We start from the raw sequence: 121,896 nt of genomic DNA, 5'->3' as shown, positions 1-121,896 counted from the left end.
CAGGTTCAATCCCTGGGTCGGGAAAATCCCCTGGAGTAGGAAATGGCACCCCACTGCAGTATTCTTGCCTGGAAAATTCGATGGGCAGAGGAACATGGTGGGCTGTAGTCCACGGGGGCCACAGAGTCAGACATGACTGAGCACATATACACGTTTAAGTTCCACTACAAAACTTTTTTGGCTATTCTAGGTCCTTTGCATTTCCATACACATTTTATCAATTTGTCATTGTCTACCAAAAAGCATGCTAGGGAATATTCTTTCCAATGCTTAGAAGTTTTCATTCATTTTCCCAGTGAGATAAACTCACCACGACAGCCTGTGCAGCAGGCCAGCACCTCGTAAGCCCCACCTCACCACTGGCCCTTTCCTCAGTGACCATTAACCACACTCTTCCAGATTCTGCACTCCTTAGAAAAGTCTCCTCTATCACCTCTGTCTAAACCAGGCACTGGTTCCAGTCGTCTCACGTCATTCGCCTTTCCTTCACGGCACTGAGTAGTTTCTAATGTATTTGGTTCATGTGCTTATTTGTTTACTTGAAAGTAGGAACCCTAACTTCTTTCGTTTGTGATGCTCAGTGCAGTGCCCGGCATGGAAACAGCACTCGGTATTTATTGGTTGAATGCTGTGATGACCCAGACAAAGTACAAGGTGGGAAGAGGGGGTGAGTTATGTTGTTAAAATCTTAGCTTGTTCTGTTACTGTTCCAGCTACTGTGAACCCAAAAGTCTCCCCCACCCCCGCTTAATGACTCCCTGTATGAATTCCTCTCGGGCTTCCCAAGTGGCTCAGTGGTAAAGAATCTGCCTGCCAGTACAGGAGCTATGGGTTCGATCCCTGGGTCAGGAAGATCCCCCAGAGAAGGGAATGGCACCCCACTCCAGTGTTCTCGCCTGGTAAATCCCAAGGACAGAGGAGCTTGGCAGGCCGCTGTCTATGGGGCTGCAAAGAGCCGGACATGACTGAGTGACACACCGCGCAGGGCCTGGCGTGGACAGCACTCGGTATTTATTGGCGGAATGAATAAAGGCAGATACAGCTTCTCGAGTATTTTATTGGAGCAAAACAATGTATTTGCATGGGATGATTCTTAAGTCATCTCAAGTAGTTCCCCTTCAGCTCTTAACATACACTCTCACAATGGATACACCTCCCCCAAGCCATTATTTATAGCTCAACCATCATCCAACAAATCAAAAACAAAACAAAAAAATCATTCAGCAAAGAAGGGAGACAGGGTGACATTTTAACACAATACTAAATCTTAAAAAAATTAATTTATATATTTCCCTTCTTTCTCAGATTATATGAGCATTACAGGGCTGGAGAAGGGTTATCACAGCACCTCTTGCAAATTCCAGTTTTTCAGGAATGAAAAATATACAGGCCAACAAAATAAAGAGCTAAGCTCCCCATAAGCTATGTCTCTATTCTTCGTTTATCTTTCCCCCTTCTCTTAATGTTAGCTGCCTTTATCCAGAGAGGGATCATCAAGACTGTGTCTGCATGCTGGCTGTCTTGGTGACCTCACTAGTCTCCTCTGAAGAACCACTGAGGACGCTTTTTACTGTTCCAACCCTTAACAACTGAGGGAACAAGACCTAATGCCAAGGGTAAAGATATTCCACCCTAGCCAGGAATATGTCCCACACTTCTTAGAAGACCTGGGCCAAGCGACAAAGCTGTGCACAGGAACTCTGGAACCGTGGTGGAAAAAGCAGACACTAAGTGGGCTCCAGGCTCCTCGTCTATGGGAGGATCCACTATCCACGCAGACAGCAACAAGGCAGGATGCCTGGCACAATATCAGGGCGCCGAACTAACTTTTACCTTTCATTCAACCTCCCCACAACTGCTCCAGAAGAACAGAGCTTTGGGTATGCTTCATTAAAAACACAGTAACGGCAGTTTAAGATAACCACTGAATTCTTTACGGTCAGTTGAATAAACTCATCATACCACAAAGAATTTCAGTTTATAAGGCCATTTATCATGTGTACTCCATAGTAAACAAGACCTTGACCACAGCTCCCCCAAGTCCTTCCCAAGAATGACTGGGAATGTGATAACTCCAGACTCAGCAGAGACTAGATCATTTCCAATGAGGGCTTGAGCTAGCCCCTTCAGTCTCCTCCCTAGAAAAGGCTCAATCTATAGGAAAGGTGCTCAGAAGTACTGGAAGTGACTAAAGGGGCAATGGCATTTTTACACATTAAGAGCAAAGGGATTACTGGCAAGTCCTGACATTTCTTCTGTACGATAAGGCAGGAAGCCAGCTGTCTAACTTAGCTATCTGGGCACATGGCAACTGGCTAGGAGTCTGAACACCGTGTTTCATGGAGGTAACGCTGAGGAGAGAATGGAAGATATTTTGATTAACTGGCTTCACGGATTAAGATGCCTACTGGGCACTGAGCTTCCATGTTAGGCAGGTAGCAGCATATCAATCTACAGGCTGAGGGTGCATTGAAGCAGATAGCTGCTCAATGGCCAAGACGAATCCTGTGATTTTCCTAACTCCCCCTTCATTACCCCTTGGGGCTACACTGATTTTACCTGTGTGAAGTGCTCAACAATTCTTGACGTTCCTGACAGTGGACAGAGGACAAGAACTCTTTCGTCTCTTCTAACCACATAGGTTATAGCAAGTAGAGATTAAAACCTATTCTGGCTTACCTAGAACATCAAGAGAGACACCCTGGGAACGCGGTCACGGCAACTCTTTGTATTATTACAAAAGAACCAGGAGGAACTTTCCTGGCAGTCCAGTGGTTAAGACTCCACGCTTCCACTGTAGGAGGCGCGGGTTTGATCCCTGACTGCAGAACTAGACTTCTGCATGCCATGCGGAGTGGCCAAAAAAAGAGAAAACTGGGTGACAGTCAATTATATCCAACCTTCTGAAGGTGGTTTTGCCACAAATTCATACCAAAGAAGAACCCGAATTCTCTTTCTTCACGTGACTAGCAGTTCTGTGCTGCTGCCTAACCCAGTATGACAAGTTGCCAGAGAGCCTCATCAATTTGGAAAGGGAGGAGAGAGGGAATAAACACGGCTTTGGCTTCTGAAAAGGCACCAGGCAAACACACAGCCCTCAGAAGCTGTGTCCCTTACTTCTGCTCACCTTCCATCCCCACATAAGGAAGAAGCCTGTTTGATCAACTGAAATACCCTGTCCACAAAAGTTTAAGATAGTGATGAAAAGACTAAAGGTGCCGAGTTCTTCAAACAAGCGAGCAGTACTCTGGGCTCCGGAGACCAGAATGTTTTTTAAAGGGAAAAAATGTTCCAAAGCAAAGTGAAAAGTTTGGTGTTCAAAGACCTTAACCCTGAACCTTCCCTTTCAATATTTACTTGTTCCAAAACACACGCCATATTCTAGGGCAAAGCTTTTAATAAAGATGGGAGGAGAATCTGACACTGCCACTTGATCAATTCTTTGGATGTGATTTTGATGTCCCCTAGGTATATACTTCCTGGTTTCTGATGCGATCTGCACAAAACGGTCATATAAACCTGAAATGGATGAAGACAATGCTACATGAAAAGAGGGATGAGAAAAAGTAGTAAGGATTAGCCACACCTCTATCAACTAAGTCTGATGGATCAGCTTTGGTAGGAATGGTTAGCAGATACCTGTTTGAATCCCATCAGATTCCTGAAGCAGGCTGTGTTAAACCATGTACTAAACAACACTTACTTGTTTTGGGTTTGTTTCTACTCATTCCCAATGACTGCATTTATATACACTTGTATTTTCCCAAGTCCATGGTTAAATAATGGTGTTTGTGATATGACTGGACCCTAGATTTACATTACAGTTTCAGGAAGAGACAATCAGTGTGCATAATGTTTTTTCCTCTAGAAAGTAGAGTGCTTGGTGAGATCACAGTTTTTTCCACTTCAAAATAAACCTATAACTTAACTGCATTTATCCTGAAATAACTGCATAGCAAAGTGATATATATATATATATTTAAATGCCCATATAACTGACATTTTAAGTTGCAGTGACTTCATGCAAGTCAAAATAAAAGACTGGCCATTAAGTTCATTGCTTAAAGTTTGTGACTTTTGCAAACTCTATACCAGCAAAAGCTCTCTGGTATTCTAATGGGGTTCTATGGTGAGGACCTAGATGTGCAGGGATTGTTAGTAATGTATTTTATTTTACATGACTAATTACTTAGTTTACCACAGTCTTTTTTTACTCCAACTTGTACCTGCTAAATGCAGTCCCTGCATCTCTACCTGACTCATTTTTTTTTTTTTAATTCTTTAAAAAAGTATAATAAAACCTCAAACTATTTCAAGGGCTTAAGGTTCTCAGATGCTGAGAGTGACCTAAGATAACTTAAGCCATGAAAACAAAACTTTACCAGCAACAGTATCATTTATGTCCTCCACTAAACGTATCAGCACAAAATACCACATCTGGTGACAAGATGTCTAGAGAGCACTTGGACTGAGAATTTTTTTTGCCGATAAAAGGAGTGATTTCAAAAATGTACAAAACTGCTTTCACACACAGTTCTTCATTCTGTTTCTACTCCTTCCCCTGTAGTACTGGATGGCTACTAAAAGCTGATCCTGGGTACAAAAAAGTCCAAAGTTCTCTTCACTTAAGCTTTGGTCAACGGGAAAAAAAAAAAGTAAGAACTTTAACAGGGTGATTTTCGGATTTGTTCTTTGGTCAAGCAGTATAAAGCTCACTGAAAGATGTTCCCTTGCCTGGTATGAAAACGGAGTCAAAATAGGATCTCAGGTTAGTGAAAGTGTGTTCAGAACTTCTCAGGGAGAAACAAGGAGGTTACGGAAGGAGATGGAGCCCCTGAGGCCCAAATGCCAGCTGAGAACTGCACCAGGACACTGAGGGCGAAAGAGCAACATCACTCAGAGAGTGCTACTTACAGAGGCCATCCTCTCGAGAGGGTGAGCTAGCGAACTCAGGAACGTGACAAACACCTTCTGAGCCCTCCAGGGGGTTCACCCACATTTTCCTTTATCAGTTTCAATCCTAATCTGGACCCAGACCCAGGCAGAGGCTGTCATAATTTTGAAAAGTAGAAAGCAGTTAATAACCAACCCACACGTTCTGTGGATACGAGGAGCCACCACCTCTTTCCACATGGCCCCTGCCCTCTCATGCTGGCAGGAGGAGGGATCACCGAGGGGCTGCTCTGCACAGAGCAGAGAGCTTGGGCATCAGCTTCAGCACCAAGGTCTGACCAGGGTGGTAAGTGGGTGCAATCTCCGTGTCTTAAAGAGGGGGCAGGAGTGTCAGATCGTAGCTTGGGAAACACCCAGAAACTGGACATAACCTTCAGAGGGTGACCATTATGGAGAAACATTTGATGGTGAAGGAGGATTATCCTCTGGTGGCCAGAACAAAACGGACGAAGACCAAGCCTCAGAGGCTCCTGGCCAGAGAGAGTTCCAAGCGGAGGGGGGCAGTTTCGGCAACGTTAGTCTTGACTGCCTTTCTCACACGGCTAGACTTCAGTCACCTTTAAAACACCTTTAAAACACTGTGTCGTGACTGGCTCAGTAGGGATTCCAAGGCTGGCAGCCTCTGAGACCTTGACTGGAGGTGAGTGAGAGGCACCTGCTCCCCAGGAAGGAGGAGCTCTGGCCGGGCGCAGGAGTGGGAGGGGGCTGCGAGAGCGAAACAGCCTGTGTGGTCAGCCAGAGACGGGCTAGGGTCAGCGTGATTTCACAAGTAGAATAGTTATAAAATAAAACATTTTTTTTTAATAGACAAAAAAAAGCAAAGTGAGTCACCCCCCCTTTTTTTTTAAAGGTGAAATGTAGCAAAGGAAGGATGTGCAGCAGTTTCTCACTATTTACAAAACGCCGCTGAGAGTGGAGGTGGCCGCCGTCAGTAGCTGAGGAAATGTCTTTCACGTGAGATGGCCACGGAAGTGTGGTTCCTGCCACTGGCTCAGAGAGGCCACACGCAGTTCCTGGGTGAGTGAGACAGGTCCTGTAGCGGAGCACCAAAAAGGCTCAGTCTTCTGTTTCTTCGTATGTCGTCTCATCAAAGGGCCTGTCCAGGAGGGGTACTGACCGATGACGGGAATACTTCAGGTGCAGCAGGTCCCCGACTTCGTCTATCTCCTTTAAAGCCTAGTACACAAGACACAGCAGGAGTGAGTCAGAGCCAGGAGGAGGAAGGCACACTTGCTGCTTCACCTTTCTAAAAATCATCATGGCACGGCTATCCTGAGGTGGGACCATGCCCAGTGCATTTGCTCTGAGCAGACTAGAGTCTGGCAGTGGAAAAAGCAGGTTTTTGAGCAAGGACATCAGGCTGACCATGAAGAACAGGCTGTGCAGAGCAGGGATTCAGGATGAAGGGTATAATTAATCAACGTATGACATGCTTCTAGAAGAAGGAGTGTGTACCCTGAATTGACCAGGATGGCTACAACTTGTCACCTCTCCTTTTATCCTCCAGTATGTGTTCTTTCTGGTATCACACTACCAGAAAAGCGCTAAGAAGTTGGCATTGGGATGCTTCCTAGATGAGAGATGAAGAAAGTCCCCAAATGCACTGCTGTGCAGACTCAGTAAGAAAAAAGAAAGAACAGTCAGCATTTAAACTCAGGTTTGATTTTAAACCCCCAAATCCTAACATGGACAGACTATCTTGTCTTTCCATCAAAACTCTCAGTATAACTTTCTTGTCTGTAAAGTTTGCTCTTTTATTTTTCAAAGATAATATGTTTCTTATAAAAATTAAAACACTAAGACAACTGATGAAGTGAAAAATCTCTTCCTAATTGCTACACTAGTCTTACCTCATAATCTGTGTATTGTTTCCTATATATACTTAAAAACAAACAAAACCCAACTCCTGGTTGAAGTATACATACATACAGCAAAGTATACAAATCATAGTTCACACAGTTAACTTTCCAAAAAGCAGCACACAGAGAATGAGAATAGAGAATCACAATGCAAGAAAGGGATGTGTGATATATGTGATCAGAATTTCTCAGAGCAATCCATTGAAGATGGCCAAAATTCTGAAATCCTAGATTCTAAGGCTTTCTAATAAAAGCACCTGGCACAGGTCACAGACTGCATTTTCAGTTCAAGGCAGCTCTCCAGCACTGTCGTTCACTCCACAGGCATCTGTGGACGTGAGTCTAATAGGCTCGGCTTTGGTGAGAATGGCTCTATCTGGGACACTACCTCATTAGACTAAGAAAAGGTAGAAGCCCAGCTGCCTGACTGTGGCTCTCCAAATCTCCATCACATCATATACATCATCTGTCCACTCAGGGTGATAATTACACAGGAAAATGTACACCATCTAGCTCAGAAAAGAAAATCAGCTGATTATTAGTTAATAGACACATTCAACTGTTCTGAAGTTTAGCCTTTAAGAAATCAGTGTTTATGGGGAGGGGGACACTAATAAAAAGTATTGCATATTTATTCTAACATAAGAAAAAAATACTCTTCACTCCAAATGTGAAAAATATAAAAAGCAAGTAAGAGTTGGACTTCAATATGCTATCAGAACAGTGCTACCTTTGAGGAGATGTTTAATTAAAAGTTCCATATGGAAACAATTTAAGATTGAATTTCAGCTGAGAGAATCTCTTAAGCCATTTATTCTCCCAACCTCTGATATAGGACTTACTAATTTAAAACAACACATGACTTACTAAATCACAAAGTAAAGGATATTCAGAAGAACATGATATTGTTCATCAATTTAAAAAGAAAATGAGCAAGAAAGCCACCGCAGCCCAAAGGAATGTAGACTGATACTATAACAAATATCTCAGATGAACACGTTTCACTGACATAAAAGAGAAAACCGTAACTACAAACTGCTGGCCATGTTGTGAGGTTACCTGCTTAGATTAGGAATAAGGAACCATTACAAGTATCAAAGTTTGTTAACAAATAGTCTACACTGAACTTCTGGATGACAGGGTAAGACGAGTTCTTAGGGAAAAAACATGTTAATTATAGGGTTGCATATGGTCTTTGAATAACAGAATATTCTAGAATAGCTGCACATCCCCAAGCTGACAATTCTGCTCTTCTCCTTTTTAAAAATAACAGCTTTACTGAGATATAATTCACAAAATTCACCTCTTAGAAGTTCATAATTCAGTGCTTCTGGGTATATTCAGAGTTGTACAACTTTCATGACTATCTAATTTTAAAACATTATCACTTCAAAAAATACTCAAATCCTCGTTCCTCCTTCCCCTAGGCCCTGACAACCACCGATCTGTTTCCGGCCCGGTGGATGTGCCTGTTTTAGACGCTGCATATGAACGGTCTTCTGTGTCTTCTTTCACTTTGCATCCTGTTTTCAAGGCTCATCCATGCTGTAAGGGTCTAACTTCATTCTTTGGCATGTGGTTATCCAGCTGTTCAGTACCATTAATTGAAGAGACTATGCCTTCTCCATTAACCAGTCTTAGGCTTCCGTGTTGAAAATCAACTAGCCATAGATATTTGGGTTTATTTCCTGACTCTTGACTCTCCTCTATGGGTCTACAAGTCTATCTTTTTTTTTTTTTTTTTTCCTGGGATTGAATATCTTTATTACAAGTCTATCTTTATGCTAGTGCTCCACCGCTCCAATTACTGTTGCATTGTAGTAAGTTTTGTAATCGGGAAGTTTGAGTTCTCCAACTTCTATTTTCCTTCTCAATATTGTTTTGCTGATCTGGGGCCTCCTACGAATTTACGAATTTGTTCCATACGAAATTGTTCCTCCTACGAAATTGTTCCATACGAATTTAAGGATCAGTTTTCCTATTTCTGCAAAAATAGCCATTGTAATTTTGATAGGGACGGCAGTGGGTCTACAGATCTTGCTGAACTGACATTTTAATAAACTTAAATCGTCCAGTCCATGGATATGGGCTATCTTTACATTTATTTAAGTCTTCCTTCATTTCTTCCAGCAATGTTTTACAGCTTCATATGCAAGTCTTCCACCTCCCTGATTAAATTTATTCCTAGGTATTTTATTCTTTTGAATGCTATCGTAAATGAAATATTAATCTCCTTTTCATGTGTTCACTGCCAGTGTATAGAATACACTAATTTTTGTGTTTTTTACTCTGCAACTTTGCTGAATATATTTATTAGCTATAGAAGGTTAGTTTTTTAGTGTGAATTGTAGTGCATTTCCTATATATAGAATCATGTCTCAGGGCCTATTAATAAATGAAACTTCATTTGTATCTCATAATGTTCATGTTTACTTCCATAAAAAATCATTAAGACAAAATGACTTTAACAAACCTGCAGTTTCAAAAAAAAAAAATACTTTATGCTTAAAAAACCTAAATGGAAGGCAAAGTCAAATAATCCTTCAATGGATATTATGAGAAAAAGATCAGAACTGTCAACTGGTAAACACACTATTGGCAATAGAAATCTACCAAGATACCTGATTACAGCTAAGTTATTTCATCAATCTGTTTAGTTATCAGGAGTAAAAATTTTTAGAAGACATAGTGAATAACTTTAGTCACTGCTTTTAATGACAGTTATTTTTTAAAAGGTGTGTTGAAACTCTTAAATACCCAAACAGGATGGAAGAGAAGCTGGTATCATTGGGTTAAAAAATAATGAAAGAAGAAATTCATCAGTAAGATTTTTGAGTAAAGGGAAAATCTATCGGAAAAATCTCAAAAAAATAAAGAAGAAGAAACACAAAGATATAATATCAATAAATTGAATCCAATTTCAGTGTCAGATGATTAAGAATATACCATATTTGTAGAAGATTTGCTATGAAGAAATAGGGACAAAAAAATCAAAATCTTTAGCAGTTAAGAAAATTAAAATGTCAATTAAGCTGTTTTTAAAAATTAAGCTTTTGAAAACATGCATTCATAATATTAAGATTAGTAGCTCTCCCATGAATTAATATTCTGATATTTCTATCACCTAATTTTTTTTCTATCAACCAATTTTATGCAAATATCATGTTCTAGAGCTCTATAAACTCTTAGAAAGTAGTATTTATTTAAAGTTTGAAATCCTTTTGTTTTTTTTAGAAGTCTGAAATCTTAAAGAGGCTGGAGACAAGACAGTGGAGTAGAAGGACTTGAGTTCATCCTCTCTCTAAATCACAACCCCCTGCTGAACAACCACTGACAAAAAAGACTGGAACCTATCATAAAAGATATTCTACATCCAAAGACAAAGGAGCCACAACAAGATGGCAGGAAGGGCACATTCGCAATACAATCAAATCTCACACCCAATGGGTGGGCAACTCACTGCCTGGAAAATAATTACATTGCAGAGTTTCTCCCATAGGAAGGAGAGTTCTGAGCCCCGTGTCAGGCATCCCAGCTTGGGGTGGGGGGGTCTGGCAATGGGAGGAGCAGCATCTGGCTTTGAAGGCCAGTGGGGCTTGATTACAGTCCTCCACAGGACTGGGGGAAACAGAAACTCCATTTTGGAAGATGCACACAACATCTTGTATGCACCAGGGCCCTGGGGAAAAGCCGTGACTCCATAGAAGCCTGGGCCAGACCTACATGCTGGTCTTGGAAGGGTCCCCAAGAGAAGGCAGGGGTGGCTGTGGCTCACACTGGCGGTGGAGGTATGGGGGAATACTCAGCAGTCTGGAGACTGCTACTTTGACACCAAGACCTAGCCCCACCTAACAGCCTATAGGCACCCAGTGCTTGGATGCGGCAGCCCAAACAACCAACACAGCGGGAACACAGGCCAACTCATCACCAGATAGGCTGCCTAAAGACTTCCTGAGCCCACAGCTGCCTCTAAACACCCTCCCTGATATGGCCCTGCCCACTAGAGGGACAAGACCCAGCTCTACCCACCAGTGGGCAGGCACCAATCCCTCCCACCAGGAAGCCTGCACAAGCCTCTAGACCAGCCTCAGCCACCAGGGGCCAGATACCAGAAGGATGAGGAACTTCAACTCTGCAGCCTACATAATGGAGACTGCAAACACAGAAAGTTAAGACAAAGTGAGACAGCAGAGGAATATGTTCCAGACAAAGGATCAAGATAAAACCCTAGAAGACAAATCAGTGAATTGGAGACAGGAAATCTACCTGAAAAAGTATTCACAGTAATGATAATAAAGATGACCCAAGATATCAGGAAAAATAAAAAATGGAGGCACAGACCAAGAAGGTACAAGAAATGTATAACAAAGAACTAGAAAATATCAACAACAGAGTTCAACAGCACAATAACTGAAATGAAAAATAGAAGGAATATTTTTATTATTAGTGATTCTACTAGAAGGAATCAACAGAATAAATGAAGAAGAAGAACAGATAAGTGACTTGAAGATAAAATGGTGGAAATCACTGGAGTGGAAAAGAATAAGGAAAAAAGAGTTAAAAGAAATGAGGACAGTTTTAGAGACCTTTAGGACAACATTAAACACACCAACATTCACATGATAGGAGTCCCAGAATGAGAAGAGAGAGAGAAAGGGCCTAAGAAAATATAGGGAGATAATAGCAGAAAACTTCCCTAACATAGGAAAGGAAACAGCCACCCAAGTCCAGGAAGTGCAGAGTCCCATACAGCATAAACCCAAGGAAGATGTAACGCTTTGACTGTGTGGATCTCAACAAACTGTGGAAAATTCTTAAAGAGATGGGAATACCAGACCACCTGACCTGCCCCTTGAGAAATCTGTATGCAGGTCAGGAAGCAACAGTTAGTTCCAAGTCGGGAAAGGAGTACGTCAAGGCTGTATATTGTCACCCCGCTTATTTAACTTATATGCAGAGTACATCATGAGAAATGCTGGGCTGAATGAAGCACAAGCTGAGATCAAGATTGCCAGGAGAACTATCAGTACCCTCAGATACGCAGATGACACCACTTTAATGACCGAAAACAAAGAAGAACTAAAGAGCCTCTTGATGAAAGTGAAAGAGGAGAGTGAAAAAGTTGGCTTAAAGCTCAACATTCAGAAAACTAAGATCATGGCATCTGGTCCCATCACTTCATGGGAAATAGATGGGGAAACAATGGAAACAGTGACAGACTATTTGTTTGGGCTCCAAAATCACTGCAGATGGTGACTGCAGCCATGAAATTAAAAGACGCTTCCTCCTTGGAAGAAAAGTTATGACCAACCTAGATAGCGTATTTAAAAGCAGAGACATTGCCAACAAAGGTCCGTCTAGTCAAAGCTATGGTTTTTCCAATAGCCATGTATGGATGTGAGAGTTGGGCTATAAAGAAAGCTGAGTGCTGAAGAATTGATGCTTTTGAACTGTGGTGTTGGAGAAGACTCTTCAGAGTCCCTGGGACTGCAAAGAGATCCAACCAGTCCATCCTAAAGGAAATCAGTCCTGAATATTCATTGGAAGGACTGATGTTGAAGCTGAAACTCCAATATTTCAGCCACCTGATGCAAAGAAGTGACTCACTGGAAAAGACTGTAATGCTGGCCAAGACTGAAGGTGGGAGGAGAAGGGGATGACAGAGGATGAGATCAATGGATGGCATCATCGACTCAATGCACATGAGTTTGAGTAGACTCCTGGAGTTGGTGATGGACAGGGAGGCCTGGCATGCTGCAGTCCATGGGGTCGCAGAGAGTTGGACATAACTGAGCGACTGAACTAAACTGAAATGAACTAAATGCACCCAACATAGGAACACCTTAAAGCTTTAAAAAGTCTGAAGTCTTATGTGTGAGGTAATAGCATATTAAAGAAATACCAAGAGATGAGAACATATTAAGAGACCATAAATTTTTATAGTCAGTAATAATTATGAGTTCCTATTATATGCTTGGCACACAGAATGAAAAAAATAGACTTAGTTCCTGCTTAAGACTTACCTAATGGAAGAGACTGCCATTAAATAACTACAGATGTAAAGAATTTTCTAGGCAAGAGTCTTAGGATTTTCAGAAACATCTAGCAAGAGGGTTTGGGAAAACCCTTGAGCAAGTCTACGTGGAGATGTGATGAATGAGTAATAGTCAGCCAGACAAAGGGGAGAGAAGGATCAAGAGAGAAACTTCCACACACAGAAAAACAGGTGGGAAAGCTTACAAGAGAAAGCTAGAATAGAAAGAGAATAAAGAGTTGTAGAGACTATAATAAAGGAGAGAGTGGAACAAGATGAAGCCAGAAATTTCCCAAGAGCCCTGATCACACAGGATCTGGTGGGTGATGCTAACAGTTCTGCAATTTTTTGTTAACAGCCATGTATTAAACAGCACTGTGTGCTCCCTCGTCTACCAGTGACTATCCATCTCAGGTGCTCAATGACCATGAGGCCCAACAGATGATTGATTTCACCTGATACACAGGCCTTCTTAGTATAAGGTATATTTATATCAAAGTGACGGAGAAGGCACTGGCAAACCACTCCAGTACTCTTGCCTGGAAAATCCTATGGATGGAGGAGCCTGGTAGGCTGCAGTCCATGGGGTCCCTGAGAGTCGGACACAACTGAGCGACTTCACCCTCACTTTTCACTTTCATGCATTGGAGAAGGAAATAGCAACCCACTCCAGTGTTCTTGCCTGGAGAATCCCAGGGACGGGGGAGCCTGGTGGGCTGCCATGTATGGGGTCGCACAAGAGTCGGACACGAGTGATGCGACTTAGCAGCAGCAGCAGCAGTATATCAAAGTGCAAGTGTCTACTTACAGTATCAAGCGTTTCTCTGGTATGAGCTGCAGACAGGCAAAATCTGGCTCTGGACTCAATGATTGGGGTAGCAGGAAATCCTACCACAACTACACCAATGTTTCGCTTCAGCATCTCCCGTCCAAAGGCGCTGCAAAGGGAAAACAAGAAACCAGGAAGAATAATAAAGCACACAGTACAAAGGTCTTGCTGTCCTGAGTGATTTAAACTCTTAAAGGCACTAGAGATTTCTATTAGGAATTTCTTCTAACTTCTGTGAAAGTTAAAGCTGACAGTTTACAAAAAGACTCTATTCAATCCTAAAGTGGTCTTCTCCCAAAAGGTTTTACAGAAAGGTGAAAGGATAAGTGTTGGCAGAGACCAATTTTTAATAAGGCTTGTCAAAGTAATTTGCAGTGGTAGCTTTAAGGTGTCCCTGACATGTAACAGTGGCTCAGAGGTTTCAAAATGAACTTGAGTTTAAGCCTGGTCCTTGAAATGTTAGGCTTGGCAGTATAAAAAATTTTTTAAGACTAAGGATGTGGAGGATCTGCTATAATATGGACGTTTTTCTGCTGGTAGAAAGACCAAGTATTAGCCTTCCAGACCATGCATTTTCTGGATCGATTTAGGTGTTGAGCTGCCACTGGCATTCAGGGTTTCCTGGGTGTGTGTGAGGCCAGCCCATCCCGTCTTCAGATGACCACCTGGACCACCATACTCCCAGGTTCCCTGATTTAATTTCCCCTCCTATAATAATTCATTTTAATAAACATTTGCTGAGTGCCAGGAGCTATGGTGGGCACTGGATATTCAAAGGTGAAGAAAAAACTTGCTTCTCTGCTGAGTTCACTTAAACCTGAGAAATGATCCTTATTCGAATTTAAGACCCAAACTCACAACTCTGAAAAGATGTGCCTTTTTTACTGACTAAGCAGATAACTCCTTTATCCACTTCATATCTATCGGCTTTTCAAATATATTTTGGTTTTGTTATACATCTGGGCTTCTCAAATACACCGAAAGCTATTTCAGGGCAAAGATTTCCATTATATATGCCTTGCACAAGCCAAAGGGGCTGGTGCACTGCGCACACCTGGTAACTGTGCAATTACACGGCCGACCTCATGGCTCACCGCCCCCCCCTTGGGCACTGCACTTCAGCCCCTCACACCTCCTGCTACTCTTCCACTGGCTAGCAGTGGAAGGAATATGTTCCCATATTACGGCCTTTGGACAGAAGCTTCATTCTCCAAGTGGCTAACTTGCTCAGCTATGAGTTCCAGCTCGTATATCATCTTCCCTTCCCACTGAGGCCCACCCAGGGGTGACCATCCCATTTAATTCTGTAATCTGCCCACCCACAAGGCACTCTCTCTCACCCCCTATCCTACGCTGTTTTCTCCCATGGCACTTAAAACCTTCTAACATACATATTACAAATTTCCTTATTTATTGTTTGTCTGACTCGTGCCCCAGTAGAGCATAAACTCCACAAGGACAGGGATTTTTATTTCTGTGGTTTATTAACTGACCTATCTTAACCCCCTAGAAGAGTACATTTAGCTCAAATGTTTGTTTAATGAAAGACTAACAAGTTAATGCATTTTACAAACTGTAATCCATTGTTTACTCTATGGCACATCTAGCAAATGAAGGTTAACATAATGTGACCAAGACAATTTTACCTAACAGAACATACAACCCTGGTCTCACATCATGGGAGATCTTAAGTCTAATAAGAGGCTGATCTGTCATCTGCAAAAAGGTACCCAATTTTGGAGACTTAATGGTTAAGAATCCACCTGCCAATACAGGGGACATGGGTTCGATCCCTGGTCTAGGAAGATCCCACATGCAGCGGAGCCAAGTAAAGCCCGTGCAACCCAACTGTAGAGCCTGAGCTCTGGAGCCTGTGAGCCAAAACCACGGAGCCCATGTGCCACAATTGCTGAAGCCTGCATACTCTAGAGCCGTTGCTCTGCAACAAGAGGAGTCACTGTGGTGAAAAGCCTGTGGATCACAACCAGAAAGCCTACGCACACAGCCAAAATTTAAAAAAAAAAAAGGTACCCAATTTTGGCTGGCATGTAGAGCATCAGAGGCACCACTGGAGAATCTTCATTTCCATAGATGATGAAGCCCATGCTTTTCAGACGTCTCCTGAAATACCTGACGTTTTCGGCTAACTGCTGAATACACTCTTTGCCTGGAAAATCATGGGGAGGGAAACAAAATAATTTTTGCACAGTAAACTGTATGGAATATAAAAAGACACAAATATATCTTGCTTTGGTAAATTCTGTCATGGTAAGTGCTGAGTGTATGTAGATTTCATAGTAATGTACAAAATAGAGTGCAATGAGTAGTATTTCCACTACTACCAGCGGCACAAGCTTCCTCACACACGTTCACTGAGGCCACCTCATTCAGCACCCTGCCACCCTTCACAGGACGTAAGCTACTTACTATCAACCCACTTATATAAATATTTATACACTATAATATATAACTATATATATTTATATTAGGAGACTCACAAGGTTGTGCCTGGCTTACAGTCATATGATAATGAGTGGCACAGCTGACTAGAATTAAGGTCTCTCAACTTCAATATTCATTCCAAAAACCTTGCTGCAAATGATTTTACATATAAGATCAGAGAGAATCCCACATTTTCTTCTTGAGTTTTGAGTTTGTATTACCATTTTCCTAAAACTCCTATCAAACAGCAGCAGCATACCCATGTAATGTAAACATCATATTTTTAACCCTACTTCGTTCATCTTTCCTAAACATAAATGGATTAAGGCATATATTTTTCGAACTGCTAACTGACTAGATATTTGACTTTATGGGACGTCGATCTACAAACAGATGTCCCCAAACAATCGTTCTGTTATACAGAGCAAGACACAAACTCAAAAAATCAGCTTGTAAGGGCTAAGAACTGTTCAACAGTTTTCAAAATCTGCTCACAAATAAGGAAGGTTGTGGTCATTTTTTCACATATATGAGAAATCCAGCAGATTCATATTTTAAAAAATATAATCATACAGCTCAAAGATAAATCAATCAACTGGAAATACAGATGATTAACAAATGTTCTTAGACTCAAAACACTAACATATCCATCACTGATGTGGAGACTACTCTAGGTAAGTTTGCTACAAATAACCCCAAATTAATACTCTTTATGTAAATAATTTTAAGTTGACCAGAGAAGCTAACACAAGCGTAGATTAGATTAGTGTGAACACTGAAGAACATCACTTAAGTTATGACATACATCTTACAAATATTAAAGCAGACATTAAAGTATGTTACATTTATGTTGATAACTGATGAGCAACATACTCTAATTTTCCCCTAGAAATACCAACACACGCTTACTCTACATTTAGAATAAGAGACTTCCAGTTCCAGCTGTGATAAGAGTACCAGGAACTGGATTTACTGTACTTTTTGTAACTGGATTTACTGAACTGCTTGTAAACAACAGAAAGCTGGACAGGGTATATTAAAGAATGGTTTTCAGACACTGGGCCACAGGCAGTACACAACTGTCCTCCTGGAGAGAAAGGAAACCAGAAGTGAGTCTTGCAACTGCCTCCATACCACCTAGAGACAGCTCCCAGGCTGCTCCGGAAGCGGGGACCTAGTCTTGTCCGCTGAAGACAACAGATTTTGAACTTGGGGAAGCTAAGGTGGCTAGAATTTACTGGGCAGCACAAAAGGAGAGGAGGAAAGTGCACCAAGAGAGCTCTGGGGCCTGCAGAAGAGCCTCTGGCAAAGGGCTGAGCTGCACACACAGGAGAAGAAATCAGAGAGCCTGGGGAGATCCACCAGAAAGCAGCAGATTAAGCAATTCCCAGCACTCCTACGGATCTGGGAACAGTTTCTACTTTCCCCAACTGAAATGGAAAGACCTTAGAATCACACCGGTAGTGGAGCTAAACTAGCCCTAGACTAAAAGCTGCTCTGGCCCACCCAAACACTCCTCAACAGCAAGTCCTCAGAGGATCCAATTGATTCCAAGAACAAAGTCCAACATTATTACATAAATGAATATAACAAAATGCAGCCCCTAATAATGTGAAATTCACAATGTCATAATGTGTAGTAAAAGAATTTAGGCATTCAAAGAAACAGGACAATATGACTCAGCAACTAGGAGAAAGGTCAATCAAGAGAAACAGAGCAGAAATGACAGAGTATTAGCAGACAAGGATGAAAAATGCTATTATAAAAATGCTCCATCCATTCAGAAAAACAGAGGAAAAGTGATGAAGAAAGATAAAAATAACTGACACATACAAAAATGATTATGAGTTGCAGAGAATTATGTTAAATGAAATAAGCTAGACACAAAAGATTACACTCCTATGAATCCAATTATAGGAAATTCTTAAAAAGTGATAGAACAGATTAGTGGTTGCCAGGGAATGGAGAGATGATTGACGGAAGAGGGGTATGAGGGGTCTTTTCAGGGGTGATGAAAATATTCTGTACTTTATGGTATGGTTATATGACCGCATACATTTGTTAAAACTCATGGAATTACACTTTAGTGAATTTTACTGTATATAAATGATATCTTATTAAAGATTTTTAAAGAAACTGACAAATTTGCTAAGTTCCATATTCATTAATTTTTCCTGTATTATTTTACAACTTGCTACCTTTTTCTTACCACAAACTACCTTCTGTTAGAAAAATTATCAAGGAAAAGAAGAAATGCCAAGAGATTTAGACCTCATCACTTCCACTTATTGCTATATCATTCTAAGCATGTTTTCTGTAATGAAAGGAAGTAGACAGTTCAGTCTCGCCATTCACTGTCATCTGTTCCCTGACAAGAAGAGTCTCAGAAGAAAATACATCTAAATTAACACTCACATGCATAACTGGAAGATACTGGGAACAGGCAGTTAAAATTCCCAACTTATATATCCTTATTATTGCAGAATAGTATTCCTTACCAAAGATACACCACAATTTGTTTACCTATTTACACGTTAATGAACATCAGAGTTGAGATTACCAACCTTCATATTGGCAGTTATAAAGTTCAGATTTAAAAGAATTCTCTCCTAAATAGAGGATGTGGATAAAAGGGAACCCCTGTACACTGCTGGTGGGAACGTAAAGTGACTCAGCCACTAGGCAAAGCATGGAGGTTCCTTAAAAAAGTAAAAATATAACTACCAGATCATCCGACTATTCCACTCCTGGGAATCTGGAAAAAAAGGAGAGACTAATTCGAAACAATATATGCACCCAATATTCGTATCAGCACTAGTTACAACAGCCAAGACACGGAAGTAACCCAAGTGTCCATCCACAGATGACTGAATTAAGAAGATGTGGAATATATATATATGAACCCACACAATGGAATATCACTCAGTCACAAAAAGAATGAAATAATGCCATTTGTGGCAATAGGGATGGACCTAGAGAATATTATGCTTAGTGAAACAAGTCAGAGAGACACAAATATTATGTGATATCACTTATATGGGCATATATCTGGAAATGATGAAAAGTCTAATTTGAAAAGATATGCACTCTGATATTCATAGTAGCACTAATTTACAATAGCTAAGACATGGAAGTAACATAGTAGTCCATTGAGAAATGAATGGATGAAGATGTGAGACACACACACACACTCACACCCAATGGAAAATGACTCAGCTATAAAAAAAAATGAAATGATGATATCTGCAGCGACATGGATAGACCTAGAGATTATCATACTAAGTGAAGTAAATCAGAGAAAGACAAACATTATATGATATCACTTACATGTAGAATCTAAAAAAGTGATACAAATGAACTTATTTACAAAATGGTAACAGACTCACAGACTTAGAAAGCAAACTTACAGTTACCAAAAGGGAGAGGAACAAATTAAAACTATGGGATTAACAGATATAAACTACTAGATATAAAATAGATAAGCAAGAGAATTTATTGTATTAAAAGACACTTGCTCTTGGGAAGAAAAGCCAGGACAAATCTTGACAGTGTATTAAAAAGCAGACATCACTTTGAGGACAGAGCTCCGTATAGTCAAAGCTCTGGTTTTTCCAGTAGTCATGTATGGATGTGAGAGTTGGACCACAGAGAAGGCTGAGTGCCAAAGAACTGATGCTTTCGAACTGTGGTGCTAGAGAAGACTATTTAGAGTCCCATGGACAGCAAGGAGATCAAGCCAGTCAATCCTAAAGGAAATCAACCCAGAAAGAATATTTATCGGAAGGACTGATGTTGAAGCTGAAGTTCCAATACTTTGGCTACCTGATGCTAAGAGCTGACTCATTGGAAAAGACCCTGATGCTGGGAAAGACTGAAGGCAGGAGGAAAGGGGGATGACAAAGGATGAGATGGCATCATCGACTCAATGGACATGAGTTTGGCAAACTTCAGTGAAGGACAGGGAAGTCTGGTGTGCTGCAGTCTATGGGGTTGCAAAGAGTTAGACATGACTGAGGGACTGAACAACAACAGAGAATTATACTCATTATCTTGTAATAACTTACAACAGAATATAACTGCAAAAATAATGAATCACCATGCTATAATCTGAAACTAAATGTTAATCAACTATACTTCAATAAAAAATTACCTCCTAAATATATATTTAAGCATCTTAGTCATGCCCAAATAAGGAAAGAATTACTATAATTAGCAACTAACAGCTCAATTTCACTTGATTCTGACTGACTTTAGGAGGATATGGTAAAAATATGTACTAGAGTTGACCCTTAGTAAGACAGGGATTAATCCACATATAATTTATAGTCAAGACTCAATAGCTGGAGGTGTCTCTGAATTCACAGATTCAACCAACTAGGGACCATGTAGTACTGTAGTATTTATTATTGAAAAATATCCACATATAAGTGGATCCGGGCAGCTCATATCTGCACTGCACACAGGTCAACTAGAATTATACTTTACACACAGCAAAATAGGCCCATAGATGTTAAACTATTTTCTCCAAGGCCTTTCATTCAGTAGGAGGAAGATCAAGGTTTTCTGATTCCAGTTCAGTGCTTTTGCTTTCACACCACAGCCAGAAACTATGTCTGTTTCAAACTCTGAAGTGTTTATCCCTTTACTGGGTAACAATATCTGTAATTTGGGCTTCCCTGGTGGCTCAGCAGTAAGGAATCTTACTGGAGGAGGAAATGCAGGTTTGATCCCTTGGTCAGGAAGACCCCCTGGAGAAGGGCTTGCCAACCCACTCCAGTATTCTTGCCTGAAGAATCCCGTGGATAGAGCAGCCTGGTGGGCTACAGTCCACAGGGTTGCAGAGCGTTGGACACGACTGAAGTGAATGAGCACGCATGCACACATGCCTCTGTACGTTACTCTTTAAATGGCACTTACTAGCAAATGAATGGGACAGGGATGAACAGGCGAGGGAGCCTAAGCAGACGCCGGCAAGGCTGAGACAAGCAGAGAGCAGGACTTCCAATAAACTCAGCTGCAACAGCAAACTACAATCATCAGTGGTGAGCAGAGAATAGAGACTGAGGGGAAGAATCAAGACCAGCGCTGGAGAAAGAAGTGAACTAAATTAGAAATGGCAGTCACAGAGAAACCCAGAAATTAAGTGGTCTGTTTATCCAACAGAAACTACTGGGCAGAATCAAGAAGATACCAATATTTGACTATTTTTGACTTTAAAAAGGCAGTTTCTTCTGATTCAACCTAATAATTTCAAAGATAAGAATAGGAAAAGCAGCCAAGTTACTTACAAATCAGTAAACTTTTGCAGTTATACATATTAGGAAAGTGGTTATCTCTTATGAGGTAATACTGAATTTTAAAGACAACACAGCTAACCATTTTGAATTAAACATCATATAAAATACCCATTAACATTAATACAAGAAGCATGGTATTTAAGTTCAACCTCCAAGCTCACTTCTAAAGAGTTTTTTCACTGCAAAGCTATAGCAAGTATAGGGTCAAATGTGAATTTAAAAACAAAAAAGGTTAGCATTGTTAAAAAAAAAAAATACTAACTCTTAAAAGGTCTTGATCTTTGCTTCAGAGAGAACACAGATGGTAATATAAGAAATCAGCATTCTTCTCTATTTTTCAAACATAAATCTTTACTTTTAAGGGTGACAAAAAGCATAAAGCCAATTTAGAGAGAACCCCTGTTCTGATTCTCTTGAACTTTACAAATGAACCTTACTGTGTTGGCTGTCCTTTTGGGCAATTTGTTAGAATAAAACCATTTTTAGGATCTTTTCAGTAAAAATCTACAGCCTGGCATGAAAGAGAGAGAGAGAGAGAAAATAAATATGTATGTGTAGTTAATATTGCAGCTCCTCAACTTCTTATAATACATTTTATGCTAAGGAGCGAAGTAAAATGAATATGATGAATCAGTGGGTTGTGAAAGCATCATTAGATTTAATTCTTTAAAGGAAACTGAAACACAAGCTGGAATCAAGATTGCCGAGAGAAATATCAATAGCCTCAGATATGCAGATGACACCACCCTTATGGCAGAAAGTAAAGAGGAACTAAAAAGCCTCTTGATGAAAGTGAAAGAGGAGAGTGAAAAAGTTGGCTTAAAGCTCAACATTCAGAAAACGAAGATTATGGCATCCGGTCCCATCACTTCACGGGAAATAGATGGGGAAACAGTGGAAACAGTGTCAGACTTTATTTTTTTGGGCTCCAAAATCACTGCAGATGGTGACGGCAGCCATGAAATTAAAAGACGCTTACTCCTTGGAAGGAAAGTTATGACCAACTAGATAGCATATTCAAAAGCAGAGACATTACTTTGCCAACAAAGGTTCGTCTAGTCAAGGCTATGGTTTTTCCTGTGGTCATGTATGGATGTGAGAGTTGGACTGTGAAGAAAGCTGAGCGCCGAAGAATTGATGCTTTTGAACTTCGGTGTTGGAGAAGACTCTTGCGAGTCCCTTGGACTGCAAGGAGATCCAACCAGTCCATTCTGAAAGAGATCAGCCCTGGGATTTCTTTGGAAGGAATGATTCTGAAGCTGAAACTCCAGTACTTTGGCCACCTCATGTGAAGAGTTGACTCATTGGCAAAGACTCTGATGCTGGGAGGGATTGGGGGCAGGAGGAGAAGGGGACGACAGAGGATGAGATGGCTGGATGGCATCACTGACTCGATGGACTTGAGTCTGAGTGAAGTCTGGGAGTTGGTGATGGACAGGGAGGCCTGGCGTGCTGCAATTCATGGGGTCACAAAGAGTCAGACACGACTGAGTGACTGAGCTGAACTGAACTGAAAGCCTAAAAAGGGAGGAAGATGGACTAGAAGGAACATCACAACTATCTATGTATTGACAACCACTATACATTGATAGTGGAGAAGGCAATGGCACCCCACTCCAGTACTCTTGCCTGGAAAATCCCATGGGCAGAGGAACCTGGTGGGCTACAGTCCATGGGGTCGCTAAGAGTCAGACACGACTGAGCAACTTCACTTTCACTTTTCACTTTCATGCATTGGAGAAGGAAATGGCAACCCACTCCGGTGTTCTTGCCTGGAGAATCCCAGGGATGGGGGAGCCTGGTGGGCTGCCGTCTATGGGGTTGCACAGAGTTCGACACGACTGAAGTGACTTAGCAGTAGCAGCAGCATACGTTGATAGGGCTTCCCAGGTGGCTCAGAGGTTAAAGCATCTGCCTGAAATGTGGGAGACCTGGGTTCGATCCCTGGGTCAGGAAGATCCCCTGGAGAAGGAAATGGCAACCCACTTCAGTATTCTTGCCTGAAGAATCCCATGGACGGAGGAGCCTGGTGGGCTACAGTCCATGGGGTCGCAAAGAGTAGGACACGACTGAGCAACTTCACTTTCATACATTGATAACCTGAAATCACTTTTACAAAACAGAGTTAGATTTAGAGCTACATTTATTAACTATTGCTAAACTGATTTTGCAGTTGTACAACTGCATTCCAGACATCCCTTCCAGACAGTTTATCAATCAGAACAGTGTTCTATGAGCTACAAATTTTCTGAAGTCTCAGGACTGGTTAAAAAGCAAACAAACAAAAACAAACAAAAAAGATAACCTCAATGTACAAAGTAAGGAATAAAAAAGGGAGCAGACATTTTGTCTTCAATGGCCATTAGTGCTAACTACTCAGAACTTAGGCTTCAAAAAATATAGCCAAGTATCTAAAACCTGCTTACAAGGCCTCCTGGTGGCTCAGATGGAAAAGAACCTGCCTACAATGTGGGAGACCCAGGTTCGATCTCTGGAAGATCCTCTAGAAAAGGGAATGGCTACCCATTCCAGTATTCCTGCCTGGAGAAATCCCATGGACAGAGGAACCTAGCAGGCTATATACAGTCTATGGCGTCTCAAAGAGTTGGACATGACTGAGTGACTAACACTTCACGCTTTTTTTCACTTCACACCTGCTTACACAGCAATACAACTTTCAATTTAGCTGATGAGCTTTTTACTATAACTTATAATCAACCAAAGAAGTTTGAGTCTGCAACTTCAAAAATAACATTTTCAGTATTAACTGAAATCTTCCAAAATAAAAGACATCAATGAGTGGTGGTCAGAGTTGATCCCCTAAGTCACATTATACCCCATTACACAGCTCCTAATCATCTTAGATTTCCTGGTTATGCTGACATAATCTACCTTCCTGGGAAAAATAAAAGTACTGTTATTCCTCAGACTCATACTTTCCAGTTAATTATAATGGGTTGGAAGAATTTGAAATTGAAGAACTTCTTCCCCCTTCCCCACTTCTTCTTAAAGGTCATAATGTCAAAGCAGATGAGGGTTTTCCCAGTTTAGGGTCCCCCAAACAAGGAGATGGCAACCCACTCCAGTATTCTTGCCTGGAGAATCCCAGGGATGGGGGAGCCTGGTGGGCTGCCGTCTATGGGGTCGCAGAGTCGGACACGACTGAAGCGATTTAGCAGCAGCAGCAGCAAACAGAACATATCGGAGAAGGCAATGGCACCCCACTCCAGTACTCTCGCCTGGAAAATCCCATGGACGGAGGAGCCTGGTAGGCTGCAGTCCATGGGGTCGCTGAGGGTCAGACATGACTGAGCGACTTCACTTTCACTTTCCACTTTCATGCATTTGAGAAGGAAATGGCAACCCACTCCAGTGTTCTTGCCTGGAGAATCCCAGGGACGGGGGAGCCTGGTGGGCTGCCGTCTATGGGGTCGCACAGAGTAGGACACGACTGAAGTGACTTAGCAGCAAACAGAACATATAGCCCCAAGAATGGTTTCAGTTAGTTTTCAGCATTAGGAGTTATGGGACATAAGTCAGGATAAAATATGAAAAAATACTACCTATCGCCTTCTAATCTATACTACCAAAACATTACATTGTGGGTATTTCACATAATATCTCTTTAATATTTTTTGTCTAAGAATTGAACTTTACTATCTTTCAGTTTACCATCTGTCCAAAGTCTTATTTTTGCTATTTGGAAGGTTATTTTTAAAAATATTTCACTTTGGTTGGACTATGTAATCCAGAGTGAAAAGGAACATGTTTCACTCCTGCGGTTTTTCTCTTGAAAACCATTTTCTTTAAAAAAAAAAAAAAAAAAAAAAAAAGGACAAACTCAGTCATCCTGAGTAAATTGCCTACGTCAAACATGTGATTCCACTGATACCTAAAACTGGAGCTTATATCTTATAGACTTCTTAAACAAGTCTTTACAATACCAGGTAACTCAAATGCAGACTCTGTTTTCAAAGGTTATTTCCAAATCTTGAAGCTTCTAGTACTAACTCCCTTTAAAGGAAAGAAACTGCATAACATAGCAAGCATAGTGCCAGGCTGAATAAATGCTTCCTCCGTTTCCCTTTGCCAGTTAAGTAATTTCTAATCAAGGAAAAATTATATTTAGCTTTAGTTATTATATGTCTAAATATTACAAAGTCAACTACTAACCAGCCTTACTTCCTGATAAGATACTATTTTGTAGTCTTCCATAAGTGAATTGATGAACATATTGATTTGTATTGATTTAAATGAACTTGGGGGCTTTCCTGGTAGTTCAGTGGTAAAGAACCCGCCTGTCAATGCAAGAGATATGGGTTCTATTCCTGGTCCACTAAGATCCCACATGCTGTGGAGCAACCAAGCCGGTGGGCCACAACTACTGAACCTGTGATCCAGAGCATGGGAACTCCAACTACCGAAGCCCGCATGCTCTAGAGCCTGTGCTAAGCCACTGTAATGAGAAGCCCGCACACTGCAACTAGAGAGTAGCCCCTGCTGTTGCAACTAGAGAAAAGTCCACACAGCAACAAAGACCCAGCACAGCCATAAATGTGTGTGCTTAGCTGCTCAGTCATGTCTGACTCTTTGCGACCCCATGGACTCCTCTGTCTGTGGGATTCTCTGGGCAATACTGGAGTGGGTTGCCACGTCCTCCTCCAGGGAATCTTCCCAACCCAAGGATCGAACCCAGGTCTCCTACATTGAAGGCAGATTCTTTACCATCTGAGCCACAAGGGAAGCCCTACAGCCATAAATAAATAAAATTATGAAAAAAAAAATCAACTTAGCACTCTCTTTCACTAGTGGTGCAATATCTAAACCCGGTATCAGGACAACAGCTCCACCTCCCTCTCAGCGGAGAGTACTCTGGGGTTATGCAAAGGAGGAGTTAGGTGCGTGGTAACTATTGCTGTCGTATTAATTCCGAGAACTGTAAATAGCTGGCTTGGCAGAAAAATCTCAGATGCAAGCACAATGATAACTTTCAAAAGAGACAAAGTAAGCCAAGGCCAAAAAAATGAATTCAAGTTCCTTTTACCCTCAACACTTAAGCCATAGCATCTTTCATACACCACATCAATAACCTCTGAGAGAAAAAAGGTTTTCTCACCTCTTCCTTTTAGAAACAACTTTAAAAATTATTTTGCAGCTGAAAAAACTAAAGTAACATCCAGAGAGGTTATGTAAATCAAGTGGAAGAACCAGTATCTGAACTGATTCTTCTGGTTTTAGACTGTATTTTTAACCACTCACTGATCTACTCTAGTTTCTGTATTAATAGGACTGACCGAAAGGAAATATTAGGAACAAAACACCTAGGAATAAACCTACCTAAGGAGACAGACAATGGCACCCCACTCCAGTACTCTTGCCTGGAAAATCCCATGGATGGAGGAGCCTGGTGGGCTACAGTCCATGGGGTCGCTAAGAGTCGGACACGACTACGTGACTTCACTTTCACTTTTCACTTTTATGCCTTGGAGAAGGAAATGGCAACCCACTCCAGTGTTCTTGCCTGGAGAATCCCAGGGATGGGGGAGCCTGGTGGGCTGCCATCTATGGGGTCACACAGAGTCGGACATGACTGAAGTGACTTAGCAGCAGCAAGGAGACAGAAGACCTGTACTCCAAGATGCTGATGAAAGAAATCGATGACAGATGGAAAGATATACCATGTTCTTGGCTTGGAAAAGTCAATATTGTCAAAACGACTATACTATGTAGGAAGTCTACAGATTCAACCTATCAAACTACCAAAGGGCATTTTTTACAGATATAGAACAAAATATCTTAAAATTTGTATAGAGACATAAAAGACCCCTGAACAGCTAAAGCAATCCTGAAAAAGAAAAATGGACCTGGACTCAGGCTCCTTGACTTCAAACTATACTATAAAGCTACAGTAAACAAAACAGTATGGTACTGGCACAAAGACAAACATCGATCAATGGAACAAGATGGAAAGACCAGAAATAGAGCCACACACCTATGGTCAATTGATCTGTAAAAAGGAGGCAAGAATATAGAATGGAGAAAAGACAATCTCTTCAATAAGTGGTGCTGGGAAAACTGAACAGCTACATGTAAAAGCAATAAGAGCATTTTCTAACACTATACACAAAAATAAACTCAAAATGGGTTAAAGATCTAAATGTAAGCCTGGATGCTATAAAACTCTTAGAGGAAAACATAAATGGAACACTCTTTGACATAAATCACAGCAGCATCTTTTTGGATCCATCTCCTAGAGTAATGAAAATAAAAACAAAAATTAACAAATGAGACCTAATTAAACTTAAAAGCTTGTACACTTGAAACACTATGTACAACTAAATCACTTTGCTGTGTACTTGAAACTAACACAACATTGTAAATCAACTATACTCCAAGGTAAATTTTTTTTTTTAATTTTAAATAAATATTAGGTAAAAGGAATGTAAAAGGAGAACAGAGTAACCATGTTTAATTACAAGTTACTGCTGGTCCCTGACAGCCCACCCACTGGAAACTCACCTGCCTCTCAGCAATCTGTCACTGACTCACACTGCCTCCAACACCTCAGCCCAGGGGGTCCATACCACATCACCTTGATTGTCTGGCTCTGCTCTCAGGAAAAGACATGGTGCCCAGAGACTTCCTCTCATCCTGCATTCTTTCCAATTTCCATTATAAGATTTCTGTCATCCACCATCTTCCAAAGGGGGGCATCGTGCAAAATTTTGGTCAACTATTGCCAGTGTTTCTCAATAAGACTGCCATTAGCATTGGGGGCATGACAATTCTTGGTTGTCAAGGCTGTCTAGTGCCTTGCAGAACATTCAGAACCACTGGCCTCTTGGCAATAAATGCCAATAGCACCTCTACACAGGCCAGTCTATGACAATCAAAAATGCCCCTCAGTTCAGTTCAGTTCAGTTCAGTCGCTCACTCTTGTCGACTCTGCGACCTCATGGGCTGCAGCACGCCAGGCCGCCCTGTCCATCACCAATTCCTAGAGTTTACTCAAACTCACGTCCATCCAACCATTTCATCCTCTGTTGTCCCCTTCTCCTCTCGCCCTCAATCTTTCCCAGCATCAGGGTCTTTTCTAGTGAGTCAGTTCTTCGCATCAGGTGTAAAAAGTATTGGAGTTTCAGCTTCAACATCAGTCCTTCCAATGAACACTCAGGACTGATTTCCTTGAGGACAGACTTCCTTATGTGTTGTTATTCATAAGCACCCATCTGTATCCTAGCAGAACTCATTTGATTTTTGTTCTTGCCAAAATTATGGAGTAAATTCTAATAACCTTAGAATGAAACTGTCCACCCAAACTGCTAAAAAGGCAATCAATATCCTCATTTTCTTCCCTCCCTTAAATGACTTTCTCTGTTCACTGATTTTTAGGTGGTCAAACTAGTCAAACTCCTCTAATCTTTTGGTGCTATGTATATGCTATGCTAAAAATAACACTAATAAAATTATTATTTTTATATGTGTATGCTGCTGCTGCTAAGTCACTTCAGTCGTGGCCGACTCTGTGCAACCCCGTAGACGGCAGCCCACCAGGCTCCGCCATCCCTGGGATTCTCCAGACAAGAACACTGGAGTGGGTTGCCATGTCCTTCTCCAATGCATGAAAATGAAAAGTGAAAGGGAAGTCGCTCAGTAGTGTTTGACTCTTAGCGACCCCATGGACTGCAGCCTACCAGGCTCCTCTGTCCATGGGATTTTCCAGGCAAGAGTACTGGAGTGGGGTGCCATTGCCTTCTGCAGTATATATGTATACTATTTGTATATATGTATATATGTGGTATTAAGTTGCTCAGTCGTATCCGACTCTTTTGACCTCAAGGACTGTAGCCTGCCAGGCTCCTCTCTCTATGGGATTTCCCAGGTAAGAATACTGGACTGGGTTGCCATTTCCTCCTCCAGGGGATCTTCCTGATCCAGAACCCAGGGCTCCCGTACTGTAGGCAGACTCTTTACCATCTGAGCCACTAAGGAAGCATTATATGTATATATATGTCCATGTAAAAGAATGCAGACTATATGCCAAATAACTGACACTGGTTATTCCTGTTTATTTTATGTGATATATGTTTGAGTTTTTGAAAATAAGCAGGTATTGCTTCTATAAACAAAATAAGAATGAATGAGTAGGCAGGTATATTTAAATGTAGTATTAAAGGGATTTCCCTGGCAGTCCAGTGGTTAGGATTCAGCATTTTCACTGCTGTGGGCCTGGGTTCAATCCGTTGTTCGGGAGCTATTAATAAGCTCCTGTAAGCCATGCAATGCAGCCAAAAAAAAAAAGGTGGTATTAAAAATTCCACATTTGTGATCCTTAACAGACCGATCCCAAAATTCCATATACTTATGCAGCAAGAGGACTCAAACAAAATATATAAAAAAGAATTTCAAAATCAGAACTTAAATCAGAACATGAAAACACATCTTCTTATTTGTACAAATAAATGTCACATCCAGAGTTTTCCTTGTTAGTCTCCTACTTTCACTAATTAGAATTACATAACAAAGTTCCAAAATCAGTTTGTTCTTGGCTGTTACTGATGATCTACTTTCTAGCAAACTGATGAGGATATAAACATCATGCATGGGACCAACTAAAAATCAATTAATGAGCAGAAACTAAAATATAAAGGTAACTGAATCTTATGTTGTAAAACTGTCAACATTCCAAGGAAATCAGAGTTTAGAGTCCAAAGTTGGGTCTTCACTGCCAAGCCCAAAATGGAGGGGGGAAAAACTGACAAGCTCAGACAAGAGTTTATTCACTTATTTACTTCTACTGAAGCTGAGAAACATTAAAGGCAAATTTTAGTATTAAGGAGAGGGGGAGGGGAGTGGGTGGGAGGGAGAAAAAAATTTTTTAGTATTCAAAAAGAGTGGACTAATTAACTGAGAATACTGTGCTGGCTAATCTTATGTGTCACTCTGACTGGGCTCCATGGGCCTCAGATGTTTAATCAAACATTCTGTTTGCGTCTGTGAGGGTGTTTTGAATGAGTAACATTTAAGTTGGCTGACTGCCCTGTGTGAGTGAGCCACAATCAATCAGCTGAAAGCCTAAATTGGACAAAATAAGACCTGCCAGGCTGCCTGCCTGCTAAAGTGGGACGTTATTATTTTTCCTGCCTTCATACTTGAACTGAAGCGCCAGCTCTTCCCGGATCTTGAGACTGACGGCATTTGAACTAAATCATCTGGGTCTCCAGCTTGCTTGCTGTAGACCTGGAGTCTTTCAGTCCCTGTAACTGCGTGAGCCAATTCTTTCTCTTCCTCTTTCCCTCTGTCCTCCCTATAAAAATACTGCACAGGAAAAGTTCAGCAGATGTTTTATGATGATGACTATGGCATGGATGTCTTAGAAAGCTTGGAATCTCTCCAAGAGCCAGCAATCTATTCATTTGACCAAGTTATTCCAGGTGCTGTGGGACCTAGATGATACTTAATAGAACATTTCTTGAATAACGGCCATACTTTTACTTAGAAGTTAAAAATAACTTCTAACTGCTCTTAGAGCCACTTATCTTCTACTCTCTTTTCTACTTACTATGATCCACAAACGGCTGCAATCCCCAGTTCTACCATTTGAAGTACAAGCATAGAATTGGAAAGAATATTAATCCATATAATTACTGTACTTCACTTAAAAGGTTTTGGTTAGAAGGAAGAGATAAGAACCACTTCTCATATCAAATACCAAACTGACCAAGCACTTCTTTTACCCTTTGTGTGTGCTCAGTCATTTCCGACTCTTTGCAACCCCATGGACTGTAGCCCGCCAGGCGCCTCTGTCCATGGGATTTCCCAGGCAAGAATACTGGAGTGGGTTTCCATTTCCTCCTCCAGGGAATCTTCCCAACCCAGTGATCAAACCTGAGTCTCTTGTGTCTCCTGCACTGGCAGGAGGATTCTTTAGCACTTTTAACCTTTGTCAACTGCAAAGACAAACAGCTCTCTAGGTCTCTGGGAATAGAGCACCTGTCACTGAAGAGGTGTGGCTCAGACAAAAACTGAGTGGTAGACATTACTCAAAATTACATATAGCAGCAAATTATTTTAGGATAAAAAAATCTTGTAACCATGCTCTCCATACATCCCCACAAGAGCAGAGCTTGCTAAATAATTCAACATTGAACAAGCAGAAGGTGTAGTGAAGTCCCTCCAGTCTTGGTGCTGTGCTGTGGAGCAGAGACATGCATCTGTAAACCCTGAAGTGAAGTGCTGCTGCATGGAGACCCCTGGGGAAGCTTCTGTGACCAGGTCTGACCAGGAGGCAAAACCTTCAACTGAGGATTTGACGGGTAAGAAGGAAGGAGAATATATTAAACTCAAGGTCACTGGACAAGAGAGCAGTGAGATTCACTTCCAAGTGAAAATGATGACACATTTCAAGAAACTCAAAGAATCACACTGTCAAAGACAGGAGCGCCTGTGAATTCACCCAGGTTTCTCTTTGAAGGTCAGGAAACTGCTGATAATCACACTCCAAAAGAACTGGGAATGGAGGAAGAAGATGTGATTAAAGATTTTCAGGAACAAAGAGGGTCATTCAACAGTTTACATTCTTTTTTTTTTTCTTTTCCTTAATCCTTTAAAAAATTAAAAAAAAAAAAGCTCTTTTGTAACGTGGTGTTCAAAACAGAATTGAAAACTGATACCCCATCTCTTTAAAAAAGGTTGTAATTTGGATTCTTGTGCCCATGATTCACTATTGTCTGTTTTCTTGAGCTGAATTTTGGTGATCCAACCTCAGCCCTTGTCATATCGCCCTCTGTTTTAAAAATAACATGGGTGTACAAAGAGGCCACCTTTTCCAGGACTGCATATTTGCAGGCTTGTGATAAATAAGATCCATTAATGTCAGTGGTTCTAATGACTTTCCAGTTCTTAGGCATATGATCGCTTCACTCCTGGACTAGGATTTTCAGTGGGAGATGGAAGTTTTTCAGAGAACTGAACTATGAAGAATGATCTTTCCTTAGCTTGAAGCTAATTTTAAAATCTGAGGGTCAGGACCAAAAGAAGAGGAGTATCAGGTTGGAGTCACGGTGACAGAGGTGGTGAGAACAATGGTTAACTCCAAATATGGCTTCACGGACGAGACAGCGTTTTAAGACCAAAGAAAAACCTTGTTAGAAGATCCCAGAAAAGTTCTAGTTTTCATTAGTAGTTAAAGTAATTCATGTAGACGTGATTACAACAGAACACTGCTCTTTTTGCTACTTTCTGGCCTGGGAGAGTGGTTTTAAACGGACACTGTCTGTATCAGCTTCATTAAAATAAACAAAATATTTGCTTAAAAAAAAACTTGAATAAGTAAAGGTAAAAATGGGGGAGGAACCTTTTCTACAAGTTGTAGCAAGTATTTTGCACTTGTTAAAATTTTTATATATAGACTTCCCCAGTGGCTCAGACAGTAAAACGTCTGCCTACAATTGTGATGATTTTTGCTTAATTTATGAATCTTACAAATGCATAGATACTTAAGTTGATTTTCATGTCAACAGAAATATATTGATAATTTTTAAGGTTAAACCATGAAGGAACTTCTATTTTATGATTATATATATATATATTCACATTTAGATGATACCATAGTATGTGAATTGGGCAGAATAGGGATTCATTCTTAACCAGCTCATCAAGCTTTTTTTGTTGAAGAAGCATCTCTTCTTGACTCATCTTTCTTAATCACTAATGATCACTCTTTGATCAGCTCTAAAGTGGGCGGGGGCACAGAGGCAGCAGACAACACTTTGAACTCTCATCACAGCACTTTCTAGATCAATAAATGATGTACTTGTCACAAGTATCCAGACAAGATGCCTCGTGAAAATCAGCATCTCATGACCTCCTAGAAAGGAGAACAAGAGGGACAAAAGAATGCCAGCAGACAGGAGTCAACTGACCTTTAAGGTCATCAGTTCTTTAACTTCTACATGAGCACCTGCAGAGATGTAGGTGAAAAATTAGCATCACTATATCTAAAAATATCTTAAAATACCAAAAGGGACTAGAGAAGGCAGTAGTGGTGAAAGAGAGAATAGCACAGGACCTAAAGAAAAACATCAATGAAGCTATTTTTAAAACCACACTATGTTGGAACTTGAATTAATCTGTTCATGTTTTTCACATGATCTGAGAGAAAGAAGGAAGATGTATACTATTAAAAAATGTTACCTAAAACAAAAGAAATATTAGCCAAAAGGCAGGGCAGACTGATTTTAATAACACTTCAGTTCAGTTCAGTCTCTCAGTCGTGTCCAACTCTTTGCGACCCCATAAATCGCAGCACACCAGGCCTCCCTGTCCATCACCAACTCCTGGAGTTCACCCAAACTCACGTCCATCGAGTCGGTGATGCCATCCAGCCATCTCATCCTCTGTCGTCCCCTTCTCCTCCTGCCCCCAATCCCTCCCAGCATCAGAGTTTGGCCCCAGTTAAAGGGCACCAGGAAATCTTCCCATTGGGCTTAAGAGCCCAAGGGAATAGAAAAATAACTATAGTGAACAGTCTTGTAAAATGGATACTTATAAGGGATTTTCAGGAAGCAAGAATTCAGTAACTTTGGAACACTGAAGCAAAATGAGTTTACCATGCTCTAGACGCAGCCCCTGTTTTGCTAGACTGTTGACAAATATCAAAGTGCACAACCTGGGCGACTGTCAAATTAATGAACGTCAGAGCAGACGGCTTGCCTCTCCCTAGCCTAGGGATGCTGTTCTCAAGCAAGCCTTCAGGTCTTCAACTCCCTACAAGAGCGCATGTGTGTGTGTGAGTGCGCTCAGTCGTGTCCGACTCTTGGCAACCGCACGCATCTAAGTATTTGAATCTACTCCCTGTTAACGACACTATTTCTATTTCTTTTCTAGGCAATCAGAGGAGCTCTGTGAACACCAAGCACCGTAGGTAAATTCCTTTCATGAGCATGGTTTATCACCCTCTCCCTGCTGCTGCTACTGCTGCCGCCGCTAAGTCGCTTCAGTCGTGTCTGACTCTGTGCAACCCCATAGATGGCAGCCCACCAGGCTCCCCCGTCCCTGGGATTCTCCAGGCAAGAACACTGGAGTGGGTTGCCATGTCCTTCTCCAATGCATGTAAGTGAAAAGTGAAAGTGAAGTCGCTCAGTCGTGTCCGAGTCTTTGCGACCCCATGGACTGCAGCCTACCAGGCTCCTCTGTCTATGGGATTTTCCAGGCAACAGTACTGGAGCGGGTTGCCATTGCCTTCTCTGCACCCTCTGCCTGCTGCTGCTGCTAAGTCACTTCAGTCGTGTCTGACTCTGTGTGACCCCATACACAGCAGCCCACCAGGCTCCCCCGTCCCTAGGATTCTCCAGGCAAGAACACTGGAGTGGGTTGCCATTTCCTTCTCCAATGCATGAAAGTGAAAAGTGAAAGTGACCTTGCTCAGTCGTGTCTGACTCCTAGCGACCCCATGGACTGCAGCCTACCAGGCTCCTCCGTCCATGGGATTTTCCAGGCAAGAGTACTGGACTGGGGTGCCACTGCTTTCTCCGGCACCCTCTCCCTAGCAGCAGCTTAATCCCTTAATCAGTTTCAATGCCCAAAACTGGGATTTCCTGAGGACTGCCGCAGGATGTGCAACAGGCAGAGGGGCCAAGGCTTTAAGTTGTTGATTCAACATAATCAAGAATTTAAAAGAACGGTTAGAAACAGAGGGCCATAAACAAAAGGAAGAAAAGAGGCCAAGTGCCTCAGAAATTGAGGAACTAAGGTTTAAAGGGTGCCAGCCCATAAGTAGGACAGAAAGGCTTAATTTGGCCAAAGACTGTCCCACTGTCCTCCTTTGGTACCGGAATGTTACATGGCTACTTTCAGACAGAAATGAAGCAACGGGGAAATACGACTACTGTGGTCAAGCACCCACGGGCAGGTGAAGGGCGTCAGCAAATAAAGCGAGGCTTGGAATTAAACTAGAGTTTCAGAGGCAGAAGGCAAGGCAATGAGCAAGTACTGAACATTTAGGAGAAAAAAAAAAAGAGTATATAATGGGCAAGGCTTTTGTAGGTTAGGTACAAAAGAATTTGAGATTCTGAATTAATAGGCTATAAAAACATAAGTAGCATTAAAACAAAAAAATTCCAGCCAGCCTGTAGAGGCCTGACCATATGCCCCTGATCTCTTTGTTGTTTCTTTTCCCTCCCCTAAATGGTTCTAATTTCACTCCTGCTGCTATTCATTCAGCAAGGACCATCAGTTCTTTGGAAGGAAGCATCAATGCATTCAGTTCCAAACCCAGTGAAGACAGACAATTTAGCATCAACATCAAACTCCTGTTCCACATGCCAATACTTGTCTTATTTTTCTTTTTAAAAGACAACAGATCAAATATCTTGTCCTTTCCTTTCCTTTCCTTTCCCCAGTCACCACCAATCAGTTGAGTTGCTTTTGGTTCTCACTGATGTAAGCCAGCTCAAGAAAAAGGAAGAGAGAAAAAGACAACTCTCAAATCTCTTAAAAGTTAGTTTGCATTATTAACTCAGGTTTTCTTTAAAATGCATGGTCTTGTCCACCAAGACTCATGGTCTGGTGGAGTGGACTCGAATCCTTGTTTTTTTCAATGTTCTCTCATTGTTTTAATTAATTCATTAACTAATTTTTTGGCTGTGCTGGGTCTTTGTTGCTGTGCAGGCTTTTCTCCAGTTGCAGTGAGTGTGGGCTTCTCATTGCTGTGGCTTTTCTTATTGCAGAATAAGGGCCTTAGACACTCAGGTTTCAGTAGTTGCGGCTCACAGGCTCTAGAGCAAGGGCCCAGTAGCTGTGGTGCATGGGCTTAGCTGCTCCACGGCACATGGAATCTTCCCAGGCTAGAGATCAGACCAGCGTCCCCTATGTTAGCAGGCAGACTCATCCACTGTACCACCAGGGATGTCCTCGAATCCTCATTTTCAACAAACTTGGTGCCACACATTAGAATCCTTTGGCATGCTTTTAAATAAAAACTTATAAGAGCCTCATCTCCAGATATTCACTAGGTCTGCAAAGGGGCCGTTGTAATTAGGTATTAGGCATTATTACTAATTACTACTACTGTGTGTGAGCAAGGTTAGAAACCGCCATACTAAAAGAGACTTTGATGCAGGTGGTCCATGGACAAAGTCTGAAACAGTTGAAAAGAATATACCTTAATGAGGTCCTTCTGAAACTCATTCCACTGTCAAAGTAGATGGTAGGCAGATACAAGTATTTAGATCATTTATTTTTTCCTAAACCACAGGTGACAATTAAAAAAAAAAATCAATTCCTCTTCAAAAAGCTCTCAAATCTTTAAGGAAAGCCTTAAGGAGAATATCTCGTTCTTGATCAAGAAGAGTCCATCTGTCTTGTCACTTATTTATACATATTAAGTATAATAGACTACAATAAAGTTGATGAAAATCTAGGATAAAGTCCCCTGGACAAAGCCCTCAAAAACAATTCTGGGGGGTAAAAAAAGCAGTTCCAACCATATTAAGGTTGAAAAAGTTATTCTTCTTCAACAAAGAAAACAGAGACTAGGCTATAAAGTTGCCAAATTATAAGTGATGAGAAGAAATGGTCATTCGTCTCAGCTAACTGAACAAATCAAATCATGGAAAAATCTTTTAAATCAATTTTATTATGAAATAAATCTAAAGTAGTTAATCTACTTCAATCTTAAAATAATAATAATATGATTCACAGTATTTTTTAATTAAGAGTTTAGTTCCCAGGCTTCCCTGGTGTCTCAGAGGTAAAGAATCTGCCTGCCAACGCAGAGGACATGGGTTTGAGCCCCGATCCGGGAAGATCCCGCCTGCCAAGGAGCAACTAAGCCCGTGCGCCACAACTATGGGGCCTGTGCTCCAGAGCCTGGGAACCGCAACTGCTGAGCCCGCGCGCCCCAGAGCCCAAGCTCCACGACGAGAGAAGCCTCCGCAAGAAACTGCCCATGCACCTCCAAGAAGAGTCGCCCCTGCTCACTGCAACTAGATAAAGCCCACGCAGCAATGAAGATCCAGTGAAGCCAAAAATAAAAAATAAATCAAGAAATAAAATTACTTAAAAAAAAAAATTTAGTTCCCTTATATCATCTTACCACATCTTCTCCAAAATAGTTCAAGGCTCTTTTCCTGTCCAAGGGGAACATCCTCAAACTCCTTATTTATGCTGTGCATTAATAACAATATTCTACTAAATGAACAAGTCTACATTTGTTCAGAGATTAGCTTCCAGCCTGTTGTTGCCTGTGGACATCTTAATAGCTAGCTTCAAACAAACTCTGAAACAAGGAGACCGCTTGTGTGGCAAGAAATTTTTATTAGTACTTGGATTTGGGAAAAAAGAAATGGGAGTGACCCACCTCCCAGAATATTGGAAATAAAAGCAAAAATAAACAAATGGGACCTAATTAAAATTAAAAGCTTCTGCACATCAAAGGAAACTATAAGCAAGGTGAAAAGACAGCCTTCAGAATGGGAGAAAATAATAGCAAATGAAGCAACTGACAAACAACTAATCCCAAAAATACACAAGCAACTCCTGTAGCTCAATTCCAGAAAAATAAACGACCCAATCAAAAAATGGGCCAAAGAACTAAACATACATTTCTCCAAAGAAGACATACAGATGACTAACAAACACATGAAAAGATGCTCAACATCACTCATTATCAGAGAAATGCAAATCAAAACCACAATGAGGTACCATTTCACGCCAGTCAGAATGGCTGTGATCCAAAAGTCTACAAGCAATAAATGCTGGAGAGGGTGTGGAGAAAAGGGAACCCTCTTACACTGTTGGTGGGAATGCAGACTGGTGCAGCCACTATGGAGAACAGTGTGGAGATTCCTTAAAAGACTGGAAATAGAACTGCCTTATGACCCAGAAATCCCACTGCTGGGCATACACACCGAGGAAACCAGAATTGAAAGAGACACGTGTACCCCAATGTTCATCGCAGCACTGTTTATAATAGCCAGGACATGGAAGCAACCTAGATGTCCATCAGCAGATGAATGGATAAGAAAGCTGTGGTACAGATACACAATGGAGTATTACTCAGCCATTAAAAAGAATACATTTGAATCAGTTCTAATGAGGTGGATGAAACTGGAGCCGATTATACAGAGTGAAGTAAGCCAGAAAGAAAAACACCAACACAGTATACTAACGCGTATATATGGAATTTAGAAAGATGAAACAATAACCCTGTATGCAAGACAGCAAAAAAGACACAGATGTATAGAACAGTCTTTTGGACTCTGTGGAGAGGGAGAGGGTGGGATGATTTGGGAGAATGGAACTGAAACATGTATAATATCATATAAGAAACGAATCACCAGTCCAGGTTCGATCAGGATACAGGATGCCTGGGGCTGGTGCACTGGGATGACCCAGAGTGATGGTACAGGGAGGGAGGTGGCGGGGCGGGGGGTGGGGGGTGGGGGGTGGTGGGGTCAGGATTGGGAACATGGCGGATTCATGTTGATGTATGGCAAAATCAATACAATATTGTAAAGTAAAAAAACCAAACAAACAAAAAAAAAACTTTATATCATCTACAAAAAAAAAAAAAAGAAAAAAGAAATGGGAGTGGAAGAAGAAATAGACAAACCATACTACAGAAGCTCCTGAGTATTCAGCATGGATTTCTGAAGCAGAGAGGGAGGTTAAAGGGGTTACTGATCCATGGGGAGGAAAGAGGTAGCAGGCTTTCATTTGTAGCAGTGATTATAACTAAACTTAGCAGTTTTTTGTTTTTTTTAATTTGCAGACCAGAAAAAAGAAAATTAAAAATATGTTATAAAATAGTAGTCTATTTTAATAAGATGTTAAATATCACTAAAGGAACTTCAGAACCAGAAGTGGATGGAGTTCAGGAAAGCCACATTCTATTCAGATATTAAGAAAACCTGTCCTATGTGTGAGCTCAAATTCCTCTACCTATAAAGTGGCTATGCTGCTTGCTAATTTCAGAATGCTTAAGCCATGAATTAAAAATGTTTTTTGCAAGATAATAGCCTACTTTACAGAAGCAAAATGTTTCTTTGATTGCTGGTTATTTTTCTAAAGTAACATATTCCATAGGAAAAATCCACGTGGCTAGCAAGATTAGTAAGAAATATAAAATCAGTAAGATCTGAATTTGCTTCGAATAGTTAGCTGGATCTAAGGAAGTATAAACTTCCTTTTCTTTGGTGGGGTGGTGAGGGAAGAGAAGGAAGGAGGAGAATGAAGAAAGGGGGAAGCTGAACCAAGAGGAATCTATCTGCGGCTCTGAAAGCAGTCCCCAGAACGCCAGCCCTGCTACTAGACTGCGAGCGCTCCCGACGGGAGGCCGCGCACTGCTCACCTGCGCCCTCAGCAGCACAGCCACCAAGGCGCAGGCTGCGTGCTGGGGAACGTTTGATGAATGAAGAATTCAATGGTTCTTAGCACTGTTCTAGGCAGTAAGTTACAAGTAAAGGATCTACTCTAACTCTCAGTATTAGATATACTGCTAAACTGTACTGTGGCTAAGAATAAAAATGTGTTCACTAGAAAACTTGACTTTTACTTAGATGAATCTAATAGTGAAATAAACAAATTACATAAAAGCAGATATGTAACAATAAAGAAAAAAACTGGAATTCAAGCACTCCTAGCCTCAGAAAGCATAGGAATCAGAAAGGACGGACCCAGGCTCAACCAAAGGAGAAGCCTGCCTGCCAAACATAACCAGTGGGTGTCGGAAGTTCTCTTTATGACCACTCCCTCCCCCTCAAAGACTGTGTTCTTTAACAGTCCTGCCCCCTCAGTGTGGGCCTGGCCTCCCCCCTCCCCCAAAGGGTTTTTGTAAAAAAACCTTCTCAGTTCTAAATTAGCTTTGGACAGTTCCTGGGATTCTCAACGTAATCGTTTAACACCTCATTAACAAGTCTATTACAGGAATTAATCCAAATGAGCCAAACCCAATTTTAATTAAACCTCAATCTGCCCAATGGGCTCTCAGTTCCCCTCAATACTAAGAAGTACAAAAAGTACAGTTTCTACAAAGAAAGTTATTTCTGTCATATTACAATCTATCAGTAAGATGCACCTAACTAGCTTATTTTGTTCCATAATTTTGCCATTCTGGCTTTAATATTCAGCTAATCCCTTGTGGCTAAGCTGGTAAAGAATCTGGCTGCAATGTGGGAGACCTGGGTTTGATCCCTGGGTTGGGAAGATTCCCTGGAGAAGGGAAAGGCTACCCACTCCAGTATTCTGGCCTGGAGAATTCCAGGGACTGTATAATCCATGGGGTAGCAAAGAGTTGGACACGACTGAGCGACTTCACTTTCATACTTTCATACAACTTACTTTAAGAACCTATCCATCCATTTTCTAATATTTCTGGATCATGTGTGCATTCATTTGTTCAGCAAGTTTATCAAAAAGCTATTAGATTTCAGACACTAAGCTAGGTGCTATGCTTGTTATGTACTATGTCTTTGGACATCAAAACACATGAAAGCCCAGCTCTGGAAAATGGAAAAACACAGTTTTAGTTGCTTTGGCCAGACATTTCGCCTTGATTCATGAATAGATCTTACAGCTACATTTCCATTACTGGATGTGGATTAGTGATGTGTGAAGTAAAATCTGGAATTTCAAATGCCTTGTGCAATTTGTCAGAATTTCCTCTATTTTTTTCCTACTCACCAGCCTGTTCTAACTTCACGTGTCCACTCAAGAGTACATGCACAATTCCCAACCACTGTTACCTTACTGTGGTTCCTAGGGAACACGGCTCTCAGGATCTACTCGTCATTCTAGTCCTACGGTTTGGAGAGGAAATGCGGAAAAAAATGGGAGAAAGAAGAAAGGCATGCTCACAGTGCAGGGTAGGGAAAGGATCTCAACTCGCCCTGCATGCTGCAGCTTTTCTGAAGGCTCTACACTCCTGTCACCAAAGAATAACATGTCTTTCCACAAGAAAGATGAAAACATTTATCAATAATCAACCACAGACTACTTGAGTGCATGTTTAAGCCTTACTTTCAACCTCAAGCAGGATTATTTCCATGGAAGTTATTAATGTACTCTGGAATCTAAAACAAAAAGGTTTTAATCATAAAAGTAACATATTCAATCTGGTAAAATAAAATTCATTCCTCCACCCAGTCACCTCCATTCCCACTCCCAGCAAGAAGCTGCAGGTTCTGCTTCAGGCTCTCCTCGTGGCTGGTACAGAAATGCCGAAGGGCATCCTTGCCCCTCTGCTGCTTTTTCTGTCAATCTTGGATGGTGTCTAGGCAAGGCATCTATCTGGACTCCTCCTTTCCATGTTTTGTCCACTAATCACCACTACTTGTTTGTAACATTACTAATTTAAAAATTCTCATAGTGGCTAGTTATCTTCATAAATTTAAAGACTATCTTTTTGGGGAGGGCATGCTACACAGCTTGTGAGATCTTAGTTCCCCCACCAGGGAGTGGGAGGCACAAACTGTTGAGTAAGGTAGGCTCAGAATGTGTTGCACAACGTGAGCAATAGAGCCAATATTTAGTAATAACCATAAATGGAAAATAAAATTAAAATTGTATAAAAGATGAAAAAAAATTTAAATAAAAACCTTATTTACCTTTAAAAATTGCAATGTAAAAGCTTAGAGATTTCATTATACGTTTAGTATTTTAGGACTGGGACACCAACAATGACATCTAGCAAGTAAGTCTATTGATTTATACACTTTGAAGAAAACACTGTGTTCAAACATTAAGCATTACCTCTGTGAGACAATAAATGTGTGAAACTATAAACTTGTGAAACACGGTTTTTGGGAGAAAAAACATGTATCAACACAGAGGCATCATAAAAAACAGCACTTCAGTTTGTTGTGAAAAATGAATAGCACTGGGTGACAGGAGGATCAGCATCGTCAGAGGCACCAAACTGGTTTAAATAAGAGTACAAACAGGAAAAGATAAGGTTAAAAATCAAACTACAGATTTGACTTCATTCTATGAGCACCTAGGAGTTACTGAGCACCGTTATCCTCTGCTTTGGCGTCTTCAGGCAGACAACGACAGAGGGTTGTAACAGGTGGTACAGGAGAGACTGGAGAGAAGAAGGTGATTACGGGCGGTGCAACTGTTTAAGAAACAGGGAGTCAGGGCCTGAAAATAGTCATGAGGCAGAGGGAATAAGCAGAAGTGGCAGACAGAAGCAACAGACTCTGACTCAGATATGGGGAAAGGCGGCTATGATTCCAGACCTAGAGAACTTGAAGACAGCCCTATACTATACTTAGTTGAGATGACGAAGAGGGGATACAATGAGAAAAAGCAGCATAACTTCTGCCTTTTTCCTGTTAAAAGGCAGGTAGGCTGAATCTTAATCACAAGGAAACACCAGATGAACCTGAATTGAGGGATATTCTGTATCGTAACTGGCCTGTAATTGTTAAAAGTGTCAACATCATGGAAGTCCAAGAAAGACTGAGGAACTGTGGCTGAAGAAGACAAGAGAGACGAGAAAGCTCAGTGCAACAGGTGACCCTGGGCCCCACTCCACACCCTCGGGACGTGGCCTGAGGAACAGACAGCAGCAGCGTGCCACTCTTACTGACTGACACTAAGTGACAGACAGCATGTTCACATTAGTTCATTAAATAATATTCATGTATTAGTGCAAGCTTCTTGCTTGACCGGCTGTATTATGGTCACAAAGGAAAATGCCTTTGTAGGAAGTACACACTAAAGCACGTGGGATGATGGAGCATAAGATCAGCCATGACTCAGGAAAAAAAAGTATTTTTGTGTGCTGTACTTCCAATTTTTATGTAAGTCTGTGACTGTTCTACAGATAAGAAAAAGATTTCAAAACATCGTGCTGACAGACATTAACGCTGCCATATGACTACAGGTCTACATCATGAAATCTAGGGACAAACATTTTAAACTACTGTGACTTTTTTTTCATAATTTTTAGTTCTCTTCCCCAGCTCCCGGTTCCTTAATACCAACTGGGAAAAGCAAGAACACCAAGGAAGATTAGAATGTTCCTATTTTTCCCTATAATTTCCATTTTTTCCCCAGAAGTTGTAGGAAGTTTCAAAAACAAAACAATATATACATTTAAAAATGAAAGACATAACGAAAGATGATCTTTGTATAGAAACAAGAGACCTGCAAATGAACAGGGTCCATACTGGGCCAAGAAAGAAAATAAATACTTTACTAGAGATCACGTATGAGCCCCTTAAGTTGCTAAATCAGTCCCAAAAATGAAATTCTGCCACAAATTTATGATCATATACAAAATGCTAACAATTCCAATAAGAGAGTAGCTCAGAGAAGAGATACATAAATTCATGATCTTAAAACACACACACACACACATCTTGTGAATAAAATGTCTTCAGAAAAGTGAATCTGGGTCTCAAAGTAAGGGTGTGGTAATGAAACCAAAACGTGTAGGTGGGAGTGCAAGTGGCCCAGGGTGGAAGCAAACCAACAAGTGCTGTGCTAACTGCAGCTTACTCAGAGCCTCTAGTCCTACACGCCTTTGAATTATTTGAAACCGAAACAGGAGGAAAAAATAAATGAAAAAGGAAATCAAGTTTCTGGTGACTCTTCTCTGTCTTCAGTCCCATCTACAATGGAACTCTGTTGGCTTAGCATCCTCTTTGGGGAGGGAAAACTTCTAGAGTGGCCCCACAAGAAGGACTGTTCACAGTGAAGTAAGTTTACACAACAGAGAAATTAAAGGTGTGCAAGTATATAAAACTATTATGTCTTACAAAAAGGAGAAAATATTATGTCAAAAATGAGCTATTTCAAATAATGCTTAATACTTGTATGTCTGATAACAAAGTCAGAAAATTATATTAAGCACACAAAAAGAAAGCCAGCTTCTTATTCCTAATATTCCCTTAAACCAACATTAAATCGAGGACTAAGCACTAAGCACTGACATTACATTATCTTTGCCCCTCTTATTCCGAAACAGAAATCATATGTGAGGTATTTGGGCTTCCCTGGCGGCTCACCTGGTAAAGAATCCACCTGCAATGTGGGAGACCTGGGTTTGATCCCTGGGTTGGAAAGATCTCCTGGAGAAAGGGAAAGGCTACCCACTCCAGTATTCTGGCCTGGAGAATTCCATGGACTGTATATTCCATGGGGTCACACAGAGTCGGACAGGACTAAGTGACTTTCACATTCACATGTGAGATATTTACCATTAAGTAAAGAAAGAGTTCTTTCATTTGCAACATCAATATTATTATGTAACAGTTTCTTCTGTTCATATATGGGTCACACTTTGCTTTCCTCATTTCCAGTTCACTGCACTACTGAAATTCACTCAAAGAAAAATACCAGTATAGCTCTTAAGCAAATCTGATCTCCAAACAAATTCCTTCAAAAGATAAGCATGGATATATTATAGTCTGTACTTTTCATGAAATCTGAAGGGGCTATAAAACTCCTAACCTCTGGGAAACAGGCCACAAGTCTGTCCATATTAAGCAGCCCGCAGAAACTGTTCAAGAATTTGAGTTTGGTACTATATAAGGCAAGAGAACCAGTGTGCCTGTGTTTTCATATCAACCTAACACTCCTATAGGACAAGACTCTACCTGTGACCCACCTTGCTCACCCCCACCTCATGCACTCCACCTGTACGACTATGCTTCTGCCACAGCGGCCTCCACGCTACTGCTGAACACAGAGTCATCTACATCTCAGGGCCTTCTTGCCCTGGATTTTCAGGGCTAAAGTTTCACCTCCTTCAAGGGCTTGATAAGATCTTACCTTCTCAATGGCCACCCTATTTAAAACTGCAAATTGCGTCTCCAGAACCCAACATATACTTTCCTCCTTCTTTCCAGAGTACTTACCACTTTTTGTCAACTGTGTAATTTATTTCCCTTATTAGAACCCCAGAAGGCAGGAATCAGGGGGTATTTTATTATTTGATGAATCAGGAGTGCCTAGAAACAGCACCTGCCACACACTGTGGGCACACAAGTATTTGGTGAATGATTAATAAAACTTCCATTTCTCTACGACATGGTAATCTCTGGGATTAATACAACAGCCCACTATCCTCTACATCCCCTGCTGCTGCTGCTAAGTCGCTTCAGTCGTGTCCGATTCTGTGCGACCCCATAGATGGCAGCCCACTAGGCTCCTCTGTCCCTGGGATTCTCCAGGCAAGAATACTGGAGTGGGTTGCCATTTCCTTCTCCAATGCATGAAAGTGAAAAGTGAAAGTGAAGTTGCTCAGTCGTGCCTGACTCTTAGCGACCCCATGGACTGGAGCCTACCAGACTCCTCCATCCATGGGATTTTCCAGGCAGGAGTACTGGAGTGGGGTGCCATTGCCTTCTCTCTACATCCCCAGTGACCCCCAAGTACACAGCTCATTCAAGCGATCTGCTTGGATGTCCACTGTCTACGGATTCTGATTTACAGAGTCTAATATTAATATGTAGTGAGATACTCAATGTTTGCAGAGTTAATAGGATTCAATGTTCTGAACACATGAGATTAAGTTTCTCTCAAGGCAGGTGACTTCTATTATAAAATCACATCAGGTAATTAATTGCAGATACCTCTTTTTTAAAGGTTACCTTAAAGCACAGTGAAAAGGCTACTGCCAGATTCCACCTTTTCTTCTTCAAGGACAATGAAAAGATGCGTTCAATAATGCCATAAAAGTGTTACCCTAACGCACTCAAATCTAAAAAAAAAATCAGGCCAAACTTAAATAGGATGAGGTAGCAGGCTGTATAAGAAATGGTATTTTTTACTGGGGCTTCCCTGGTGGCCCAGACAGTTAAGAATCTGCCTGTGATGCAGGAGATCTGAGTTTGATCCCTGGGTCGAGAAGATCCCCTGGAGAAGGGAATGGCTATCCACTCCAGTGGAGAATTCTCTTGCATGGAGAAATTCCATGGTCAGAGAAACCTGTTGGGCTACAGTCCATGGAGTGGCAAAAAAAAAAAAAATCTAACTACTTTTGGTTAGAATTTTATTATCCTATATTTTGAGAGAAACAATGTAGCCAACAGAAGTCTGTCATACTAATTAGAAGTTTTAGGGACTAATTTTTAAATATATTATCTAAAAGCTGGTGGTGGCAAGTTTTAAAAATGGCCACAAATTCTTCAACCTGCCTCCCACTTGAGGTGGAGTCTGGTCCCCTGCGCCCTGCAATCTGGACTGGCCTTGATGACGTGCTCTTAACTGCAGATCAGAGAACATTGTGGGGGGGGTCTCAGCACGTCCTTTGGGAATGCATGCTCTCTGCAGCATCCTATCTGGTCACCAGGCCATGAGGACTCACACCACATGGAGAGGATAGCTCAGCTGAGTCCAACCTTCAAGTCATGCCAGCCCAGGTGATGTGTGAGGGAAGAAGTCTCCAGGTGTTCCCAGCCCCCAGCCATCAGTCTTCCAAGTTCAACCCAGACACTGTAGAGCAAAGACAAGCCGTCCCTGACTGAACTCCTGACCCACAGAATCTGTGAGCATAGTTAAGATAGCTGCTGTGTCACACCACTAAGCTTGGAGGGTGGTTACAGAGGCAACAGATAAACTGGAAAACAAGTGCTAACCCGAAGCCTATATCTAATTATCACATTTCCTTTTCTCTCTACCAGTAGAGCCTGGACTTCATCATTTAGCACAGATGAGTCATTTATCCAGAGGTCACACATCACTCGGATCCATGCTCTAGGATCGGGCAAAGACATAATCCAAGGTAACTTTGATAACTGTTAACATTCATTTTTTAGTCATCTAAACCTATATCAAATAACTAGATAAATAATAGCTATGTATATACATATACCTGTCTGAGCATAGACACACATACACTTACATATATGAGCACATATGTATACTCAGGTCAAAGCACACTATTTCCAGCAATACCTTATAAGAAAGAAAGAAGGTAACACTGTAGTTCTATTAACAGGGAGCTTTTCACAAAGCTACACGCAGTGTTCACAACATTACTGAATTACTTTCTTCCCCAAGGAATCAGTTTATGAAGCTGAAAATGATCAACACTTTCAAGAGCTAACAATGTATGTACCACAGAGAAGAAAAAATATTACAGTGAAATTCTGATTTACAGAAATTCTGAAAACAGGCTCAAATCAATGGAAATGAGATGCACTACTTTCTTCCTGTTTCTCAATGCAAGCCAGATCAATTGTACCACAAAATATTACACAGCTGAAGACTGGAGATTATCAAGGCTGATAACGTTTTACAAGAGTAAAACTGATTTTAGAAGCATTAAAAAAGCAACAAGCAAATGTATATCTCATACTCACAATGGAGATTCTTCTCAAAGTGAAAAAACAAAAACCCCCATTGCGCCTCTTTTATTATAATGTTTCTATGGTCAACGCTGCCCTCTAGTGATACAAAATAAAAGTCAAGTATCAGGAGGTGAACACTGTTCACCTGAGGATGTTTTAAGTCAGGGCATCTAGTGTGGACTACAAATCCTACCAAGGACAGAATAAATAGATTCAGGATGACCTTTATTAATTATTGTATGTTAAAGTAGAAAATCATTTAAAAGGCATTAAATAAAGGACACTAATTCATGGAAACAGCAGCTTTTACATACTATGGAAATGAAACATCACTACCCAGTGAATTATTTACACCTTCACATGAAATTATACAATTCAAGACCCTGAAGACTTATCACCTAAGACTTACCGTGAATACGTAGGACAGTGAGATTAAAGCCTCACCATCTATAGACAAGACAGCCATAGCCTGGGAGTCAGCTGAGCCTGGCTACAGTGAGCCAGGCTAGTTGTCCGGGCACGTGCAGCCACACTGAAAAGTGGCCATAGACACCAAGACCTCACACACCCATCAGCTCTGCCCAGAAGTATGCCTGACTCCTCATTTTTGGAAAAAACCTCAAGAAAACAGAGCACGTCTGGCGGCTGAGTACTAACTGAGTCCAGGAAACTTTCCAGGGAAAGCAGGCCTTACCGAGGGTGGTGCCATCCTGCCCCATGATGCACTTCATGGCAGTGATGATCTGCTCCGCCACAGGCGGGGACAGTGACGCGGCGTACACCGCACTGTGGGAATGCGTCCTCAGGTAGTCGATCAGCGCCTGGGGATGGCACAGAGGCAAGTCATTAGAGGCCGTGGTGGGCACACTGGCAACCTCTCCGCCTTCCGCCCAGGTGAAGGAAGCCTCCTCCCTTCAACAGCCCCGACTGGGGACGTCAGTCTGAGACACAAGGCCCACCAACATGGGCAGAGCACACTGTCAGCCAACAAATGGGTTAGAAAAAAAGCAAGAGAGTTCTAAAAGAACATCTACCTCTGCTTCACTGACTACGCTAAACCCTCTGACTGTGTGGATCACAACAAAAGGATCCGCATTTGTTGGAATGTGGAAAATTCTTAAAGAGGTGGGACTACCACCTTACCTGCCTCCTGAGAAACCCGTGTGCAGGTCAAGAAGCAACAGCTAGAACTGGACATGAAACAACGGACTGGTTCTAAATTGGGAAAGGAGTACGTCAAGGCTGTATGTTGTCACCCGGCTTATTTAACTTATATGCAGGGTACAGCATGTGAAATGCAGGGCTGGGGGAAGCATAAGCCGGAATCAAGATTGCTGGGAGAAATATCAATACCCTCAGACATGCAGATGACACACTTATGGCAGAAAGTGAAGAACTAAAGAGCCTCTTGATGAAAGTGAAAGAGTAGAGTGAAAAAGTTGGCTTAAAGCTCAACATTCAGAAAACAAGATCATGGCATCTGGTCCCATCATTTCATGGCAAATAGATGGGGGAAAAAATGGAAACAGTGGCAGATTTTATTTTCTTGGGCTCCAAAATCATTGCGGACAGTGACTGCAGCCATGAAATTAACAAGCGCTTGCTCCTTGGAAGAAAAGCTACGAAAAACATAGAAAGCATATTAAAAAGCAGAGACATCACTTTGCCAACAAAGGTCAGTATAGTCAAAGCTATGGTTTTTCCAATAGTCATGTATGGATGTGAGTTAGACTACAAAGAGGGCTGATTGCCAAAGAATTGATGCTTTCAAACTGTAGTGCTGGAGAAGACTCTTGAGAGTCCCTTGGATACCGAGGAGATCAAACGAGTCCATCCTAAAGGAAGTCAGTCCTGAATATTCATTGGAAGGACTGATGCTGAAGTTGAAGCTTCAATATTTTGGCCACCTGATGCGTACAGACAACTCACTGGAAGAGACCCTGATGCTGGGAAAGATTGAGGGCAGGAGGAAAAGGGGGCAACAGAGGATGAGATGGTTGGATGGCATTACCAACTCAATGAACATGAGTTTGAGCATAAATTCTGGGAGATAGTGAAGGGCAGGGAAGCCTGGCGCGCTGCAGACCACAGGGTTGCCAAGAGTTGGACGTGACTGAGTGACTACACAGCAACATGCAACGCCCTTAGGCTTTGTTCTGTTTGTTATTTTGGCCATCCTGCACAGCTTGTGGGATCTTAGCTCCCCAACCAGGGACCGAACCCACACCCTCAGCAGTGAAAGCGTGGAGTCCTAACCACTGAACCATTGGGGAATTTCCTGTTTTGTTTTTTAAACATACCACAACATGGAAGGATGAAAAACTAGTTTTAAAAAAAACCTCAATTTAGAGAACATATCATTTAATATTATAAACAGATCTACAATCCTAAATTAAACAAGAAAGTGTTTGGATTGCTTTTAGATATGACTTACTTCTAAGTATTACAGAAAATATCATCTGCATCTTACCCCATGCCTGCAAAGCCCATCCTTACATTCCTGAGTAAGAGAAAGACAGTTCTCTAATATCAATTTTAAAGACATTAAACATCCTCCAGATACACAGAGATTTATAAAATGATATAAATGTGCCAGAAATTAAACAGAAATTTACTGGTTTTTTTGTAAGAACATTAAAGCTATCTCACTGAATGAAAAAAAAACTTGTCTGCTAGTAAGAAAAATTTCCAAACAATCAATTATATATCCCTATTCTCTGATGCCTTTTAACTTCACTAAGTCTTTAAATAAAATGTGCATACAAAGAAGCTTATGTTTCAGATCCAAACCAGGAAACACAAAATGCAACCAGGAAACAGTGTAGTGTGTTACTTCGAAAATACAAAATACTGTACAAAACCCAATATAAAAAGGTAAATATATTGTATCTTGATGCTCTCCCAGAGTATTATTTTTCTATCTTTTGGTGTAGCAACAAAGCTTACCAAAAAGCAATCAATTCTCCAAAGTAAGCCTGAGATAGTCTTTTCCTAATAACAAAAATTTAGGGCAAAAATCTATCGAACCTGACCAAAACCAGTGAAAATGGGGTTTCTCTAAAAGGAATCAATGATGAAGAGAAAGTCCCTGTTTTAAGATTCTCAGGGTCAGATTTTAAAGAGGAATTTAAGTACATTTAGAGTACCGTGTACAAATTCTTGACATACAGTGGTTTTTTCCTAACACTGTGTATAGATTTTTTAAAATAACTTTTATTGATATACAACTCATATACTGTAGCATTCCGTTTTTCACAGTGTGTAATACAGTGTCTTTCAGTATATTCACAGAGCTGTCCCACTTTCATCACGATCTAATTTTAGAACATTTTCTTTACCTCAAAAAGAAACCTCGTATCCGTTAGTAGTCACTTTCCACTTCCCCTATCTCCTTTGCCCCGGCAACCACTAACCTATTTCTGCTTCTATGATTTGCCTATTCTGGATATATCATATAAAAGAAATACTGTAACTGGTGAGCTTTTTTGACTTCTTTAACATAATGCTTTCAAGGTTATTTCCACATTATAGCACGGGCATGTATTATTTGTTAAGCCCTTACTACAAATGTGAGCCAGGCACACTTATCTCTGTTTTACTGATAAGGAAACTTAAACATTAAGTACTTTGCCCAAGGTCTCACAAAGTTAGGAAAATACTCAAACCCGAACCTAGGATTCTGTCTCCATGGCTCAACCATTCCCACCATGCTATACTGATTTTCAAATACCCCGGAGTTCATTATGTAGTTTTTGGATTGGCAAAGACAATGCCCTGCAGTACACCAGAGCCAGTAAAGTAATTCTTTCCTTCCTGTCTTGATGCTCACCCAAGACGCATTTGAGTCCAAGGGTAGGGGAAGAAACTGGTCTTCTGTCCCCACTGGCTCCCATGATATCCCTGCTATGTCTGAAATAGTGAGCACAACTCAGACCCAACAGAAGACTGTGCGAACGGGCAGCACCCTGTGTGCTCTTTCATACAAGAGGGTATTCTGTCCTCAGACCAGGATGTAGTTTAGAACGAAGCTCCAAAAGGAAAACAACAATGAACAGAACCCACCTTTGGTTTATCAGAGGCACTTAGAGGGGAGCTGAAGTCTGAAGCCTGCTGGCACCAGGTGCCTGATCCACAAACAAATTTAGGATGTCCACATCCAAGTTCGGGACTCTACCTCCTCAAAACTTAAATCTAGTAGCCAGTGCCTTAGTGTACCTTAACTGCTCGATTGTCAGGGCCCGTTTACCTTCTTGCCTCCGATGTATCCTCCAGAAGCACCAAAGCTTTTTGTGAATGTTCCCATCATGATATCCACATCCTCAGGATCCAGGCCAAAGTAGTCCACCACGCCTCGTCCTGTAGGGCCCAGGGCCCCGATGCTGTGAGCTTCATCTAGGTACAAGTACGCCTTGTATTTCTTCTTCAGGGCAATCACTTCAGGAAGGCGAACAATAGACCCCTCCATGCTGGCAAAACAGGGGAAGATACACACACACACTGAGACTTTTTAACTCTCAAAACCAGGAGGTGGCCACTTTATTATTATAAGTTCATTGCTTTTAAAAATGATCTGACAATGCTGCTTGTGGTTTTAAACTGGCAATGACAGACAATGCCATGGCTAGGCAGATATCCAGAGGAAAGGAGATTGGATCTTTTAAAACAAACACCAGAATACAAGTGACCTTAATTCACCACAGAGGGACAGAGGTCACAGCAGATCCTTCTAAAGTTTGTAATTACAGGCAACATTTGACTTTGCATATACTGCATGTGTAATTAAAGTTACACAAAAGAATAAAAAACATTAGGAGGTGGGAGAATAAATACAAAGGCTGCAAACAGGTAAACAATATAAAATGTTTCTTAAAATTATATGGCATGTAATTTGTTCTGACACATTAGAAAACATATTCTAATTCTTTTCCTTATGTGTAAACTCCCTATACAAACAGTGGAAAAATAATGGACCCAAAAAGAAAGGAGACTTGGAGATGATATATATAGCATGATGAAAAGAATAAAGATGACCCAGGTATTTCAACAAGTCAGAAACTCTGTCTCCTTAGTTTTCAGAGGGGTCTAGATTAGTGTCCCCTTCAACTTAAAAATTCTATGACTTCATGTGGCAAATCAGACAGAATAAATATAGCAGGATTACCTATATATTCCCTCCACAAGGATTAGAATTTTCTTCCAGGGCCTTCGTGTCCGAGGCTGACCATAAACAATGGCATCTTTTAACAGCTTCTCTAGGCTTTGCATATCTGTAGCACACAAAAAAGAATTTCAGCACAAAGTATCTTCCTCTTTTCTAACTTTATTCCTAAAATGCAAATATACATTTCTTATTCAGGAAGCATGTCTCAGATAGCAAAGGACATTAACATAATTAGAATCGGACAGAACAAAAACGGGGCAAAATGGGTAGGTTACTGATAACTTGAATTAAAATCTCATTTAAAATGTAACAAGTGTTCAAAAACACCAGAAACTCAATTAAATGAGTGTGGTAAAGTTGACTTAGTTGGTTAGCATGTTTATGAAATGACCAATTTTTTTCATGAAATTTCAGTTAGCTTTTTTTGTATTTAAACAATCAAATGTATCTTTAATCCTAGTGAGCCATTCAGAAGTAAATGCATAAAGAAAGCTGAGTAAGAAAATGAGAATAAACTACTATAAACACATACACCTTCTAAATAGCAAATATGGGAGAAAAACTTCTAAGTGCATATCCCATTTCCTTTCACCTAGGATATATTCAATAAAAGCTTGTTACATAGTTTTATCTTGGTAGTGGTTAAAAATAACACCAGTCTGGACAGGCATGAATCTATATGTTAAACAAGCCTGGCAATCAGTAGAGACTGTTCCATGTTTGATTTGACCAGCTGTCTGTCTACAACCAAGTTCTTGCGGCTCTGCTGTTACGGCAATTACCAGGTCTAGGAAACACTTGGGGCGCACTGCCATTAAGGAGAAGAATAACTTTCCTGTTAAAGATAAACACTTGGAAGACCACTGTTACTACCACTACAGACTTCACACTTAACATATATGTCCTGAAACAAGGCCTTGAGAGTCCTCCGCCCAAAAATGTATGCAACATGAAGTTTAGGGTATATTTATCAGGGGTGGGAGACACCCTCGTCATAAATCTGGTTCTTTACTGTTCATCACTGAAGGGAGGGGTTACAAAGTCACACGGATTTGCTCTCTTTATAAAATAGCCGGTAGAAAAGAGAAGTAAGGTAATAAAAACACACACTGTAAACACAAATAAAATGGCCAAAAGTTGACTGTTTACACTTTCAGTTATTCATAGCAAAGCAATCTTATCTGCTATCTAACCCAGAAAAAGGAGATGCTCCCACAAAGTAAAAAATCTGATCTGAAGCTGCCCTCTGATCACACAGAGGGCAATGTGTGGCAATTAGAAGAAGACAAGTAAAAATGGACTCATTGTTTTAGTTTCCTCTGTTTATACAGAGAAAGGAAGAGAAAAATAAAATGTTGATTTAAAATTTTACATGAAAGAAAATAACTATGGAATTCTTGACCATATTATCTACTTGGGAAACAAAATTCAATACTTTTCTCATACTCTCCAAATCCCATGTAAATTAGAGATTTAGACAAAAAATATACCACAAAATGACCAGAAGAAAAAGTAAGAGAATAATCTGAGAATGAGAAAGGCCATCATACAAAATCCAAACAAAAGTCGTAAAACAGTAAATGTGACATCAACCTTTCAGCAAGTCCACATGGCAGGACACTAAAAACAAAGTTAAAAATAAAAAATACTGCAACACAAAGGGCTCTTATAACCAGCAAAAAGAGAAACAGTTTGAAAATCACCAATTTACAAAGAAATACAAAGACAATAACTCTGTGTAAAAAGTTGCTCAACACCTAATAAATAAAAATTAATGTTATTGGACTTATTAGATTAGGAAAGAATTTAAATGATACATGTTGGCCTGTAAGTAGAAACAGTCACTGTTTTTGATTTCAGGTGTTGTTGAGTAAAAATCTGTACAGTGCTTGGAGGCAATCTGGAAAAGTATAGCAAATGTCTATCATTTTAACCATGCATTCTAAAGACTGCTGGGAATTTACCCTAAGGCACTAATCAGACTAGTGAGGAAAATATGAATGTAGGTGGAACGGCTTCTAGCAGAGAAACTCAGAAACAGCCTGGATGTTCCAATGGAAGGATGGACTGAACGAGAGCACAGCCTGCCACCTCGCTCTGACAGGAGGCAGGCGCATGTACCGCCATAGTTCCCAGTGTGCTTCAAGAAAATAACAAGTCATACAACGGTGCTTCATAAATCCCATTTACATAAAACAAAATGCTGTATGTGTCTTTCTCATTGTAAAGCATTTCAGACAAAGACAGAGACGAAAGGAAGGTTATTACCATCCGTAAACCTTCCATCCAGAGGCACACATCTAGTATTTGAGTGTACCTTCTTTCAGACTTTTGTCTGACATTTGTCTAAAAGACTTCTTCTGTCTTTTAGACCTTTGTGTACATATTTTGGTAAAAGATGATGTTAAACAGTTTGGTCGTATCTCTTTGCTACACGAGAGCATTTTAACCTGGAAAGCTATGCGTTTTTATTACAATTATTTTAATAATGCACTAAGATATTTCCATTTAGGGAGAAAGTCTTGGCTTAATGCCACTTTTTTCTGCTTTTATGGCACTTGTTCATATCTGCATTTCAGTATTTGTCTGTTGTATTCTAACTACTGGTTTGTCTACAGTCTCTTTAGCAACCAGTAAGAGATCTGGAGATCAGGAAGCCTGCTTTATTTCACTTCAATACCCACAATATTATGGCAAAACAGGCATCTAGTATAAATGCATACTGAACAAGTGATTTATAAACAAGATGAAAAAGTTCAAAGTCAGAAAAAGAACAATGTTTTACTTTGTACCGAAAGGCTTCCTTTAGCCTTTATTTTTATTCTAATGAGAAAGATAGTAACTTTGATTTATTTTTTTAGATATTTGAAATACAACTTCATTCTGATTCTAAACGCAAAGGAATGCGAACGACAGCAACAAACAAGACTGCACCTCTCAATACTGTCATGTGACTAGAGAGTCTTATATTTGAAACTCAAGGAGGAAACAACTGTGTTCCAAACCACCTAAATACGCAGGTCCAAAGAATGAAGGTATTTTTTTTTAAACTGCCACATTCACTCCAAAGCCCATCCATCTCCTTCAGCATCCAAAGATTAAGCACATGTTCTGCTTAGCTATATAATAAAGTGGCAAATACGCTGCACCGCTGACATCACATGACAGTTGCCTATACAACTAGCCTTCCAACGCTGGGCCCCAGCCTCGCTTTCTCACAGGTCATCATCTTCATCCGGGACAGCAGTTGTCTGAGTAACCTCTAAATCACGCTCGTACTGTGTGCTGCCGAGGCTGGGTCCATGACCACCTCTGGCGGGGCAAGAGCAGGCATGGCGACAAACTCCAAGTTAGGGTCTCCAATCAGTTTTCTAGCAAGCCAGAGGAAGGGCCTTTCAAAGCTGTAGCTACTTTTGGCAGAAACGTCATCATTCTGAAGATTCTTCTTTCGGTGGAAGACAACTGACTTTGCCTTAACCTTTCTGTCCTTAATATCCACTTTGTTGCCACACAACACAACTGGGATGTTCTCACACACTCGTAGTACGAGATCTCTATGCCAGTTAGGCACATTCTTGTAAGTAACTCTTGATGTAACGTCAAACATTATAATGGCACACTGAGCTTGTATGTAATAGCCACCTCTCAGTCCACCAAATTTCTCCTGACCAGCTGTATCCCATACAGTGAACTTAATCTGTCCTCTGTTGGTATGGAACACAAGAGGATGGACCTCAACACCCAAGGTAGCTACACACTTCTCAAATTCACCAGTCGGATGACACTTCACGAATGTCGTTTTTCCAGTACCATCATCACCAACCAAAACAAGTCTGAACTGAACTTGGGGTTCTCCTTGGGCAGCCATTGTGATGTTACTTCCAGAAGTGTCTCCGCACCTGTCTGACTCAGATAGCAACTTTTAAAACACAGGACCAGAACTTATATTTTAGGTATTGGTACTTCAGTTTCATTTACAGTTTCAACTGTTAATGTAACTAATTGTTACCACTGCCACTAATTCAAACAATCCTAAACCCTAAAGCCAGAGTAGATTTCACAACAAACTCACTGTTGTGTTTGAAGACTCGAATGGTTGCTCCTGAGAGTCTGGCTCCCAGAACCAGTGAAGCATGGTTCAGTTCATCACTCAGAATCAGGCAACCCTGCAAAATCACAAGGAGAGGAAGATAAGAATCTGAGGGGAAAGGTTTAGTTAGACGAACTACAAAATGCTAAAACCACTAATAATTATATCTTAGTAGGGAAAGTATGCACAATGGCAAAGGTATCAGTTTGCTCTGAAGTCTTTGTTTATAATACTGATAGGATAAAATATTAGCTTATTATATACTAAATATTACATAAATCATATTGTTATTATTGTTTAGATGCTGTAACTTTTTCCATCCTTTTACTTTTAGCCTGTGTCTTTAATTAAAAAAAATTTTTTTAATCTAACTTGACAATCCGTCTTCTAATTAGAAATACAAACCGTTTATGTTTAATGTGACATCAATATAGTTGTGTTTAAATCTTCTCTCTTGCATATATATATATGTATGTATGTGTATGTAAGTGCCAAGTCACTTCAGTCACGTCTGACTCTTTGTGACCCTATAGACCATAGCCTGCCAGGCTCCTCTGTCCACGGAGATTCCCCAGGCAAGAATACAGGAGTGGGTTGCCATGCCCTCCAACAGGGAATCTTCCTGACCCAGGGATCAAACCTGAGTCTCTTATATCTCCTGCACTGGCAGGCAGGTTCTTTACCACTAGTGCCACCTGGGAAGCTCTATGTGCGTGCACGCACACACACACACACACACACACACTTTGCCCATATATCTCTGAACAATGTGCATTACAGTAACAACAAGTATTAGGGATCTATATACTTTCATATTTTTCTACTAGAAGAAACAACCTGATTAATAATTTCCAAACTAAACATCCGTTCTCCCATTATTTTAGTCTTTTATGAGATTTTATTTATAAGAATTCCTTTAAAACGAAAGAAAGAAACAGTCATCTAAAGGCAATACAGAAAAAAATCATGGGTTCCAGTAAAAAAGCTTCAACTGATGTTAAGTTTCCACGGGATACACTTATACAAAATTTTTCCGGCTTGCCCGAATGTTTTACAAAACAAAAGAAGATATACATGAGGGAGCTTTCCTAAGTGACAGACTAAATCTTACTTTGCTAACAAGAGCAGGAATGTTCATTGAATTTGTTGCAAATCCCATGCCATATGCCATAGCAGCTTCTACTCCCAAGAAACTTGCCACAAGCTTCTCTAGTTCTTCATGCTTGTCCAGGTTTCCTGTGTGAAGAAGTTAATGAAGTCAATGTCACCAAAGTTCAAATTTAAGAGTTACTCATTACTTTAGAAAAAGAAACCATAGCCTATGTTATAACCTTTTCAGACTGAAGCCTAATGAAGGAGTCAGCATCATGAAGAGTCAAGGCTCATAAAGATACACTAGTTGGATAAAGTCAGACGCAGCGCCTGTGGTGGCATTTCTGTAAGAGGGTTGCCAACAATGCCTCCCTTTCCTATTCACACACGCTCGTTCCAAGTCTGTGCCGCAAGAGGCCTGGCAGCACCTGCTTTTATACATTTGAAGTCAGCTGCCATGTAAAATGGTCTAGAAAGCCTTGATAAAGAGAGATCCTGTGGACAGGGAAGGGCTCTTAGAGACTAAGGAAGGAAGGGGCAGGGCTCACCATCAGCTGAGGTGCCAGACATGCAAGTGACGCTATCATGGATACACTATCCTCAGTCATAATACCCCAGCTGACCCCACATGGAGCTGCGATAAATGTCAAGTTCTTTCCAAATGACAGAATCACAAGCAAATAAATATATGTTTCTGTTTTGAGCCACTAAGTTTTGGAATGGTTTGTTACGTAGCAAAAGGTGAGTTAAAGAACACATTCCCTAACTTTGTATTATGATTTTAAATCAGTGCTCAAATCCATAAGGAACAACGTTCATCAATGATACTGGCTACATGCAGAAGAGAAACGATGCTGAGAGAGAAGACTGCTGAATTAGGATGCTATGTGTTCTTTAAAGCTTAAGCAAGTGATTCATCCTCTCTGGGCCTCTGTTTCTTATCTGTTTAACACCAATAATAACATCTGCTCTATCTACCTCATGACATTGTTATAAAGATCAAAAGAGATAAGATGTTCGAGCAATTCATAAAGGGCCATAAAGATGTAAGGTGTGGTCACTCTGTGTCATCACTGCATAAGGCTCCCTTAAGCACATCACTGGGGATCCCAAGGAAGAACGACCCAGCGGCACTTGCCATTCTCTAGACCCACGAGAAACCATAATGAACAACTGCTTTAACCTACTAAGTTTTGGGGTGATCCACAGGAATAAATAACCAGAAAGTTGTCTTATAACTTTTATGGTTATCAGTTCTCTTCAACAAGATGGAAAAATTAAGACTCTTCCTTTGAGCTTAAATAAACTAAATCTCTTTGTAGACACCTGTTCGCTTTTATGTTTTATAGACTTGTAATAATAATAAAAGAGTTAAAATTTATTGAGGGTTTACCATGGTATAAGCACTTTACATGAATTAGCCTATTTAATTATTGAAAGAGCCTTGTAAGGTAGGAATTACTATTAGCCCCAATTTACCAGTATGGAAGCAGATTAACCCTCATTTGCCCATGGGCTCAGTATACCAGTAAAAAGTTCTCTCAACCACTATCATTTAACCAATAAAGTCAACATTAAAGCTATAAATGAAACAAATACCTAATGGAACTTTTCTACAGATAGTCTGTAGTAAAACATAAAGGAAAAGATAAAAATAACTCAAAACACACTGAAGCATTAAAATCATCCATCACTTCAGAAAAATAAAGCATTCTTTACTTGATCTAAACTCCACAGCAAAGTATGTATTTGGATGTTCATATTCTAGCTCTGTATCAGTATTTTTCCCTCCTGAGAAAAAGAGTTAAGAACATGAGCTGACCAAACTAATAGCCTACGCTTACCAATTTCCTGCCGAGTGCTGCACACTCCAACTCCATACTCCTCTAGGACTTTGGCAGCTGCCTCCTGACATGGTCCAGTGTTCCTCGCAAATCCAAGATAGTTGTAGGAACCCATGTTTATAACATCTTTAATTACATTCCCTGTGTACCTGTATTTCAACAGCATAAAAGTTCATGAAATTCAGGAGCAAGTCAAATACTTACATGTGATAATAAACTTATTGATAATACAAAAGGAAGCACCATCTGTAGGAATTAAGAGAGAATATGGTCTCCATGAAAAGCAGCTCAGACTCACTACCAATTAGGAAGGTGGACATTAAAACAAAGTATCAATTTTCCCTTATCAATACGGAAGTTTAAAAACTAACTATATCGTGGGAACTCCCTGGTGGTCGGCCCAGTGATTAGGACTTGACGCCTTCACTGTAGCCTGGGTTCAATTCCTGGCCAGGAAACTCTAAGATCCCACAAGCCATGCAGCATGACTCCAAAAAATTTTTTAATTAAAAAAAAAAAAAAAGAAAAAACTGACCATATTCAGTGTTGGCCAGGACACTTTCGTAAGCTGTAGATAAGAGTATCTTTTCCTTTTGGAGGGCAGTTTGACAGTACTTACCTATCAAAAGATACATTGGGTTGGCCACAAAGTTCGTTTTTGAATGAACTTTGTGGCCAACTCAATACATATTTTTGACTGAGCAATTCCTACACACATATAAAAGGATATACGCTTAAGGATCCTTCAAGTTACTACACAATTCACCTACCATGTTCCTTTCTTGGGCACATGGATCAGAGACATTCCACACGGTGGAAGCACAGTCAGCCCTGGACCCCAGAATAAGGATCACAGTTCAGAGGCTTTACCGGTCTAAGATGGTCATGAAGTATAGACAAAGAATTAACTGCTGCTGTCTTAACTCAGAGATCTGGGGTTTTTAAGATAGGATGAGGCAGCCCAATGTGTTCTACATTATATGTATCTATATTGTAGAATACTAAGTAGCCACTACAAATAATGAGCTTGCTGTGAATAGGCATAAGAAAGATGTTACTGATATGTTAGCAAGCAAAAAAGCAAGATGTAAAATACTTTCTATATTAAGATCCCATAATCAAAACACTGTGTGCAACCCCAGTAATACACTACATACATACGCCACAGAAAATATCTGGAGGAATAATATACAATCAACTGATAATAATGGTCACCTCTAGGAAGTGAGCATTTGTGGGGAGGTGGATTTGCAAAAGGACAGTGGTTAGTTCTCATAGGACACCTTCATTTTATTTGTATTATCTTTAAAAAAAAAAAAAAAGTAATAATAATGACAATACAACCATGAAAAGCTTGCACAATATAAACAAAATTTTATCAATATATAAAATTTTCTAATCTGTGTTCTGTGACAACCCAGAGGGCTGGCATGGGTGGGAGATGGAGGGGGGTTCAAATGGGAGAGGACATATATATATATACCTATGGCTGATTTATGTTGATGTATGGCAGAAACTAATTACCCTCCAATTAAAAAAATTAGTTTTCTAAACAGTTCAATCCATTTAAGTAAAAACACTCCTTGAATCATCTGAGAAATCAAAATATCCATAAATAAATTCAGACACTTGACTCTACTAAAGGGCCCAACAAAAAGGATGATTTTTCTTTGTGTGTGTTTTTTTCAGTAAGTCAAATTTTTTTTCAGTTATAATCCAACAGTGGCAGATGTCATAGAGAGATGCATTTTAAAAAAATCTCCAAACAATGAACAACATGCAGAAAGTTAATCATGCTGTATTGCACTCTCAATACTTCTACTCCTGCTTTGACAGAATACTCTAACTGCAACAGAAAATCTTCTGAGGTGAAGAAATCCACTGAAATAATTTCCCAACCAAGACTCACTTGAAGGACCAGTTGTAGTCATGAGACTGTCTCTCCATAATGTCCACCCTGGCTCCAGGCACACTGCAGATGGGCCGGTTCCAGTTGTCTCTGATCCTCATGTAGAGATTCCTCGTGTAGAAGTTCTCGAAATCCTGGTACAATGACACAAAGTCCTGCCAACGAATGGTGAGATGCCATATGTTTAACTGAGTTTCTCTGCACAACTTCTCTTTTCATAGTACAAGAGCACTTTAGAAGGAGAGGTCAGTTATTCAGAATTAACTGATACGGAAAACATTTGGGAAGGCATCCATTCTTTCCGTTGTTTTAAAACAACTCAACCAGATAAAAATCACTTAGCTTTGACCCATGAGCTCTAAGAAAATGGTTGCAAGTAACTACATGATTGCACAAAAGTAGGGTCAAAGAATTTAACTTCGTAAAGCAGACCTCATAAAAATAAAACTTAGTTGTACAATTCTGTCAATAAATGGTTTTCCCTCCTAATAACCTTAAAAACATTGTACTCTGCTCCATCTCTGCCCCATAATGTACTAGGGGAAATGCCATAAAATCCTATAATTCCAATTTCAACCATGAAAAATAATTCCAAAATTAAGATTCCATTCTCTGCATATTTTTGAGAGTCAGTTCCTAGGCAGGTTGATAGGGAGTCTAGGGGTCCCCAAGAAGAGAGGGGTCTGGAATTTTCAAGGAGGAAGAAAGGACAAACTTTTTTTCTTTCTCCACATTCCTTAGGATTATATAACAATAATGTATCCTGCCTAAGGACAGTCTTTGGATTCAACCTTTTGTTATCTTAAAATGTTAATTACGGGAGTAGACCTGGTCTTTACAAGGATGTATCCTGCCTGAGGACAGTGTTATCTTAAAATGTAAATTATGGGAGTAGGTCTGATGAGGTCTTTACAACCTCCAGACATTCTTTGGATTATACAACTTCATTGTCAACACTAGCAAGCGGGTACTCTTTCTGCCCCCTTCTGATGCCTATGTCAGAAGCTTTCTCTATCTCCTTTATACTTTAATAAAACTTTATTACACAAAAGCTCTGAGCGATCAAGCCTCGTCTCTGGCCCCGGATTGAATTCTTCTCCTCCGGGGGCCAAGAATCCCGGTGTTTTCGTGTGATTCAACAACAACCTTTCATTTTCAAGGATCAAAAGGAAATTAATCCAAAGAAGAATTATAAATAAGAAAAACTAAAAGGTAGGTTATAGAAAGACACCTATCTTAGGTTTCCTTCCTTAGATGGGAGTTTTTAAAAAAATCTCAAAATGAATTTCCATGATCAAGACTTTAGACTTTCAAGATCTCCCTTATAAGTTATGCTAAATTCTAAGTCTGTAAAAAATACAGTCACAGTGGAGCTTTAATTAAGACATAATGTTCTGCTCAGAACAGAGTGACCAGACCACATGAGGTCTACTTGAGGGTAATTGGTAAACAAAACAGAAGAAAACTATACCAGAGTTTTACAACAGTCCGCAAACTACTGAGCTTCCAGCCCTCAGATCTGGGCTTGGTGCCAGCCCAAATTAATCTTTTAAATAGCTAATCAAAAATATTAAAAGTTTAAGCCTTATTCTGTAAAAGATTTTCGCTGCTAAAGAAGGCTCTACATAAAACTTTTAAATTTTTTTTTATTTTTAAATTTTACATAATTGTATTAGTTTTGCCAAATATCAAAATGAATCCGCCACAGTACATAAAACTTTAAAATTAACAGCCTTCTAGGACACTGGACTCTCAAGTGCCTACTAAATAAATAAGCCTCACAGTAGATAAAAATCTCCTTAAATAAAGCTGAAGTAAAGTCACAAAGTTCTCAGGAATTTGTGGTACCTGATACCATCTCTCCTGCAATGGTAAAGCATCGGACACGACTGAGTGAGTGAACTGAACTGAACTGAAGAGAAAACATCCACAGATGCCCCGTCTGTCACAGCTGGAAGTTCACTACTCAGATATTCGGTGGGCCAAACAACTTCTTCAGCTTTTGTGTGCTGTGTGCTTAGTTCGTCAGTCGTGTCCACCTCTTTGCGACCCGGGGACTGTAGCCCACCAGGCTCCTCTGTCCTTGGGGATTCTCCAAGCAACAATACTGGAATGGGTTGCCACACCCTTTTCCAGGGGATCTCCCCAACCCAGGGATCAAACCCAGGTCTCCCGCATTGCAGGTGGATTCTTTACCGTCTGAGCCACCATGAAGCCCAAGAATACTGAAGTGGGTGCTGTGCTGTGCTTAGTCACTCAGTTGTGTCCGACTATTTGTGACACCATGGACTGTGGCCTGCAAGGCTTTCCTGCCTATGGGGATTCTCCAGGCAAGAATAATGGAGTGGGTAGCCTTTCCCTTCTCCAGGGGATCTTTCCAACCCAGGGATCAAACCCAGGTCTCCAGCACTACAGGCGGATTCTTTACCATCTGAGCCACCAAACTTACTGACCCAGAAATCAAACTGGGGTCTCCTGCATTGCAGGCAGATTCTTAAAAATAAAAAACATTTTCATTTTCACCAAGAACTTTACTGAACATATTCACCATTTTGTTCCACTACCTTCTGCTATTTTTTAGGCAACTTCATAATTCCACCTTCCCTAAACTTTCTATCATTTTGAGCAAAGAACTGTTCCAGATGCCTTTTACAGTCTTCCAGGAGTTGGAATTTTTCCTACTAAGAGAATTTTGTAAAGTTCGAAATAAATGGAAATCCAAAGGTGCAATGTCTGGTGAATATGGCAGATGAATCAGAACTTCCCAGCCAAGCTGTAACAGTTTTGGCCTGGTCATTAAAGAAACATGCAGTCTTGCAGTATCCTGACGGAAGATTATGCACTTTCTGTTGACTAATTCCAGATGCTTTTTGTCAAGTGCTTTCAGTTGCTCTAAGAGGAAGCAGTACTTGTTGGAATTAATTGGATGAAGACCAACAAAGCCTTTGGTGTTCATTTCGCTTGCCCCATGATCTCTTTCGTTCCAACATTATTGTACAGTATCCACTTTTCATTGCCCATCACAGCTTGTTATAAAAATGGAACTTTTCATTATATTTCAGTAGAGAATCACATGTGGAAATATGGTCAAGAAGGTTTTTATTCACTTATGTGGAATCCAAACACCAAAGTGATTAACATAACCAAGCAGATGTAAGTTATTTCCAACGCTTTATCTGGATATTTTGAATATGTTAGCTATCTCCTGTGTGATATAATGTTCAGTTCAGTTGCTTGGTTGTGTCCGACTCTTTGTGACCCCATGAATTGCAGCATGCCAAGCCTCCCTGTCCATCACCAACTCCTGGAGTTCACTCAGACTCACGTCCATCAAGTCAGTGATGCCATCCAGCCTTCCTCTGTCATTCCCTTCTCCTCCTGCCCCTAATCCCTCCCAGCATCAGGGTCTTTTCCAATGAGTCAACTCTTCACATGAGGTGGCCAAAGTACTGGAGTTTCAGCTTCAGCATCAGTCCTTCCAAAGAACACCCAAGACCGATCTCCTTTAGGATGGACTGGTTGGATCTCCTTGCAGTCCAAGGGACTCTCAAGAGTCTTCTCCAACACCACAGTTCAAAAGCATCAATTTTTCGGCACTCAGCTTCCTTCACAGTCCAACTCTCACATCCATACATGATCACTGGAAAAACCATAGCCCTGACTAGACGGACCTTTGCTGGCAAAGTAATGTCTCTGCTTTTTAATATGCTATAATGTTGGTTGTTCTCAATTAATGTCTCGATTTGACACATTAATCAACTTCAACTGGTCTCCCCGATGGTAAAGCATTATCTGGTGAAAAATCTCCAGCATGAAACTTCACAAACCACTTTTGATAGGTAAGTACCTTCTCCATACACCATACAAATATTTTTGTGTGTGTTTCAGCTGCATTTTACCTTTCTTAAATTATTAAACATAGAATCTGCCTGCAATGCAAGATACCCGGGTTTGATCCCTGGGTTGGGAAGATCCCTTGGAGAACGGAATGGCTACCCACTCCACTATTCTTGCCTGGAAAATTCCATGGACAGAGAGGAGCCTGGTGGGCTATACAGTTCAAGGGTTGCAAGTCAGACACAACTGAACAACTAACACTTCCACTTTCTTTTCTCAATATGGAGAAAATGTTTTTCTTTTTCTCTTCCATCTTCAATATTTTAAATAGCTACACAAAAATTCAGCAATTTTGATAATTTTATTAAAATGCACACTGATATAACATCTGTCACAATACAATCTAACAAAATTTTTGAATGAAGTTAAAGACAACTAAGTGCTACTAGAGCCAGGAAAAACCAAACAAACCTTTTCTCCATCCCAATAAATAAGAGCCACATTAGGGGCAGAGGAGTAAAAGCTGAGCTTGCAGTTCATCGGTCGTGTGAGAGACAGGCTATAATAAGCGATGGCTGCAAAGCTGCTGCTGCTAAGTCGCTCCAGTCGTGTCCGACTCTGTGCGACCCCATAGACTGCAGCCCACCAGGCTCCTCTGTCCCTGGGATTCTTCAAGCAAGAACACTGGAATGGGGTGCCATTTCCTTCCAATGCATGAAAGTGAAAAGTAAAAGTGAAGTCACTCAGTCGTGTCCGACTCCGTAGCGACCCCATGAACTGCAGCCTACCAGGCTCCCCTGTCCATGGGATTTTCCAGGCAAGAGTACTGGAGTCGGTTGCCATTGCTTTCTCCGGCTGCAAAGCTAGCATTTCCCAAATGTCTCAAGACAAAACCAGGGACTTCCCTGGTGGTCCAGGGGTTAAGACTCGGGGTTTCACTGCTGTTGGGCCTGGGCTCAGTCTTTGGTTGGGGAACTAAGATTCCATAAGCTGCACAATGCAGCTAAAAAATAAATAAAACTCCAGCATATACTGTATAAAAGGATTTTGGCCCCCATGACAAAGAAGCTTTCTCTGAAAAGCCGAATAATGGGGCCATGTGGGGGTACATATATCCATATAGAAAAATGGCTGAACAAGCCTCTGCTTATTCTGCATTCAAACCAGTCTTTCAGCGACAGGTAGTAAGTGACACAGGTGACAAGAATCCCTGAGGGAATGTTTTACTTGAACTGCAGAGGTCAAAAGCCAGGGGCCCACTTTCTGACAGCTAGTTTATTTCTCTCATGTAAAAATAGGTAAAGTAGGTACTAATTATAGTGCAGGGAAGCAATTTTTTAAGAATTAATAATTTCTATCACAACCTAAGTTGAACTTACCTACCATATTATATACAGCCATATTATACACCTTTACACATCTATACTATGTCCAGATATATGCCCTTCCTTCTTTATCTTATTTTATTAGACTGAATCACATTGAAATTATCATTTTAGCAGTTCAAAAATGGTCAAATATTGGTATTTTCATGTGATTTGATGTATATTTATTATTTAAAATGCAACGAAAACAGGAAAACAAATTCACAGATTTAGGACAAAATACCTTAAACAAAGTACAAAGGCACTATTCATAAAGGAAGATGGATAAATCTGCTTACTTTAAAAGAACTTCTGTTCATTAAAAGACACACACAGAAAACCTAAGGCTGATTCACGCTGATGTTTGGTAGAAACCAACACAATATTGTACAGCAATTATTCTTCAATCAAAAACAAATAAGTTTTTTAGAAAGATATACACAAGAGTGGCAAGACAAGTCACAAAATGGGCTTAGACAGTTGTAAAATGTCTTCTAGAAGACATAAAAATTTCCTATAAACTGCTAAGAAAAAAACAAAACAAAAGAGAAAGCCAAGAGATAAACAGGCCAAAGATTTTAATTGGCACTTCACAAAATAGAAACATCAAATGATCATTAAACATAATGCAAAGGTGTTTAGCTTAATTGGGCAACTGAGAAATGCAAATTAAAACTACAATGAGATACCAGACATAAATACACCAGAACTGGCAAAAAAAAAAATTAAATTCTGACAATAGTAATTGTTGATTAGGATGTGAAACAATGAGAACTCTCAAACACAGCTGGTAAGTGTAAAAAATAGTACAATCACTTTGAAAAACAGTTTGTTACTATTTAGTAAAGTTGAAGACATGCATATTCTATAACCCATGTATTCTAAGACTTGAGAAATTCATAGATACATGTTCAGGAAACATATATTAGAAAGCTGACAGCAGCTTTATGAGTCACTGACAAAAACTGGAAAAAAAAAAAAGCCTCAATGTCCACTGATACTAGAGTAGATAAACTTTAGTAGTTATACTCTTACATTGGGATTCTATACAGCAATGAAAACAAATGAAGCAGAAGTACACCATAAAACAGCTGAATCCTATGCTGAATACATAAACTAAGGCACAAAAACATATATACAATGCAAATCCATTTATAGAATGTTCAAAACTGGGCTTAACTAAATTTTATTGCTTATAGATATACATGCAGATGATAAAACCTTAAAGAAAAGTCAAGACAATCGCTAGCCTAAGGGAGAGGGAAAAGGCAGGACTGAGAAGCGACGTGTGGGGTGTGGTTTCTGAGGTGACAGCAATGTGTTACCCCTAAGGTGGTAGTTTCATCACTGCTCACTTATATAAGCGCTCATTACAGCCACATCCACGATGTGTGTTGTACATATGTATATATTGGTTATATATAACCAATGAACAGGTTAGAAAGTAAAGGAAAGAGCATTTTCCAATAATTCTCACACAGAAGTTTTACATGACAAAGTCTGTTGAACTGCCTGGCTCAACAGCATGTAACCCAATTTTCTTTAACATCTGACCGCAAGAAAACCCACTGTGTCTGCTGACACTAAGGGACGTAGCTATTCGGGAAACATCAGGGTGCTTCCAAACCTTCGGCCACTGAAACTGAAGGCTACACACCGGAAACCTTTTCTTTAAAAATTCTCTAGAAAAACATCTATTTCTGCTTTATTGACTATGCCAAAGCCTTTGACTGTGTGGATCACAATAAACTGTGGAAAATTCTAAAAGAGATGGGAATACCAGACCACCTGACCTGCCTCTTGAGAAACCTATATGCAGGTCAGGAAGCAACAGTTAGAACTGGACATGGAACAACAGACTGGTTCCAAATAGGAAAAGGAGTACATCAAGGCTGTATACTGTCACCCTACTTATTTAACTTCTATGCAGAGTACATCATGAGAAACGCTGGGCTGGAAGAAGCACAAGCTGGAATCAAGATTGCCGGGAGAAATATCAATAACCTCAGATATGCAGATGACACCACCCTTATGGCAGAAAGTGAAGAGGAACTAAAAAGCCTCTTGATGAAAGTGAAAAAGGAGAGTGAAAAAGTTGGCTTAAAGGTCAACATTCAGAAAACTAAGATCATGGCATCTGGTACCATCACTTCATGGCAAATAGATGGAGAAACAGTGGAAACAGTGTCAGACTTTTATTTTTTTGGGCTCCAAAAATCACTGCAGATGGTGATTGCAGCCATGAAATTAAGACGCTTACTCCTTGGAAGGAAAGTTATGACCAACCTAGATAGTATATTCAAAAGCAGAGACATTACTTTGCCAACAAAGGTCCGTCTAGTCAAGGCTATGGTTTTTCCAGTGGTCATGTATGGATATGAGAGTTGGACTGTGAAGGAAGCTGAGTGCCGAAGAATTGATGCTTTTGAACTGTGGTGTTGGAGAAGACTCTTGAGAGTCCCTTGGACTGCAAGGAGATCCAACCAGTCCATTCTAAAGGAGATCGGTCCTGGGTGTTCTTTGGAAGGACTGATGCTGAAGCTGAAACTCCAATACTTTGGCCACCTCATGTGAAAAGTTGACTCATTGGAAAAGACCCTGATGCTGGGAGGGATTAGGGGCAGGAGGAGAAGGGGATGACAGAGGAAGGCTGGATGGCATCACTGACTCTATGGACGTGAGTCTGAGTGAACTCCAGGAGTTGGTGATGGACAGGGAGGCCTGGTGTGCTGCGATTCACGGGGTCACAAAGAGTCGGGACACAACTGAGCAGCTGAACTGAACTGAACGCTGTTTATGGGTTACTACAGTACTGTTGAGACATTTCATGGTGATAAACAGGATGACTGACTGACTGTGTGTGTGCTCAGTCATGTCTGACTCTGAGACCCCATGGACTACCCCCCCCACCTCCCCCCACTCCGTCCACGGATTATCCAGACAAGAACACTGGAATGAGTTTGCTATTTCCTCCTCCAGGGAATCTTCCCAGCCCAGGGGTTGAATCCCTGCAGGTCCTGCATTAGCAAGTGGGTTCTTTACCACTGAGCCACCTAGGAAGCATGACAAACAGGATACCGCATATCAAAGACAGGCTAATGATAAAAAGTCTTTAATGGTCTAAATTTTTATTTTGGCAACACCTTTTCTAGAGAAGGAAATAACCTCATAAGGTATGTCCAGAGATAGCTGAAGCATGACAAAATTGTTTCAATACTTAAATTAAAAGAATTTGAAAATCCTATATAATTCCCACCTGAAGAAGTAACGAAAATGAAAAACAATCCAAAAAAGAGGGCATATATGCACATGCACAGCTGGCTCACTTTGCTGTACAGCAGAAACTAACACAACATTGTAAAGGAACTCCAATAAAAATTAATTAAAAAAAGGCATTATGTGGCTAGGGGTGTTATAAACTAACAATGTCATCTCTAGCTCTACTTAATGAAGACAATGAGGTGAAATAACCTGAGAAAAGTATTAAGCTGGTGACTTTAAAATCTCTGAATCGTGGTCAAGAGCTTTCCCTATTATCCATGTAAGCCACGTTACTTACTGTGTGTTCTTTCATGTTTTTAATGTTATAGGAGGTCACTTCCTTGCTGTTTCTGTAACATCAGTGAAAGCATAAAATGAGATTTCAAGATTAGAGACATTTGTTTTCTCTAAATCTAAAAGTGGGTCATCTGTATGTCTGCATCTGAATATGTATACACACACACACAGACAGGACTGTGAATACATCAATTCAAAGCCCAGAACTTTTCACTGTAATTATTACCACCACTCACATTTTAGCACTTACCTCTTAGACACTTAACTGAAAGTGTAATATGATACATTAACATGTGCCAAGCAGTCTTTCAGGCACTGATTATACAGTGAACAAAAAGAAAGTAATACTCTTTGCCCTTGTGGAATTTATGCTTTGGTGGAAGAAATAGATATTGAAACAAGACACATGTATAAAATATAAAGTATGTCAGTAGTGAAAAGTGCTAATGAAAACAAAAATCAAACAGAGAAGCAGGATGTAAAATGCTAGCGTCATGCTGAAACTTAGCTAGGGTGGCCAGGGTACAATAAGGAAGAGAAAGCAAGGAAACCATCCACAAGACTACCTGGGGCAGAGCTTTCCTGGCAGGTGAACAGCAAGTGCAATGGCATCGAGGCAAGAGTATACTTACTTAGAGCCTTGAAGGAAATGCAAAGAGACCAGTGTGCCTGGAGCAGAGGAGTGAGAGGCTAAGTAAACAATAAATTATGCCTAGGTGATAAATTTGGAGAAGGCAATGGCACCCCACTCCAGCACTCTTGCCTGGAAAATCCCATGGACGGAGGAGCCTGGAAGGCTGCAGTCCATGGGGTCGCTGAGGGTCGGACACAACTGAGCGACTTCACTTTCACACATTGGAGAAGGAAATGGCAACCCACTCCAGTGTCCTTGCCTGGAGAACCCCTGGTGGGCTGTCGTCCACTGGGTCCCACAGAGTCAGACACGACTGAAGCGACTTAGCAGCAGCAGCAGGTGATAAATTAAGATTGATTAAAAGGGGTGAAGTCTGAATTTCCTAATGGACTACAAAAGGCATATGCCAAAAAGAAGAACAGAGGATTAACTCCAAAGCCTAAGCAACTGGAAGAAGAGAACTGTTATTCACGGAGATAGGAAAGACTGCTGGTTGATTAGAGAAGAGTATGTCAGCTCAGTTTTAGACAAGCAGAGTTTGCGGGGCCTATGTGGAGATGCCAAGTGGGCAGCTACCTACACAGTGTAGAGCCCAGTGAAGGAGACAGTGCTAGAGACATGTATTTAGACATTCTCGTTGTACAGAGGGGCACTGAAAACCAAAACAGCAGATGAAATCACCAACGGAGTGAGTACAGATGAGAGGAGAAGAGGACTAAGCATGAAGCCTGTGCCACACCTACATCAACACTGAGAAGGTGGGCAAATGACAAGGATGCAGCAGGAGAGGATGAGAGAAAACAGCCAGAAAGACAGGGGAAAAACAGGCAATCAGGTCTAGGAAACAAGTGAGCAAAATGCTTCAGAAGGAGGGAGTGATCAACTGGGTCAAATGCTGCTGAGAGGCCAAACAGGACGAAGACTGAGAAAGGACTATCAGATTTTGCGATATGGGAGTCGTTTTAAGTTGAAGTGTTGGGGGCAAAATCTGGACTGGAGTGGGTTCAGTGGACAGCAGAAAGAAAGACATTGCTACATCGAAGAACTCTGCTTTAAAAGAAGAAAGGAGCCGTAAATGAGGAGAAAGGATCGAGAGAAGGTTTTTTCCTGAGATGGGAGAAATAACCATCTATGCTACTTGCAATGATGTGATATAGGACAAACTGAGGCCAAGCTGACTCAGAGGCCAGCACTGACTGTGCAGTGACCAGGAGCAGAGCACTGGCTTGTGTTATCCATGACCAGCTCTACTGGACAGCCTGGACAGCCACACTTAGGTAGAGAAGACTGTTCTTTTACATTTTCAGTCATCTACTACCAAAGATGTCAAGGCATTTCCCAAATGTTCTAATGAGAAGCAACAAAACCAAAATGTAGCTTGAAATCTAAGGAAACCTCAACATGGTTTCTTACACTGGGGTTTAAGAGCTGTTGAGGGCTTACAGGTAGTCTCTGGGACCTATGAATTTTATTATTGTTTTTAAACTTTATCATAATAAGCATTTTGAAATCGGTTTGCCAGTTTGACACTGCAACGATACTCAATTTAAACTTGGAATGACTGAGCATAGGGGATAGGACACCTGTTTTTTAAACTTCCACATCCTGAGTTAACAGTAAAAAACAGTTTCAAACTGCTGAATGCAAAGAACAGCTAAATAAAGAAACAGAGACCTCAAGATTCAAAAGTCAAAAAAACTTCCTAAAAAAAGCTACATTGTTGCTATAAACAAAAAAGCCTAATAGGTGACAGGGAAACTCTTGCAAACCTAGCAACATCACTAGTGCAAAAGGGGAAAGTGGTAACATTCAATGAAACTAAAAAAGGTTTATTCTGGATTTAGATTCCCAGTGAGAAATCCCTAGAAGAAATAAAAACAGACGACTATTCTATACAATGAAATGTGATTTAGCAAAAAAAAAAAAAAGAATAATTGAAATACTATACCATGGGGCTTCCCTGGTGGCTCAGACAGTAAAGAATCTACCTGTGATGCAGGAGACCCAGGTTCGATCCCTGGGTTGGGAAGATCCCCTGGAGAAGAGAATGACATCCCACTCTAGTACTCTTGCCTGGAGAACCCCATGGACAGAGAAGCCTGGCGGGCACAGTCGATGGGGTTGCAAAGAGTCAGACACAACAGAGTGACTAACACTTTTTTTCACTTTTTATACATGGATGAATTCCAAAAACATTCCAAGTGAAAGAAGCCAGACACAAAAAATTATACACTGTATGATCCCATTTATATGAAATGTCTACAGACAGAAAGTAGATTAGTGGCTACTGAGCGTGGGGTGAGGGAGGAAGGGAGATTGTTATTGGATATGGGTTCCTTTTTCAGATAATGAAAACGCTTTAAGATTAGCTTATGGTGCTGGCTGTATGTTTTCTGTAAATAGTAATAAAAATCATTCAACTGTACGTTTTAAACAGGTGCTCTTCATGGTATATGAATTATATCTCAATAAAGCTGTTTAAAAAAAAAAAAAGCAGGGGACTTCCTTGGAGGTTCAGTGGTAAAGTATCCACCTGCCAATGCAGGAGACACAAGTTCAATCCCTGACGAGGGAAGATCCCACATGCTGCCGGGCAACTGAGCCCGTGCTCTGGAACCTGAGCTGCAGCTACTGAGCCCACGTGCCACAGCTACTAAAGCCCTAAAGCCCTAGAGCCTGTGCTCGCCAACAAGAAACGCCACACAGCAAGAGGCTCGAGCACTGCAACTAGAAGAGAGCAGCTCTCGCGGTAACGAAGACCCAGCACAGACAAAATTAAATGAATAAATAAGCATTAGAAGAAAAAAAAGTGTTGGATAACAAACAGGGGCCTACTGTAGACCACACGGAACTCTGGCCCAATGTTATGTGGCAGCCTGGATGGGAGGGGAGTTTGGAGGAGAGTGATACAAGTATACATATGGCTGAGTCCCTTCACTGTTCACTTCAAACTATCACGACATTGTTAACTAGCGATGTGCTGTGCTTAGTCGCTCAGCTATGGCCGATTCTTTGCAGCCCACCAGGCTCCTCTGTCCATGGGGATTCTCCAGACAAGAAGACTGGAGTGGGTTGCCACTTCTTCCTCCAGGTAATCTTCCTGATGCAGGGACTGAACCTGAGTCTCCAGCACTTCAGGCAGATTCTTTACCGCTGAGCCACCAGGGAAGCCCGTGTGGTAACTACCCACCATGATTTGCTCCTGACTTCTAGGTATTTCCTATTTAGATGTTGGAACATTTTTATTAACTCAAGCTTTTACTGTATCTATCGCATGCATGTTTCTGACTACTAGCTTCACTTCACATAATAAAGAAATCAGACTGAGAAAAAAAACATTTTCATCCAAAACACCACCAGTAACAGAGAATCAAGCAGTAAAGAATTCCAACAATTTTATGCAAGTTATGTAAAACAGAACACACTTATGCAAAACTCACCTTTACTAGCATGACTGTGTGGTTCATTTCTACCCAAAGCAACATAGAAAGAAGAACTAACATAAATAGTTTAAGAGGCTCTCTTTTGAAATGGAATGAGGGAAAAAATAAGGATGTGGTTACAAGCACCACTCACTCAGGAAAATAAGAAAGTAACAACATTATATTTGCATTTCAGATCCTAAGCAAGCACTTTCCCTGCCCTCTTTCTGGTGCAACACTTTAAAAATGGCCTATTCCTCTCTCTACATCTAATCCAGCATAAGAAAACACACACGATCTACCATAAAGCCAAAGAAGCCTTCCTTCCCTTCTAAAAGCTGAACTGTTACAAGAAAATGGCAGAATTCAGGTTTTAGCTGCTAATGCCATCTACTATGAAAATCCAACTGAAATGATTTGAATGACTGAGTACGGTCGTCCCATGAACAAACTCTATAGGTAAATGTCCCCTCTGTTCTACATACTTCCTCCCGTTACTTCCTTCAAGAATTATTTCCTGATTCACTCTGTGCTACTCAGCTTACTTTTTTGTTCTACGTCTGCATACAATCCAAGTACTATTTGCCTGCACGGTGCTTAGCAAAGGCCCATAATTTTGAAGTGTTTGTGTTTCCTCAACAGAATCAGATTTAAGAAGAAAATCCATGTGTTCCAATCCTTGTACACAAAGTGAAGTACACACACAGGCAGTCCCAATGCTTCCAAACAGTCAATTTACCCTTTGGAGACGTGAAACAAGTTCTGAAGACAATGTCCTCCTTCACAAAGGAGTTCAGGCGCATCCCACGGGTTCATCTGTTCTTCCAGCACACTGTGAGAGCGCGCGCCAGCTGTGCACACACTCCAGTCACTCCCCTGCTCAAAACTGCCTAGGACCTCTCACTGCCTACCAAACATTCAAACACAGCTTCTCACACGTGCGCTTTCTAGGCTGGCATTCAGAATGAGTTCTAGAGTTCAGAAAGCAGGGTTTTGCTTGCCTTAGTTAGGGCAACAAGGAAGGGCAGCTTGTGGCTCTGGGGCTGGGGAGGGGACAGCATGGTTGACTGAGAGAAGAGGGCCTGGCTCCTCAGCTCTCCCAGTTTCAGGATCCCCAATCCCCATGCTGACTGGTTTCCTCCTCCTAGGAGCTGAGGACGCCCTTTCCCTCCCCGTGTTTCCTGGAGCTTTACTCCCCTCCCCGCGTCTCGCCATCTACTCCCAGTATCACTGCCCTCTCTCAGTGCTGGTCTCACCGCCGCCACGTCTGCGTCGCTCCTCTTACGCCGCCCCATGAAAGTGAGAGGTTCGGTGGGCCACAAGCGCCCAACTTCTGAATCCCTTCTCTGATTGAGCACATGCCCTGGCCTGGAGGGCCACCCTCTCCATACTTCACATGCGAGAACACTCAAGTTTGCTTTTTGCAAGATTGGACATTATTTCCCTCTGATTCTATTTACTTATTTTTTTCAATGGAAAAAGGAAAAAAAAACACATTTATTATGGGAAAAAAAAAATCTTTTATCATTTAAAATAATAAAATCGAAAAACTTAAAAAATGCCCATAACGAAAGTTTTGGTTTGGGAAAAAACATACTGTTGTTCCTTAGTACAAGATAACTTAGGCTTTGTTTGTTTGTATTTTATTGGAGTATAGTTGATTTACAACAATTTTTTAAAGAGCAGATAATACATGTATATTATACTTCACTACAGAGGCACAAAGGAGTATGCAGAGAAAAGTGAAGTGAGGGGAAGAGGGTCTCCTCCCCAGAGACAATCATTACATCTCTGTTTACCATGACTAAAACAAGACTGCTTTCCATGGAAACAGAGTAGCTCAGTCACATTCTGCTTGAGGGTCTGTGTTTTTGGGGAGTAGAGGTGACCTGTGAACAAGACAGGAGTGTACAACATGTCTATGACAAAACACAACACGTGTTCTGAAGAACATGATCTTTCCTGAAGACTGTACACAACGTGGGACCCCATGCGGTACTGTGAACAGAAAGGTCATGGCTTCGGCTCTTCACAGACCCGTCTCCACAAGCCAGTTCTAACATCACACATCTTGGAAACATTGCTTAACCTGTGAACTGCAGCTTTCTTAGCCATTAAGTATCGATTCTTGTGATGATGAAATTATGTTAAATCCTCTGATTTCTCTGTGATTTTACCTTTGTCCTCACTTTCCTTGTGGAATGTTTTCATTCAACTGCATCTAGATTATTATTACCTTTTTTTAAAATTTTAATGTATACCCAACACCTAGAGAAAAAAAATCAGTGAAAACAGCAAGATAAGAGGCTTCCATTTACAGAATTGAAGACTGACAATTACCTTTTGTTCCTCTCTTTCGGTTGCATGGTGACACTTTTCAATTCTCCAATGCCTCAAGAAATCGCGAAGATATCCAAAGAGAGTGAGGACACCATACCCCACATAAGTAAGCACAGCAACCAGCATTGGTGTTTCTTCAAAACCTTCATTAAAGGGTCTTTTATACAGTCCTCCATTTTCTGTAACATGATGTATCTAAAAGGGAAGTTAAAAATGTTTATTTCAGTCATGGTAAGCAAAAGATTACTACTTAAAATTTGAGTCCCGACAGATGTGTAACCTTCAGAATTCTCTAAGTAATTGTCAAAAAAAAAAAACCAACCAAACATCCACTAAGTTCTAAGCAGGGCACAATTTTTTTCAATGGAAATAAGTTTCAAGTTACATATATTTCAGATGAACAGCAAAGAGAAACAAGGGAAGAAGGACTGTCTAAGAAAAACGCTTAACACTGATTTCTATCGTTTTATTTTACGAAAGAGATCCTAAAATGGTATAGTTGGAGAATGCATAATTTTCTTTGTTCTAATGAAGAAAACAAAAATGGACAAAGAGAAAGCCTGTTCTGAAAACAGGCATATTAGCTTACAAATAATCAAAAGTAAATTTGGTTTTAGAATAAAACAAAACATTCATAAATGTTTTACTAGCTTATATTCTTAAAGTCATCAAGCCATAGCATTTCAAATAATTATCACCACGAGGCCCTATGAAAACTCACAGTTTATACTGGCCTTTGTTGTGAGTGCTAACACAAATAAATTATGTGCAGAAGTCAAATGCTTACATAAGAGTGATCCAGCATTGTATAAAGCAAGTGAAATCTAACACAAGGGAAAAACTGTTAGAGTGATCAGTAACAGTCCTGAAATCATTCTGTTCTCCTTCATCCTGACCTAGTGACTCTTTCCAAACACTGTAAGATTATGCCTAGCTTCCTTTTTTTGGGATATCCAAATTTTAACACATAAACACCAAGGTACTATACTTTTGATCCCATAGGTGAAAACTTTTTACTCTTTGTTCAATTTTAATGGAAATGTTGCTTTAGAGTAAATTTCCACCGAAGTAGTTTGTATGTACTTTTAATCTTAACTCTGAAACAACCAACTGCTGTGAGGATGGTCAATCACAATTTCAGTTCAGTTCAGTCGCTCAGTCGTGTCCAACTCTTTGTGACCCCATGGACTGCAGCACGCCAGGCTTCCCTTTCCATCACAATTTATAATCACAGTTTAACAGGAACATATATTTTCAATTGAGCACTGTACTCGAGTTAAGAAGAATTCCAAAGGAATAGAAGACTCTTTCTTGGCCTCTCAGGCAACCTGATCCAAGGACTAAATATATTTTAGATTTCTGTATCCTGGGAATGTTAGCTTGAGAAAGCTACTAGAATGCTACAAGTCAGAACAGTTTGGGAAGAAATTACTATATTCGATGGAGGAAAGACATTTGCATAGGCAAGATACATGGAATCTGTTGGTACTAATTCAATTTGATGCCTAAAGAACTTCTGAAAACTTCATAAAACTGACTTAGGTCTTTATCCATCTCTTCCCCAGAGATGGAAGTCTGTGTTAACATCTAGTGCATAGTCAACTTTTATGCAGGAGCAAAGCTGTAATGTGTTCAGAACAAAATAGTTAAAAATAAGTCAATATTTGAAGATTAAAAAATTGTTTAAAAGTAATAACATGTAAGCAAGCTATTAAGCTGGACAAAGCAAAATCAAGATCACTTAAAACACAAGAAAAATAACATCCTGATCATTTAAAAAAAAAAAACTATAAAAATATTTTGCTGTAAGAACACCGTGTTTGAATACCAGTACCTAACTCACCTTTTAACTCTGAAATTGTTTAAACTGTTTTTTCTCAAAGGAACATACAAATAAAAAGTAAGGCAATTTTCAGAGCTCCTACGTCTCTAACAAATGTGTGGAGATACATATGCCAGGAATGCTGTGGGTGGATCTCTTTAAAAAAGACATTTGCCTTTATTTTCAGACACACCCAAACCAGCAAGACCATGTAAATTCACACAGTTGGCTGGACTGAGCAGGAAGCAAAAAGTTTAATCCTTAGTTTGCTTTGAAATATTGTGTGATTCTCTCATAGCTTCATTTAATAAAATTGAATGCATTTTAGTGAACTGCTTCAACTGTGAAGCAACTTCTATAATGTGGCCTCAGTCAAAGCACGTGTGTGTGAGTCGCTCAGCTGTGCCCAACTCTTTGTGACCCCGTGGACTGTAGCCTGCCAGGCTCCTCTGTCCACGGGATTCTCCAGGCAAGGTTATTAAGGCAAGAATACTGGAGTGGGTTGCCAGTTCCTTGTCCACAGGATCTTCCCGACCCAGGGATCCAACCCAGGTCTCCCACATTGCAGGCAGATTCTTTACCATCTGAATGCTAAATGTGAACTCTGACGTGATTCAAATAAAAATAATGGTGTTATCACCCAATATGTGTATAATATTCCATAAGGGAAAGCACCAGGTTGATTTCTGTTCACTGTACAACTAGCACTTAGGATAGGATTTATTAAGTGCTAACAACATTCAGAAAATGAAGATCATGGCATCCGGTCCCATCACTTCATGGGAAATAGATGGGGAAACAGTGGCTGACTTTATTTTTTGAGGCTCCAAAATCACTGCAGATGGTGACTGCAGCCATGAAATTAAAAGACACTTGCTCCTTGGAAGAAAAGTTATGACCAATCTAGACAGCATACTAAAAAGCAGAGACATTATTTTGCCAACAAAGGTTCACCTAATGAAAGCTATGGCTTTTCCAGTAGTCATGTATGGATGTGAGGGTTGGAATATAAAGAAAGCTGAGCGCTGAAGCATTGATGCTTTAGAACTGGTGTTGGAGAAGACTCTTGAGAGTCCCCTGGACTACAAGGAGATCCAACCAGTCCATCCTAAAGGAAATCAACCCTGAATATTCATTGGACAGACTGATGCTGAAGCTGAAACTCCAATACTTTGGCCACCTGATGCAAAGAACCGACTCATTTGAAAAGACCCTGATGCTGGGAAAGATTGAAGGCAGGAGGAGAAGGGGACAACAGAGGATGAGATGGTTGGATGGTATCACCGACTAGTGGACGTGAGTCTGAGTAAACTCTGGGAGTTGGTGATGGACAGGGAGGCCTGGCGTGCTGCAGTCCATGGGGTCGCAAAGAGTCGGACATGACTGAGCGACTGAACTGAACAAACAGTAAGTACTCAATAATGTTTCCTTCTGGGAATTCCCTGGCAGTCCAGTGGTTAGGACTCTTGTGTTTTCACTGCCACGGGTATGGATTCAATTCCTGGTTGGGAAACTAAGATCCTGCAAGCCAAGCGGGAAGTGGCCTTTTATTACTATTTGTATTAAAGAAAGTTGGCACCTTGCAGGAGCTCAACAAATATTTGTAAATGAAAATGCACATTATGCTCTTTGCTCTATCACAGAAGGGATTAACTTATGGAGATTACCCAATTAATGTTAGGACACCCCTAGAACTCAGATCTGACCCTTTCTAGTCTCAATTGAACTGGAGATCAAGTTCACTCTCAACTAACACAGGCTATAAGCCCTTACAGGGTTATTTCATATTCTGGATTCACCCCACAAGAGGGCTCCTAAGAGGCCTTTCAGTCATTCTAACTTGATAATTATACTGACAACAAGGCAATAAAAAAAAAATTAGCATTTTATTCCCTCCAGGTTAAAAAATTTTACATTGAGCAGACCAGAGTGTGACACTGTTAGTACTAATCATCAAAGGATCATTTTGATATATGGCAAAACCAATACATTATTGTTAAGTTAAAAAATAAAATGAAATCGGTTTAGTAAGCTAAAAAAAATAAATAAATAAGTGGGTATGCATCAAACTAAAGAGCTTCTACATAGCAAAAGAAACAATCATCAGAGTGAAGTGACAACCAATGGAATGGAAGAAAATATTTGGAAAATAAATGTCCAGGTATATTAAAAAAAAAAAAAAAAAGAATGCCAATTAATAGCAAGATACATTTCCTTGAATGGTAATATTTTTTTTCCTAAAATAAAAAAGGCAATTAAAAATTTTTTAAGTCAAGACTATAAGCACACACCATAAAACATGATGAAGCCTCTTGATGAAAGTGAAAGAGAAGAGTGAAAACATCAAGCTTCTTGATCAAAGTGAAAGAGGAGACAAAAAAGTTGGCGTAAAATGCAACATTCAGAAAACTAAGATCATAGCATCTGGTCATCACTTCATGGTAAATAGATGGGGAAACAATGGGAACAGTGGCAGACTTTATTTTCTTGGGCTCCAAAATCACTGCAGATGGTGACTGCAGCCATGAAATTAAAAGACGCTTGCTCCTTGGAAGAAAAGCTATGACCAACCTAGACAGCATATTAAAAAGCAGAGACATTACTTTGACAACAAAAGTCTATCTAGTCAAGGCTATGGTTTTTCCAGTAGGCATGTATGGATGTGAGAGTTGGACCATAAAGAAAGCTGAGCGCCGAAGAACTGATGCTTTTGAACTGTGGTGTTGGAGAAGACTCTCAAGAGTCCCCTGGACTGCAAGGAGATCCAACCAGTCCATCCTAAAGGAAATCAGTCCTGAATATTCATTGGAAAGACTATGCTGAAGTTGAAACTCCAATACTTTGGCCATCTGATGCGGAGAACCGACTCATTTGAAAAGACCCTAATGCTTGATTGAAAGATTGAAGGTAGGAGGAGAGGGGATGACAGAGGATGAGATGGTTGGATGGCATCAAACTCAACGGACATGAGTTTGAGTGAACTCTGGGAGTTGGTGATGGACAGGGAGGCCTGGCATGCTACAGTCCATGGGGTCGCAGTGTCAGACACGACTGAGCTACTGAACTGAAAAAACATGACTTTTAGAACGAGGTGCCTGGTGGGCTACAGTCTATAGGAACACAAAGAGCTGGATGTGACTGACAGACTGAGCACGCACAGGAGGGCCTTGGGCACAATGTTAGGGGCTGAGTGTTGGTGTCTCTGCCCCCATTCAGACGTTAAAGGCCGAAGCCTTTCTGTGTGAAGGTGTCTGAAGGCTGGGCCCTTGGGGGATAAATCTGTTTAGGTCCCAAGGGTGGGGCCCTTTTGATGTGACCATGTTTAGTCGTGTCCAACTCTTTGTGACCCCATGGACTGTAGCCCACCAGGCTCCTCTGTCCACGGGGTTTTCCAGGCAAGAATACTGGAGCAGGCTGCCATTTCCTCCTCCAGGGGATCTTTCCAGACCAGGGAAACTAACCTGAGACTCTTTCTTGTGTCTCCTGCACTGGCAGGTGGATTCTTTACCACTGTGCCACCTGGGAGGCCCTTGATGTGACTGTTGTTGTTTAGTCATTAAGTCATGTCTGACTCTTTAGCAACCCCATGGACTGTAGCTTGCCAGGCTCCTGTCCATGGGATTTCCCAGTAATCCCAATAATACTACAGTGGGTTGCCATTTCCTTCTCCAGGGGATCTTCCCAATCCAAGGATCGAACCTGCATCTTTTGCATTGGCAGGCAGATTCTTTACCACCAGGGAAGCCCATCTGATCTTAGAAGAGCAGGGAGAGATCCCCACTGAGGAAAGGCCACGTGAGCATACTATGAGAAGTGTCTACAAGCCAGGAAGAGAGGGTCCTCAGGAAGAGGGTCCTCCTCAAGAACTGAGCCTGCCAGCACCTTGATCTTGGACTTCCCAGTCTCCAAAATAGTGAGAAACAAATATCTGTTGTTTAAGCCACCCTATCTATGGTATTTTGTTAGAGAAGCTTGAGCTAAGAGAGAGGTAAAGGGACATAATGCATATAACCTACTCTCAACTGGTTCAGGAAAAAAGAAGTGTGTGTGTGTGTGTGTGTGTGTGTGTGTATGTACGGAGAGAGAGAAAATAATAGGGAATTTTCTTCATGAACCATTTGTGAGTCAGCAGCAGTTATAATGTACCTTTATTTTTTAGTACTTCAGTGCATATTTCTAAAAACAAAGACATCCTCTTACCTAACTACAGGACAATTATCAAAATCAGGAAATTGCTAGAATACTAATATGGACTTTATTTAGATTTTGCTAATTGTCCTAAGAGTGTCTTTTATAGCAAAAAAAGATTTGGATAATGCATTGCATTCTCTTTCCTTTCAGAAAAGAAAAAAAAGGAGGGGGGTTTCATTGTAAAATAACTAGAAGGAATAATCCTGAGCAGAGGTTTCAAGAATCCCATAAAAGCAAACAAAGCAACTATGCAATGAAGCAATAATGAGGAAGTAATTATTTGAAAGTGGAACCTTACGTTTGTGATATAAACACAAAATCACAGAAGCATGATTTCTTTTAAAGCAAACACACACATTCCCACTGAACGTGACAGCAGGGGACAGGGCCTGCCTTAGCGCCGCAGAACGTGCCCACCTGGCGGAGAGCTCGGGGCAGATGCTATTTTAAAAACTAAAGTTCAATATGAACCACCCATTACGCCTCAGCAATCAAAGGACTGTTATGTCTTTTAAATGAACCCTATTCATTTCCAGCGATATGCTGTGTTGTTCCTTAAAAATCAGTTCTGCTGAAATGGTCTTTTCTTGGAATTTTCCTGCAATGTAGTAGCCTCTCTTACTGCCTACCACACATACTAGAGAAAATAGTTTGGAGCTTTACGCCCATCACACAAGCTATGCCACACTCTGAACGTGTTATTTCCAGAAGTGTCCTCATTTTGAAAAGCAGGGAGTCCACATTTTTTTTTTCTTGCAATCTGGATAAACTCTTGATTTCTTGTTGATTAGTATCTCAGATGGAATGGACTAAGAAATGCTTCCAGAGCCAGCTGTATTTTCACATGACCATATTCCTCTTGCAAACTCCAAGTATGTACGCTCTGCGTGATTTCAGTCTGCGGCTCCCTGTGCGCTCTGGGCAGTGGTGCTCTGCACGGGAGTTCCTATCATCACCCACTACCCACATCTCTGTAGCAGTCCTCTGTCTCCAGATAAGCATCGAGGTAAGACGGATGAATGTCACAGGAGACAGTGTGCCAGAGCGGGTCTGCGCAAATCTCACATCTTCCCTGAGGTCTCTCCCACCTCTAGCGTGTTGTACGCCTGTAACGCAGTGCTCGCCACCCTGGCTTTGTAGTAGCCGCAAACTGGAAAGGCCACCAGAGTCACATCAGTCTCCCTTTTCTGGGAATATTCCCTCACACCAGGGGTGGGCGCCTGGTGGTCACACCTGTGCAGTAGGACCCAATTTCCTGGCTCCCAACTGGCTGGCACAGGGGTAGGCACCTCTGCCAAAATGAACCTAGTTAACTCTCTCACACGGGGATTTAAAATTTCATTGGTGAAGGAGTCTGAAGGGCACTGGACCGCCAACATCCTGGGGAAAAGGTCCGCAACCAGCTGCAGGGAGTAACTCCCAGCACTGCGTTACTTCCTGTCATTTCCCCTTTTCTGAGTGGCTCCTCAACGCCTCCCCACCCCTCCTTTCGCTTGCATACTCATCATCCTGACAATAAGTCGCCTTTTTGTTCAGTGAGAGTTAGCTGCTATCAACTGAAAGAAATTTAACAGACACAGATTCTGTGTTAAAAATATTTTAGAACTTTTTTTCTGCACTTACTAAAATAGTTTTTTGTATGTTGGCACAGCCTGAAAACTTTTAGGGCTTTAGCAAATTTTAAAAACTGGCTCCCCATGTTATCAATTCTGTGTATTTGGAATACTGCTTACGATCTTATCTAGGATAAGGGATACCTGGCTAAACATCGTAAGTACTTACTTCTTTATATTAAGGGACATCAGATTCTAACTGCCTGCTGTAAGTAACCTCTCCCCACATTCTCATTAATACACATGACGACAGACCCCCCAAAAAGGGGGGAAAGTCAGAACTAGCATTTTTTAAAAGGACAACAAATCAAAGAGGCCATAAATCAAAATTTAGATAATATTTGTCTGCTAAGTTTGTCTAACTACAGAGAACATGCTCATCACCATTAAATAAGACTAATTTTCCACAGCAGAAAAATCACAAAACAAAGGGCAAGTAATAGGTTATTTAATACAAGATTTCAAGGAAACTGGAAGTGGAGCCTAGGAGCCTTGACGTTAGCAATGAAGTCAAGCCTGGATCTGGAGCTGGGTGAGATCAAGTCAGGCTCACTGGTTGGATAACCGGTCAGCTCCACCAGGGCTGCCTTTTGGGCAGCCCCAGCCCAACTACTCAGGGTTATCATCCAGCTATGGTGGGCAACCAGGACCCATAGCTGCCTCTTCGCCCCATGGAGCCGATAAGGGCCCGGTACCAAGCTCCCTGCAGACTTCTCCCCCACCTTCCCCAGGAGCACCTCCAGCCTCAACTGCACAGAGCCCTTGTGGCCAGACAGCCTATGGCCAGTTTGGCCAAGAAGATGCACAGAATGGGCCAAGCTCCACTGTCCAGATGCACAGGCGCCCTGGGTCTCAGCCATCTGGGTCAGCCCCATCAACACTGGTGGTCAGCCAGCCAGCTGGCTTCAGCCCTCTGGCCCTCCCCCGACAAAGGCACAGGTGACTGCTCACCTGGCTGGAAGGCAGACGGGCAGGGCTGTGGCCCTCCCACTGTGAGGCTAGGCTATGGCCCATTAACATCACTGCCCCTTAGTGTCAAGAAGGCTCCCTAACCCTGGTCTGTATGGCTCCTACCCTCAGGGCCACCCTGGGGCCCAGCCTCCCCAGCGATCTGTCCCAACACGGGCCTCCAGCTCCACACTCCGAGCTGGACAGCCAGAGCCAGCCCAGTCATGTGTCCTCCTCCCCTCTTCAAGCTCTGCCCCCAGCATCCAAACGGCTGGCCCCCAGGACCACAACCACCCATGCACTCTTCCCAGAAGCTAGGCTACCAGCTGCAACAAAACGGCTCCTGTGGACCAACCGGGGGCCTCGGACCAATTATGGAAGTCCTTACCCAGGAGCAGCCACTTTCGTAAGGCAGCCAGGGCTTCCCAACCACTGCCTCCTAAGTGCCTGGACACTGATGCCATCCCAAGCCCTACTGCGGTTACTGAGGATGACAGGAACAATCGGGGTTCAGCACCATCTGTTACTGGAATATGGGGCCAGGTGCCTTCCTTAGTCACCACCAACCTCCTGGTGAATGACCAAGGGAATGCAACCCCCGATACATCTGATGCACAACCTACACTACCCCGTGCCCATCTGACATGGGTAAGGCTCAGGTGCCCTGGCAGCTGTCATCAGGCCGCTGGCAAGGCTGCCCCCAGAGGAGGCTTCACTGAGCATCACTCACCATGGGGAACCGGGCCCTTAGCACTGCAATCATTGCAACCATGTGTGTGCCCCTTCGTGCAGTTCCCTGAGGGAGGGAAAAACTTCCAGTGCTGCTTTTGCAGCTGTATCAGTGATGCTCCCCCACCCCCAGTGTTCTCAACATCCGGCTCATACCAGCAAATATGTGGGTGCTTATGATGGTCTTGAGCTATCCCTGGGCTCTTACAAATTCTTGGCCACTGTGGATGACTGCAAGAACACCAAGTTCCCCAGGACTCTTGCCTTTATCTTCGACTGACGTCTCCTATAATGGCGCCAGGAGTGGTCCTGTTAGGCTCCTCTGTGAGCAGCTCAAGGTACTGTTAGACTTTATGCCTACGGAGGGTGGGCAGAAGAGTCAGTGATCCCCATTGGCTTCGTCACCTGTACTAAGGTGCTCCACCTGTACCATGCAGAGAGCTCACTGGCCCAACTACAGATGACGGTTGTATCTGATGTGGGTAACATGCTGGATGGCTTCCTGGTCAATGTCAATGAGTCTCGGGCAGTTATCACGGCTTATTGGATCAGATTCCAGAAAAATCTGCAGACACAAGGGAGACAGAGACAGTATTTGCTCCAATTATCCAGGCCAGAATGGCGGCTCTGAAAGGCTGCAGAGTGTCCAGGGAAGCTGTTTCTGTTCCACACCTGCCTGCTCACTGCAGAGGCTCCAGGGAGACTGAATAACTGAGATGACAGGAAGTTGATCAGCATAGACAAGAGGACTCTGTTTCAGCCTCACCCAGGTGCCTATCAGATCCTGGCCAAAGAATGTGTGGCCCAAGGCTATGGTGTAGACCTCGCTCTCTTCCGGAGCCTGTGTGTGGGTATGGCGATGCTCTCTGCAGTACCCCAGCTCACTGGTGGCTCTCTGTAACATACCTGTTTTCAGGTGGAGCATGACCAGGAACGGTTCCTTAGAGACCAAAGTCAGGATCTACAGAAGGTCATTGGCTTTGAGGCTGTGCTTCGGGTCCAAACAAGCACTAGTGTCCACGCTGTAGATTTCTCTGGGGCTTTCTACACGAGTGACACAACAGATGTGGGGCTGGATGGGAACAAGATGGTGACTGGGGGTTTAGGCATAACGTTTGGCTCAACGAGGGGAGTGGAGCCCTGCAGTGTGCTCTGCTCTACCCCGGCTGTGCAGGGCAGCCACGGCTCTGCATCCACAGCCTGGGGCAGGGCGGGGGGATTCTGAACAGCCCTGTGAAGATTATTCCTGAGGCTGTCATCACTCGGTGTGCCCAGATGTTGGCCTGTTACAGAAAGAACTGTGCGAGCTCCTCCTCTGTAGGACAGCCGATCCTTTCCGAGGGTATGAAGCTGCTCCCAGTATACCTGAACTCTGTGTTCAAGAGTGATGTCCTGGAGCTGAGGTCACTACTGATGGCCATGCCTAAGTCTGACAGCTGGTTACCTCCACGGACGTGGCTGAGACCAATGTCTTCTCCTATCCTCAGCTCCTACCACTGGCAAAGTCTCCCATTGAGAAGACCACTAAACCAGTAGTTGGAGCATCTAGAGTGTCTAAGCAACGGGGGTATGTATTTGCTGGAGAATGAGCACAACCTCTTCCCTGGTGGGAGCGACTGTCCAGCAGGGTGCTGTACAGAGCTTCTTCCGCATGACCTCCTTCAGTCAGACCACAGTGGTTGGATGTTCTGCCAGTTTTGGATAATCTGCTGTCCAAGAAGGTGCGAGGCCTCACTGATGGTCCGAGGGCACAGAGATGAAGCTTATCTGGGTGAAATGAGAGGACAAGCTAGAGATGCAGTGCAACACCTCCCGGTGAAAGACAAGAGCCTGAGTCGGGGAGGATCCCATGGGGACCCTCTCTGTCACAGGCACAAGGAGGTTAGGACAGCGACTGGGCTAGAGCACATGGGTAAGCAGCACAGGGTCCAGGCCAGCCTCCAGAGAGTACCAGGACAGCAGAGAAACTGGGACAGCTCCACAGCTGGCAAGTCACATAAGCTGACCTTAAAAGAACGTAAGGGACACCTTCACTCTGGGCTCAAGTACCCGACGACTCTGCAATGCCCTGCTGTTGGGAGGGGCCCTTATCCCCTTACATTACCCTCCTGTTCCTGCTAATCCTGTTGTGAGGAATGCAGTTTCTCAGCTCACTGTATGTGATTTGGTGTTGGGGGCTTTGGAGCCACACAGACCCTCGCAGTATTACATGTCCCTTTGGACCAGCCTCCAAGAAGAGAATGGCAGGTGAGGAGAGTAGGGATCTCAGGGAGAAGGGCGGCTAATTCAGCCGTGTTTCATCAACAACTTGCTATGCTCGGGATAAACACACACACATGCACAAGAGCAGGGTATAAACCACAGACAGTGGAGAGAAAAGTGGTCAGTCTTCTAGGGTCTAGAAGTCAACAGCCACCTCACTCACTGAGGGGGGTTGATCAGCTTTCTCCTGCAGTGACTGGTGATCCCTTGGTGGAGAGAGACATATTATCAGACACGAATGGGCCCGGGAACAGAGCTGCAAAGTGTCCTGAGACCCGGGAGAGGTATCAGCCTCGTTTCCAGCTGCAGAGGCCCCAACGCTGGACGCTTCTGCAGGGAGCCTAATCACCAACTTGCAACACCTCATGGAGCCAGCCCACATCTCACTCTGAGCCCCTGCTGGAAACACCGCTCTCCAAGCTGGAGGCTGACAGGGAGAAAAGCAGAGGTGGCTAGCCTTTCCTGCCAGGACACAGTCTCTCCACAGGCTTCGGTGATGACGGTGCCTGACGGCTATCTTCCAGGAAGACCTGGATGGGGCAGCACAAGGGCTGGGCTTGACAGTGACCAGGTCTGCCTGCTCCCAGCCTGGGATACTCCTGCTCTGGACCTCCCGTTTCTCTTCATTAGTTTATTTTTCAATGCATCTTCAATTTGTAAAGAAATAAAATTAAGTAGGGAATTCCCTGGTGGTCCAAGGGCCACAGAGCAGCTAAAAAAATTAAAAAAAAAAAAAAAAACAAAAAAAAACCATTTTAAGAAAACTGATCGTTTAGAGGAAGAAAAAAAAAAAGACACTCTAGTTAGAGCTTTTCCTCCTACCATACTGTGGAAGAAACAGCTAAGTGGCCCCCTGTATACATTCTCTTTAAATTCCCTTTAGCAATGGATGCTCTTCAGTTTTCTCTGTGTACAAGGCTACCCAGCTACATACCGCATTCCCCAATCTCTCTTGCAGCAAAAGACAGCCGTGTGAGGAATTCGGGCCAACAGGAAGTGAACAGAAATGATGGGTATACCAGGGCTGGAGTACGTCCTTTCAAACAGCAAGTGCAGCTTTCCCTCCACTTTCCCACCTCTCTGCCTGTGGCCTGGAATGTGATGTGGTTGAAGATGTTAACTGAAGACAGCATCCTCAAAGACTGCAAGACAACAAAGATTAGATCTCACACCCTACCTACTCAGGACTACCTATCTCCCGATTGTAAAGAGATCGTCTCTACCTTATTTTTTTAAACGTCACACTTATAGCAACAAAAACAAAACAAAAAAATCAAAAACAACACTGAGACTTTTGCTTCCAAGCTGGAGTTAATAGGTAGAGCCAAGCCATCACTTTCACAGAAAACCTAGATAAAACTATATAGATTACTCAAAACAAGAAGTAGTTTTAAAAACAATGAGAAACTGTTTTCCACGCAAAGAGGACAAGGTGAACTAAGATTCCAGAGAGGGAAGAGCCTTTCCTTAGTGAGCTAAAATCAGTGGTCATTTTCTCTCCTCACAGTATTCACAGAATCTGATCATGAACAGATCATAACTAGACTTGCCATGGGCACAAGAGCTCTACCAAGGAAGAGAAAAACCAACAGAGTTTATAAGAGCTATATAGGTTGGTGTGAAGAGTCCTGGATATGTGACCAGTTTTCTGCATAGGACATTTATCAAGTGCTGGAGAAGCTAGGGAGATGACTAGAAAGGTGATGTGCAGTCAACTACCATCTTACCACGCTTCAGAGGCAAGGTCATGCTAGAGGGAGGAGCCTGCAACACACACACAATGGACCCCATCCTTGAGACACTGTGCTCACAAGAGTGAACCAAATCTACCTAAAAACTGCCCAGCCCACCAAACTCAAGACCTGGTTAGACGGAGGTGCCCAGGCCCTTCCCATATCTCTAAGAGAGCAAACGGCAAAAGGCAAAAAAAAAATGACTTTAGCCTCTGCCGGTCTTTTATTCATAACAGCCAGCAACCAATCAAAAACCCTTGCTTTCCCAGGAGGCTGGGAGAGAACAGGAGCATGACTACAAGAGAGAAGGCCCAGCACAGAGTAGCTTTATATTTCAGTACTGCTGGTCTTGGGACATGTGTTTCCCTGGTGGCCCAGGTAAAGATTCTGCCTGCTAATGTCGGAGATGTGGGTTGGGAAGGTCTCCTGAAAAAGGAAATGGCAACCCACTCCAGGACTCTCTCCTGGGAAATCCCACGGACAGAAGTGTCTGGAGGGCTAGAGTCCATGGGGTTGCAAAAGAGTAGGACACAACTTCGCGACTAAACAACAACAATAAAGTCTCAGGGTATATCTCTCACACCCTGATCCCTCCCTTTAATTTCATGTCCCCAGAAGTATAGAATCCTCCTGTTTAATTTTTTTTAACATTTCTAAAACTGCAAAAATAATTTTTGGACATCAGACTCTGGGAACCCAGAGCCCCCTTTCTACCAATGAGCTCAAAATCAGCATGATCATCTCATTCTTTTCACTCATTCAGCAAATATTTCATTTCTTTTTATATGTAAAGATCTATACCCTGTATTTGATGATGCAAATAAAAGGTAGTCCTTTTTCAAGTCCTCAAGAATTTTGCAATTTTAAGAGAAAAAGAAGAAAAGATCATCATGATTTCTGAGATAAAAGAGACTAGAGAAACCTTTTTAAAGGACACTATCTAGAGGAGTTTACATATAAACATGCAGAATGAAAACTGCACACAAAGTGAGGAGCATTTTGAGCACAAGTATTTCTCAAGTTGTCTCACTTTTCCTCTTCACATGACTAACGACAAAACCAAGGAAGATTTAAGCAATCTGTCCAGTCACAGGAAAGCTGGATTGAAAGTCAAGATGAGAATGCAAGTTTCTACATTTTCCACTTACTGCCGTTTCTTAGTCATTCCCTGGTGGCTCAGATGGTAAAGAATCTGCCTGCAATGCAGGAGACCCAGATTCAAACCCTGGGTTGGGAAGATTCCCCTTGATAAGGAAATGGCCACCCACTCACTCCAGTATTCTTGCCTGGAGAATTCCATGGGCAGAGGAGCCTGGTGAGCAAAAGTCCATGGGATCCCAAAGAGTTGGCCACGACCGAGTGACTAACACTTTCTTTCACTTTCAGTCATATTCCTGAGATATTCTATGAATCAAATTTACTTTTAATTATTTCATAGATAATATAACTTAATCTGATTGTTTAAAAATTATCAGTGGCTTAAAACTTTCACTTTAAACTCAACCTTTGTGTTCATTTTTTGCTATTCATATAATTAGCTATTTTTGCTATTCATATTATCAGCTATACATGAATTGAGACAGAGGCTGAGTTTCATTTCCCCTACTAAGAAAATGTCTGTTTCTAGGAAACCAGAACTAACACTAATTAACTTAGCTATCCTGAAAATAACCTGCTTCCTTTTCCTACATACAAACCATGCCTGTACAGGAGGCGATAAAGATATCACCCTGTAGTGTGTACAGCAGAGGTCTCTAACGGGTACTTCTATCACAATCATGTGTCTGTTTGAACACTGGTTTGTCTTTTTTTTCGGCCATGCTGCATGGTGGGATTGAACCCAGGCCATGACAGTGAAGATGCCAAGTCCTAAGCACTGGACCACCAGGGAACTTCCTTGGGTTGTCTTTTTATTGTTGAGTTAGAAGAGTGCTTTATACATCCTAGATAACAGGCCTCTTATCTGCTATATGATTTGATTTTCAAATACTTTCTCCCATTCTATGGATTCTCATTTCACTTTCTTCATGGTCTCCTTTGAAATACAGTTCTTAATGTTGATCGAGGACAATTTATCTTTTTTTTTTCCTTTGGATGCTGATCCTTTTGGAGTCATGGACAAAAAAAAAACCATGGCCTGATCAAAGTCTACAAAGGTTTATCCCTATGTTTTTTTCCTAAGAATTTTGCAGTTGTAACTCTTACATTTAGGTCTTTTATTTTTTGCATGTGCCAGCTGCCCCCACACCACTTTTTAAAAAGGTCATTCTCTCTCCCCTTGAATTATCTACTCTTGTAGACAAATCAGTTGACCACAAACGTAAGGGCTTTAGTTCTGCCCCAGCCTGAGATCCCTGCACTGGCAGTGCCGGCTTAGCCACTGGAGTATCAGGGCAGGCCCCACGCTAAGTTTTCAAACTGGAAAGGGTGAGTCCTCCAACTTTGTTCTTCTTTTTCAAGACTTTGTCTATTCTGGGTCCTTTATGTTTTCATATGAATTTTAGGGCCAGATTTAAGTATTACCAAAAAATCCAGCTGATACTTTGATAGGAGTTGCACTGAATTTGTCAGAGAAGGCAATGGCACCCCACTCCAGTACTCTTGCCTGGAAAATCCCATGGATGGAGGAGCCTGGTGGGCTGCAGTCCATGCGGTCGCTAAGAGTCAGACATGACTGAGCAACTTCACTTTCACTTTTCACTTTCATGCACTGGAGAAGGAAATGGCAACCCACTCCAGTGTTCTTGCCTGGAGAATCCCAGGGACGGGGGAGCCTGGTGGGCTGCCGTCCATGGGGTCGCACAGAGTCGGACACGACTGAAGCGACTTAGCAGCAGCAGCACTGAATTTGTAGACCAATCTTAAGTCTTTCAATCCCTTAACATTTGGATGTCTTTGCACTTATTTAGATCATTTATTTCTTTCAGAATGCTTTTGCAGTTTTCAGTATCCAAGTCCTGCAATTTTTCTGTTGCATTTTTCCTAAACGTTTAATTCTGTTTGATGCTGTGTGTGCAAAAGGTGTGCTTTACTGGCTTTATGGAAATTAATGCGAACCGCCTGCCCTTCCAGTTCATGCCCACTACAAAGGCAGAGGGGAGGGCACAGGCCTAGAACATGTTAGAGGTGGAAGAGAGCTCAGAAAATGCAGGATTCGGGGCAGACCTGCACTGGCACACAGATCTCCTGCAACATCCGCCTGTCGTATCTTGGTGCTTGTCTAAGAGACAGCAAAGTGCTGCAGAGATGTGGGTGGTGAGAGACAATGATGCCTCCTGTGCAGAGCATCACTGCCCAGAGCACACAGGCTGCAGCTGACGGAAACCAAGCAGTGCGTGCACACATGGAGGCCTGCATTTATGAATTATCAATAGGAATATGGTGACATCAAAATGTAGATTTATTTTACGGCTGGCTTTGGAAGCGCTTCTTAGTCCACTCCATATGAGGTAACTTCACAAAAAATCAGGAACTTATCCTGATGGCAAGGAAAAAAAAAGTGGATTCCCTTCTTTTCTAAATGTGCCTGCCAAAAGAAAGAGGACACTTCTGGAAATATATGTTCAGAGTGAGGCATAGCTTGTATGATGGGAGTAAAGCTCCAAACTATTTTTTCTAGTATGTGTGGTAGGCAGTAGTGAGAGGCTAGCTCATTTCAGGAAAAATCCAAAGAAAGATCAGCCTCTGTAACCAACTCTCAAGAGATGAAATCTATTGTCATTCCTAATACCCAAAGTCCTCAAAAATTAATTTAAGTTGTGAATTGTCAAATCCAGTGGCATGACAGATTAAGACAAACCTGAATACAACCTGGTCTTGTTAACTTACTACCTGGGCCAGTTATTTAAATGGTCTGGAATTCAGACTTGTAAAATGGAGATAATATTCACTTACCCAAGCTCCTGTGAAGATTAGATAGGTAAAAAACCTGGGAGAGGCTCTGACCACAGTAAATTGTACCTATTACTATCACTTTAAAATTTTTTTTTAATTTACTTTTGGCTGTGCTGGGTCTTTGCTGCTGCACGGGCTCTTCTCTAATTTACTTTTGGCTGTGCTGGGTCTTTGCTGCTGCATGGGCTCTTCTCTAGGTGTGGCAAGCAGGGCTACTCATCGCTGTGGTGCGCGGACTTCTCACTGCAGGGGCTTCTCTTGTTGCAGAGCACAGGCTCTAGGGCCCGCAGGCTTCAGCAGCTGTGGCTCCCGGGCTCTAGAGCACAGGCTCAGCAGCCGTTGTGGCGCACGGAAGCTTAGTTGCTTCTCGGCATGTGGGATCTTCCCGGACCAGGGATCAAACCTGTGTCTCCTGCATCGGCAGGGGGACTCTGCAACGCTGAGCCACCAGGGAAGCCCCTTATGGCTATTATTATCCTTAGTTTCTCACCACCAAGCTTGTTGCTTACCCCTCCTTACTGAAACACCCTCCATTTCCTTGGGCTTTCTCACACCACTTCCCAACACCTCTTCTTTCCCAATCAACTTTCTTCAACGGTGGTGTGTGTGTGCATGTGTATCTTCTCCCAAGAACACTAGGATTCCCCAATATTACATCCCTGATGCCTCCTCTGCTTGCTTAATGCCCTTTTCTATCTACTTTACCAACTTCCATGGCTTCAGCCACCACCCCTTCATTCCTTCAACTAAGATCTCCTTAGTTCCTATCACAAACCAGGCACAATTCAAATAGTAAAAGCTGAGATGTTTGCTGAAGGGCCTTATTTATTAAGCAGAAAGAGGCTTATTATTTAGAATAATTCAAAACCACCACACTGGACTGGTCGGTACTTTATCTGTAGTTTCTAAAGCTTTCCAAATCATAAAAATTGTTGAATATTTTCCCCAACCTCAACGTATAGAGTAACACTGGATCACATGCATAGGCTCAGTGTAACTGCATATTTTTTACTCTACTTAGAAATACCAGAAAACAGCAGACTGATTTACAACAGATCACATTCAAAAATGAGCCCCCAACACAGGCTCCCAGCCCTTTAGGGTCTTACAGTACACATGTATTATTTCTACAGTCAGAAGGAAGAACTATTTTAAAACAAAAGGAAAAATCATCACTTTAATCTTCATAATGGGTCTTGAAGGTAGTCTTAAAGACAACAAATGTTACAATAAATTTTCTGAGCTTGAATCAGGCAAGAGTAAAGGGTTTACTTGCTTAATTCACATTAAGTCACAAATTACAAATTATATTATACAAGTCTTCTTAGAAGCAATTCAGAAGGCAACTGGCTTTTGAGGCCACAAACCATGTATTTAATCAAGTTAAGGCACACCCACTCAGAATGCAAACACAGCCTCTACCCATCCCTCTCAATTGCCTATTCTGCCAATAAACACTGCTTCTTTCTTTCAAAAATGGAATCTAATTGAATCTCAACCAATTAACTACTTGCTCAGAACACCATGAAGTTTCTAGGCCACCTAGGCCAACCTTAAAAAATGGGCAAGCCTGCCTGCCCTGAATTCCCAAGTTCTAAGATACTATATTAAGAATATGGTGGGGGGGGGGGGGGGGGTACGGGGAAAAGAAGAATACAGTCATTTATATGCTAAATACTGGTCTCATTTCCCAAGACTTTTTATTTTTATTTTATTTTTTTTTTATTTTTTCCCCAAGACTTTTTATTAACGAGAATTCCTTAAATGACTCTGGAATCTTTCAGATCCAACTAGTAAGACTTGAAATGTCCTTCCTCTTGGAACAAAAAGCACTTGAAACAAACATCTAATCCCATGAGTTGTAAACAGTTACAACATTATTTCTGCAAAGCTTTGAGGTCTTCTGATGTCTCATCAGGCCCTGTGAAACCTAAACAGGTATTATATTCACCACTCTAGCTACTCCTCCAGTTCCTGTGTCATAACCAACTTCTTTTCCCAGGTACTGTTTCCTCTCAGTGGAAACAAAAGCTAGTAGCTACTTAGTAAACCACCTTTCATTAGTTATTCATTTGCCTTCTTCTAAGTAGCAAAACCAGTACCTTGTTCTTTCTGCTTTATTTATCTTATTACTTACATAAGAACATAACTTGTGCGCCAATTCCTTAAGATAAAATCTTATTTACTGGGGTAACTAGAAGGCTGTGTCATTCTTCTAATATCTCATAAAACTATTCCTAATGGGCTGGTGATGGACAGGGAAGCCTGGCATGCTGCGGTGCATGGGGTCGCAAAGAGTCGGACACGACTGAGTGACTGAACTGATACTGAATGGGAAAAAACTTACATTCAAACTCTCTCAAAGGCAGATCATTTTTTTCTTCTATATTGTTAACTAATTTAGGAAAGTTAAATGTGTAAACAAATCTCAAAAGTTCTTCAAAGAAATGGAAGACAGAAAAAATGTAATGTTAACAAGGAGCTTTAAAAGTAGAAACCAACAGTACTACATTTCAGGGGCAACCAAAATATGGCATTTATTTAACCAAATGTTAAATCCACAGTAATAAACTCTTGGTAATTAAGATCACTGAATACTCCAAATTGCTGCTAAGAAAATTTCCTGCAAAACCTCTAGAGGTCTTTAAAAATAGGATAGAATCATCTATCAAGATCAGTTTTAATGATATAGTTTTAATAAAGTCCTACAAATAGATAAAGGGACTGAATTACATAAACCCCTAAGGTTTCTTCCAGCTCTTAATTCTGCCAAAGCTTCCAATTCTCTTTCAAAGCTTCCCTAATACTAACTGCCACCCTTTACCTCAAAAAATCTTGACTCTCTTCTCTCACTCCCTCTGAATGGCAGAGAAGAAAAATTACCGCTTCTCTTCCTTGTGAAAACTCTTATCTACCATCGTCATTAAAAACAGTAATGTCTACACCTTTAAGGATGGCTACTGTACAGAAAAAAAACCTAATTTTCCTGTGATATCTCTCCTTAATTCTCACACTGCTATACCACTAACACTTCTGACCACATGTGTGTGCGGGGGGATTGGGGGGGGGGGACCAGTGGGGAGGGGGACTGCTACATACCACCAAGCAATACTGTGACACAGCTGGGTGTCCTGCAATTTTTTTCCTTTTTTTAAAAAAACTGAAGAATATTGCTAATTTACAATGCTGTTAGTTTCAAGTGTAGGTGTCCTACAATTTAACTCGATTCTACACTACCAGGGGAGAGCATCAGATCCCACAGGGAAGAGTTCAGTCCAACAAGCCTGCCCTGCTTCACCCCCAACTTCACATGCCAGTATCAAGTCCTATGCTTCTGACCAATCAGAGGCTCTGGGGATCCCTTCCTTGTGTTTGGTTAATTTACTAGAGCAGCTCACAGATCCCAGGAAGAATGTTTCCTCACTGTTTACCAGTGTGTTATAAAAGGAGGTAACAAAGGATACAGATGGAAGAGAGAGGCAGGCAAGGAATGTGGGGAGGGGCACAAAGCTCCCAGGTGCGCTGCTGTCCCAGCCCCTCCACGTGGTCAGCAACCCAGCAGCTCTCTGAACCCAGTCCTCTCTGGACTTTTATGAAGGCATCATCACGCAGGCATGATTGATCATTAACTCCATTTCCAGCCTCTCGCCCCTATCTAGAGAACTGGGGGTGGGGCTGACAATTCCAAGCTTCTTTTCTGGTTTTGTTTTATTATTTTTGGCTGCATCGGGTCTTAGTCGTGGCAGTGGCATTCGGACCTCGTCGCAGTGCCGGGACTCAGTCACTCCGTTGCATATAGCATCTTAGTTCCCCGACCAGGGACTGAACCCATGTCCCGTGCATTACAAGGCAGACGTTTAACCACTGGACCACCAGGGAAGTCCCAAATCCCAAGCTTCTAATCATGACTTGGTCTTTTTGGTGAGCGGGGCTCACATTCAGGAGCCAAATGAGAGTCAGCTCATTAGAACAAAAGATGTTTCTATTATCCAGGAAATGTAAAACAGTCAGTAACTGGAGGTGGAAGACCAAATATTAGAACAAAAGATGCTTCCAGGACTTTTATCACTTAGGAAATTACACAGGGGTGGGTGTAGATATATACATATTTTTCTCCTATAAATTTCACAGCTACGGTAAGAGAAAAAAAACAAACAGAAAAGAACAAGTGTTGGTGAGCATGTGGAGAAACTGGAACCCTTGCGCTCTGTTGATGGAAAGGTAAAGTGGTACAGCCACCGTGTCAAACAGTAGCTGCTGCTGCTGCTAAGTCACTTCAATCGTGTCTGACTCTGTCTGACCCCATAGACGGCAGCCCACCAGGCTCCCCCATCCCTGGGATTCTCCAGGCAAGAACACTGGAGTGGGTTGCCATTTCCTTCTCCAATGCATGAAAGTGAAAAGTGAAAGTGAAGTCGCTCAGTCGTGTCCGACTCCTAGTGACCCCATGGACTGCAGCCTACCAGGCTCCTCTGTCCATGGGATTTTCCAGGCAAGACTACTGGAGTGGGGTGCCACTGCCTTCTCCGAAAACAGTAGCATGTTTCCTCAAAAAAATGAACATACCATATGATCCAACAATTTCACGTCTACGTACATACCTGAAAAAACTGAAAGCATAGTTTAAGAGTTATTGGCTGACAGTGGCATTATTCACAACAACTGAAACATGGAAGCAACTTGAGTGTACACTGACAGATGTATGGCTATGCAAAATGTGGTATATATACACACAACGGAATATTATTTGGGCTTTAAAAAGGAACGAAATTCTGATACATGCTACAACATATGTGAATCATGAGGATGCTATGCTAAAAAAAAAAAAAGTCACCAAAAGGCAAAAAAGTGGAACGTGGAATGGTGGTTACCAGGGACTGGAAGGAGGAGAGAATGTGAAGATACTGTTTAATGGGTACAGAATTTCAGATGAAACTGAAAAGATGAAAAGAGTTACATGACGAAAAGAGTTATGGAGATGGATGGTGTGGATGGTTGCATGACACCATGAATTAAGTCCACTGAATTGGACACTTACAAATGGTTAAGACGGTAAATTTTATGTTACGTGTATTTTACCACAGGGGGAAAAAATTGGAAAACAGAACACAAAACCAAACAATAATATCTGATTGTTTCATATTGCCCTTTCTACCACAGCATCTATTGATATTTACTTAAACTCTAAACCCAAATCCAACAAAGAGGCCAGCATACACATTCATCCCTTCAAACACAGAAATGTAGACTCCTAAGAGCATAGAGGGATCTTAGAAGTTTCTAACTTCTCTTCTATTCATTAAAAGACAAATGGGGGACGTCCCTGATGGTCCAGTGGTTTACATTCCATGCTTCCAATGCAGGGGGCTCAGGTCGATTCCTGGTCAGGGAACTAAGATTCCACATGACTCAGGGCATGGCCAAAAAACAAAAAAGTGGAATATGTGAGGAAATGAACTTATATCTCAGATTTAAAAACCACATTACATTCTCTTTTTAGTACAAGCAAGACGCAAGTCTGCGCACTTAACATCTCAGGTGTATTTTTATGGTATAATTTGCCATATTTCCCCCAGAAACTGGGGGAAAATACACAGAGCACTAGAGTGCTCTGGGGCACCACAGCATATCCCTTCAGTTAAAACAAACACAACTCTAAAAAATATTTTAAAGATATTCTTGCTCTCATGAAATTTCTTTTGCTTAAGAAAAAACAAAGTGGGAAAAACAACACCCCACTGCCAAGTCCTCCTATTAGTATAAAAGTTAATACCTAAAGTTTTTGTCTTAAAAAAAAAAAAAAAGACTCACGAGAAATTGTTTTCTAGAAGGGATAGTGCAGCCCCTAGTATTCTTTGGGCACTCCACCAAACCATTCTTCCAAATGCCACCTGTGCAAATTGAGTGAAATTTTTCACTAAGATATATTAGAAAAAGTCAAGTTTCCCAATTATATAAATTTTTAAATTTCATTTCAGCAGCTTAATATTTCTTCAGTGTTATCAGTCAGCAATCTCTGAAGAAACGTCATGCCCACCAGTGCTAAACAATTCAGGATCATGGGACGGAAAAATCTTATTTACTATGAATACTAACTCCGAACACAAGTATGTTAAGTGAAAAGAGCACTTAAACCAAAGCACCTTTAACGTGTGAACATCTTTCTCTTGATTTCCTCCTCACTCTTAAATATCATAATGCACTTGTTGGCCTGCAATGTATTTTCTGATTTCCACCATTAGGTTTCCCTGTTAGTCTCTATCACAACAATTTTATCTTATTAGCCATTGCTAGGAAAACAAGTTTTTCAATGGGCTTATAATGAGCTGATTCTTATCACTTCCTGTCTCACACAATTACTTCTTCAAAAATGGAAACAAAACTTTTGAGTCTGTGTATGGAGAAGGCAATGGCAACCCACTCCAGTACTCTTGCCTGGAAAATCCCATGGGCGGAGGAGCCTGGTGGGCTGCAGTCCATGGGGTCGCTACGAGTCGGACACGACTGAGCGACTTCACTTTCATTTTTCATTTTCATTCATTGGAGAAGGAAATGGCAACCCACTCCAGTGTTCTTGCCTGGAGAATCCCAAGGACGGGGGAGCCTGGTGGGCTGCCGTCTATGGAGTCGCACAGAGTCGGACACGACTGAAGCGACTTAGCAGCAGCAGCAGCATGCCTTAAAACTTCAGGGGAGGCCAAGACTCTTTTAAGTATTTCCCCTCTAACTGTTACAGACTTAATATCTCAACAAGACCTGGAGAAACACCTATTTTCTGTTTCATGCCAGATAGTATCAGACCTATCTATTGTATTTACTGATTGCGGGAGAAGGCTGGCACATATTTATGGTAATAACAAATTACAACAGTCACATTTCCTGCTATGGGGAACAGACTACTTCCGAAAAAAAAAAAGATTTCCTTAATTTCTTAACGAGATTTATCAGTATTAAAGTCAACCGCAAATATCACAACACTCTTCCACCAACACTGACCTTTCATCTTTTTAACCAGCTTCTCTTTAAAAACACATTTCAGTATACCTGTCAGTCCACAGAACTGTAAAGTTGACAGTCATTACTGCTTTGAATTCAGAACTTTTCAAAATATTTCAGAAATGCCAGGGCTTGGTTGGTGACTCAGCCTTGGTGAATTAGTAGACAGACTCATTGCAAGTTGTGCGTTTGGGCTCAGTCTCCTCTGACTCTTTGCGACCCCATGGACTGTTAGCCCTCCCAGCTCCTCTGTCCAAGAGACTATCTTGGCAAGAATACTGCTGGTGTTGGTTGCCATTTCCTTCTCCAGGGGATCTTCCCAACCCAGGGATGGAGCCCGCGTCTCCTGCATTGGCAGGTGGATTCTTTACTGCTGACCCACCTGGACTTCCCTCATCACAAGTCATCACCAGGCTAAAAAATTCCCTTGCTATCGTGATAGCACTCCTGCAAAGGGTCAAAAGGACCACCTGATTCAACTTGGAGCCCGGGATGGGGGGGAGGGGCGGGGGGGGGGGGGATAGCTCACCTAGGACCAAGACCATCGTGCTTTTAGGACCAAGACCACAGTGCTTTTAAGCCTCTGGACTGGGTTCACTGCCAGGTTTGTGGTCCAAAGTCTTGCATTGCAGAAAGGGGTAAGGAAGAGATTGGGTGCGTTTCCAACTGGTACCACCTCCTAACTTTTCTTTGCCTCCTGAGGATTCTAAATGTGGTTTTCCCTGGAGGGCTTCAGAGCTTCTAGGAGGAAGCAAAACCACCTGAAAGGGCTAGAGGAGGGAGCCTCCGGAGGGGAAAAACAAAAAACAAAAAACAAAAAAACCAAGAGCCCACGAGTGGACCCTCCCAGGCTCCGAGGGGCAGGGGGCACTCCCTGCCTCCCCAGAGCGGCAGCACCCACTTCTGGCGGGATCGGGTAGCAGAAGCAGAGCCAGACCTCCCGGGTGGGGTGGGGTGAGGTGGAGGAAAACCCCAGGCGCAGAGAGATAGGGGAGCCCCAGCGGCCGCCCTTGAGCCTCCCGGCCGCGGGAAGGCCGGGTCAGCGCCAGGACGCGGCCGCCAGCACCCCTGAGCCCCGCGGACGGTCACTGCGACCTCCCCGCCGCCTCTCCTCACGGGCGCCGGCTTGCGGGCACCGGGCCCCCAGGTCCCCGGCCGCCCGGTCCCTCCGTACCTGGCTGGCAGCGGCTGCGGCGGCCGCGGCGCTGCTCCTCACGTACCCGTTCCGCACCTCCCCGTTCGCCACGCAGCTGTTCGCCCGCACCGGGCGACGGCAGCAGCAGCAGCCTCCGGGATCCGGCCGCATCGTCCCGGCGGTACCCAGGCGGCCACAGGCAGACGCTCTCTGTAGGCGGCGGCCGAGGGAGCGGCCGCCCCGAAGTCCCGCTCCGCGCCCCTCCCGCCTCCCCGAAACCGGAAATGGCTGCACGCCGCCGCCGCTTCCCTGCGGGGCCGTCACGCGGGGGCGGGGCCCACTCCCGCCGAAGCCTGCAGCGCGCCCAAGGCGGGGCCCCCGGGAGCTCGAGACCCGGCAGAGGGGAGCGCTCAAGAGTGGCGTGCGCCCGAGGGGGCCGCTGGCCAATCAAGAGCGGGGGAGGAGGCGGACCCTCGCTCCGCTTGGCCAATCACGGGCTAGAACGACGCGGTTCCGCGGGTGTGTCAGGAGGGTTTGTTGGAGAGGGACAGCTTGGACCTGGGAGCTGGGCTGAGCCCAAGTCTCTAGAACGGGTTCCCGGTTCTCTTGGACTGGTGGCGCCCTCTTTGCCTTTGCCTCCGGGGAAGTGCTCGGTTTGAGTCCCAGCCTTGTATTTAATTAGCTAATTCTTTCTTTACACGATACCTTTTTTTTTGACATTGCCTCGCCACTCTTCAATGCTCATCGTAAGTAACACAGTTTAAGTAATAATTCACATGTCTCTTTGCCCTTCACATCTGTTCAGTTTCAGGGTTTTCTGTACAATTTCTTTTGTACAGAGAGTCAAGAAACTTGGTCTTGTTCCAGGTCTGCCAGTAACCAGAAGCTAAACCTGAGTAACTACTTTGGGAGCCAAATTCTTTAAAATGGAGTGAATACTTCCTGCTTAATAGACTCATTGCAAGAATTCTATTAATGAGCCATTTTGCACCTATCACAATACTCATACTAGAAGCATTTTATATATATTCATATACATTGTTTTTCACCTATTTTTATCTATATCCCCATAGTTATTAGAGAGGAAATGGTGGTTTAGTCACTAAATCGTGTTGGACTCTTGTGACCCCATGGACTGTAGCCTACCAGAACCCTCTGTCCATGGGATTTTTCCAGGCAAGCATACTGGAGTGGCTTGCCATTTCCTTCTCCAGGGGATCTTCCTGACCCTGGGATCGAACCCAAGTCTCCTGCACTGCAAGCAGGTTCTTTACCGACTGAGCTACCAGGGAGGTCAATACATGTATGATTCCAAAAAAAGTTTATGGTTTTCCTTTCACAGTCTACAAGAGAAAAGATGTACATACATGAAGTAAACAAAAACGAAAGTCTTACCAAAGGCTGGAGTGATTAGGTAACAGGAGTTCTGATGAGGAAGGCTGGTTGGCTGTGACAAGTCTAGACTTTCTATATAGGAAGTTTTCAGGGCAGGAATCTGATTGGAAGCAGGGGTAAGGGGTTTAATTGGGGCTTAGACAGTGGGCTGAATGAACCTGGAGAAGGCTTGGGAGGAAGATGTGGAGTGAGCTTGATCTTTCTTTTTTAATGAACATTGGGGTGCATATATCTTTTGTTAGTTTAGATATATAACCATGAGTGGAGTTGCTGGGTCATATGGTGGTTCTTCTTTATGGTCCAACTCTCACATCGTACATGACTACTGGAAAAACCATAGCTTTGACTATACAGACTTTTGTGAGCAGAGTTGGACCATAAAGACAACTGAGCACCAAAGAATTGATACTTTAAAATTGTGGTGCTCAGAAAGACTCTTGAGAGTCCCTTGGACAGCAAGGAGATCAAACCAGTCAATCCTGAAGCAAATCAACCCTGAATAGTCATTGGAAGGACTGATGCTGAAGCTAAAGCTCCAACACTCTGGCCTCCTGATGTGATGAGCTGACTCACTGGAAAAGACCCTGATGCTGGGAAAGATTGAAGGCAGGAAGAGAAAGGGCGACAGAGAATGAGGTTATTGGATGGCATCACCAACTCAATGGACATGAGTTTGAGCAAATTCCAGGAGATAGTGAAGGACAAGGAAGCCTGGCATGCTACAGTCCATGGGATTGCACAGTCAGATATGACTTAGCGACCGAACAACATGGTAGTTCTATTTTTTAGTTTTTATTTTTGGCTGTGCTGGGTCTTCATTACCTCCTTGGGCTTTTTCTAGTTGTGGGGAACAGCGGCTACTCTAGTTACAGTGCCTGGGCTTCTGGCTTCCCTGATAGCTCAGCTGATAAAGAATCCACCTGCAATGCAGGAGACCCCAGTTCAATTCCTGGGTTGGGTTTATCTGCGGGAGAAGGGATAGACTACCCACTCAAGTATTCTTGGGCTTCCATTTTGGCTTAGGGGGTAAAGAATCCGCCTGCAATGCAGGAGACCTGGATTCAATCCCTGGGTTGGGAAGATCCCCTGGAGAAGGGAAAGGCTGCCTACTCCAATATTCTGGCCCGGAAAACTGCATGGACTGTACAGTCCATGGGGTCCCAAAGAGTTGGACATGACTGAGTGACTTTAACTTCACCTCACTTCTCTTGTTGCGGAGCACAGGCTCTAGGGCATGCAGGCTCGTCAGTTGTAGCCTATGGGCTCAGTTGCCCCAAGGCATGTGGAATCCTCCCAGTTGTTGTTCAGTGACTAAGTCATGTCCAACTCTTTGCAACCCCATGGATTACAGCGTGATAGGCTTCCCTGTCCTTCACTCTCTCCTGAAGTTTTCTCAAATTCATATCCATTGAATCAGTGATGCCATCCAACCGTCTCATCCTCTGTCACTCCCTTCTCCTGCCCTCAATCTTTCCCAGAATAAGGGTCTTTTCCAGTGAGTGGACTCTTTGCATCAGGTGGCTAGAGTGTGGGAGCGTCTTCCCAGACCAGGGATCAAAGCTGTGTCGCCCACATTGGCAGGTGAACTCCTAACCACTGGACCACCAGAGAAGTCAAGGGAGCTTGATCTTGAAAGATGAGTAGAATTTGGAGAGCTGCAAATGAGGAGGAAGGAGTAGGTGTTCCTAGAAGAGGGACCCTTCAGAAGCTCAGGTATAGAGGTTGGAAACAGCAAAGCCTTGAACAGGAGAGTAAGGGTTAAGGAACCTGGCTAGATTAAGGAATCCTGCTAGTCAGTCCCACCCTCTGGAGGGTAAGACACCAGGTCCTTGTCTTGTTCTGCCACTTACTCACCATGTGTGCCTCATCATCACCAAGTCATCCAACATCTGTCTTTGTTTCCTCACCCATCTCCCAAAGCTGATATCCATACTACTTACTTCACAAAGTTTTTTTGAGCATAAATGATTTTGTCATTACTGTTGTTGTTTACTCACTAAGTCATGTCTCACTCTTTGCAACCCCATGGACTAGAGCCCACCAGGCCTCTCTGTCCTTAGGCTCCCCCAGGCAAGAATACTGGAATGTATTGCCATTTCTTTCTCCAGGGGATTTTCCCCACCCAGGGATTGAACCCCGTATTCTCCTGAGTCTCCTGTATTGGCCGGCAGCTTCTTCACCACTGAGCCACCAGGGAAGCGTGAAATAATACATAAAGGATCTACTGATCATGCCCACCATTGCTAAATCACAAAAAGCATGCCTCAGAAAGCAGTAGGAAACACCCCCAGGCTCTATGCAAACAGTGAAACCACTGCTTCCAGAGGCTTAAGCAGCCTTATCATCATTTTATTGAGTTCATATGCAAAGTTCTATGCAAGGTGCCAATCAGATTTACAACTCTTTTATCCTCCAAGATTGCTCAGATCTCTTCTGCTGTGAAACCTTTCTTGAACTCCAACCTCCTAGCCAAATTAGTCACTTTCTTCCCTGTGAACTTTATACACACCTCTGTAAATATATGATACATTGCTTTGGGATTCTTTATTTTGACAAGGAGGTTACACAATGATTAGAAGCAAGAGCCCTGTAGTCAGACAGGATTGGAGACCCATCTCCAGCACCTAGAAGTTTTGTGACTTTGGCAAAGCCACACAACCTCTCTGTGACTCAGTTCCTTCATCTGCAAATTGGGCCATATCTCATAGAGTTGTTATGAGAATTAAATAAGAAAAGCATTTAGTTAGAGTTTCATTAGTTTCTAGCACTACTACGCAATTTACTTGAAATTAATCGGTTGCTACTGGCCTCTTAGTCCTATTCTTAAGATACTACCCTGAGGCTGACTTCCAGAAATGAGCAAACCAGTCAAGGTTTGATACTAGGATATGATAATTAAATCTTCTTTGCAATTTTCTTGCTTTATGGTCCAACTAAAACCCATTACATTAGACTTTGTTTGTTTTTTTTATCTAGAAGAAAATAAATTTGTTTAAAGGTGTCAAGATGGTCACCCGAAACTATTGAATGTAAATATTACTAAATCTAACTCAAAAAATACAACAGGACATCCACTTCCATTGACTCTGAAGCTACTGTGTTTGCTTTCCATCTGTATTTGCCTATATTTCTAAGAATCAGAAAAATCTGAAAACTGCCTGGGCACAACGCATCATGACTCATTTGTATGCTTGTATGCAGCAGTGGGGAACTAGAAGTACTAGTCCTGACACTGTGATGTATTAAACCGCCCTAGCAAAACAGACTGGCTGGATCGTTCAGTTAGTTTTTCACCTTGGATCCGGTTCACCAGTGGTCATGTAGCCAGAGCCTAGGAAAACATTTCCCTGTAGATGGATGGTCAAGGTAATAGGATATTTTTCAAATTTTTTAAATACATTTCCATTAAAATTGTCTTCCCAAATTTTTTAGATATTTTATTAATTTTGATTTTGACAACATATTTTGGAGTATAATATAAAGAAAAAAAAGAAAAGCGTTTAGTACTCGGGCCTGTCATGTAAATAAGTGCTGGTGACAATTAGTTCATTAAAATAAATGAACGATTTGTTAAATGAATGAATGATTGACTGAAGACATTTACACCCAAACTAGACAGAGAGCAGGCTCCTTGAATTCAGGTATTTGTCTAATTTATCTTTGTGTGCTAAGCGCCTACCACAGTGCCTGAAACACAGTAAATGTCCAATAAATGGTTTATCAATGAATAAATAGATGAATGAATGAAAACCTGGTCCTACCTCCAAGGAGCTTTATATCACATGGAGATTATGAATTAAGGTTGTTTTGACTGCAGATAAGGGGCCCTCCCTGGTGGCTCAGCAGTAAAGAATTTACCTGCAATGCAGAAGACAAGGACAGGGGATATGGGTTTGATCCCTGGGTCCAATACCTCAGTCAGGAAGATCCCCTGGAGAAGGAAATGGCAACTCACTCCAGTGTTTTTGCCTAGGAAATCTCACGGACAGAGGAGCCTGCTGGGGCTCCAGTCCATGGGGTGGCAAAAGAATCGACACAACTGAGCAACTAAACAACAAAGCCAATGTTAGAAAACTTAATCAAGAAGGTATGGACCTAACAGAAGCAGAAGATATTAAGAAGAGGTGGCAAGAATACACAGAAGAACTGTACAAAAGAGATCTTAATGACTCAGATAACCATGATGGTGTGATCACTCACCTAGAGTCAGACATCCTGGAGTGTGAAGTCAAGTGGGCCTTAGGAAGCATCACTACAAACAAAGCTAATGGAGGTATTGGAATTCCTGCTGAGCTATTTCAAATCCTAAAAGATGATGCTGTGAAAATGCTGCACTCAATATGCCAGCAAATTTGGAAAACTCAGCAGTGGCCATAGGACTAGAAAAGGTCAGTTTTCATTCCAATCCCAAAGAAAGGCAATGCCAAAGAATATTCAAACTACTGCATAATTGCACTTGTTTCACACACTAGCAAAGTAATGCTCAAAATTCTTCAAGTGAGGCTTCAACAGTATGTGAACTGAGAACTTCCAGATGTTCAAGCTGATTTAGAAAAGGCAGAGGAACCAGAGATCAAATTGCCAACATCCACTGGATCATATAAAAAGCAAGAGAATTCCAGTAAAACATCTACTTCTGCTTCATGGACCACACTAAATCCTTTGATTGTGTGGAACACAACAAACTGTGGAAAATTCTTCAAGAGATGGGAATACCAGACCACCTTACCTGCCTCCTGAGAAATCTGTATGCAGATTAGTTAGAACCAGGCATGGAACAATGGACTGGTTCCAAATTGGGAAAGGAGTATGTCAAGGCTGTATATTATCACCCTGCTTATTTAACTTACATGCAGAGTAAGTAAAGTAAGTAAAGTCACTCAGTCGTGTCTGACTCTTTGTGACCCCATGGACTGTATGTAACCTACAAAGCTCCTCTGTCCATGGGATTTTCCAGGTAATAGTACTGGAGTGGATTGCCATTTCCTTCTCCAGGGGATCTTCCCGATCCAGGGATGGAACCTGGGTCTCCCACACTGTAGACAGACACTTAACTGTCTGAGCCACCAGTAAGTCCCTTATATGCAGAGTACATCATGTGAAATCCTGGGCTGGATGAAGCACAAGCTGGAATCAAGATTGCTGGGAGAAATATCAATAACCTCAGATATGCAGATGACATCAACCTTATGGCAGAAAGCAAAGAGGGACTAAAAAGCCTCTTGATGAAGGTGAAAGAGGAGACTGAAAAACCTGGCTCAAAACTCAACATTCAAAAAACTAAGATCATGGCATCTGGTCCCATCACTTCATGGGAAATAGATGGGGAAACAAAGGAAACAGTGGCAGATTTTATTTTTTTGGACTCCAAAATCACTGCAGATAGTGACTTAAGCCATGAAATTAAAAGATGCTTGCTCCTTGGAAGAAAGGCTATAACAAACCTTGACAGTGTATTAAAAAACAGAGACATTACCAACAAAGGTCCATATAGTCAAAGGTATCGTTTTTTCCAGTAGTCATGTACGGATGTGAAAGTTGGACCATAAAGAAGGCTGAGTTGGACCATAAAGAAGGCCAAAGAACTGATGTTTTTGAACTGTGGTGTTGGAGAAGGTTCTTGAGAGTCCCCTGGACTGCAAGGACATCAAACCAGTCAATCCTATAGGAAATCAATCCTGAATATTCATTAGAAGGATTGATGCTGAAGCTGAGCTCCAATACTTTGGCCACCTGATGTGAAGAGCTGACTCATTAGAAAAGACCCTGATGCTGGGAAAGATTGAAGGCAGGAGGATAAGGGGATGACAGAGGATGAGATGGTTGGATGGCATCACCTGTTGGGGTCCTTTATATGGGTAGATTTGAACATTTTGATAAACTTCTTGTATTTTGGTTTGAGAAATTTCTGCAGTTCGGTAAGAGATTTTTTGTATAGGCCAGGATTTGGGCCATAAGTGTTTGGAAATAATAGTAATACCAGATCCAGTGTCAAGGAGACCAGAAAATCTTTTACCATTAATTTTGATATTTATATTTAGTTGGGCATAGTCAGATACCAATGATGTCCATAAGGATTGTTTTTGATCTGTACTGCCGAATCAGCCTGTCCATACATTATTAGAGGAGTTAATAGAAATGTAAACTCCAGTACTTTGGCCACCTGATGTGAAGAGTTGACTCATTGGCAAAGACTCTGATGCTGGGAGGGATTGGGGGCAGGAGGACGACAGAGGATGAGATGGCTGGATGGCATCACCGACTTGATGGACATGAGTTTGAGTGAACTCCGGGGGTTGGTGATGGACAGGGAGGCCTGGCATGCTGCAATTCATGGGGTTGCAAAGAGTTGGACACAACTGAGCGACTGAACTGAACTGAACTGAAGGCAAAAGAAGTAACTGAACAATTTTGTCCCCCTTTTTGAATTGCCATAGAATCTGACATGACATCATAATTTGAATCTCTCCTTTATAATTTGAATCAATTATTCCAGGGTGAACAGTAATTCTTTTAGAAGCCAAATTAGATCAGCCAAATAAAAGACTGCAGGTTTGTGGGGGCAGGGGTCCAAAAAGTCCGGTAGGTACTCTAGAAGGGACTGCTTGAGGGTAAAGGAAAAAAATCATTTAGGGCTGGTATATTGATGGCAGCATTGCCAGATGTGGAGGGTTTGCGGGAAAAGATAGAATTTGCCCCTGGTTTTTGTTGTAGGGGACCTAGGGGGTCCCCTGTTTGGAGTTTCTTGGAATAGGTTTTCCTTCAATATCAAATTTAGATTTACAGTCTTTGGCCCAATGCATTCCTCTACAATAGCGAGGGCAAATTCTTGGAGGTTTTTTATTAGCCTTCTTAGGGCAGTCTCTTTTTAAATGGTTTTTATCTCCACATGTAAAGCATCTTTCATTTCCCTTTTAAAGGTAGTAGCCATTGTTTCAGTCAGCCTTTGTATCTTTTGAGTTTCTGATCCTAGATTGTGACAAGCCTTTAAATAATCAATAATAGTCCCAGTCTCACAAATTGTAGCCATAGCTCTCTGACATTTCTGATTTGCGTTTTCATAAGCAAGTAATTTCTCTAGCTGTTTTCTTGGTTTCTTCTCTGATTACAGTATGGGAAATAGCAGTTTCTAATCTAGCTAAAAAATTAGTATAACTTTCATTAGGTTTTAACAAAGGAGAGACTTTTGCAGTTGTGCCTGTTAGCAGAGGAGGAGCATTTGGAGCAGTCGGGGCAGGGCTAGTAAGAAAATTTTGAAATATTTTATGTTGTTCTAATTGGGCCCTTTTGTAAAGTTTTATCATCTAATCCATATTCATGCAATAAGTGTTTTGTCTGTTGTTGAATATTGTGGGGGCTAGAAATCAATTGGAATATTTTTTCCTTGGTTAGTGGCTCATTCAACATTTTCTTTGACCCGGTGCCAAATTTCTAAATCAAAACCGCATTAATCAGGGAACCAAGGATTACATTTAACCACTGTTTGAAAGCAAGCCTCTATTCATTAGCATGAAACCAAAAGTCTCTGAGCGTTAAACAAATGGTGAAGTAAAGTAGAGAAATGATGGGGCTTTCCAGCTGTTTGACCCACGTCTTAGTACTTACCGACCTCAAAAGGTCCTGACCTCAATAAGTCCCGAGTCCTTCCAAGCAAAATGCACGTGTACCAGAGTGCCTGTTTTGGGGCGCCACTTGTTGGGGTCCTTTAATGCACGGGGACCTGGTGGTCCAGAGGCGACGATAAGAAAGTGAAAGAGAGAGGCTTATACTCCCTGGTTTACCAAGACGGGTCTCTGTGCTCCAAACAATCAGCCGAAGAAAGAGAGAGGGAGAGAGAAAGAAAGATAGACACGGGGAGCCAAGCTCTGATGGAGCGAAGGTGTTTTAATGATTTCTCGGTGAGTATAGAAAGGCTGTGGTACAAGAAGTTTCTTTCAACAATGATAAAGATCAGAAAACCAAATGTACAGCAATTGTTACCAAGGGAACAAGAGATTAATAATGGTCACAAGATCAGGAGACAATCCATATCTCAAGAAAGGGGATCGAGACTAAACAGTTTTGTCATAAACAGAATTTTTACTAAAGGAGATTCAAGCATGTGTCACATAATGACCTCAGTTCCTGGGAGCAGCGTGCTGTTCCACTTAAAATGAAACGAAGGACTTGTGAGAAACAGCACGTAGGAATCCTCCTGTTAAACATTCCCTGATAATCACCAACTCAATGGACATGAGTTTGAGCAAACTCTGGGAAATGGTAGAGGACAGGGAAGCCTGGCGTGCTGCAGTCCATGGGATCATAAATAGTCGGACACCAGTGAGCGACTGAACAACAACAATCAAGAAGTGTATATTTATTAGATCTCTCCTCGAGATAGGTAAATGTTGGGACCCAGAAAAAAATCCCAAACCTTAGCAACAGAAAACTATAGACCTTTCCCCTAGAACGTCACTTCTGAGGTTTAACTGTAGTCACTTACAACTTTCACATTCCCTAGGTTATGTTTATAAACTCCTAGGAGACGGAACTCTGATTGGCCCAGCATAAGATATCTAATGCTTGAGCAATCAGTGATGGCCAAAGCCCAAGTTCAAGCTGTTGGAGGTGAGGAATCAGTTACAGAGAAGGAGGATTCACTGCAGGGAAAGAACAGCCCTATCATTATTCACTACAAGGAATGAGAATGAAAAGGACAGATAACAATTGTTTGGAGGAGGCTTCCAGTAAAGCACATTAAAAAGGGCCATGTAGGACGGTAGCCTAGGAAGAGAAATAAAGTAAGAGAAACTAGGCTATATCATTGGAGGAGCAGCTGGCCTGCATTGTCAAAGAGGTGTCTCGTTTGCACGCAACACAAGTTAATGCTGCCTGACTTGCACTGTGGAAACAGTGAGAGACTTTATTTTTGGGGGGCTCCAAAATCACTGCAGATGGTGATTGCAGCCATGAAATTAAAAGATGCTTGCTCCTTGGAAGAAAAGTTATGACCAGCCTAGACAGCATATTAAAAAGCAGAGACATTACTTTGCCAACAAAGGTCCGTCTAGTCAAGGTTATGGTTTTTCCAGTAGTCATACATGGATGTAAGAGTTGGACTATGAAGAAAGCTGAGCACCGAAGAATTGATGCTTTTGAACTGTGGTGTTGGAGAAGACTCTTGAGAATCCCTGGGACTGCAAGGAGATTCAACCAGTCCAACCTAAGGGAAATCGGTCCTGGGTGTTCATTGGAAGGACTGATGTTGAAGCTAAAACTCCAATACTTTGGCCACCTGATGCAAAGAGCTGACTCATTTGAACAGACCCCGATGCTGGGAAGGATTGAAGGCAGGAGGAGACGGGGATGACAGAAGATGAGATGGTTGGATGACATCACCAACTCAATGGACTTGAGTTTGAATAAACTCTGGTAGTTGGTGATGGACAGGGAGGCCTGGCATGCTGCAGTCCATGGGGTCTCAAAGAGTCGGACGTGACTGAGAGACTAAACTGAATGGAACTGAACTGACTTGCACAGGTGGAAATTCATTGGAAGGTTATCTGCAGCTTAGAGACCTAGCTGAAGACTGGGAGACCAGGCTTCAGAAAACTCAGGAGCCAGAGGAGAGCCAGAGGGCTAAGCAGCATGGGCTTTAGCAAGGGTTTGTGACAGAAGCTGGTGAGCGCACCGCCACTGAAATAAATGAGCTCTAATGAGCTTGAGTCACTTACCTGACTCAGTCATGGGAGAGAGTATCTGACTGGCTGATACACATTGGTCCACGGGGGTGGTGGCACACAACCAACCAAAAAGTGTATGTGGGGTCACAAACAGTCAAACAACTGAGCAACTTGAGCACCCACGCTACAAGGCATTTGCAGTCAGAACTCGGAAATGAGACATGAGATTTCAGGGAGCAGGGAGCTGCAGCCTGTCTCTCAGTGGTAGAACTCTGCCTTGTGTTTCCTCTGCTCTAGAAGCACTTCTCTGCCAGTGTCTCCTCTGTCCTACTCAACCGCCACACCTGCACTGCTTCCCTGCATTTCCCAAGGGCACTTGGTCCTCTGATTATTCTGATCATCTGTGGCTCTGCTTCAGGATGTGGACTTTTGCTTCTGGCTCCAGGAAGGAGGGGTGGTGCTGCAGATAACAATTATGATGATGGTGGTGGTATTACTCAAGACTCTGCCTTGCGAGTTTTGAAACTGAGTTCAAGTTCGATTAAACATAGAGGAGGTTTGGCTCACATAACCAAAAAGACAAGAGGTAGAGTAGATCCAACTGGATCTGTTGTGATCAAGAATCTGTCTCCATCTCTGGTTTAGTGTCTCTCTGAGTTGGCTTCATTCCCGGATAGGGGGCCACCATGAGATGGTAAAGATGGCACATGGCTGGCTGGCAAGCTTGCCTTCCATAGGCTTTAAAATCTCAACTGAGAGAGAATGCCTCTTCTTCGGGGTCTCAGTGAGATTCCTAGCGAAGCTCCCACTGGCCCAGCTCAGGTCACATGTCTCAGGTGGATGGTGAGTTGATTGGTCAGGCATGAATCTTGTGCCCATCCATTCCTCCAATTCTGAGCCACAGAATCTAAGAATGAGAGACCAATAGTTTTCCAAATGGAAGAGATGGGTGCTTTTAGCAGAAAAAGGGGTGTTGGGCATACATAAGCAACAGATGTCCCTTATACTGCTCATGTTAAATATAATGACAAGAAGCAAAAGGTAGGAACGCTTAGGAGACTCTCAACACTTTTAGACAATGTTATAAGACATATGGGTCCTAGATACTCTCTCTTCATCAAATCTAACCTCCAAAATTTACCCCAAATTTATGTTTGATTAAAATGAGTGTCAAATTTATCAAATTGTCATCTCAAAGCAGTTAATAAATGTTTGTAGTTGTATAAGAAAAATAGAAATACCAACTCTACAGACAGAATTTACTCTTTAAGAGAGCATTAATTGTGACAAAGGACTCATAGATGACCATACCAACTCTGAATGCTATGTATTGTTGATTTTAAATGACATAAATTGAATTGTACTCTAGGTAAATCATACCTCAATTTAAAAAATAGTTAAAAGAAAAATGACACTAATTAGAAGAGTCATTCATCCCTAGGCTATGTGGCATGTGTATTCTATGGGGCAATGATGTTTACATATTTAAACACAATTTGTTTACGGTGAGGCAGCTATTTCTTTTCCATTTGTATATAGAACTCTTCAAAGATTTTGCTGTCTTCCCCATCCTTCTCTTTATGCTCACTTGACAATGCTACATATTCTTATACAAAATAACTTCCTTTAAAATGGCTTTTGGTGGGGGTGGGGTGGGGGGGTGGGGGGGGCCTTCCTTGCACCACAACTAAATAACACCCTTGTCTTCACCGAAGATACTGGCAGATTCTTCACCATCGAAGCCACTTGCAATCAGTACATCCTATCTCACGCAGACTTACGTACCACATTTATTGTGAGTCTCAAGGAAGCCAAGGACAGCTGCTCTCCAAAGTCAGGAAGTAGGAAGAAGAAAGCCTTAGGGAGTTACCCTTCCAGCCTCATCTCTCCTTCTCTCTGAGAATCTGTGTCCTTTCTTCTTTACAGACCAGTTTTCACTGATTCGACATTCAGGTGGCAAAGCCCTCCCTGCCTGCATCTCCTGCATCTAAGAGATCAGCTCAGGTTGCAATTAGCATCTTCAAAGTCTAGAAAAAAGAACGGGCTTGGCCCAGTTGTTAGTCCCCTACTTTCTGGTCCAGTTAACACCATGGAGGTAAAGATCCGGTTTAAGTGCTTAAACTCAAACATGGCTGCTGAGGGTACACCCAGAAATCTAATTCTCTGTGTGTGTGTGAAATCCTCAGAGAAGGGACAGGCATGGGCTAAAAGCTAGCCCAAAGTGTCTATCTTATTGGGTCAGGAAGAGAGGAAGGGAGATTAAAAATTAGGTTAAATCTGTCAGGGAGTGGGTGCCAAGGGGCCACTCAGCGTGAGAGAGACGAACAGATTCCAAGAGCAGGTGAAAAGCTGAGAGAGGTAACAGCTGTCCCAGGGGGTTCTGAAAATTCCTCAGAAGAGAAGTCAAAATTCGATCTTGTAAGGACTTTTCTTCAGTCAAGAGTGGGGAAGAGAGGTGAGTGAAGAAATAAGGGCAGAAAGGACTGGCCCTGGAGAAGAACCCGCGTCGTCCCCAGAAAACCAAGAGGGTGGGGTTGGACGTCTCTTCTAACCCCCAGCCCCGCCCCGCCCCACAAGAGTGAAGGCCCGGACTGGAGGTCTTTCTAGGCTGAAAGCTGACTGAGAACTTGTGTTTGCCTGCGTTCCCTCGCCATCGCAGGCCGCCGCGTTTCTCTGCAGAAAAGGTCACAGAAACAGATTGGGGTCAGCCTTAATTCGGTTTCCCTACGGAGATCGGAACACTGCGGGGAGGTCCGAGGGTCGCCGGGCTCCCACGTGTCCTGAACTGATAAAGGGCAGCGGTGAGGGCTGCGGCTGCGAGTGGGGCGGGGGGCATTTCCGAGAAGGAGGGCGAGGGAGGGGGCGCACAGGGGAGAAGGGTGTGATGCCCAAGCTCTTTGCCCTGTCTCCCTGCGCGTTGGGAAAGGACCAACGGCGGAAGGGATGCGCTGACCGGGGGGACTGAAGCCTGTGTTTGGCAAAAGCACCGGAAGGAAATCGGGGAGGCAAGATAGCAGGGGGTTGGGAGTGACAGTGGGGACGGTTCTGGGAACCCAGAAGCCAGGGTGACTAATTGCCCCTCCCTGTTTCTCCGCATTCCTACGTGGTCCGTCCCCACTGCACTCAGCCCCCTTCCCCCGCTCCCCAACTCCTATTTCATGACTAAGAAGTCAGAACATCCAGTGTGCTCTGCACATAGGGGGCGATCCACACATATTTCTTTAATGAGTGTACGGAACTCTGTGCCTAGAACAAATATATAAACAGGTCATAAACAAACATGCGTGCCTGCCAAGTCGCTTCGGTCGTGTCCGACTGTGCGACGCTACGGTCTGCAGCCCGCCAGGCTCCTCCATCCATGATGAACAAACATACTAATCGTCTAATAAGGGAGTTCTCAGGGAGGAAAGTAAACTTTTATGCCAAATCCACTTTACTCTTTGAAATCTGCATTTGTTTTGTACGGGTAAAGAATGAGGAGGTAGGAAAAAGATTTGGAACCACTGGATCATTTAGTAACTTCCCAGATTAAAATTCCAGGGGAACTTTCTGTTGAAATGAGATTTTTTTTTACCTGGATGCCTAAACAAACAAACAAAAAGATTGAAAACAGTAACAGCAAAACCAACAGCTGCTCTCCTGCCCCATCCTCAGTGAAGAACTGGTTTTAATAAACGTGCATCTACTGCTACTCTGGAGTTACTGATAAAGAACTGAAGCCCATGGATGTGAACTAAAATTATCATGGTAATCCTTTCACAATATATGTAAGTCAAATCATTCTGCTGTCCACCTTAAACTTATAAAGTAATGAAGGCCAGTTCTATCTCATAAAACTGAAAAATAAATTTAGTGCAAAAAAAAAAAAAAATCTGCTGTGGCTTAGAGAGGCTAAGTGACTTACCCAGTGTCACACAGCAAAGAAGGAAAGAAAGAGGGCCACAACTAAAAAGGCACAGGAATTTGAGTAGAAAATTCCATCCAAATTCCAGGCCATCAGAAAGCTATGGCTTACAGGCCAAATTCTGCCTGCTATCTGTTTTTTGTACAGCTTGAGAGCTGAGAATATTTTTTTATATTTTAGATAGTTAAAAAAAGATAGCTTCTTTAATAGTGATCAAAAAAAAATATTTTTTGACAAGTAAAACTTATATGAAATTCAACTGTCAGTGTCTATAAACATAGTTTGATGGGTACATAGCCATGCCCATTCACTTACAGCTGCATTCACACAAAAAAGGTGGATCTGAGTAGTTAGCACATAAACTGTAAGCGGCCTGCAAACAAACCCTGGAATATTTACTATCTGTCTCTTTACAGAAAAAGCTTGCTGACTCCAGGTTGGGAATTCTCAGCAGTTCCTTAGGTTTTTGATGACTTTGGAAGTCTCAGATTCTGGGAGAATCTGAGATGTGAGGGAGTGAGAGGTAAAGGGAAAGAGGACAGCAGATATTGTGGTTCTTTGGTTAAAGGCCCAGAAACTTAGGGCAAGTTCAGGGCCAGCTGGAGGCAGGACAAGAAAAAAGACAGGGCCAATGTAAGGTGCTCTGCAGTAATTAGGAAATCAGGACCAACTAGACTTTCTGAATCTCTCCCATAATGTGTTCTGGACCATGATTATAAATAAGGGATTATAAACAAGTTCCTAGGATGCTGCACAAGAGGCTCCCCATGCTATTAGGAGACTGATTACACATCGAAAATTACAAGAAGATTCTGGCAATTATGCCCGGCGATGTCAGCTTCTCACCAAGCCCTGTCCCTCCTCCTGCTGTATTAGCTAACACTTACTGAATACGTCCTGCGTGTCAGGCATTATGCTTAGCCCCCTTTCAAGCATTATATCCTTCGTGAGCTAGACTTCAGCTATGTATTTTTATCACCATTTTGCAGATGAGGAAACTGAGCCTTAGTGAGACTAAGGTGACACTCTGGTGACTAAACCAGGAAGTGGGTGGGGTCAGGATTCAAACTCAGGCCAGTCCGATTTGATAATGTCTTAAAAAAATTTTTTTTTTAATTTCTTTTTGGCTGTCCTGGGTCTTCGTTGCTTTGTGCGGGCTCTTCTCTAGCTGTGGTGAGCGGCAGGTACTCTATTTGTGGTGTGTGGCTCCTCATTGTGGTGGCCTCTCTCATGGAGCACGGGCTCCAGGGTTTCAAGGATTTTATGAGGCACGTGCGTCTCGTAGTTGTGGCTCCTGGGCTCTAGGGCACGTGTTTAACAGTTGTGGTGTGCAAGCCCAGTTGCTCTGTGGCACGTGGGGTCTCCCCACCCAGATGCATCTCCTGCACTGGCAGGCAGATTCTTTACCACTGAGCCGCCAGGGAAGCCCCAGTAATATCTTTCTAAGCAGCACACTGTGCTGTCAGTGAAGGGAGCTGAGTATGTCTGAGTCCATGCAACGTCTTTGAGCAGGATGGGAGTGAGTCATTCAGGGTCTGGCCAGGAGAAAGGAAACCACGGTGAGTGCTTGAGACAAAGGGAGTTCAATGCAGACAACAGGCAATAGAAAAGCTGAGAAGCTGGAAGAACAGTGAAACAGCTCAGAAATAAGCAATGCCAGGCAGCTACCAGTGCTTCTCCGCTGGAAGGGGGTCTCCATCTGTTCAAGATGCTCTAATAAAAGATCGTGGACTAGGTGGTTCACACAACAGAACTTTATTTCTCAGAGTTCTAGAGGCTAGGAAGTCCAAGATCAAGGTGCCGGCAAGGTAGGGTTCATTCTGAGGTCGCTTCTCTAGGCAGCTACCATCTCACTGTGCTGTGCGTGAGGGGGAAGAGAAAGGGGGAAGGAAGAGAGAGAGAGAGAGAGAGCTCTCTGGTGTGTCTCCTTGGAAGGACCAGGACTCTGATGACCGTATTTAACCATGATTACCTCGTAAAGGACGTATCTCCAAGTTCAGCTACAGTGAGGGTTAGGGCATCAACATATGGATTTGGGGAGGGGGAGGACACAGCCATTCAGTCAATAATGAAGAAGGGAGATGGTGTTATGGAGCCCAGGGCCTGGATCAATTAGTTTTAGTCAGAACTCTGGAGGGCCTGTCCAGTAAGAGCTAGAGGCACCAAAAGCACGCAGCAGCTGCTAAAGATGCATCAAGGCAATGAGAAAAGTAGAAAATACTCTGGCCTTTCCCTTTCTCCTGCCTCCTTATTTCTTGTCTTCTGTTGGCCAGGCCCAGCAGGAAGCCAGCTGGCTCAAGAAGTACAGTCTACAGGCGTCAGTTCTGCTTTGACACAGAGCAAGGAGAAGAGGTAAATAGATCCAGACCAAAGGGTTTTGTAGAAATTCTCCTGCTCTGCGTTTGATACACATCGCTTAGGTTGTCATTACTCAGAGCTGTGGTGAATTGCCTACAAAGAACTCACAATGAATTAAAGTATAAATTCAACATACATATGATGAAAACACTTCACTCAGTCATGTCCAGCTCTTTGCGATCCCATGGACTGTAGCCCGCCAGGCTCCTCTGTCCATGGGGATTCTCCAAGCAAGAATACTGGAGTGGGTTGCCATGCCCTCCTGCAGGGGTCTTCCCAACCCAGGGATTGAACCCAGGTCTCCCGCATTTCACGCAGATTCTTTATCATCTTAGCCACCAGGGAAGCCCAAGAATATTGGTGTGGGTAGCCTATCCTTTCTCCAGGGGATCTCCCCGACCCAGGATTGGAACCACGGTCTCCTTCATTGCAGGTGGATTCTTTACCAGCTGAGCTACCAGGGACGCTAAAGGTGCCAAAGACATTTACATGTATATATAATATTTATATATTAAAGACATATATGATAGTTATATATATATATATATATGTAATATATGGGCTTCCCAGGTGCCACTAATGGTAAAGAACCCGCCTGCCAATGCAGAAGACATAAGAGACATGGCTGGGATATCTGGGTCAGGAAGATTTCCTGAAGGAGGGCATATGAAACCATTCCAGTATTCTTGCCTGGAGAAACCTATGGCTAGGTGAGTCTAGTGAGCTACAGTCCATAGGGTCCCAAAGAGTCGGACACAACTGAAGTGACTTAGCATGCATGCACACATAACGTGTACACACACAGAGAGTATGATCTTATTTGTGTATGTCTTACGGTAATTAACACTACAACGGCTGTAATAAACCACCCCAAAGAGGCCACAGCCTGATAGAACTGCAGTCTCATGTGGGTTAGAGGTTCTTCCAAGTGGCTCGCCCTTCAGGGATGACTCATGACGGGATCCTCCTCTCACATGACGGTACGCTTTCAGAGTCCTTCATTCCCGTGCAAACATCAAGAGCCATCCACACGAGAGAAGGACTGTGCAGAAGAGTGGGTACGTCCCTTTAGGGGATCCTTCTGGAGGTGGTGTTCCTCACTTCTGCCTACCTTCCACTGGCCAGAGCTCAGTCATAGAGTTCCAGCTTAACTGCAAGTTAGGCTGAGAAATGAGGTCTTTCTGCAGGCCCGGGAATAAGAAAAGGACTTGATCAGCTACTGTGTTTAAAAAAAATAAAATAAGCAAACATATGCTTGTACATGCATGGAAATGTTTCTGAAGGATATACATAAGCAGGACCAGCAATATGATTTGGGGGCCCAATGCAAAATGAAAATGCTAGGCCCTTGCTCAAAACTGATTAAGAATTTCAGATGGTAATGGCAGAGCATTAAACCAAGTTCAGAATACTGAGCATGGAGGTCTGGGTGACTACAGGGATAGTGTACCCTGGAAGCTGGCCCTGATGAGACACTCCTAACAGGATTACTTCTGTAGAGTGGTACTGGGGACTCCGGCAGCGGGGGAGAATTTACTTATCGTTTGCTACTCTAGCATTTTTTTTCCAGGTACCTGTATTACAGCAATACTTTGAAAATATTTCACTCATAATGGATTTGAGTTGAGACATACACAGCCACGTCAAGAGGCAGAATGCCTTCTACGTTAGCAGAACCTGACACAATAGGCTGATTAAAGCCATTGGCCTCTCTCAAGAAAAAATATGTCTGTTGGAAAGGGGTTTATTCTGCAACGGGTGCTTAAAAGGGGAGTTGCAAAAAAGCAAACGTTGACAGTTTCCTATCTAAGCTTTGTCCTGGGAGGGTGATTTGTGTGTATCTGGTATATATAGCTGTAATTTTATGTATCATTATATAGAGTATCTGATGGGTATGTAATTACTTTATGAGTTTAAACTTATGGTATTTACTTCTCAATCAATTAGAAAATATAAATCATTTTGATACACAGGAAAAAAATAGACAACTTTGCGATCTATTGTGTTATCAGAGTTAGTATTTTTGCTTCGTTTGCCCACGTCTTGGTCAGGATACGTTAGATTATGCTGTCATAACAAACAATCCTGACATCTCAGTGGCACGTGACAAAGGTTTATTTCTCATTCAGGCTCTTTATCCAGCAGGGAGTAGGCTCTGTTCCATGTTGCCTTCACCCCAAAGCCTGGCTCTCCTCATTGTGGTCCAGAGAAGAAAGGACAATGATAAGCAACTGCTAGCTATAGAGGTGACACAGATCACTTCCACTCAAATTTGATTGCCCCAAA

The 121,896-nt window shown here is 42.1% G+C and overlaps 2 protein-coding genes and 1 pseudogene across 3 annotated transcripts; 1 reads left to right on the top strand and 2 right to left on the bottom strand.

The window, feature by feature from the left end:
* Positions 1–1,039: 1,039 nt before the first annotated feature.
* On the bottom strand, positions 1,040–102,623 carry SPTLC2 (serine palmitoyltransferase long chain base subunit 2). Of its 2 annotated transcripts, none has more exons than XM_006052887.4 (12): positions 102,331–102,623; positions 76,969–77,163; positions 61,814–61,968; positions 59,905–60,053; positions 58,080–58,204; positions 56,951–57,044; positions 52,879–52,984; positions 51,964–52,183; positions 48,412–48,538; positions 15,707–15,842; positions 13,655–13,784; positions 1,040–6,129 (listed from the first exon to the last, which is right to left on the bottom strand). In XM_006052887.4, exons 1-12 carry the CDS (start codon positions 102,460–102,462, stop codon positions 6,010–6,012), a joined length of 1,689 nt encoding a protein of 562 aa, XP_006052949.2. In that variant the 5' UTR covers positions 102,463–102,623; the 3' UTR covers positions 1,040–6,009. The 2 variants fall into 2 exon arrangements, with proteins under 2 accessions (XP_006052949.2, XP_045017948.1); XM_045162013.1 differs by lacking the exon at positions 102,331–102,623 and adding an exon at positions 85,546–85,623.
* LOC102399646 lies at positions 31,658–45,159 on the top strand (annotated as a pseudogene).
* LOC112587779 (GTP-binding nuclear protein Ran-like) lies at positions 52,991–56,944 on the bottom strand. The gene has a single exon (XM_044924698.2). It carries the CDS (start codon positions 56,744–56,746, stop codon positions 56,141–56,143), a length of 606 nt encoding a protein of 201 aa, XP_044780633.1. The 5' UTR covers positions 56,747–56,944; the 3' UTR covers positions 52,991–56,140.
* Positions 102,624–121,896: the final 19,273 nt, after the last annotated feature.

The sequence above is a fragment of the Bubalus bubalis genome, chromosome 11 (assembly GCF_019923935.1).
Source record: "Bubalus bubalis isolate 160015118507 breed Murrah chromosome 11, NDDB_SH_1, whole genome shotgun sequence".
NCBI lineage: Eukaryota > Metazoa > Chordata > Mammalia > Artiodactyla > Bovidae > Bubalus > Bubalus bubalis.
This window is presented reverse-complemented; position numbering and strand designations above follow the sequence as displayed.

Bases quoted from the DNA above. Each gene is read 5' to 3' on its own strand.
- SPTLC2 (XM_006052887.4), bottom strand. From the start codon at position 102,462: ATGCGGCCGGATCCCGGAGGCTGCTGCTGCTGCCGTCGCCCGGTGCGG. The intron at 61,969-76,968 runs GTAATTGTCAGT...ATTCGTTGGCAG, and splicing joins CCGAAAGAGAGGAACAAAAG to GACTTTGTGTCATTGTACCA. The intron at 6,130-13,654 runs GTAAGTAGACAC...CTTGTGTACTAG, and splicing joins CCAGAGAAACGCTTGATACT to GCTTTAAAGGAGATAGACGA.
- LOC112587779 (XM_044924698.2), bottom strand. From the start codon at position 56,746: ATGGCTGCCCAAGGAGAACCCCAAGTTCAGTTCAGACTTGTTTTGGTT.